At 35.5% G+C, this 144179-nt stretch overlaps 2 protein-coding genes across 4 annotated transcripts in view; one reads left to right on the top strand and one right to left on the bottom strand.

Annotated features, from left to right (window-relative positions):
* The first annotated feature begins 48198 nt into the window (after positions 1-48198).
* Positions 48199-133573, top strand: LOC136033505 (WD repeat-containing protein WRAP73-like). Of its 3 annotated transcripts, none has more exons than XM_065714252.1 (7): positions 48199-48390; positions 70788-70964; positions 78782-78961; positions 83824-84030; positions 109774-109897; positions 128207-128404; positions 129736-133573. In XM_065714252.1, exons 1-7 carry the CDS (start codon positions 48244-48246, stop codon positions 129945-129947), a joined length of 1245 nt encoding a protein of 414 aa, XP_065570324.1. In that variant the 5' UTR covers positions 48199-48243; the 3' UTR covers positions 129948-133573. The 3 variants fall into 3 exon arrangements, with proteins under 3 accessions (XP_065570324.1, XP_065570332.1, XP_065570327.1); XM_065714260.1 differs by having other exon boundaries at positions 48212-48280; XM_065714255.1 differs by lacking the exon at positions 78782-78961 and having other exon boundaries at positions 48216-48390.
* An 8216-nt stretch (positions 133574-141789) lies between these two features.
* Positions 141790-144179, bottom strand: part of LOC136033497 (xyloside xylosyltransferase 1-like) — a 17617-nt gene continuing 15227 nt past the window's right edge. Inside the window, exon 2 of the mRNA XM_065714245.1 lies at positions 141790-144179. This exon is cut by the window's right edge and continues 466 nt beyond it. Within this exon, the coding sequence (XP_065570317.1) occupies positions 143968-144179 (212 nt within the window). The 3' untranslated portion in view covers positions 141790-143967.

The raw sequence follows: 144179 nt of genomic DNA, 5'->3' as shown, positions 1-144179 counted from the left end.
TAAAAGCTGGGGGTTTGGGGGGCGGCAGCCCCCCAACTGCCTCTTCTAATTCCTGTACGTTTTAAGGTTCGACTTTGGGACGCAGCCTCTTTAACTCTTTAAGAAAACGAAGTTTTTTTCATATTATTTCTGTACGTTTTTCTACAATTAGGACTATAAGAAGACTATTAGGAGAGGCAAACCCCCCGCTTTTAAAGACTCTTTTGTACAGGTTTAATTTTTTTTTCATATTAATTCTGTACGTTTTTCTACAATCCATGGTGGATGTAATTTAATAATTCCTGTACTCCTCGTACAGGAGTACTCCTCGTACAGGAATTAGGAGAGGAACCCCCCCCTCCCCCCCCGCTTTTAAATCATTGTATAAAATAGAAAAAAAATAGATAGAATGACCGAAATGTTTCTTTTGCTCATAAGAAGCTAATATTCTGTTATCTCTCAAATGATAAGCTGTCCAGGTGTTATCAAAATTTTTTTGATGTTGTGAAAAAAAACCGCCCGTAAGGGACTTGAACCCTTGACCCGAGGATTAAAAGTCTCACGCTCTACCAACTGAGCTAATAACTTGCATGTGTGTAAATATAACTTCTCAATAGCTTTTAAAAATTTCAAATTAACATGGGCTCTTATGGAGAGAAATCCGTTAATTAAATAGCTAATGGGTGGTTTCTGGAAAACAGGGAAGGAGTTATCGGATCAAGCTGAAATTTCGCAGATAAGCTCCTGGGCCCTAGGGGACCTTAACTTGTGAATTTCAGCCCGATCGGACAACGTTAAAGGGGGGCTTGGGTTGACAGGTCGAAACTTTCGGCCAGATTTTCCCCATGAAGAAAAAGTTGGAGGGGGATGAAATTTTGCAGGTTTCTTAGTTGGAGCTCGGGCTACGAAATGCATCCCTCCCCATCCGTCTGCGACCACTGGAACCGAAGATCGCTTAACATTGTCGTGTGTCGCCTCTTTATAGAGGCACGAGTGTGCCTCCTTGATTACCAAGCTTTTTTTCTATTCGATCAATTCTCTCCTCCAAATTTTCAATTTAAAATCTCAGACTACCTAGTAGAGCCTGCTCAATTTTTGCAAACTATGGATTAAACTCGGGCGTGATTGAATCATAAACATGGCTGATTATCAGTTCAGTACCTTTTTTGTTCAGTGAATTCGGATTATTTAACTTTTCAGTAACTGAAAGAAAATGAAAATAAGGAGCAACATTAAAACTTAAAACGAACAGAAATTACTCCATATATGAAAGGGGCTTTTCCTCCTCAACGCCCCGCTCTTTACGCTAAAGTTTGACTCTTTCTATTAACTTTATTTTTAAAACAGTAAGAAACTTTAGCGTAAAGAGTGGGGCGTTGAGGAGGAAAAGCCCCTTTCATATACGGAGTAATTTCTGTTCGTTTTAAGTTTTAATGTTGCTCCTTACTTTCATTTAAAAAAGCTTGTTTTTTTTATTTAATTTCTGGACATTTTTGAATTAATGCATGTTTTGATCTTGGCTCTCCGCACATAATAATTAAAGCGAAATTTGCATATGAATTAATTGCAATTAATCGGAATATTTTGAGGAAAAAAAGCGAGGGAGGAGGCCTAGTTGCCCTTCAAGTTTTTGATCACTTAAAAAAGCAACTAGAACTTTTAATTTTTTACAAACGTTTTCATTGGTAAAAAATATACGTAACTTACGAATTAACTTACGTAACGAACTTCTATATCCGTATGTTTTTATTGCGTATATGAGGGGGTTCAACCCTCGTCGATACCTCGCTCTTAACATTAAAGCTTAGATTTTGTCCCAATTCCTTAAGAATGACCTCTGAATCACAAAGACCGTAGAATAAATAGTTGAAATTACTAAAAATACTTTAGCGTAAAGAGTGAGGTATAACGAGAAGGTAAACCCCTGATATGCGTAATAATTTTTGTTCGTTTTAAGTTTTAATGCTGGTCCTTACTTTCAGTAGAAACAAACTTTTCATATTTATTTTTTCATTGTTTTTTCAAATAATGCTAGAAAATCCTGCGCCACCTTAATTGAAATTCTCTTCCCCCATGAGAGGTTTCTCCATGGAAATATCCTCTCATGTAACCCTCCCCCCTCAAATCTCCCCCCTAAACCAAAAAAAAATCCCCCTGAAAACGTCTGTACACTTCCCAGTAACCATTACTATATGTAAACACAGGTCAAAGTTTGTGACTTGCAGCCCCTCCCACGGGGACTGCGGGGGAGTGAGACGTCCCTAAAGACATTAGGTTTGTTATTAGGTTTTTCGACGATGGTGAATAAAATGGCTATCGCAGAATTTTGATCCGGTGACTTTTGGGAAAAAATGAGCGTGGGAGGGGGAGTAGGTGCCCTCCAATTTTTTGGTCACTTAAAAAGGGCACTAGAACATTTAATTTCCATAAGAATGAGCCTTCTCGCGACATTCTAGGACCACTCAGTAGATACAATCACCCCTGGAAAAAAGAAAAAAAAAAAAAAAAAAAAAAAAAACAAATAAACTCGCATCCGTGATCTGTCTTCTGGCAAAAAATGCGAAATTTCACATTTTTGTAGATAGGAGCTTCGAACTTCTACAAAATGGTTCTCTGATACGCTGAATCTGATGGTGTTAAGATTGTATGACTTTTAGGGGGTGTTTCCTCCTATTTTCTAAAATGAGGCAAATTTTCTCAGGCTCGTAACTTTCGATGGGTATAACTGGTCTTGATGAAACTTATATATTTAAAATCAGCATTAAAATGCGATTCTTTTGATGTAACTATTGGTATCAAAATTCCATTTTTTAGAGTTTCGGTTACTATTGAGCCGGGTCGCTCCTTACTATAGTTCGTTACCACGAACTGTTTGATTGGTTATATTTTCCAGCAGATGACCTTTATTTTCTCCAGCTGGGCTTCAGTTGTAGCTAATTGTTCGAAAATCAGGCGATACTTGAAGACACCGAGTTAGACCCTAATTTATCTCTTGCTTCCAGGGCTTAAAAGGTCTTAGAAAAAGTTTCGTAAATTTCTGTGGTATTAGCAAGTTTTTGTGGCACTTTGTATTTACAAAGTGACATATAGTGATCGTAAATTCTGTCAGTCTGTCTGTCTGTCTTTCCCTGTTTTGCTAGTTTAGGCACTTCCAGATAAGCTAGGACGATGAAATTTGGCAGGCGTATCAGGAACCAGACTAGATTAAATTAGAAATAGTCGTTTCCCCAATTCGATCATCTGTGGGGAGTGGGGAGACGGTTAATTCAGAAAAAAAGACCGGTTTGAAACTTGGTGGAATTAAATTAGCACAAATCCTAGATACGTGATTGACATATTCGGAACGGGTCCGCTCTCTTTGGAGAAGTAGGGAGGAGGGTTAATTGTGAAAAATGAGAAAAATCAGTACCAGACAAGATTAAATTAGAAATAGTCATTTATCCAACTCGACCGTCTGTAGGGGAGGAGTGGAGGGACGGTTAATTCGAAAAAATGAGGTATTTTTAAGTTACGAAGGAGTGATCGAATCTTAATGAAATCTCATATTTAGAAGGATCTTGCAACCCAAATCTTTTATTTTAGATCTGGCTGAATCCAGTTTCATTGGGGGGAGTTGTGGGGGGGACCAGAAATCTTGGAAAACGCTCAGAGTGAAGAGGTTAGGATTAAATTTGGTGGGAAGAATAAGTACACATCCAAGATACGTGACCGACGTAACTGGACCAGATCCGCACTCTTTGGGAGAGTTGGGGGGGGGGTAACTCGGAAAAATTAGAAAAATGAGGTATTTGTATTTTATGGACGGGTGATCAGATCTTAATGAAACTTTATATTTAGAAGGATCTTGTGCTTCAGCACTCTTGTTACAAACCCTGACAAGATCCGGTTACAGTAGCCAGAGGCGGAGGGGGAAACCGAAAATCTTGGAAAATGATTAGAGTGAAGATATCGGGATAAAACTTGGTGGGTAGAATAAGCAAATATCGTAAATACGTGATTGACGTAACTGGACGGATCCACTGTCTTTGGGGGAGTTGGGGGGAAGGGTTAATTCTGACAAATTAGAAAAAATGAGGTATTTTTAACTTAGGAAAGAGTCATCAGATATCAATGAAATTTGATGTTTGGAAGGATATCGTGTCTCATAGCTCTTATTTTAAATTCCGACCGGATCCGGTGATATTGGGGGGAAACTGGAAGGGGGAACCAAAAATTATGGTAAACGCTTAGAGTGGGGCGATCAGAATGAAGCTTGGTGGTAAAAAAAATTGTAAGTCCTAGATATGAGATTGACGTAACTGGAACGGATCTGCTCTCTTCGGGAGAGTTGGGAGGAGGAGGGTTAATTTTGAAAAATTAAAAAAAATAACGTATTTTCAACTTACGAAGGAGAGATTGGACCTTATTGAAATTTGATATTTCCAAGGATATCATGTCTCAGAGCTCTTATTTTAAATCCCTACTGGACCCGGTAAAGAGGAATTTGGGGGAGACCTAAAATCTTGGAAAACGCTTAGAGTATAGGGTCGTGATGAAACTTGATGGTAAAAATAAGTACAAGTCCTAGAAACGGGATTGACCGGAATGGATCTGCTCTCTTTAGGAGAGTTGGGGGGGGTTAATTCTAAAAAAACACACAAAATTAGTTGTTTCAACTTATGAAAGAGCGATCGTACCTTAATGAAATTTCATATTTAGAAGGACCTCGAAACCCAGATCTCCCATTTTAAATCCCTACCAGATCCAGTGTCATTAGGGGGGGACCGGAAATATTGGAAAACGCTTAAAGCGGAGAGATCAGGATGAAACATGTGGAAAGAATAAGCACACGTCCAAGATAGGTGACTGACATAACCGGCTCGGATCTGCTCTCTTTGGTGGAGTTGGGGGGGGGGAGGGGGTAATTCGGTAAAATTATAAAAAATGAGGTATTTGTAACTTGCGAACGGGTGTTCAGATCTTAATGAAATTTGATATCTAGAAGGATCTTGTGCTTTAAAACTCTTATTTTAGATCCCGACCAGATCCGATGACATTGAAGGGAGCTGGAGGGGGAAACCGGAATTCTTGGAAAACGTGAAAATCGAGGTATCTTACAAATGGGTGATCGGATCTTAACGAAACTTAATATATAGAAGAATCTTATGTCTCAGATAATCCATTTTCAATTCGAATTGGATCCAAGGATATAGAGGGTTGGGGGGAAAAACAGAAACCTTGGAAACCGGAAATCTTGGAAAACGCTTAGAGTGGAGAGATCGGGATGAAACTTGATGGGAAGAACAATCACAAGCTTTAGGTACGAGATTGACATTATTGGTATGGATCCGTTCTCTTTGGGGGAGCTGGAAGTTGTTAATTTGGAAAAATTAGAAAAATTTAAGTGTTTTTAACTTAAGAATAGGTGACCAGATCTTAATAAAATCTGATAATTAGAAAAAATCAATGTCTCAAAGCTCTTCTTTCAAACCCCGACCAGATCTGTTGACATTGGTGGGGAGAATTTGGAGGGGGAAATTGGAAATCTTGGAAAACGCTTATAAAGGCCGTAGATACGTAATTGACGTAACCGGACTGGATCCGCTTTCTTTGAGGGACTTAGGTGGTGTGGTTCAGTGCTTTGGTGATTTTAGTGCTTCTGGACGTGCTAGGACGATCAAAATTGGTACGCATGTCAGGGAGCTGCACTAATTGACTCTTTACAGTTGTTTTCCTCGATTTGACCATCTTGGGGGCTGAAGGGAGAGGAAAAATTAGAAAAATTGAGGTATTTTTAACTTACAAGTGGGCGATCGGATCTTAATGAATTTTGATATTTAGAAGGACCTCGTGTCTCAGAGCTCTTGTTTTAAATCCCGACAGGCATTAAGCCTTTGATTTTCCTCTTAAAGCAAGCTAATGATTCTTAGAATTTTGCTAGAGCTCATATCACATGAGCTCTTGGCTCTTGGCTCCTCTTGAGCTCGTCACAAGTGCCATATGAGCTCTTAGCTCTTGTTTTTGACGAATAGTACATAAATATAAGTAGATTCAAAAATTTATTAAATACCCCTAAGGGGTTTCCTTCCTGCCTTACCAGTATTTATGACCCCAGGGCAAGATTGCCCAATGTTTATTATGTACCTTCAGGAACATATGACTTTAAATGACATTAATTTAATAGTATATGCATTACTCCGTAAAGCAAAGTATATGATTACCGCGGTTCCAAACCGGGGTAATCAGTCATTTATGAACGAGCCTATAAATCGACAACTATATGAGATGTTGGGGAAAAACCAAAATATTCTAAGATACGGCACTATTGGGAATAAAATGAGATCCCGTGGAACTAAAATGGACGAATATCCTACAACTTTAGATAAAAAAAAATAATGTTCGTATATTTTATAGGCCTACAATCGGCGTTTCTTTACATTTAAGAGCCAATAATGTTTAAAATAATGTGTTTTAAAGAATAACATTCTTTTTTTAAAATAATATTCATACATTTTATAGGCCTACAATCGCTATTTCTTTACCTTTAAAGGCCAATAATGTTTAAAATAATGTGTTTTTAAGAATAATGTTCTTTTTAAGAATAATTTTCTTTTTAAAAATAATGTTCATACATTTTAAAGGCCTACAATCAGTGTTTCTTTACTTTTAAAGGCCAATGATGTTTAAAATAATGTGTCTTTAAGAATATTGTTCTTTTTAAAAATAATGTTCATACATTTTATAGGCGTACAATCGGTGTTTCTTTACTTTTAAAGGCCAATAATGTTTAAAATAATGTGTTTTTAAGAATAATGTTCTTTTTAAGAACAATGTTCTTTTTAAAAATAACGTTCATACATTTTATAGGTCTACAATCGGTGTTTCTTTACTTTTAAAAGCCAATAATGTTTAAAATGATGTGTTTTTAAGAATAATGTTCTTTCTAAAAATAATGTTCATACATTTTATAGGTCTATAATCGGTGTCTTTTTACTTTTAAAGGCCAGTAATGTTTAAAATGATGTGTTTTTAAGAATAATATTCTTTTTAAAAATAATGTTCATACATTTTATAGGCCTGCAATCGGTGTTTCTTTACTTTTAAAGGCCAATAATGTTATCTGCTTTGTAACAGCTTTGTAACCTAACAAATTCCCATTCGTAAGAGGTGTTAAAAATTATATTGCCTCAAGGTTTTGTTGCCAATTATACATGTTTTCAACTTCCTTTTAAATCTGGTCATAATGCTAAGGAGATGTCAACATTCTTAATGATATTCTGGCAAACCCCTTAAGGAGTGCTTAAGCCAATGAGAAAGGAGAAAATCTTGAATATTAAGAATTATTGCTAAAAATCATCTCTCATAACTACAAACTTAAGAATCTTTGGGATTATTAATCAGTATAAGATCTACAAAACGACACAAAAATTAAGGCTGGATGATTAGTACAACTCTTTTAAATAGTAAAGGAAGAATATCTTAAATGGCAAATTTTAAAGGAAACCGATGATAATGAAAAAAAAATTCACGGCCAAAAATTTTGAAATCTTGTGGCAAATCGAGAGGCTACTTTACAATTCTCTACATCTTCTAAAAGTAATTTTATTATTACTATTAAAAATTAGAGGTGTCCCCACTAATTAATTTTTTATGAAGCTCTAAAGAATAGAAATGCAAATTTGTTCGGCCTATTCATGTTAAAGCTTTCAATGAAGCCGCAATAATTTTTTCATCAAAGAATCTGCTCGTGTCTGCTGTTAATACGCATTTCACTGCTATAGGAAAATAGCATTGGCTTCAAACCTTGGAAATTGACCTTAAGTTTCAATTTCGCTCTTTACATCCCTCAAATACTTTGTTTTTAATATTAGTTGGCTATTCCCAAGAGAGCGAACGTTTGTGAGCAAAATTTTAAGGAATGAATGATTTTGTTTCGTATGATTACTGTCTTGATCATACTGCGTAAAATGTGAACCGTTCGACGTTAAGAGCCATCCACGTTAAAGCGCATCCACGAATCAACTATTCAAACAACTTTCTAAAGATGTACAAAGTTGACTGTAGTATATCCAACAAGCCAGTTTTACTTCCGTAATTAGGTTGGATTTGGGTTCTATTCTGCTTTTGCTGCTGGTAGTTTCTAATTCCTGGTTCAAATATACTTTTTAGCCTCAAATATCTGCTTTTATTCAGTCCCCCCACACACACACACATTTTTTTGGGGATGTAAGTGATGCCAGAGTAAAAGTTACAGCAATTAACTAACATGTGCTGAAATATTGTCTCTCTTTAGGATTTACGGTATAAAGCTGAAATATTCTAACTTTTTTTATTCTCTCCTATATTCTCTTATTTTTTCTCTCTTGCTGTTGACAGGGAATTCCTAACACCCGTAGTTTGTTTCCCCTAAATGTTTGAGGCTCTTAAATATGCTTTGCTCTTTGTTTTATTATGGAAATGTAGTGTGGCTTTCATCGTTATTTGCTTCGCTCAAAAAGCCGAACAACTCCACGCGAAAATATTGAACAGCTCCAGAATTTTGTATAGAAATTCTGATAAGTTCTTTAGTGTATAATTTCCTGAAACCAGTTCACCCCCTGGACTCTTTCCTCCCTACAGAAAATTCTTCCATGGACAAACCACCAGCAAAAAATCCCCCCCCTAACGGAAAATGTATACATACTTCACAATAGCAAATGCTATGTGTATACAATGGGCAAAGTTTATGACTTAAAGATCTTTTCCCTGGGACTTGGGGAGGGGGGATCATTCTTCATCCAAAGGCATAGTTATTGGGCTTTTCAACTATGATGAACAGAATGGCTATCCTGAGATTTTTATCAGACTTTGGGATAAAAAGAGGTAGGGTAGGGGAAAAGGCTACTTTTCAATCTTTTTGGTCGCTTAAAAGGGGAACTTTCAATTTCCTTTCGAATGAGTTCTCTCGCAATATTCTAGGACCACTAGGACGAAACGATCACCCCTTACAAAAACAAACAAAAGCAAGAGCTCTTGTGACACTCGTGACGAGCTCGGAACCTATAATTAGACTCGGTACTAGAGTTTTAGGTGTTGCTGTTCGTCCAGAAGCACTGCAATCGCCAAAGCACTGGCAATCTCTCCCGCCCCATCCCTAACTCCCCCAAAAAGATCGGACCCGGTCCGGTTATGTCAATCTACTTTGAAGTTGAAACTACTCTGGAAGATTCTATGAGAAAATACAATGCAAGATCCTAATGAATATTAATTGCAACATGTTATGCGCAGAATTCAATCAGATTTCTATTCGGCTGAGATTTATTTATATTCCGCCCATTTTTAATTCAACTCCAAACTAGAATCATGAATCATCAATTATTTTGTAAACACCGAGCAGAAATGTACTGCGTCATTTTCAATTCACTGGAACGAACTTTGAATACTGGATCATATGTAAAATCAAAGAAGTAGTCCTGTGTTCAAAAAATATTTTTCAGCTTGTTATTACGCTAGTCGTAAACATAACCAAAATCTTCTTCGTGCTGATATTTTTACGTCAGGTATGAAATTTGCCATGACCTCTATAAAATCGTTCATAAAGTTTTAAAGTCTCTCTATTAATTTTCTAAATATTCTTTCTGGCACTCAGAAAAAAATTGAGATAGTATGTTGAACGGATACCGCAGAAAGCAGTCCTAATTTATCGTTATATGTTTTTATCTCCCCTGCTGAAATGATGGGGGTGAGGGTACCGTTATAGGGTAGAAGGGTGCTCTGCTTTTGTTTACCTTAAAGTACAGGATCATCGCTGTATTATTCAAAGGTTTATTGAGAACTTTTGGAATAAAAATAATAAATCTGAAGTCCCCCCTTCCCTGATTTACTTTCTAACCCATTGGACTCAAAAGTTGTGAGCTTCAAAATACCCCTTTTTAGTTTTTTCATGTCTCTCATCTCTTGGAAGTTATTTTTATCCATTCCTTTTTTTTAAAGTATGGTGAATTACCTGATATCAGTAAATGGGTTACTCTGTGGCCCACGGGTCATAGGCCGCCGAACCCTAGTTTAGAATTATTTGGCTATTGATGAGTTTTAAAAATAACTGAGAAAAATAAACTGTGAAAAGCAAATAGGCCTACGTAAATAAGTTGGGTGAAATGTAAATTTAAACTTACCTTTTTAAATGTGACTCTTTTTTCAGGGATTCCAGTAGAATTAGTTTCAGTCACTGTTGCCTTATTTTAGGTTATGTCTAGGTAGTTGAGTTTATAGATAAGTATTTAAACACAACTACCGGGCATAATCTAAAGGCAGCTTAATACAAATTTAGTTTAATTTTGTAACCGCGGGGGAGGGGCAGTTTCTTTTCAATTTTTCAATGATGATACTAAACTATTTGTTAATGTGCACTCCAAGATACCTCGCTAATTTAAAATGTTTCCCTTTCCTGGTGACTTTCCGCAACTTGCCAAGAAGCTGAGACTCGCTCCAACCAGTACACATGAATAGGAGATGCTTGCTTCACGAAAAGAAGAAGAAACTCACAAACAGAAACTCGGCAGTATTTTTTTGAATTACTATTTTTTTTTCCTGCAAAAATAAATTGATTGTACTTTTATTTGTCGTTTTGATTTAGTTTTATATTTTAGATATAGATTTCTATAATTTAACATTCAGAGTCTGGTCCAGATAGAATGAGCCCTTACCTCTCAGGAATTTCAAATGGAATTTTGGTTTACTTTGGATATATTTAGCCTCTTGTCTAGTTGGTTTAAGCAATATAATCTATTTTTCAGGGGCTAGATTTTTCTCTTCAGAGGTAGAAAAACTGCTACTTTGAAAAAGTTTAATTTATGTGGCTTTGCAATTGGAGGGGTTCGAAGACAACCAATTTAACGTTTAGGCTGTGCTATGGCCAGAACAAATGTCTTAGAATTTTTAAGTTTTGAAAAGAGTGAATATTTTGAGACAATCGTTAAGCTGCTCTTAAGGAAATTACGAAACAGGGATAGAATTTCGCAGATGTTACAATGCAGAAAAAGAGCCCTTTGATTGCTCCCAAACACTTTCTTCTCACCGAAAGGTCCATTTTTATCTATTCTTGGAAAACATATTGGTGTTATGGTTGTTTTTAATTTAGTAGTATTGTCGTTTTAATTTAGTTTTTATATTTATAAATTAAAATTTAAAAACCAAAGAAAGATAACCTTTGTTTTATTATATGGAGTTTATACCGGTCTGCATGGAGCAAAAAAAAGAAAAGAAAAAATTGTGTTTTTTAATGCAAAATTTGAAGTATTTTTTATATCTTTCAAATTTGGGAGGTAAATAATTGTATACTTTTGGTTAAAAATTATACTTTGGTTAAAAATTTTGGTTAAAAATTATAATTTAAAAATTTGCGATGCACATAAATATTTGTATAAACAACAACAATTCTGTTTAAGATTAAATTCTGCATAGGAATCACAATTAGATAATTTTAAAATTTTGTTTAGAGGACACTAAACCAAAGCTGTCTTCGGGTTGTAAGATATTTTGAGCAACAAAAAAAATTTGTTGAGAGCATTTATTTGAGTTTTTTAGAATATTTTATTGATTTAACTTAAATTTTTCGCTCTAGAAACCAGTTATAATTTCTTTGAGACTTGCAGAACTCTTAAACCTCGGGGACATGCAATTTGTGTTGCATTTCTGTTCCCACTAGTGTTTTAAGCATATTTTAAAACGGGATTATTTGGGGATTACGTACCTAAATATCACTCAAATACCTGTTTTTGTAAAGTGAACAGGAATTTTTTGCATCATGAATTAAGTATCAAATCAACATAAATCTATGTCACTGAAAAAATGCTACGAATGGCAGGCTGTGACAACGGTGGCCTAACAACACTTGCAGCCCCAAGTATTCTAACCATCTGTCTCGGGTATAAGTGTTTGAAGTCGCAAGTATTTCTTGTCTTAAGTATTCATAGTAGCAGTTACAGAAGTAGTAATCAGGGTGCCTTTTTTTTTGGGGGGGGGGGGGTCAAGGGGGCACTGGCCTCCAACAACGTGGAGAGAAAGTATTATTTACCCCATGCCCATACACTATCCAGATACGGACCCCTTTACCCCCCAATCAAAAATACTGGAGATTCGCCCCTGGTAGTAATAAAGTTGGTCATGAAAGTATAAAGCTAATACCCTTAGCCACTCCAAAAATATTGCTCGTATACCTATTTGATAACCAGGATGCACTAAGCGTCTTTCGATTTAGTTTTAACATTCCTCTTAGGATTTCTTGAAGGTTCACCTTTATACTCTTACTCAGTCTTTTCTGATACACTCAGTATTAAACATCCCCCTTCTTTTACGATGATAAATTCTGCTTTTAAATAATTGGCACAGTTCATTATTTACAATCCCTCCTCATGAGGATGTGGGTATGATATCTTCAGAGGGATGGCTATTAGAATATTGACTGTTTTTATGTGGTGCGGCTATTTCATATTTTAATCAGTGTTTCGGGTGGCTTAAAAATGGGGGAGGCTCTCTGCCATCATAACTATGATCGACACATCCTGAAAGTTTTAATTTAATGCTTATAACCCTTCCTGAGATATTGCTGATGCACGTTTTGACCAGCAGACATATAGTGTGTTTTGATTCTATTGAACACCCCCTCAGTATTCTCTGAAAGTATTTACAAGTAGATTAACTGGAGTCAATTACTAGTAAAAAAGGTTTTAGTGACAAACGTAAAGTAAACAAACAAAAGTAAAGGTTTTAGTATTGATTTTAAATATATAAGTTTGATCAAGATCAGTTATACCCATCAAAAGTTACGAGCCTGAGAAAATTTGCCTCATTTTAGAAAATAGAGAGAAACACCCCTTAAAAGTATGACAATCTTAACGGAAATCGCACCATCAGATTCAGCGTATTAGAGAACTATATTGTAGAAGTTTCAAGTGCCTATCTACAAAAAGTAAGGAGCAACATTAAAACTTACAACGAACAGAAATTACTCAGTACATGAAAGGGGCTTTTCCTCCTCAACGCCCCACTCTTTACGATAAAGTTTCTTACTATTTTAAAAAGTAGAGTTAAGAGAAAGAGTCAAACCTTAGCGTAAAAAGCAGGGCGTAGAGGAGGAAAAGCCCCTTTCATATATGGAGTAATTTCTGTTTGATTTAAGTTTTAATATTGCTTCTTACTTTGCTTTTAAAAAACTTGTTATTTTTATTTAATAATAAGATGAGTCCATTCCGATATCAGATCAGGTTAAAGCACACGTATACACAAGTTAGTTTTTCATAGGCAGCGCAATACCGTCCCCTAAAAAGGGCTAAGTGGACTTTATGCAACTTTTATTTTCATCAAGGCACTTCGTATGGAAGGAGTTGTATAAGCCTCGAAAGGGATTCATTTAATTGAAAATTAAAGCTTCTCTTGACCTTTCTAAGAATCAAAACTGATTGAAGGGCAGCCAGGCCCTTCTCATGCCCCCTTTTTTTCAAAAAATTCCTCCGATTAAATTTTTTGCTAGCCATTCTGTTTAGAGTATTTGGAAAGTCAAATAACAGTGGCTTAATTATTTAACTTAATTAATTTTGTGTTTTACGTTCTGAATTTTTGAATTTTTTTGAAGTTATGCCTAGAAAGCCCCCCACACCAATGGAATATTTTTGTAGGAAAATCCCACACCCTCACCAAAAAATTGCTCCCTTCATAGATTGTGTGGATACTGAATTGGGGTCTTTTATGTATTTTGATTTCACATCAGGCTGAATCAGATACGACAATTTATTTTTCTCGAGCAAAGGTAACGTTTGCCCGCATTCAGGATTTTTTAGAGGGATTGTTGTATACAAGAATTGTTTTTTGGGTGGGTGGAGGGGCTGGGTGTATTACACAAACAATAGTTGAGGGGAGGGGTCCAAAAAACTCATAAATTTATTAATATCAGTTTTTGTTATGTTTTTACTAATCGGACAAAGATTTCGGTTGGATTCAAACCACCTAAGACCCCGTGATACGGCCTTTTCATTTTGGACAAAGTAAATATTTAAAATTATATTGTTATCAGGTATTTAGCTTTGACAGTATTATTTGTTTTGGCTTTAATCACTGTATGAAAGGAGCGACTCTGGATAATAGTAGAGACTCAAATATATAATTTTTTTAAACAATATATACACAAAAGAAAGGTTGACAATTTTGGATGTGCAAAGTTCTTTAGTTTAAGGCTACCTGTCAAAAGCAATAAACCTGAGGTAATTGACCATATTTTAGAAAACGGTAATAATACCCCCAAAGGACCTAATTATCTTGATGAAGTTCACATCCCTGTTTAAATAAATATTGTTTAAATGTTTAAATTAATATAAATAAATCCCTGTTTAAATAAATATAAAATTTTGCTAGTTTTTTGTTTTAGAAAAAAGTCATGGATGCGTGTTTATTTGATTTTTCTCCAAACCTGAATGCATCCAACCAATATCCCTAGAAAATCATTAGAATGCAAAATAGCTGCTCAAGATACTTTTTTAAAAACCCAGAAAGTGAGTCACAATAGAGATATTTTGCCATTTCATGGCCCAAAAATTCAACTTTGCAACAAAGAGAGCACCTGAAAAGTGACAGCAATTGCATCAGGGTGTTCCTCAGGGTGATAATGAAATTTCAAATTGATTCTAAAACACACATATTGAGATTTCCAGCGACAGTAAAATCACGTCACGTCGTTTTTTTTTTTTTTAAATGTGTCCTACATCAAATATGTTAATCTAGGCAATTAATTTATGAGGATCCATTAACTAAGTTGATTCAGGTGATATTTGATAAAATTATGCATAGTAAGTATAATTGAGGATTAGCTAATATGTAGGAATAGGTCATTTATTGTAGGATGGTTAGGCTGCTCATTAGGCATGGGAGCAATATGGGGGACTTGTTGGTCATATGTCAATCCTAAAAAAACAGTAGTCTGACGGATACTCTAAGCAGGAGAGCCTATTAGGCCTAGGCTACTTATTCCCCTGTGAGTCGAAGCAAATTGAGTCCCTCCAAATGCATACAAGTCCTGTCGACATTGTCCGTCATCAGTCATCCCAGAAATCTTGATCATTTCTACGGTTCTATGACTATCTACCTTAGGTCTGTCCCAAGATGGAAAAATGAATTATATACTATCTTTCAACAAGGGAAAATGACATTTTCATTTGCTTCAAAATGGCGGCTGTTGATTTTGAATTTAAAGAAAGTTGCCATCAATTCATTGCTAGTTGGAGAAAACGCCAAAATAGTTGATAGTCTGAGCAAGTGGCAGAGCTGGCATAAAATCTTTTTCAGGTACGTACACATTCATTTTGAAACAGGACTAAGGTATATAGTCAAAGAACCTTAAGGGTGATTGAGATTTCTGGGCTGACTCATGACGAACAATGCTGACTGGACTCAAAGGAAAACAATACATCTTGTATCAACTAGATTGAGCGGATTGATGCGTTGCATTTAGGATTCTTTGGCCAAGCGTTCGAATTCTTGCGTATCCAACTACTTTGTTTGGGATTGGGGCCAATAGCGTGACTCTGAAGGCTCAGCCGGAGTTAAGACAGCTCTAAATGGGTACTTGGAGAAAAAAAGGTAAAAAGGTAAAGGATACGGCATTAGACTTTGCAGTCCGTACCGGAGGTGCTGATCTCCGTTTCTTGGCCCTTCAGCCAGGAAGTGCAATGGGGGGCTGGGGGCCAGCCATCCAGTGCTTTCGCGCACCCTTCCAGTTTACCTTCCCCAGATTTCTCCAGGTACCCATTTAGAGCTGGGTCGACTCTGACTAAGCTTACAGAGTCACGCCACTGACCTCCGTCCCAAACTGAAGAATTGGGTACACCGGGATTCGAACCCGCGTCCTCTCAGACAGGGGATCCCGAATCCAGCGCTCCAACCCATTCGGCCAGGACTGGTACTTGGAGAAACCTGGGGAAGGTAAATAGAAGGATGAGCGAAAGCACAGGATGGTTGGCCCCTAGCCCCCTTGCACTTCCTGGCTGAAGGGCAAAGAAAAGGAGATCAGCACCACCGGTTGGGACTATAAAGTCCAATGCCGATTTCATTACCTTTCTTTTTTATCAAATAGATATAGTAATATGCTGAACCTATGAAGTATCTTAAGGTGTTAAAATTCGATAGTATTGTTTGTTCTTCCTTATTTTTTTTCTATTATTGCTCCGTTATCTTGTTTGTTTTCTTAAATACAGGTTTTCAAATAAACCAATAGGCACAATCACAAATCCAAGTGCACAATTTTATCAAGCTAAATAAATCTACTTAGTTAAATAGAGCATTAAATTTTGATACTAACAGCCTATTTTGTATTAACTATGTCTATTTTATATATATTGGCCAATGTCTACGTCAAGACTCATTCCAATCGGCTCTGTCCAAATTATTCTGGTGTGGCTGTACTTTTTGCAACTCTATCATTGTGTTCCGAGAGCAATACTTTGGTTTCGTCGTGTTTTTTCCTTGTTCCTAGCACCCCAATTTCAGATTATTTCTAGAAAGTGGTAAGGGTCAAACCTCTGCGGTTTTTACGGAAAGTGCAGACCTTAGACAGGATTGATTAATATGACTTTTCATTGTGAAAAGCTTCGTAGAACTCGTGTCTGGGGTCAAAAATTTATTGTTTCTACCCATTTCTATTCGTGATTTCTGTTGAGTTTATAATTCGGTTTTTTGCACTTAGGATTGCAGTAGAGAAATGGTATCAGATAAACCTCTCAAAAATTAAAAGTTCTCTCATCGCTAAAGACATTAAAGTTAATCCTTTGCTCCTTTCTAAATGATGACGGTAGAAACTTGGCCTACGGCAAAAAGTCAACTTTTGAACTAAGACAAATATGTTTTTTGTCGACGACAGTCGATAGCTCTTCATGAACTCATCAAAGTCTGTGTCATCCATTTTTTGGCAGAAAAATTCATTGGTATATGCTACTTTTTCTGTGAAAAAGACAGCTTATTATTTGCACAGGTATGCTAAAAAATACGACCTTTTATAGCCCTTAATACGTATTTATACATCACTGTTCTCTTTTCTTAAGGACTGGACTAATGTAGCTTTTTTAGGCGTTGATATACCCAATCGGTGCAGATTTGTAAAGAACATGGCGTCGATCTGAGCTTCAAAACTTTTCTAGTTTTTGGTATTGATTTACAAAAAAAGGTGCCGAATTTCATCTTGCTCATCAAAAAAAAAACGCAATCGTTTCCTTCTCTTTAGCAGGAAAATATAAAGGACTAAATAATGATATTATTTAAATATTTAATAATAAAAGAACTTCATTGGTTAGTAACGAAGCAATTTAAAATTTAATAAAATTTTTCTACCAAAAAATGAATTTCTTGGGAATTTTTCTACCAAAAAAAAGGATGGCATATATTTAATCCTCGCTTTTTACGCTAAAGTATTTTAGTAATTTCAACTACTTATTCTACGGCCTTTGGGATTCACGGGTCATTCATAAGGAATTGGGACAACATTTAAGCTTTATTGGAAAGACCAAGGTATTGCCGAGGGGGCGAACCCCCTTATACACATAGTAAACACATACGAATATTTCGTTGCATAGTATAATTCGTAAGTTACGTATATTTTTACTAATAAAAACATTTTTAAAAAATTAAAAGTTCTACTTGCCTTTTTAAGTAACCAAAATATTTGAGGGTAACAAGGCCTCCTCCCCCACTCCTTTTTTCTCAAAATTGTCCTAACTATGTCAAAACTATGAGAAAGCCATCTAGCCAAAAAAAAAAAATTAATATGCATCTTTCGTTTTAATTATTTATGTGTAGAGAGCTAAAATCAAAACATGCATTAATTCAAAAACGTTCAGAAATTAAATAAATTTTTTTTTTAGATGCAAATAAAGATCAACATTAAAACATAAACGAACAGAAATTATATGAATCTGAGAAATTATGCGAGTCAAGAATTGAAATTATATGAGTCAAGAAGCTGTAACTGGCTCCAACCAGTACACACGAAAAGGAGATGCTTGCTTCACGAAAAGGAGAAGAAACTCAACAGAAACATGACAGTATTTTTTTATATTAGAGTTCCTTTTCCTGCAAAAATAAATTGATTGTACTTTTATTTGTCGTTTTGATTTAGTTTTACATTTTAGATATATATTTCTATAAGTTAACATTCAGAGTCTGGTCCAGATTGAATGAGCAGTTAGCTCCCAGGAATTTCAAATGGAATTTCGTTTTACTGTGGATATACTTAGCCTCTTGTCTAGTTGGCTTAAGCAATATAACCTATTTTTTAGGGCTAGATTGTTCTCTTCAGAGGTAGAAAAACTGTTACTTTGAAATAGTTTAATTTATGTGGCTTTGCAATGGGAGGGGTTAGAAGACAACCAATTTAACGTTTAGGCTGTGCTATGGCCAGAACAAATGTCTTAGAATTTTCAAGTTTTGAAAAGAGTGAATATTTTGGGAAAATCGTTAAGCTGCTCTTAAGGAAATTACGAAACAGGGATAGAATTTCGCAGATGTTACAATGCAGAAAAAGAGCCCTTTGATTGCTCCCAAACACTTACTTCTCACCAAAAGGTCCATTTTTAGACTATTCTTGGAAAACATATTGGTGTTATGGTTGTTTTTAATTTAGTAGTATTGTCGTTTTAATTTAGTTTTTATATTTATAAATTAAAATTTAAAAACCAAAGAAAGATAACCTTTGTTTTATTATATGGAGTTTATACCGGTCTGCATGGAGCAAAAAAAAAGAAACGAAAAAATTGTGTTTTTTAATGCAAGATTTAAAGTATTTTTTATATCTTTCAAATTTGGGAGGTAAATAATTGTATACTTTTGGTTAAAAATTATACTTTGGTTAAAAATTTTTGGTTAAGAATTATAATTTAAAAATTTGCGATGCACATAAATATTTGTATAAACAACAACAATTCTGTTTAAGATTAAATTCTGCATAGGAATCACAATTAGATAATTTTAAAATTTTGTTTAGAGGACACTAAACCAAAGCTGTCTTCGGGTTGTAAGATATTTTGAGCAACAAAAAAAAATATGAGTGAATTTCAAGTTATGTTTTATTTGCAATGGGAGGGGATAGAAGACAACCAATTTAACGTTTAGGCTGCGCTATGGCCGGAACAAATGTCTTAGAGTTTTCAAGTTTTGAAAAGAGTGAATATTTTGAGAAAATCGTTAAGCTGCTCTTAAGGAAATTACGAAACAGGGATAGAACTTCGCAGATGTTGCAGTGCAGAACAACAGCCCTTTGATTGCTCCCAAACACTTTCTTCTAACCGAAAGGTCCATTTTTAGTCTATTCTTGGAAAACATATTGGTATTATGGTCGTTTTAACGTTGCTGATTATGCCCATCAAACAACCCATCTGTGTGTAGCGTGACGCCAGGGTGAATCCTCGTTAACGTTTTCGCACAATCCGTTTTTGAATGGAGACACGGTCGTTCAAGTGAATCCGTTTGAGATAGATGGAGTAACTGCGGATTCCTTTACTTAGTCTTAACACTTAGGAGAGCCAAAATAAATTTCAAAATCATAACACCCAAGTAACTTAACAATTCTTCCTTTTAAAACGATTCTTTTCTCCAGTTTATTCTTTTTTTCTGCAGAAATTATTTTACTTGCTGGCTCTCTATAAAGCACACTTTCTTGAGTACTATTTCCCCTCCTTTTCCCTAAATGTCTGAATTCATGTAGAGTCCAATGTGTGGGGTAAAGGGTGTGGCAAAGGCACAAAAATTGTCATAGTAATACAACAAGATTTTGATTTCTGGACTTATTCCTTAGAAAATTGTGGCAAAATAAAAAGATAGCTTATTACTGAAGACTTTGCTTAATTTTGCAGTATTTGACTTCTTCAACAAGAAATTCTAGGACTCTAGAGATCCGACTTCTAGAGATTGAATTCTACATAGGAATCACAATTGGCAGATAGACTAAACCAAAGCTACCTTCGGATTTTAAGATATTTTGAGCAACAATAAATATGTTGAGAGCATTTATTTGAGATTTTTAGACTATTTTATTGATTTAACTTAACAATTTCGCTCTAGAAACCAGTTATAATTTCTTTGAGACTTGCAAAACTCGTATACCTCAGGGACATGCAATTTCTGTTTCATTTCTGTTCCAACTAGTGTTTTAAGCATATTTTAAAACGAAATTGTTTGGGGAGAACGCAATCAGGTATCACATGACCAAAGGCCATTCTTCATCGTTGAAAAAACAACAACTACAAAATAATATCAAAAGAAGGGACTAAATTGACTTTGCAGCCAGTTGAACTTTATCCTTTTCAATCATAGACATCGTGACGGATGAAAACTTGGAACAATATCTTATAATAACTTATATTTTATTTGTTACCCGCTTGTTTTAACAAGTTAAGCGGAGTAAAAACATTAAGGAAAGAAAAACAAAATAATACAAACAATACAATTAATACAGTCTAATCAAAAGGTGGTAAGGATCCAAGCATTGACAGGCCTCAACGCTCATTATATATTTTAGTTGGTTTTAATAGCTATCCGTAACTTTTCAGGATTAAAATACCATAGGTGACACTAATTATTACGAAACTACGTCATTATTTAGCGTGATCATTTGTACCCGTTGCGTAAACACATAATTCTGTCAGATTTAAAAGGATTGAATACAATGTGAACCAGTTTGCACAGATTTCTAGCCCAAAGTGAACAGATTCTTACTTACAAGTCCCTCTCCAGTGATAGACATCAAGTTCACCGGAAACAAATAAAAGGGTACCAACTAGCAAAAGTTGCAAACCCCTCATCGCTGAAGATGATTGTAGCCCAACAGCCGAGTATTACAAGTCCCCTACATGTCTTACCACTGGAACCAAATTGGTTTAACCATCAAATACACCGAAAGCAAATAACAGATACACAAACTAGAAAAAGTAGCAAACCCCTCGTTGCTGAAGATGATTGTGAGCTAACAGCCCTTTCTCGCCCAAAGTGAAGCGATTCTTACTTATAAATCCCTCTGCCGTGATAGGCATCAAGTTCACCGGAAACAAATAAATGGGTACACCAACTAGAATAGTTGCAAACCCCTCATCGCTGAAGTTGACTGTAGCCTAATAGCAGATTATTACTTACAGTCCCCTACATGTCTTACCACTGGAACCAAATTGGCTTTACCATCAAATACACAGGAAACAAATAATAGATACACCAACTAGCAAAAGTTGCTAGCCCCTCATTGCCGGAGGTGATTATTACCTAACAGCCGACTGCTACTTACGTGTCCTCTATATGTCTTAAAATTTGTAACGGCCTTGATTTCGTTTCAGTGTGTACCTTACTACTGAAGTTGTCAACCCCTTGAAACTTTCAAACTGGTATATGTCATGAAGGAGTTTTTGTAACAGAAATGGATGGCTGTTGAAAAATCTTCGTGTTGACGCGTCATTTTTTTGATCCGAAAACTTGATTTGACTCGTTGCTTTAATTATAAAAATTTTGAAAAATATTTTTATAAAATCTTTAAGAGACAAATAAAGCAAGAAATATAAACAAGCAAACAGATACGTTAGGCATATACGCTAAAATGAATTTCAAAGCTCAACTTAACATGAAGGAGAAGAATCGATGTTATAGGCATCATCGTCAAAACATGACAAGAAAGCTACAGTTCTGATTTATGTGACTATTTTTCAAAAATTCTATGAATTAATGGCTTTTGGGTGTCAAGAATTCTGCATTAATGGTTGTATCATAATATTAAATGGCAATCTGTGTCGACAATTGCAATTCCGTAGAGTAAATAAATACCAAGCTAAGGAAAGTAGAGTATCAAATTCTGGTTTATGTAGATGCTTGTCAAGGGCATTAGTTGTCGGCGCTCGTATTTTCCGCAAAGAGTGGAAGTAATTTAAAAATTTAGACATTTTTTGGCATGGAATGGATATTGAGTCTTATGACTCCTCCCTGCAATGAATTCTATGGGTTTTATTACTCCTCCTGGCAATGAATTCAAACGCTTTTACAACCCCTTCCCTTAACCATAAAAAATCTAGCTGTGTAACTATTGGTGACAATGAACTGTTACTTGCGTGATTGCGTAACAACGCTCTTTGGACTTGAGTAAGGATATAGAAGTTTGATGCAAAGTTACTTAATATCAAAGTTCCACATAGACGTTTGACTAGTTTAAATTGATTCAAGCTAAAAAAAAATATTAGTGGTTTTACATTGGTGCAACTTCAAGGAGTTGATAGTGATGATGTAAAGATTAAAGTCCCAATTTTAGCAGTGGGTATTGCAAAGGCCTGTCGACTAACAGTTGAGTGGGATGATATATTTGGTAGATATTGTACATCTCTGAGTACATTTAAATTAGAAGAACAATTATGTTTAACGGCAAAGGGGTTGTTATTAGAGGTGAATTTATGCTATATTAAGAAATCTAGATATTTGTCAGCTATTGATTTCAAAGGGTGCCGTGATAGATGCCAAAAATTCTTCGAAACAAACGCCTTTACATATAGTTGTTACGATTGGAAATCTAAATATTTGTCAGCTATTGATTTCAAAGGGTGCTGCGATAGATGCCATAAATTCTTGAAAAAAAACACCTTTACACACAGCTGTTGCGATTTGAAATATAGATATTTGTCAGCTATTGATTTCAAAGGGCACTACAATAAATGCCATAAATTTTTGGAAACAAACGCCTTTACATATAGCTGTTAGAAATGGAAATCTAGGTATTTGTCAGCTATTGATTTCAAAGGGCGCTAAAATAGAAGCCATAGATCTTATGAATAAAACACCCCTCCATTATGCTGCTGTTTCTGGAGAAATAAAAGCCTGTCAGCTATTGATTTCAAATGGCACTACAATAGATGTTTCAGATTCTAGTAATTCGAATCCTTTACGTCTTGCTGCACAAAATGGTCACTTGAATGTGTGTAGGTTACTAGTGTCGAAGGGTGCAGGCATCAATTCTTTATAGTCCAATAATGAGACACCTTGAATGCTAGCTATTTTCAGTTTTCATCCTCATACGTTGAAATCAATTTGCCGGGACATATTAAATAAAAAAGCACTCTATATCCAAATGTGCAATAAGGTTTTGGATATTCTGAAAAAGTTGAAAAATTATTTAACTTATAGGGATGAACTTACAAGTTTAAAACAAGAAAAGCGTACATCCAGGAGTTCACTCAGGAGTTATTATATTATCCTGAAATACGAGGTGCTGGCTAGGGAAACAAATACTTTAAAAACGATTTTTATAGCACTAAAAAGCCAAAAAACGGCAAAACTTCCAATAGGGTCTGAGATAGGGTGAGGTACTGCTGCCGTACTTTCGCATTAGGCACGTTTATTAAATATAAACTTCAAAAAACACGCGAGAAAGGAGGAGTTTGGAACTTAACTTTTCCCCTCCCTAAGAAAATAAGACATGATTCAAAGCTTAATTGATTTGTGGCTTAAGAATTTTGTTCTAATTTGTTTCGAAACTACTCAAGTGACGATAATGTACTCACTTGTTTTTGCTTTGTTTTGCATTTATAAAAACCGCATGATATGAGAAATATAGAAAGAAGTATCGGGATAGAACTCAGCTGACCATATTTCTCAAAATTTTTGCTTCACAAGTCTGACATTTTAAAGCTGGAAAGGTAGACAAAAACAGCAATGGGTTGAGGGGCTTGATATGTGTAAGGCAAGATAATTGATTTTTGTTTCTAGACATTCTTGTTAAATCCTAATAAAATACTAACAAGGGTTAAAGAACCATTATCAATTTAACTAATTTTACTAATTTTCAAACTAATAAGGTTAAAGAACCATTGTCAATTTATAGTTTAAACTCTCTCTCCCTCTTTAAAAAAAGCAACTTGTTGCCACTCAAGTAGCTTTATAAAATTTGTAAAATTGTATTCTCATGCGAACAAAATCCAAGCGCAAAGTGAAGAATTCATTAATTCTTCGTCACTTTTTTTAGAGAGAGAAAACGTTTATTATAAAACCAAAACAAAACAGTAATAACAGCCACTCCGAGAAGTCGAAACTTGTCCGAGGGGTTGGCAAAAATAAATTAGAAAATGATAGAGGAGAAAGAAAAAAAATTATTTATAAAACCAATAGTACGACCTAATCGGCAACACAAGCTTTCCAACATACAAATTCAACAATACTAATAAAATCTTACCCTTAAGGTAGGGCAAAACACACTACTGAATTATTTATTTACACCCCCCCCCCCCACTCCATAAAAATAATAAACAAAAGAACTAAAATTTACTTAATACTTAGTAAAAAAAAGATTTCTGTGATTTCACTCTCGAAAAAAGAAATATCACTATAATTTTTTAAACTCTGATGAAGATTATTCCAACTTCTAATCTCCTTATGAAGCACAGAAAACGTCGACTGGGTCGAAACAGTCAATGGAATATTAATCTCACCAGATGATTGAGTGTCATAATTATGGATCATGGATCTCAAATTAGCTAAACTGTGAAAACATGAAAGATTTGTACCCTGATGTAGCCTAAAAATAAACAAAAGTGTATATAACTCTCGTAGTCCTGAGGCTGGTAGTATCTTTGTTTGCTCATAGACGCTCTGCACCGAATCTTGGGGTCGTAGGCCAACCAACCAACGAACAGCATTGTTTTGAAGAACTTGTACGAGCCGGACAGCAAAACCAAATGTACCAGGCCACACGATACTACAATAAAGAATATATGGACGAACAAGGAAAAAATAAAGGAGGTGTAGGACATATACAGGGAAAAAATGCTTAAGTTCTCTCAATATAATTTACGAGGCACAATTTTACTCGAAGACCGTAGGCCTACATGAGATTAGAATGATAAAATATCATCAAAATAAACCCCCAGGTACTTAATCGAAAAAACACGCTTTAAAATCCCACAATGTGTAAGAATTTCATCAATCCAAGGATAAAAAACGGGAGATCGAGAAAAAATGACAAATTGTGACTTACCAAGTCAATTATCTTTCATCGATGTCAGGAGTGATTCTTCCGTCTGCAGCAATGATAGCCACTGTCATATTCTATCCACATTATCTTTCATCGATGTCAGGAGTGATTCTTCTGTCTGCAGCAATGATAGCCACTGTCATATTCTATCCACATTATCTTTCATCGATATCAGGAGTGATTCATCCGTCTGCAGCAGTGATAGCCACTGTGTCATCCGCAAATAATGACACAGTTTCATTCCGGAGACTCTTAGTCATATCACTAACGCTGAAACAACAATTTTGGATACAATGAGGCATATCATTAATAAACAAAAAATCGGACCGATAACAGATCCCTGTGGGACACTAAAACTAACTGGGCGTAATTCAGATTTTAAGCAATTCATCTAACTACAAAGTGGTACCAGTTACTCAGGAAACTCCGTAGAAAAGCAGAAGCTGTACCTCAGATCCCATAAACTTCAAACTTTTCCGAGAGTAGACCATGGTCAACTGTATCAAAAGTCTTCATTAGGTCTAGAAATACGCACCAGCCTTCAGTCCTTTGTCTAAGGCCATATTAATAATACCAATAATACCAAAAATACCAATAATACCAAAAATAATACCAAATATACAATAATACCAAAAATACCAATGCATCCTCCGTCTTCTTATTATTTTGGAATCCAAACTGATTAATATTAAGAAAAAAAAATGAAACTTCTCAAGAAGTATAGTTAACCGAGAACTGAAATATTTTTCAATCAGACGAGAAATAACTGACAAAACTGATATTGGACGATAATTACTAAGATCATTTTTGTCACCACCTTTATAAACCGGTGTCACTCTTGCATACTTTAAACAATCTGGAAACTTACCGTTTCTGAAACAACCATTAATTAATGATTTTCGAATGCTAGATATAAATGGAAAAATACATTTCAGAATTTTCTAAACTCATCAAGTCACTACCAGACGAACTATTATTCATGGCATACATGGTATCCCTTATCTCGTCAACGGTAATCAACTTTAGATGCAATGATACATCTATGCTGGGCGGTAAAGTGGATCCAAAAGGTGAGTCTCCCGGAAAAGGGGAAATCGTATTGGCTATTTTAGAACCTACTGAAATAAAATGATTTTAACACTCATTACAAATCGTAAAATCGTTTGTAGCTATGGCCTGTTTTACTATCACTTCAGATGGTGGTATATTAGGACTCTAATCTATAACACTACGGATTATTTGCTAGGTCTTCAATGAGTTTCCTTCAGCTTCCTTAAATTTGTAGCTAAAATACCTCTTTTTAGCCTCACGGGGAAAATTACTCAAACCATTACGAATAACACGGTATTGCTCTTTATTTTCATCCGTATGTTCTAAAACTTGTAACTTAAACAATCGATCTCTTAAATTTATTTTCGGAAGAAGATCTTGTGTCATCCATGGCTTATTTCCATTATGTTTTCACCCTTTCATATTCTTAACAACTCCCACTTCTTTAGCTTTTTCCAATAACTTACCATAAAAAAGCAGAAATTTAGAATTTGCATCATTTTCCTCTCTGAGCAGGGACATAAAATCAACTTGAACTAAATTATTATTTAGGTTTACAAGGGTTTATTTTATCAAGAACTACAAACCTTTTACTCAAGTCAGAATTTACTCACTTATGAGTAAATACCTCAAAATCAGCATAAACACCAAAGTGGTCAGATTCAACATTTACAGAAACTCTGCAAGACCTAAAAGGTACAATTGAAAAAATATTGCCCAAAAGCGTTGCGTAGGTTCTAGAAACTCTAGTCGGAATGTTAATCGTATGTACTAAACCATAAGACAAGCATAGATTTAAAAGTTGATAAGTCAACAAAGACTCGATATGTAACATGTTGATGTTGAAATCACTAAGAATGAAACAAGTTTTATTGCTAGTTTGCACTTTCGCCAGCTGTTCATGTAAATTCTCAAAGAATTCTTGAACAGAGCTAGAGGTTGACTTATACACAATTACTAAATATGCATCAACATTATTTAATCTAGCTTCTAGAACTAGTGTTTTACACACCATTTCATTATAATTACGCGGATCATCACGGATTTTCACGTGCAGATCTTCACGTAAATAGGCTGCAAGACCCACGTGCTGACATAACTCTCGGTTCCGTGTAATTAAAATGTACCCCGGTATATTCAGAAGAGCAGAGTTATGATCACCCAGCCAAATCTCCGTTAAGGCTAGAACATGGAAGAAATTAAGATTAGCTAAATTAACTAAAAATCAAAAGTTGTATCAAGGCCTTGGCAATTCAAACGAAAAATCCTAAAATCATGTGATCCACCATGTTGATACCTAAGACTATTAAAATTATAATTAAATATACATTTAGTATCTTCAGGGGTTTCAGAGGCCAGGACAATAAAATCCATATTTCTGTTAATACTTTCATTAAAATAATCATAAAAGTTTACCCACTGATTTTCAAATCAACTATGTTATGAGCCCCAACGGGAATAACAAGTTCTCTAACCACTATCTAGTAAAAAACTAAATGGTCTGTGGTGTCGAATAGGGCAAATACCAATCAAAATCAAACACACCCTCTCAACTTTCATAATTAGATATAACAAAGAAAACAAACAAACGAAAGGAATCATCAATCCCAATTAGCAGCACCTAACCTAGCTAAATATTACAAAACAACTAAATTAATTTATAACCAGAAAAGAGAAAAATTAAAAATAAAAATAAACATCTATTCATTCGAACTCACACTTAAGAAACAATATAACAAGCACTAAATATTACATCTAATAGCACTACAACAAATTAAAATAATAATAACAAAATATATAATATATAATAACAAAATATAACAAAAATAAATAAATAACCAAATAATGATTCAAACAAAACAACCAATATTGTTCACAAAATAATTCACTCATCCTCATACTTTACTGCCCATATACATACTTTCACATATTATAGGCTATTCTCGTATCGGCATATCTTCACTACTTATCATTTTGTTTCTTAAAAAATTATCTGCAATCCGCTCAGACATATACTTTTCCACGAGAGCATTTATATGACGTTGAATGCAAAGAAGAGGTGGTACCGACTTTGAAACCCAGACGTCCAATTGACAGATTTGGCAGTCCATAGTTTTCTTTCTAAGTGCCGGTAATTTTCTACGGGCCTCTCTAACAGGAAGTGCCATATCATCTGTCAAATAGATATTAGAAAAGTTCATCACAACTTTTATATATATTTTTTTAGTGTTTTGCAGCAGTACCAGTCGAATCTCTGCATTATGTATTTCTACTTTGATCTATTTTTTTTCCTTTCCATATCCCAGAACTGAATAATCGCGAATATGTTCATAGTACAACCCATCTTTGATGACCTATTCGAACACCACTTTTGCTGATTCCGCGTCTCTCGCCGAACCGTTCCATAAAATCAAATTCTTATGCGTTTCTTTACTTTCTACTCGCTGAAGTTTTGCTTAACCGTAGACAACTCTGTTATTAACCTCACATTTTCACGCCAAAGCCAAAATTTGCAACTTCAGATTTGACGCTTCATCTTCTACGGCAGAAATTCGCGGCTTTACTTCAGAGATTTCCCAATTTGAATCCGTCACTAATTTTTCAACTTCTGTTGATCGGTTTTCTACTGCTTTCATACTAAGGCCTAGACCTTATAAAGCAAGCAGCTGAATTGCCCTTTACTGTTGCTAAAATTATAGCTATGCTGTCAGATAACGATTTTATTGACAATTCTTCAACCGTTGTGCCTACTGAGACATTTGAAATGTTAAAACTGTCAAGCTCTTGCTGCTTCTTCCGTTTTTTCGTCATTCCAAATGAGACTCTCCAATAAATTTAAAATAAATAATCAAAAAAATACGCTCACCTAGAAAGCTCCTTTTTTTAACCACATAGAGTGGAACATGCAATTTGCTTTAGAGCTATTACAAACAGCTAAATTCACAAACAATTTGCCCTTAATTTGGAGCTTCTTATCAATATTATTTGTGCAGTGAAAGGATAAGAAGTTATATATACATTATAGTCTTATTGTAACACTGACTTCTGACAAAAATGTATATATTTAAACTACAAGACAAGTACTAGAAAGAGGTCTCCATAGATGATACCACTCAAAGGGAATGCAAGAATAATAAGAATTGCTGATGACGATATTCCACTTCTTGCTAATCCTTGTGGTAGTATGCTAGCCACTGATAAACCCTATCACCATCTTTTGGTTATTTGAATTCAACAGAAGGTAAAAAGAAAAAAAGTGTACTCTTTTATCAATGTCAGAAACCATATCTTGTCTACGTCTGGAATTAGACTTAATTCGACTTAGGTTCTTCCACGCCTGAAGGTGCATGAGGCAGCAAAAGGGGTTCACCACGATGACCTGTCCTAAGTCATCGACACAAGTTCCTCCATCGAAGACCTCGCCAACTTCACCACCTTCTCTAATATCCTGCCAATGATCATTTTGGGTCTCCCTGACTTGCAGAGGCCAGAGGTTGTCCAAAACCATATGTCCTGTGGTGGTCTTCCATCACCCATTCGTACCATGTGCCCCCAATACATCCATCGTCGCTTTCTAATGACATGAAGGATCGGTGTATGATTTGTCATGCTATAAATCTCATCATTTCTTGTTCTCTCCACCGAATGTATATTCAAAATAGATGTTAGGGAGTTAATATTGTATGCCCGTAGTCGTTTTTCTAGTTGCACAGTGATGCTCCAAGTTTCACTGCCATATGCAAGGACCGAGAGGACATTGCTATTATAAATTCTGAGCTTTAGCTTCTGGGAATATTTGTTAGTTCTCCAAACATTTCTAATACAATTGAAGGGAGAGCCAGTAAATGCTATTCAGCACAAAATTTTTCTTTCAGGATTTGCATTTTGCGTAAGAATGCTCCCGAGATATTTGAACTCTCTCACTACTTCAATTTCCACGTTGTTGACCAAGAGTCCTTCAGCTAAAGCAGGAATGACCGTATTTGACATTTATTTAGTCTTGTTAGTGTTTATGGAGACTCCAACAGTATTTGCCATACATCCAAGTTTATTTATATTGTCTTGTATAGCTTCTGATTCGTGAGCGAAGAGTACAATATCGTCCGCAAGAATGCCATCATGAAGTTTTCATGAAGTAGGTTTACCATCTACCATTATGAAGTGGGTTTAGTTGTAGAACCCCACTGAAGTTACATCCACGAAGCACAAAATATATAACTATGGCAAATAATAATGGTGATAGAATGCAGTCCTGTCTTAAACCCGACTGAACGGTGAACCAGTCTTTTAGGCCACCCCATGTTTATATTGCACACATAATATCAAGGCATTACGCTTTAATTATATTTACAATTATATCAGGATCCCGTAACGTATTAAAATTTTCCATGTGGTCTCGCGGTGTATCGAGTCGAAGGCCTTGAGAAAGTCTACAGTGAGTAGTTGAACTTCCCATTCATTAGATTCTTCGAGCAAGACTCTCAGGCTAAATATTAGGTCACAACACAATCTGTTTTGGTTGAATCCATTCTGTTCATCTCTCAGAACTTTCTCCACTTTACTTTGAATTCTATTGAGAATAATTTGGTACAAAACGTTGCTGCCAACTATTTGTAAAGTAATACCTCTCCAATTATCATATTTAATCTTTCATCCTTTTTTGAAGAGTTTGACAATTACTGCCTTTGACCGTTCACTCGGGACTTTTTCATCATCCCAAACACGTGACAAAAGCTCAAACATGGGCACTGCTAGGGCAGTTCTACCATATTTCAACAGTTCTGGGGGTATGCCATCGTTGCCGGATGCCTTTCCATTTTTCAAAGTCTTTAGAGCCTCTTTTACTTCACTCAGCAAGAGAGGTCCGGAATATATTCCAAGATCGAGCAATGTTTCTTTGGGGATATTTAAAGAAGTTGTGGGAGGCACCTGATTTAATACCTCGTTTTAATGCTCCCTCCAGCGTTGAATTATGTAATGCGTCCGAGTTCATAATATACCTTCTTGGTTTTTAACTTCAGTTTTTTACCCAAGGGTGAAAAAAACCAAAACCCTTGGGTTTTTTGTTTTCAACGTCTGGAATTGTTACCTTTATAAGAAATAAAATGGTAATAGACAGTGAAATGACAGCCAAAATAAAAAGGGCATTGGCAGATAATAAAACCATGGAAATTAAAAACAAATCAACAAAAAACAAAGCACCAGTGAAGTTTAATAGTATTTTTGGTAGTTTACCAAATATAAAATCACTGAAGAAATAATAGAAGTGATTAAATGTATGATGAGCTTGTAAGTAAAACCATGTTTAAAGTTGTGAATGACTCCGAATTGAAATAAATTCCTTGTCAAGATAAAATATGATGAATAATTATTGTGAATTATTTTTATGGAGTGGAGTGGATTTTGGAGCACTGTATGTGCCTTTATTTCAATAAGAATATTTATTAAATTTCTTTGTTATGTTTCCAATATATTTAGAGTACGCTAGCAACTCCAACATATAGAATGTTTATTCAAAAGTCCGAGATGCAAGGACAGGAGACATACACTAATACCATACTTTCAGACGCATACACTAATACCAGGCTCGCAGAAGGTGTGCTAGAGTCTGAAATAGATGGATAAGGATTTTGCCAAAGTTTGACAGAGATGAACTGGATTCTTCTTAGAGTTAGAGACACATGAAGTGGGAATTTATAAAGATTCAGAGACATGTGGGTGGGGAGTTTTTAAGCGTCAGACAAAAATATTTTCCCAAAGAAGAGAAAAAAAGCTACACTTCCGTATCGAATTTTCCCAAACAAGAGAAAGTTCAACTTCTGCTCTCAATTTTTTCTGAAGAGAAAAAAGCTCAACTTCTGTTTTGAATGTTTCCATAGAAGAGAAAAAATTAAATTTTATTTCCCCCCCCCCTAAAACAGAGAAAAAAAATTTTCAACTTATGTCGCAAATAAGGCCTCCATATACAGTTTCGTCATAAAAACAACAAAACAGTGCAAAATGTATCATCCCAGGACCAAAAAAGGTCTACGAATAAAACTAGTGCCGGTATCCTATCTAACCAAACCCTTTAAAGGGTATTAACACCTTTTGTGTTTTATTTCAAACAATAAGTGTCAATTTGGTTGTTATTCATCAAAACATCCATATACTAAGAGCCAAGAGCTCATAAGGCACTTGTGACGAGGTTGGAAAAGCCAATAGTTTATATGTCACTTGTGACGAGGTTGGAACCTAAAATTAGACTCGGTACTCCAATTTACTGGAAATCTGTTTCCCACCTCCACCCCCACTGTCCCTGGATCCGATCCAAATTGAAAACGGAGCATCTGAGCCATGACATGTTTCTATATATCAAGTTTCATTAAGATTCGATCCACCCATTCTTGAGAAAAACATACTTCATTTTTCAAACTTTCCTCTCCCTCCCTCCAGCCATTCCAGATGGTCGAATCGTGGAAACAACTGTTATCAAGTTAATTTGTGCAGGTCCCCAACACGTCTACCAGTTTTCATTGTCCTAATGCGTCCAAAACCCCGAACTCGCCAAAGCACTGAAAATACCCTCCCCCCTTAACTTCCGCAAGGAGAGTGTATCTGGTCCGGTTATGTCAATCAATTATCTAGGACTTGTGCTTATTCTTCCCACCAAGTTTCCTCCTGATTTCTCCACTCTAAGCGTTTTCCATGATTTCCGGGTCCCCCTCCAACTTCCCCCAATGTCACCAGATCTGGTCGAGATTTAAAATAAGAGCTCTGAGACATTATTTCCATCTAAATTTCAAATTTCATTAAGACTCAGTCACCCATTCGTAAGTTAAAAATACCTCATTTTTTCTAATTTTTTCAAATTAATCGTCCTTCCACTCCCCCCCCCTAGATGGTCAAATCGGGCAGTGACAATTTCTGATGTGATCTGTTCTGGTCCCTTATATATGTGCCAACTTTTCATCGTCCTAGCTTATTTGAAAGTGCCCGAACTAGCAAAACTGGGACCGACAGACAGACAAACAGACAGAGATTGCGATCTGTATATGTCACATGGTGAATACCAAGTCCCATAAAAAGAAAAAAAAATGAGAATAAAAGAAACAAACGAAAAAAGCAAAATAGAAGAAACAAAAAAAGAGATCGAGAAAAAAGAAGAAACAAAAGGAATATGGTTATTATTGGAGGCAATGAGAACTAATAAAAATATTGAGATTGTTTCATGCATAATTTTGATGATAAAAGAAAAATCTCAGAAATACCAAAAACCTCTTGAAATTTGTTTTTCAAAAACAATTTTTAAAATTAGTTTTGATTATCTTTAATTGATTGGTTTTATCGCTGGTTAATATTAGGAACATTTTTAATATTTTTCTGTTTAAGTACTTTACCTCAATATTCAGAAGTGAGTAAATTCTGGTTCCAGTGTTAAAATATAAGCCAGCAGAAATAAATTATATATTAGTTAATACTCAAAACGATGAGAAATTACTATTAAAGAATAAAAGAAACCCAAAACGAACATAAATCAAAATAAAAATCATAACAAACATACAAACAACGGGTACTAATATAAATGAGTAAACAAATTTGAAAACGAGTAAAAATTAAACTGAGTGTTAAGTCAAACTTAAAAGAACATTTTGTAATAAAAAAAGAAGTTTGCCTACTGCCAAATTTCCCCAATTCCTAAAAGTAAAAATCCTAAAGCCTATTGTATCATTTGTGTTCTTTTGAAGACTATGTTAAGCAGCACTTGAAATGAATTAACAAAAATAAACAGAATATTTCATATATATATAATGGTATTAGTTGCTGAAATCTCTGCAATTTAATATTTTATTTCACTTTATTTTTTTTACTGTCTTAAGCATAAAAAAATGTTAGTAATATAATTCGTTTTAAGTAGAGCGCAAATAACGCAATAGGTTTTAGGCTTTTACTATTTTGAACAAAATACTGGTTTAAATTTTTGATCAGATGCAATTGAGAAAAAAAGGCATGAAGAGGGGGGGGCTGGTTGCCCTTTGATTCTGTTTGACTCTTAAAAGTCCAATAGAACTGACAGACAACAGGACTTCTTATTTCCAATCTATTGATCCCACTCAAAAGTATAAACATTGATGATATGTTGTTGTGACAAACTGTATGCACATAGCGTCTTTCGATTCAGTGCAACAAATTCGTCAATATTCCCTAAGAATTTTGGATTAATAGCCTTATCCATTCGTGATGAACCTTAGTAGATGTATAGTCGTAATACTACTAGTGCTAGAAATAATGGTAACTTCCACAGAATGCGTTTCGGCTAGTTTCAACTGAAAGTTTCAGCTTAATACTCAAGGGTTTCCTAATGCATACATGCTTTTTTGACAACCTGCGTGTACATAGGGTGTTTTCACTAACATTCCGTGATAGCTTCACCTTAATAGGCTTAAAAAACCAGAAGATAAAAGTCCTCCGGAGGTATTGCTGGCGTATAAGGCACAGAGTCAACGTTTCAGCAGCTGGGTCCTTTTTAAAGGGGCACTAATACTGCTAAATAACTCATTGCTGAGCCAAACCGCCTGAGGCTAACACAGCTACGCACGCTCCTCCTACAATCTAATCTATTCAAGGTCTTCCTCTTTAAACCCTCCCAGGAAGTTTCCATTTCCTTTATTTCTTTATTTATGACATCTTCCCAACACAAACGAGAACGACCTTCTTTCCGTGTAGCACAAGACGGTTGGCCAAAAAGGACAATCTTCAGATATCTGTCATCTTTTATCCACAGAACCTGGCCTAGCCATTTCAACCTTTCTTTCATTATAGCCCTAGGGAGTGGGATTGAACCCTATTTTTCGTACAGCCTACTGTTGGAAGTACGTTCAGTCAGCCGGGTACCTAGAACAATCCGTAGGCAATTTCTCTGGAGAACACCTAGTAAATTTTCTTCCACTTTTCGGAGTGCCCATGCTTCAGAGCCATGTTTGACCACTGTTATCACTGTAGCTTCCAATATTTTAATTTTGGTTTCCCGACGTATCTTCCTATTCTTCCAAACTTTTTTTAACTGTTAAAAAACACTCTGAGCCTTAGTCATTCTACTTTTAATATCTTCACTGCTCTCACCATCTTTACTAATAATACTACCAAGGTAAGTGGAGTCGCCCACCTGATCAATCTTTTTGTTACCCAACGTCACCTTTTCATCTTCACTTATTCCTAGCCTTAGTGACTTAGTCTTCTTAGCATTAATTTTCAAACATATTCTAGCACTCCGAACTCGCAAAACCTCTAAAAATTACCATTAAAAAAATGAAAAAAAATATATATGTTTTTAATTACATGTAAGGACCAGCATTAAAACTTAAAACAAACAGAAATTATTACGCATATGAGGAGGTTCACCTCCTTCTAAATCCCTAGCTGTATACGCGAAAATATTTTTCGCAATTTCAACTATTTATTCTACGACCTTTGTGATTCCGGGGTCATTCTTAAAGAATTAGAATAAAATTTAAGCTTTAGCATAAAGGGCGAGTTATTGACAAAGGGGCGAATCCTCTCATATACGTAATAAAAATATACGAATATAGATGCTTGTTGCGTAAGTTTATTCGTAAGTTACGTATATTTATTACTAAAAAAACATTCATAAAAAAATTTAAAAGTTCTAGTTGCCTTTTTAAGTAACCATAAAATTGGAGGGCAAATAGGCCTCCTACCCCACCCCTTTTTTCTCAAAATCTTCCGATCAAAACTATGAGAAAGCCATTTAGCCACAAAAAATTAATATACAGATTTTGTTTTAATTATTTCATGTGCAGAGAGCCAAAATCATAATATGTATTAATTCAGAAACATTCAGAAATTAAATAAATAAAAATAAGTTTTTTCAACTGAAAGTAAGGAAGGACATTAAAACTAAAAACAAACAAAAATTACTCTGTATATAAAAGGGGATATTACCTCCTAAGCGCCCCACTCTTTACGCTAAAGTTGTTTTATTGTTTTAAAAAAGTAGAGTTGTGACAAAGGTTCAACCTTTAGCGTAAAGAGTGGGGCACTTAGGAGGGAACGGTCCCTTTCATACACGGTGTAATTTCTGTTTGTTTTAAGTTTCAATGTCGCTCCTTACTTTCAGTGTCAATCCTCCAGAGGTTGGCGCATGAGGTGGAGATTCGACGTTTCAGTTGATGTGTCTTTTTAAAAAGGACAAGCAGCAGACTTGTCACCCCAACAAGCGTTTGAGATAAAAACCCTTAGCCTCGAAAGAAGCAGTAATCATATTAGCAGCATTAGCAGCAATATGCATATGATAAATTTTGGGTAGTTATGCAAAAGCTTCTCAATACTAATCCAAATTAGAAGAAGGTGGATTTATCTCTGTTTGGTAATACACAGCCCTGAGCTCGATCCAAGATATAATTATTATAAGTATGGTGTTAATTTACCATATATGGCGTCAAGTAATGACTGAAATATTGATAAAAAACAACTAGAAATTGAACCACTTGACTTGTTTGACTATGCCTAGAAATGGGGTTGGGGTTGCCTTGGGATTTAGAAACCATAAATTACGTAAACCCTTCAAATTCATTCACGTTAGTCGCTTTTGTCAAAACAATGTGGAAAATAAGAAATATTACAGTGCTGACAGCAAGGGTAATAATGAGGAAAAGAAGGGGTTTCTGTTAGAAAGGTCAGCACCAGGAACGTATTCAAAAATTAAAAAGGTAACAACTGGTCAAGCTCAATAAAAAACAAATAATAAATAAAGTATATTTGATTTATATAATAGGATTGGTGTTAATCATTGTTTCATTTTGCGATTAAATAAAAAAAAATTTTAAATGAAAGTAAGGAGCGACATTAAAACTTAAAACGAACAGAAATTACTCCGTATATGAAAGGGGCTTTTCCTCCTCAACAACTCGCTCTTTCCACTAAAGTTTGACTCTTTCTCTTAACTCTACTTTTTAAAACAGTAAAAAATTTTAGCGTAAAGAGCAGGGTGCTGAGGAGGAAAAGCTCTTTTTATATACGGAATAATTTCTGTTCGTTTCAAGTTTTAATGTCCTAACTTTCATTTAAATAGACTTTTTTTATTTAATTTCTGAACGTTTTCGAATTAATGAATGTTTTCATCTTGGCTCTCCACAAATAAAAAATCAAAACAAAATTTGAATATTTTTTTTGCTAAATGGCTTCCTGATAGTTTTAATCGGAAGATTTTGAGAAAAAAGGAGTGAGTGAGGAAACCTAGTTGCCCCCCCCCCAAGTTTTGATCACATAAAAAGGCAACTAGAACTTTTAATTTTTTACGAACGTTTTCATTAGAAAAAAATATACATAACTTACGAAATAACTTACGTAAGGAACCTCTATATTCTTATATTTTAATTGCGTATTTGAGGGGGTTTACCCCTCGTCGATACCTCGCTCTTAACACTAAAGCTTAAATTTTGTCCCAGTTCCTTAAGAATGACCCCTGAATCACAAAGGCCGTAGAATAAATAGTTGAAATAACTAAAAATACTTTAGCGTAAAGAGCGAGGTATTACGAGGAGGCAAACCCCTCATATGCGTAATGATTTCAGCTCGTTATAAGTTTTAATGCTGTTCCTCAATTTCAGTGGAAAAAAACTTTTCATATTTATTTTTTCATTTTTTTTTAAATAATGCTAGAAAATCCCGTGCCCCCTTCATTGAAAGTCTCTTCCCCCATGAGAAGTCCCTCCATTAAAGATCCTCCCACCTACCCCCTCTCAACTCTCCCTCCCCAACCAAAAAATCCCCCTGAAAACGTCTGTACACTTCCCAGTAACCATTACTATATGTAAACACAGGTCAAAGTTTGTAACTTGCAGCCCCTCCCACGGGGACTGCGGGGGAGTAAGTCGTCCCCAAAGACATAATTATTAGATTTTTCGACTATGGTGAATAAAATAGCTATCTCAGAATTTTGTTCCGGTGACTTTGGGAAAAAATGAGCGTGGGAGGGGGCCTAAATACCCTCCAATTTTTTGATCTCTTAGAAAGGGCACTAGAACTTTTAATTTCCGTTAGAATGAGTCCTCTTGCGACATTCTCAAATGCTGCTCCTCAAATTCAGTAGAAAAAACTTTTCGCATTTATTTTTTCTTTTTTTTTAAATAATGCTAGAGAATCCCGTGCCCCCTTCATTGAAAGTCTCTCTCTTGCCCCATGAGAATTTCCTCCATTAAAGATCCTCTCACGTACCCCCTCTCAACTCTCCCTCCCCAACCAAAAATCCCCCTGAAAACGTCTGTACACTTCCCAGTAACCATTACTATATGTAAACACAGGTCAAAGTTTGTAACTTGCAGCCCCTCCCACGGGGACTGCGGGGGAGTAAGTCGTCCATAAAGACATAGTTATTAGATTTTTCGACTATGGTGAATAAAATGGCTATCTCAGAATTTTGTTCCAGTGACTTTGGGAAAAGAAATGAGCGTGGGAGGGGGCCTAAATGCCCTCCAATTTTTTGGTCTCTTAGAAAGGGTACTAGAACTTTTAATTTCCGTTAGAATGAGTCCTCTTGCAACATTCTAGGACCACTGGGTCGATACGAACACCCCTGGGGAAAAAAACAACAAAAAAACAAATAAACAAGCATCCGTGATTTGTCTTCTGGCAAAAAAATGCGAAATTCCATATTTTTGTAGATAGGAGCTTGAAACTTCTACAAAAATATTCTCTGATACGTTGAATCTGATGATGAGATTTTTGTTAAGGGTGTTTCCCCCTATATTCTAAAATGAGGCAAATTTTATCAGGCTCGTAACTTTTGATCAGTAAGACTAATCTTGATGAAACATATATATTTAAAATCAGTATAAAATGCGATTTTTTTAATGTAACTATTGGTATCAAATTCTATTTTTTATAGATTCGATTACTATTGAGCCGTGTGGCTCCTTACATACAGTTCGTTACCACGAACTGTTTGAGAAACTCAACAGTAATCAGTAGACTGAAATTGTTAAGGCATCTACATCAATTGTTGTTATCATTTAGTCGAAGAATGGGGACAAATTTAGACGAGTGTCCAAGGGAACGAGTGTCCAATGGAACTTCAAATGCAGCTCAACAGATTGCCAAACAAATTGACAGTGCGACTCAGCAGATTTTGATTACGAGCCAAATGCTAAGGAACTATATAAAATGCCAGGAATATGCGAACAAGGTTGAAGTACTATAAACAGCAAATTGATAACATTTTGTTCCCTGGACTCGCCTTAGCTCATATGTAAAAACTGGGATTTTTTGAGATTTTACATTTCGTCGTTTCAAATTTATGCAGTTTTTAGGGTGGTGCCACATTTTCGCCACTGTTACCACGTGGAACCATGGAAATAAATAAGCAAACCTAATTCTCCAAGTAAAAAAAAACGCTTTATGTTCGTAAAAATTTAAAAGTAAAAGTTAAATCTGCCGTGTTGCTAATATAGGAAATTTGGGAATACTGTAAAAGGTTTGAAAGTTGTGCAAAGTCATTTTCCAGCATTGGAAGCGTGGGCTTTAGTACATGTTACATTAGTTCTTAAGGGAATACTTTGTTAATGGATTTTTTGTCAAACGTAGAATTTTGGACAGAAACTACCACGGGGGAAAAACTTATTGTATAATTGTTGGGTGATTTTACCATTCTGTTTTAGCTACTTTGACTAATTTATAAAATTATTAGCAAACTGACAAGTAGCATCATGAGTTATTGTTTTATATCTAGTTGTTTCATTTAAATGTGAAAGGATTTTTTTGTCATATTCTGTCGTATCCATGACAACATGTGAATTGCTTTTCGTCTGCTTTGGTTATTATAATGGACGGTTCTTTGCAGGACTTGACCTTTTTTGGCTGTTATAAAGGGTATTTATGAGACAAGACCTAGCTTCATCAGGGTTAGAAACAAATGGGTACTGTTTATGCAAAGCGGACTCTAGAGAAGAAACTATATCTGCCAAAGGAGCTTGTTTTGGTAGAAAAGAGAATTTTGAACTTTTTTCCGGTTTCTCAGTTTCCTGGGGCTCCAACGTTCTAGAAGAGTAGTTAACAATAGCAGGTCCAGGAGGGAATCTTGGAAAGTAAATAAAGTTTCTCATCGAAGATTCTTTTAATCAACCTTTCCAATTTTTTACAAAGTTGTTCCTTTGACAAGCAAAAATCATGGATAAACATATTCCTTTCTAATCTAACAACTTGAAGAAAATCAACAATGGACAGGGTTTCCTAAAAAAACTTTAGTCATTCTTAGAAACAAATGGGTAGTATTTATGCAAAGACGTTGCTAGAGAAGAAACTATATGTGCCACAGGAACTTGTTTTGGTAGAAAAGAGAATCTTCCAAAGATTTTCTTTCTGAAGAAATAATTTCTTTTTCATTTTTTGACCTTAATAATGTGGACCAAGGTTTTCAATTTTAGTGTATGAGGGAATTGTGCTTCTTTCCAGGTATTTAACTGCAATTCATATTTTAAAGACATAGAAATAAGATTTTCCTTTCTGCAGTCTTCTAAAAAAATTTGTTGATTGATAATAATGGCATGTTTTTTACCTAAATTAATAAAACAAAAGATATCATAGGTTAACTGCTCCCCATAGGCTAAACGTAAATAGCGAGAAAGACCACACTGGCTTTCCATATCAAACAAACAAGGCTTAGAAACTGTAGGCAAATTTTCTCAAGACAGTGGAACTCCATTCAGTGAATATTTCGGTCCTATGTTCAGGGGCTGTCTTAAGCACAACGCCAGATATATATATATATATATATATATATATATATATATATATATATATATATATATATATATATATATATATATATATATATATATATATATATATATATATATACCTATGTAGAGGCAAGACATCTATTTTACTTCGTGATATTTTCTCTTAACTACTGTGAAATCCTGTTTTATATCAATTACAGCACTGTTAATTCCAGGGCTCCTCGTATTTGGATTTTATGAAGAAAAGGGCGCATGCCTGTAAGTTTCTTTTATATGTAAGTTTGATGAGTTGAGGAACGAAGCGAGCGTACCGTATATTTAGCAATATATTAATTACCGATATAATATAATTATCGATATTTGTCTCGAAAAAGTATTTTAATGAGCGTATTGACGAATTAAAGCAACTGATTGAAGATATTCGTAGGGAGAATGCAGCGTTAAAAACAAAAAACCAAAAAAAAACACTGGTTTAAAATCTGCAATTGTGGCAGTTAAAGACCAGTGTTCAAGAACTGAATTGTACGCTAAACGCAAGAATCTTCTTATCCATAGAATTATCAACAAGGAAAATGAAAATATTGATGAAACTGTTAATTATTTTTCATCAGAAATGTTGATACGAAACAACAGGGATATTAAGCTTACGGCCATCTATAGACTTAAAAGTAAGGCTAAACGTCCCATCAGACAAAACTCATGCCCGGCATCGGACTCTATTCTTGTATCTGTTTTAAATCTTCGAAATAAGGCCAATATTATGGCTTGTGTGGGTAATCTAAGAAATACGGGGAAAAGCGTCAGTATTGACCTTCCATTCGAATTGGCTAAACGTCGGAAAGAACTTCTGAGTGTGGCTTATAATTTAAGAAATTGTAAACTTGCCTCCGATAAAGTGTCTCACTACAAGGTGGTTCAAAAGAGTACCAGATTATGGCTAGAATCTAAAAAGATTCTTATTTCTAACTAGATCAAGGTTGATGACACATGCCAATATTATGGCCAATATTATGGCTTGTGTGGGTAATCTAAGAAATACGGGGAAAAGCGTCAGTATTGACCTTCCATTCGAATTGGCTAAACGTCGGAAAGAACTTCTGAGTGTGGCTTATAATTTAAGAAATTGTAAACTTGCCTCCGATAAAGTGTCTCACTACAAGGTGGTTCAAAAGAGTACCAGATTATGGCTAGAATCTAAAAAGATTCTTATTTCTAACTAGATCAAGGTTGATGACACATGCTACGACACTTTTTCCCTAGTTTTTTCCTTCGGCCAATACTTATTTTGATTTTGACGCATGATCAATAGTGAGTGCTCGCTTCCGCTCTATATATAAATATATTCAAAAAATGTGCTGTTCTTTATTGTTGTTAACCTATTTTTCTCTTTTATTTTCTTTCTTTTCCTACAGTATTTACACCTTCCTGTGCTATTTTAGTTGTCATTTTTTTTTTCAGAACAAAATAATCAAGTTCGTTTCATAGCCTTTTTACTTGGGAATGTTAAGCAGTTGACATCACTGGTGTTCACGCGACTACAGTATGACTGTCAGTCACCTATTTCGGTAAGTAATTATGGTTGAATTGGACTCTCCGTAGGGGATTAACGCCAACATAACACTAGGAAGATTAAATGACAATGAATTTAAGAGTGTTGATTTTAATGAAATTATTTAATAATCTGGTTGGTAAAGCCCCCAATATGAGTTATGATGAAAATTTTGAGAATATTATTGATAGCGTGTTTGTGGAGGAGCAGAGATTTTGGGACTCCGGAGCTCGGTGCCGTTTTATTTTTGCGGTTGTGCATCTTAACGTTCAGGGCCTAAATTCTTCATTCGACGGTATTCAATTATTATGTAGGGATTCGTGCCCTTTTATTATCGGTCTCTGTGAAAAATTTTTTAGTAAGAATAATCAGGTACGAAATCGTCATACAGACAGGCTTCTAGTCTCTTGTCATTACTAATTTCGTACGGATTGGCTCCTTGTACAAACATACCGACAAGGATTTCAAACCAGTCAGCAACACTAATTGACAATATTTTTTCATCGCTACACTCCATTAGGAATGAAGTACTACTTTCTGACATTTCCAACCATTTGCCAGTTTCATCCCTGTTTCAAATCCTCCAGAATCCACAAAGATTAGTCTCCAAGGATAAACCGAGATTCTGATGCTCATCGGTGGAGCTGGATAGATTGAAAGAAGATCATGGTACATATTCATGGGATTTTCTTTACCAGAAAATATTAGTTTAGGCAATTATAATGACATATTTGGCAGGTTTTATGACACTGTTAAGGAAAAATTAACGTCTTATTGTCTAAATGCTCCTTTAAAAAATCTTCGATCAAAAAGATCAACACCTGTAGCTTCCTGGTTAACATCCCTAAAGTCAATAAAAAGGAAACAGAACCTTTGGAGAGAGTACTAAAAAGACCAATTAATGCTCATTTAGAAGCATTTAAGTTGTACTGTAATATTCTGAAATCATTTATTCGCAGAGCTAAAACAGTACATTTTACAAAGAGATTTGTTGATTACGGTAAAAATATAAAAAAGACGTGGGACGTGATTAAGGAAGTTAGTTGGTCGCCCATGAAACCAGAAGATCTCTTCAATTCTCTCATTGTAGATGATCGGCTTGTCACAGAAACAGGCCAAATACGACATGATATGAACAAATTCTTTGCGGAGATAGGGAAAAAAAGAATGCTAACAGCGTTTCTTATTCCTCTGTGTCACAGTCTTGGAAGCAGTTCTTAGGTCCCTCGTGCTTGAAATCAATGGTTTTTGAGGAGATTACGGTGCAGGAAATTAAAACTATTGTTTTTTTCTTTAAAGAATTCTTCAGCAGGTTTTGACCAAATTTCTGCTAAAGTAATTAAACATATTCTTCCATCGATTATCAGCCCAATTTACCATTTGATTAATAAGTCATTTCAACTAGGAGTATTTCCCCAACGTCTTAGCCTTGTGCGTGTGATATCTATCTTTAAAAGAGGTGACAGTAAGAATCCTGGGAACTACAGGCCGATCTCTCTTTTGTCAGTTTTTTCTAAGATATTTGAAAGGGCAATGCTTAAACGTCTGGTGAGATTTCTTGAAGCTAATTTTTTTTTCATTAGTATCAATTTGGGTTTCGAGCAAAGTATTTTACAGAACATGCTTGAAATAAACTTCTTCAGTTTATACAACGGTCTTTAGATTTTAATCTTATTCCTCCAGCAATTTTTTTATATAAAGAAAGCTTTTGACGGCCTAATACATAAGATCCTCATTGGTAAACTTTCTCATCTTGGTGTGCATGGGGAAGCTTTGTCTTGGCTCTCGTCATACCTAACTGACAGATCTATCGCCACGGAAGTTACAGACAAAAAAGGTCCAATTGAACACGGACTACCCCAAGGTTCTATCCTTGGGCTAACCCTCTTCCTCATCTGTATGAACGATCTCTACCGATTTTTTAACACCCCAATTAACAATTTTTGCTGTAGATCGAGTCACAAATCTTACTCTCAGACTATGTTTGTGTTCACATCTGATAGTCGAGAAGAATTGATAGCATTTGCAGATGACACTACTTTAGGTGCTGCAGCTCCAGATGAATCGTCCCTTATACTAAAGTTTCAAGCAATGACTGAGAAGATACTGTTTTAGTTAAACATAAATCAACTAAATTTAAATGTAAAAAAGTCATGCCTTCTTATTTTTTCTCGTAAAGGTCTGAGCTGCCCCACAATTACTGAGCTTTATACACCAGGAGGCTCCATAAGTCGTCCCCTGGATCGATATGTGCGATTCCTGGGAAGTCTTTTGGCTGAAAATTTATCGTTTAAGTGTCATGTTCAAATAATAAGAGTGAAAGTTTCCCGTGGACTTGGGATCATCCGAAAATTAAAGCGTTTATTTCCTTTCTCTATCCTCTGTCTTTTATACTTCTCTCTCATTTACCCTCATATATGTTACTGTTCGTCTGTGTGGATGTCCACATTTCCCTCGGTACTTGCTCCAGTTCACCATCTTCATGAGAAAGCGGCGAGAATTCTCCAGTCGGCTGCACACACTCCTTTTGACCTCCTTAAGATTAAATTTATTTATGTTTTATCTCTATCTTCGTTGGCATATCAATACTTCGAGGGAGATCTCCCGTGTTGTTTTTTGGGACTGCTCAAACTAGTAGGGGAAATAAATTTCTACATGGTTCGCAACCGGGAGGATGTGATGATTCCAGCTTGTTCCTCGGTTCGTTCAGACTTCAGCTTGGCTCTGACTATGGGGCGTGCTTGGAACTTGGTTCCCGCTGAGATCCGGCAGTCACGAACACTTGGCTCCTTTAAGAGACAGATGAAAAGTTTCTTATTAAAGGCTTCTTATTAAATGTTTCTTATGGTTCATTTATTATTTTTTTTTCTTTTTTGGGTTGTTGTTTTGTTGGTGTTGTATCCTCGATGACTCGAGAATTTTAATTTGTATTTTATTTTCGGGTGATGTGAGGGTCGCGTTTTTTAAAAACACGTTTTTTAACTGAAAGTAAGGAGCGACATTGAAACTTAAAACGAACAGAAATTACTCCGTATATGAAAGGGGCCGTTCCCTCCTCAACACCCACTCTTTACGCTAAAATTTTTCACTGTTTTAATGAGTAGATTTGAGAGAAAGAGTCAAACTTTAGCGCAAAGAGCGGGGCTTTGAGGAAGGAACAGCCCCTTTCATATACGGAGTAATTTCTGTTCGTTTTAAGTTTTAACGTCGCCCCTTACTTTCAGTTAAAAAAACTAGTTTTTTATTTAATTTCTGAATGTTTTTGAATTAAGGCATGTTTTGGTTTTGGCTCTCCTCACATGAATACTTAGAACAAAATTTGCATATTTTTTTGAGCTAAATGGCTTTTTCTTGGTTTTGATCGGACGATTTTGAGACAAAAAACAGAGGGGGAGGAAGCTTAGTTGCCCTTCAATCTTTTGGTTACTTGAAAAGGTAACTAAAACTTTTAATTTCTTACGAACGTTTTTATTAATAAAAAATACATAACTTCCGAATTAACTTTCGTAATGAACTTCTTTATTCATATATTTTTATTAAATATATGAGGGGGGTTTGCCCCCTCTTCAATACCTTGCTCTTTAATCTAAAGCTTAAATTTTGTCCCAATTCTTTAAGAATAGCCCCTGAATCACAAAGGCCATAGAAGAAATATTTGAATTGCTAAAAATAATTTAGCGTAAAGAGGAGGTATTTAGGAGGAGATGAGCCCCTCATATGCTTAATTATTTCCATTCGTTTTGTTTTGATGCTGCTCCTTACTTTTAGTTAACTTTAACTTAATTTAACTAACTAGTATTTAACTTTTCCATATTTTTTTGTCTTAAATAATATTACAAAATCCTGCACCCCCTTTATGGAAATACTCTCCTCCCATGACAAATTCCTCCATGAAAAGATCCTCCCATTTAACCCCCTCCCTATCCACGAAAAAATTCCCCTGAAAACATCTGTACACTTCCCAATAACCATTACTATATGTAAACACAGGTCAAAGTTTATAACTTGTAGCCCCGCCCCCAGGGACTGTGAGGGAGTAAGTCGTCCCCAAAGATATATTTATTAAGTTTTTCGACTATGCTGAACAAAATGGCTATCTCAGATTTTTGGCGAGTGTGGGAGGGGGTCTAGGTGCCCTCCAGTATTTTTGGTCACTTAAAAAGAGCACTAGAAATTTTAATTTCCGTTAGAATGAACCCTCTCGCAACATTCTAGGACAACTGGGTCGATATGATCACGCCTGGGGAGAAGAAGAAAAATTAAAAATAAACACGCACCCGTGATCGGTTATCTAACAAAAAATACTAAATTCCACATTTTGTAGATAGGAGCTTGTAAAGTCTACAGTAGGGTTCTCTGATGCGCTGAATACGATGGCGTGTTTTTTTTAAGATTCTATTACTTTTAGGGGGTGTTTCCCCTATTTTCCGAAATAAGGCAAACTTTCTTAGGCTCGTAACTTTTGATAAGTAAGACTAATTTTGATTAAACTTACATATTTTAAATCAGTATAAAACTCTAATTCTTTGATGTATCTATTATTATCAAAACTCGTTTTTTAAAGGATTCGTTTACTATTGAGCCGGATCGCTCCTTACTATAGTTTCTTACCACGAACTGTTTGATTATGCATAAATACAATAATAATGCATCTAGTAAATGCTTCTCGTCATTTGTGATAGTATTTGGATAACTTGTGGTTTCCGTGGATAATAAATTAAGTTAATCAGAATTTGAAATAAATATTCTTCTCAAAACAAAATACATTTTCCATACTGACACTTTTTCTAGGGTGATCGAAAAGCTTTGTAGGGTGGACCTCCCTTGAAACGCTCATGGTTGGTGTCTGGTTGCCTTTAGGCTATGTAAGATGACGTTTATGTTAGCAATAGGCCTGTTAGCAATACTGAGAGATCTAAATTCACTCCACTTGTGTCAATAGCTCGGTGCTGGGATGTTCGCAAGGATGTTATTGATAAATTTTCCTCAATCCATTTAATAAAAAGGAAAATTAAATTTCATTTAGTTCAGGATTACTTTTAATGAAGCATCTTTTTAATAAGGCAAAGTTATTTGTATGGTTTGTTGCTCTAGTTGAATATGGGCCTCTTAGCTATCTTCTAGAATTAATTTATATTTAATAATATTGATATTTTCAATTTCTTCAATAATAAAGAAGAATCCTAGGCTAGCTGCTACTTTCATATTTTTGCTGTGTTATTGTATCTTTGCCGTTATGTTTATCTTTATATTGTAGCGTTTTATTGCTATTGTATCTTTGTCTAGGCCTAGTTTTTCAAGCTTGTCTCCCCATAGGCCTATGTCATATATTTTCATGTATGTGTGATTATTAAATGAATGAACTTGAACTTGAAATTATTCTTCATACATTAACATTTTCACACGCTTATTACATAACACAATAGACTTAATTTTCTTTGTATCACTTTCCTTTGAGGACATTTGAGGCATCATAGACTAGTTTTGAGAAAGAAAATACAAAATTACGGGGAAAGTAATTTTTAGACCTGGAAGTCCTCAGTCAGGGTGATGAGCATGCTGCATACTTCTCATAGTTGTTTTGGTAATAGAACACTTCGTTTTCGAATTTTCAGACCATAATTCTCCCAAAAAAGGGAGCAGAGGTAGCATTCCTAAAAATTCGGCCATAGCTCCATAATTCAAACCATCATTTTGTCTTGTTTATCGTTATCTCTCTTTTTTTTAATGCATTTTTTTAAGTTGTTTTATATTGTTTAAATTATGCTATAACTATATTATCTTAGAGGAGATTATGCTTGGATGCTTTTTGTTTCATATGTATGCTAGATTCCGCACAATTGCGTTACATTAGTCATTAGTGGTAATGCATTATCTCATTTTATAGATGGTACTAAATATTTCAAATTTTAAATTTGAAACTCGTTATTGCTTAGAAAACAAGGATGATTCAAAATAAAACCTTATACAGTTTGTCACCTTGTGAGTCTTATCTTGCCTCTGCTATGAAAGAAAAGCTCATAGTCCACCAAGTCCAAGATACATTGCAGCTTCAACACTACTGTTCATGGACTAACTGTGGAAGCATATATGTAAATAGCCTGAATTCATTTTTCTCCTGTCTATGCTGTCATCTGAAAGAAACATCATAGTAAATAAAGGGTTGTGCCAAGTATTTACCCTATTAAACGTCATTTTTCTCCTAGATAGCTACATGGAGAGAATGAAACATCTTACTTCATATCATGCAGAATTCTCATAGTTAACACATTTTGCATGCAGCCCTGCAATACTTTACCCCATCTGATGTGCAAATATACAGCCCAAATTACATCAGAACAAATGTCAATTGTTTCAACCTGTAAATCAAATCATCTGTGACAAAACAAAAACTGAAAAAAAACAAGTTACAAGGGCTTAATGTATCAAAAAACATATAATTTGAATTAGGCCTATATATTTGCACATTAGGGGCGTTAGAGTATTGGGTTGAAGTATTGGCAGGCTGGATACAAAATTTATCAAATATGATTACTCTGCATATTCTCAAGTAAGAATTGTTTTCTTGACATGTTTCATTCTCTCCAGGTAGCCATCTGGGCAAATACCCAAAAATATTTCAAAATATACATAATTACTATTAAGAAAATTGTACCCAATCATTGAAGATAGCCCTAAATAGTATATCTGGTAACAATAGAGGAAAGAGGCTCTTGAAATAGAAACATCTTTTTGAAAAAAAAGTGGCTGGATTAGAACTTCCATTTTATGCTATAATAGTATAATAGTCATTATCTTCAAAATGCATCCTCCCTCCCCCTAATGGTTCCATATGTAGACCTTGGATAGTCTGTAGGCTATATTGAACTTTAAGAAAACAAATTAATTCCTGCTACATATATATACACCATTTGGGTAATGGTTATCCTAACAGACTATTTAGGAAGCTAAGATATAAAATTACCTCTACAGTCACCATTGAATCCTGAATCTAAACTTAACATTCATTTACATTGAAAATAAACTTTACCCCCACCCCTATATATACTAATTCAGGATATGTATTTTTAAACTAGGGGGGTGAGTGTAAAGTTTGAAATTACCTGTATAGTCACAATTGCATCCTGTATAGTCACCATAATGTGCAAATATATACCCTGGTTAAAGGTTCATTTTCAATACAAATGAATGTTAATTTGGATTGGGGATACAATTCTGACTTTGGAGGTAATTTTGTCTCTCTCTTAGCTGTGTGAATAGTCCCCTAATATAAACATTGCCCCAGTATTTCTCTATTAATCAGAATATTATGTTTCTGTCCATTATTGTCTGCTTTTTTATACAATTTAAAATACCACAATATATTTATATAATTATATATTTTTGGTATCAACAGGCCAGGATTTACAAATAGGCCCACTAGACCCCAGCATAGGGGCACACAATGCTAGGGGGTAAAATAAATTATCACTGAGAATTTTTTTTTCTCAACAAAAAGTGGACTGATGTAATTTATTTTCAGGGCCAGGTGACCCCACTGCCCTGTGAATGACAACTCAGGAATCATGAAGCTTTAAAGTAAACTATTGAGTCTGTACGCCCAACAACCCTGAGCCTATGATTATAGATGAATGCTTACATTTGAAACCCTTCTTGGTACAAAGTACTAATGAAGGAAAAAAAGAATGACTCTAACTGATATTAAGAAGTTTTGCATCATTTTGTTGCTGTTAACAAATATCCAAAATTTGCTTTAAGAATGGTTCTTTGTGCCTGCCACAAACTTCACAGGAGGAAGATTCTTCTGCACCCTTTGTTGGTGAAGAACAAATTAATATCTTCAATCAGCCACAACATCTTAGCATCATTATCCCAGCTTGCAAGTGATGGAAGGTAGACTCAAGAAATACTGTTCAATGACATTAATGACACTTTCACAAACATTTAAAGCAAGGAGGAAGACTTTATCAATCAGCTTTGAAAATAAATTGTCCTACTTACAAAATAATATATACATGTATTTATATGCTGCTAGCTACCGATGGCTTAAACTTATTTCCAATACATTGTTGGTTTATTTAATTTGCTTAATACCCTCCAATGTACAAATATTTGATTCTCAAATTATTATCATAAGTGATATTATTTTGCAATAAATAAAAATCATCATCATAAAGATTATTTTCTAAGAAAAAATTGATTTGGATGTACTGTTTTAACTTTAAAACCCTTTGTCCAAGATTGGACAGCAGTTTCCATCAATTGTGCTTAAGCATTAAATGTCTTTGTGAGACTAGGGTTCACTGTTTTCTATCATTATTTTATATTTGAATTTGTTATTATTTGGTATGATTAAAAAATTTCAACTGATCATATATTTATCAAGAAGAATTGGACACATCTAATGGTGAAACAGTTGGCTTTTATGGATTGTATAGTAGAGATTTTATAACAATTAAACTATTATTATTATTATTATTATTTATTGGAAAACCCATCCTACAAAAAAGTAAAAGACAGAGCAATAAACAAAAGAAAAAAAAAAAAAAAAAAAGAAATACAGACTGAATGCAAAGACAAACTTTTGAAAAAACACATCTGAACTACTGGGCCAATACTGTTGACTGGGATGGTTAAACTTCAGCAAACTGGAATTATAAGCAAAAAAATAAACCATAAATTAATAACAAAATTTAAAAAACTACTGCACAATATAAGGTCATGACACAGACAGACAAAAATGCAAAGTTTTGAACAAGATAGAGGAAAACAAACAACAACATAAAAAAAATGAATTCAGACAACTGAAATAGTACAGAATACCATTCTTGGGCAGTCATATTCACTTTTTTATTGTGTTTAGCTATTGCTCTATCTACTGCAATATTTGGGTCAGCAATTTTAAACTGATGGACAATTTTTGAGTTGCTTTGAAAGGGTGGAAGGTGGAGTAAATATTTTGCAAAATGGAAGAAGAGTGAGTATATTTTTGTTTGGTCAGTAATAGTTAACAATTTCCAAAAGGGTGAAAAATACAGAATATGAGGGAGAGCTATTGCATTGATAGGCTAGCTAGCAAATGCTGGTTGAATCTGAACTGGCAGGAAATTATTGATGCATAAGATGCAGAAATGCAGCAGGTTAAATGTTCAATAAGGAGGTACTGGGTGTGGCATATGGATGAACCTATAGGAGGACCAAGATAGACAAGGTGATCAACAGGTTGAACCAAAGAATCCCCAAATTTGACTGAATCTATCAGATTGCTCTTCCAATTAAAAAGGACTATTTCCGACTTAGAAGAATTGAAGTATAGACCAAGCTTAAGGTATTCTGCTTCAAGAATAGCAAAAACATCACTGCATCATTGGAGGGTGTGACTAAGATTCAGAACATTGTCAGGATAGCAAATTAGTGACAGATTTCTTGATGATAAAATTAATGAGGAGGGACATAGATCCTGAGCATCAATGATATAGTTATTAAATAGACCAGGTGAAGAAACTGCTCCTTGGTGTGCACCCTTTAAAACCGGAATGAGCTTGCAAGAAGTTATTGACGCATGAGATGCGGAAATGTGGCGAGTTAGATGTTCAATAAGGAGGTACCAGGTGTGGTGTATGGATGAACCTATAGGGAGACCATGATAGACAAGGTAATCAACAGGTTGAACCAAAGAATTCCCAAGTTTGACTAGATTTATTAAATTGCTCTTCCAGTTAAAAAGGACTATTTCCAACTGAGAAGAATTGAAATGTAGACCAAGCTTAATGTATTCTGCTTCAAGAACAGAGAAAACATCACTCGTTGCAGGGTGCAACTAAGATTCAGAAAATCATCAGCATAGCAAATTAGTGACAGATTTCTTGACGATAAAATTAATGAGGAGGACATAGATCATGAGCGCTGATGACATAGTTATTAAATAGACCAGGTGAAGAAATTGCTCCTTGGCATGCACCCTTTAAAACCGGAATGAGCTTTGTTTGAGCAACCGGACGCATATTCTCATCAGGACGCAATTTTAGTCGAATACACAGTTGAGAATACATGTCCCAAAGTGGGACAATAACTGCTGGACTTAGCCCTCAAAACTATTGAAATGGTGATCAGCTGTCTAACTACTGGGTGTCTTAGCATAGTGCATAATATGCAAAAAAAATTGTAGTTAACACATATTGAAGTCACGTCCAATTCATTTACTTTAGAAAAGTGTATATTTATTTCCTTTTTTATACAGCATGTCTTCGGCTTTGAAAGATTAATGTAAAAAAAGAGTTATGGTATTTATTGAATATTCATTCATTTGCTCATTTATTCTGACTAATTTTTCTGAAACAAATGCTGTCTATAATAGTCTATTGAAAAGAGGCATGAAATAAGCAATAAAGTAGGTTACAGTGACAACTTTAAAACATAGCTGACCAGTCCTGATAACAGGAATGGCTGAAAATTGAAAATTTGAGTCTTCTTTTTAAGAGTCAAAAGTGATTGTAGGGTAACCAGCCTATCTACCATGCTCTTTATCCCCCAAAGACACCCAATCAAAATTGTAACAAAACCATTTGTTCAGGATATTTTAAAGATATGATAACTATGTCTCAGGAAATGGAACCTCCCCTCCCCCCACAAACACATACAAAACCCTCAGGGGAAGGGCTTAAGCTATGCTTTTAGCCCATTATTTACCTACAGTTTTTGTTCATAGTAATGGTGTATATTTGACCGTTGGCGACCAAAAGGATAAAAGCCTTCATGCAAAGCTTTCAGAGAACACTAAAGGGAGTGTCCAACTAAATCAAAACAGATTGTTTGTATGACAGTAGTCACAAGGACAAATCAGCAATATCTTAAGAATGGGCTAGAGTATAAAGTTGAAACTTCTTTGACATGATGAAGGGGATGTTCAACTGACCAAAAGACAATATCTGCAGAGCCTACTTCTACTGCTATTAATGCTGCTGCAACTTATTTTACTAATTCTATTACTGCTGATACATTTATTACTATGATACTACTACTACTAAGGATAAGAAGGGGAAAATTTCAGAGAACAATATGGGGAAAATTAAACCGAATCAGAATGTACCACATGCATGCAGGTTGCCAAAAGGTTATTTCTCAGGAATGGCTTAGGGTATTCAGTTGGTACTCTCAGGGAATGATAAGGGGGCAGGTCAGATGATCAGTTGACCAAAAGGCAATATTTACAAGCTACTATTACTGCTTCCATTATGACTGCTACTATCACTAGGAGTATTAAGATGATAATTTCAGTAAATGCTGAGGGGAGGTGAGCAATTTTGCACACAGGTTGTCAAAAGGGTGTATGCACACTATATTAGGAACAGCTTGGACTATTAAGCTGAAACCTCTAGGATATGATGAGGTGGATGTTCTACTGGCAAAAAGGCACTATGTACATGATACTTCTGGTGCTAGTACTTTTACTACTACTAAGGGTATGAAAATGGAAATTTCAAGGAATATTGAGAGGGAAGTTGAAATAAATTAACACTCTTTACATCCAGGTTGTCAGTAGTGCGTATCAGCAATATCTTTGGAGCAGCTTAGAGGATTAAGTTGAAAATTACAGGATTTGTTTTGGGGGAAGTTGAAATTACCAAAAAGCAATATTTTCGCATTACTAATACTACTACAATTATTAAACCTATGGGTATTGAGATGAAAATTTCAGGGAGTGCTGAGAGAAGGAAACTTTTAGGGTAGGTTGAGGGCAAACTCAAACTATTCAAAAGAAATTATATGCATACTACTGCTAGTACTAAGGCTAACAATTTTAAAGATGAAACTTACAGGGACTGCTTAGGGTGAGTTTTTAGTCAGTCAAAACAGTAGGTGCATGCAGGTTGTCAAAAAGGCATATAAGCAATAACTTAAAAACAGCTTACAGCATTAAGTTGAAACTTTCAGAGGAGGATATTGAACTAACCAAAAGGTTTCTTCAACATCCCCCTTAACTTGCCCTGAAAGACTCAATTTAATACCCTAGGGCATTCCAGCAATATTGCTGATACACCCATTTGACAGCCTGCATGCACATAGTGTCTTTTGATTTAGTTCAACACCCCCTGAAAGTATCACTACAATACCCTTAGCTTCATTAGTAATAGTAGTGTTAGCAGAAAAAGTAGATGTAGCAGTGGTAGCAGAAAAAGTAGATGTAGCAGTGGTTGCAGAATGCACAGAGTGCCTCAAAAGGCACTGTGTGGATACTACTACTACTACTAGCCTACAACTGCTACTATTGCTATGCCTACTACTGTTACTGCTCCTACTGAATCTAGTGGTATAATTATGGAGTTTTATGGGAATGTTTAGTGAAATGTTGAACTATATTGAAACACTCTATATTGATAAAGGTTCTCAAAAGGATATAGTAGCTATATCCCAGGAACAGCTTAGATTATAAAACTGCAACTTTTAGTGTATGTTGGGGAGGATGTTGATCCAGTCAAGAGGTACTATATGTGTACTACTACTAGGGGCTCAGAACTTCTACCATTGCTGTGACTACTGCCATTACTATTATTACTGCATCTAATGTTATGATGATAAAGCTTGTAGGATATAATAAATCAGACCAAGGACTAAATTGAAATGCCCAATGTTGATGCAGATAATTCAAAGCCCATAACAGCTATATCCCATGGCTTAGATTATTAATATGTAAATTTCAGTGTATGCAGAGGAGGATGTTGAACTAGCCAAAAGGTAATATGGGTACTACCACCAGTGGTGGAGCTGATGGGGAAGGGGGATCCCAAAGCTTTAAGGCTTTGTTATAACATATTGACACCTCGGAACTTTAAGTGTCTTAATTTAACGTATGTGTCTGCATTTCTTGTCACATTGGACAATGTTGTAGGCACATTCTTTACCCCCCCCCCTAAACTCAAAGCCTTAGCTTCACCCCTGACTACTACTAATACTTTTATTGCTGCTACTACTACTAAAGATAAGGGTATTAAGCAAAAAAGTTCAGAAAATGTTTTGGGGGTGTTATATTAAATTGAAACATAATATGCACATGAAGGCAGTCTTTAATATCTGAATAGAATATAATTTGAAAATTTCTTCACTGCAGGGTTGCAGAATTTGAATTTTAAGTCACAAATAGCAGTAGTATATATATATATATATATATATATATATATATATATATATATATATATATATATATATATATATATATATATATATATATATATATTAATACACGAGATACTCTCGTTAATACACGAGAGCCAGAATTAAGGTAGGATAAGCTTGTTTTGGTGTTACTTGGTTGTTCTACATTTGCTTGTTTTTTCATAGGCATATATTTTGGGTGCGATACCTAACACGGGGATACCATAGGGAATTTATGGTAGGCACGACACTTGCTTGGGTAGAGAATTTAAAGAGGCGAAACCCTATAGGCAGGTGTTTATTCTTCTGATGAGACCTTGTGTTGGGTTGTTGCCTCTGACTTATCTGTCTTTATTGTTTGGTAAATGACGACTTATGCTTATTGACGACACGACTGCCTGTCCATGGATTATTCTTTATGGTTGATTGTGTATGGCTATGCTGTTTGACCTATGTGATTGTATGGATGAGTAGGGTTAAGGCCTCATTCAAGTGCTTATCTATATTAATCACTAATATAGGAAAACAGTCGTCCTTTTCTTCTTCTTCTTCTTTTTTTTTTTTTAATGTTGACATTCACTAGTGAATTTCTAAAATTCCTTTTTCTCTACTTAGATTCAATTAGCTTTGCGAATCAGCTTTTTCAGTCTTATGCATGCTTTGGTGGTAAAAGTTGAAGTTAAGTTAGGTTAGATTATGTTAGTTTAAGCTGCGTTAGGTTAGGTTAGGTGAACTTTAGTTCTAAATATCTTGAATGGGTCAAAAACCTAACCTGAGCCAACCTAACCTCATGTAACCAAACCTAATCTATTCTAACCTAACCTGTCATCATCAAACCTTGCATTAAATTGAAAAAGTTTACTGGCAATGCTGACTAAATCTAAGGAGAAAAAAAAGATTTTTTTTACACTTACTGGTAAATATTGACATTCACCAACTTGCAGATATTCACGGTAAAATATATATTAATATAAATTTTTTTTTCACAAAATAAGTTTTTCAAATAAAACGTAACATTAAACCGAAAATGAACAAAAACAGAATCAAACAATCTACCAAGCATGCAACTACCACAAATCAGCTAATAAAACCCAAAACGAACAGAAATTACAATAAATAACAAAGTCAAACTTGAAAAGAGAAGAAATTAATGAGTGGGGTTCAAAACCTCCTATGCTTTCTAAAAGCCAGAACATAATTTGCACTTTATTGGAAAAAATTCAGATGGATGTATATTGTCAGTTGAATATACATATGCTGATATTTATTACTTAAAATCTTGATTAATTTTTTATTTCTTAAAGTTATAAAAGTGAAAACGTTTAAAAGAATTTTTTCAGTAAAGTGCAAATTATGTTCTGGCTTTTATGAAGCATTAAATAAAAAAAAAAGTTATTTAACTGAAACTAAGGAGTGACATTAAAACCTAAACGAACAGAAATTATTCTGTATATGAAAACGGCTGTCCCCTCCTCAACGCCCCACTCCTTACGTTAAAGTTTTTTATTGTTTTAAAAAGTAGAGTTGTGTGAAAGAGTCAAACTTTAGCGTAAAGTGCAGGGCATTGAAGAGGGGGCAGCCCCTTTCATATAGGGGATAAATTCTGTTTGTTTTATGGTTTAATGTCGCTCCTCACTTTCAGCTAAAAAACTTGTTTTCTTTATTTAATTCGTTAATGTTTTTGAATTACTGCAGGTTTTGATTTTGGCTCGCAGTACATGAATAATTAAAACGAAATTTGTATATTAGTTTTACTTTGTTTGGCTAAATGGCTTTCTCAAAGTTTTTTGGACGGTTTTGAGAAAAAAGGGGTGGGGAGGGGGCTTAGTTGCCCTCAAAATTTTTTGTTACTTAAAAAGGCCACTAGGACTTTTGATTTTATTCAAGAGCATTTTTATTAGTAATAAATATACATAACTTACAAATCAACTCAAACGAACTTCTATACTCGTATATTTTTATTATGTATATGAAGGGTTTCGCCCCCTCGTCAATACCTCGCTCTTTACACTAAAGCTTAAATTTTGTTCCAATTCTTTAAGAATGACCCATGAATTACACAGGCCTTTTAATTAGAATACGTAGCTCTTTTGAAATTACTACAAATATTTTAGCGTAAATAGACCGAGGTATTAAGAGTGGGACGAACCCCCTCAAATACAACATACTTTTTGTTCGTTTTAAGTTTTAATGTTGCTCCTTACTTTCATTGAAAAAAATTTCCTGTTTATTTAATTTCTCATTGATTTTTTTTTAATTGAAAATCAATGACCCCTGTGCCACTAGAAAAAAATTCTGCTGAAAACGTCATTATACTTCCCAATAACCAACACTATATGTAAACAATGATTAAAGTTCATAGCTTACAGCCCTTCTCCCGGGGAGTGTGGGGGATTAAGTTGTTCTAAAAGACATAGTCATTTTGTTTTTCGACTATGCTGAACAAAATGGATATCTCACATTTTTGATCACGTGACTCTGGAAAAAAAATGAGCATGGGAGGGGGTCTGGTAGCCCTCCAATTTTTTGTCACTTAAAAAGGGCACTAACATTTTTAGTTTCTGATAAAATGAGCCCTCTCGCGACATTCTAGGACCACTGGGTCGATAGGATCATCCCTGGATAACTTATGATAGGCAAAACTAAACTTGATGAAACTTATATATTTAAAATTAGCATAAAAATCCAATTCTTTTGATTTGTATATTGGTATCAAAATTCCGTTTTTGAGTTTCGGTTACTATTGTGCCGAGTTGCTCCTTATGACAGTTTATTACCATGAACTGTTTGATGTGGGTTTTGAACCCTATTCATGTTAATTTCTGCTTGTTTTGAGCAGAAATTCCATCGGATTCATGTAGTGAAGAGGTGTAGTTGGGTGGGTGGGGGTCTCCTTGACGTCCATCACTATTGACTGTTAAAAGAGAACTAGAACTTCCAATTTCAACAAATAGAGCTGCTTCTAAAGAATATGCTTTTCATTATGTTTTTCGACTATGCTGAACAAAATGGATATCTCACATTTTTGATCCTGTGACTTTGGAAAAAAATGAGCATGGGAGGGGGTCTAGTGGCCCTCTAATTTTTTTGGTCACTTAAAAAGGGCACTAGAACTTATAGTTTCTGGTAAAATGGGCCCTCTCGCGACATTCTAGGACCACTGGGTCGATACGATCATCCCTGGAGAAAAACAAAACAAATAAAGACACATCCATGATCTTTCTTTAGGCAAAAAATACAAACTTCCACATTTTTGCAGATAGGAGCTTGAACCCTCTATAGTAGAGTTCTCTGATACGCTGAATCTGATGGCGTGACTTTCGTTAAGATTCTATGACTTTTAGGGGGTGTTTACCCCTTTTTTCGAAAATAAGGCCAATTTTCTCAGGCATATAACTTATGATAGGTAAAACTAAATTTGATGAAACTTATATATTTAAAATTAGCATAAAAATCCAATTCTTTTGATTTGTATATTGGTATCAAAATTCCGTTTTTGAGTTTCGGTTACTATTGTGCCGAGTTGCTCCTTATGACAGTTTATTACCATGAACTGTTTGATGTGGGTTTTGAACCCTATTCATGTTAATTTCTGCTTGTTTTGAGCAGAAATTCCATCGGATTCATGTAGTGAAGAGGTGTAGTTGGGTGGGTGGGGGTCTCCTTGACGTCCATCACTATTGACTGTTAAAAGAGAACTAGAACTTCCAATTTCAACAAATAGAGCCGCTTCTAAAGAATATGCTTTTCATTATGTTTTTCGACTATGCTGAACAAAATGGATATCTCACATTTTTGATCCTGTGACTTTGGAAAAAAATGAGCATGGGAGGGGGTCTAGTAGCCCTCTAATTTTTTGGTCACTTAAAAAGGGCACTAGAACTTATAGTTTCTGGTAAAATGAGCCCTCTCGCGACATTCTAGAACCACTGGGTCGATACGATCATCCCTGGAGAAAAACAAAACAAATAAAGACACATCCATGATCTTTCTTTAGGCAAAAAATACAAACTTCCACATTTTTGCAGATAGGAGCTTGAACCCTCTACAGTAGAGTTCTCTGATACGCTGAATCTGATGGCGTGACTTTCGTTAAGATTCTATGACTTTTAGGGGGTGTTTACCCCTTTTTTCGAAAATAAGGCCAATTTTCTCAGGCATATAACTTATGATAGGTAAAACTAAACTTGATGAAACTTATATATTTAAAATTAGCATAAAAATCCAATTCTTTTGATTTGTATATTGGTATCAAAATTCCGTTTTTGAGTTTCGGTTACTATTGTGCTGAGTCGCTCCTTATGACAGTTTATTTCCATGAACTGTTTGATGTGGGTTTTGAACCCTATTCATGTTAATTTCTGCTTGTTTTGAGCAGAAATTCCATCGGATACATGTGGTGAAGAGGTGTAGTTGGGTGGGTGGGGATCTACTTGACGTCCATCACTATTGACTGTTAAAAGACAACTAGAACTTCCAATTTCAACAAATAGAGCCGCTTCTAAAGAATACGCTTTTCATTATGTTTTTCGACTATGCTGAACAGAATGGATATCTCACATTTTTGATCCTGTGACTTTGGAAAAAAATGAGCATGGGAGGGGGTCTAGTAGCCCTCTAATTTTTTGGTCACTTAAAAAGGGCACTAGAACTTATAGTTTCTGGTAAAATGAGCCCTCTCGCGACATTCTAGGACCACTGGGTCGATACGATCATCCCTGGAGAAAAACAAAACAAATAAAGACGCATCCATGATCTTTCTTTAGGCACAAAATACAAACTTCCACATTTTTGCAGATAGGAGCTTGAACCCTCTACAATTGAGTTCTCTGATACGCTGAATCTGGTGGTGTGACTTTCGTTAAGATTCTATGACTTTTAAGGGGTGTTTACATCTTTTTTCGAAAATAAGGCCAATTTTCTCAGGCATATAACTTTTGATAGGTAAAACTAAACTTGATGAAACTTATATATTTAAAATCATTAAAATCAGCATGAAAATCCGATTCTTTTGATTTGTATATTGGTATTAAAATTCTGTTTTTTTTTAGTTTCGGTTACTATTTTGCCGAGTCGCTCCTTATGACAGTTCGTTACCATGAACTGTTTGATATGGGTTTTGAACCCTACTCATGTTAATTTCTGCTCGTTTTGAGCAGAAATTCCGTCGGATACATGTGGTGAAGAGGTGTAGCTGGGTGGGTGGGGGTCTACTTGACCTCTATCACTATTGACTGTTTAAAGAGAACTAGAACTTCCAATTTCAACAAATAGAGTCGCTTCTAAAGAATATGCAACGATCCCTTCGATAAGAACCTTGAATACCCCGGGTGCATAACATACAACCATGGACGCTGGTTTGGGGGGAGGAGGGGCTATGCTCCCCCTTGAAATTTGGGACTGCAAACCAATTATAAATAAACCAAAGGAAAAAGAGTAGAATAGAGGAAAACTATGGAAAAAATTGGGTTGGCTGCCTACCGATAGATTTTGACCCTTAATAAGGAAAATTTAAATTCTAATTTGTGATTGAGTGATCCCTTTTTAGTTCTCCCTTATTTTATCTGTATGATTTGGTTAAAGTAACACAAACACACACTCACACACAAAAAAAATCAAATTATTCATAGTAACCAATGGTAAGTAAATAACGATGCTTGCCCACAACGAAAGTGTAAGAGCCTAACTATTGATAACATTCAATAAAAAAATTCTGCTTTTTGGCGATCCTGAATATGTACTAGTTTAATAGTAATTAGTGCATTTATTAGTTCACAAGAATTTGGTATAATTATAGAAAACGCAAGGAAAACATCTTAATAAGCGGCAATTTCGGTAAAAACATGCCGTCAATTTTGCTTACACAACGAAAGTGTAAGAGCCTAACTATTGATAACATTCAATAAAAAAATTCTGCTTTTTGGCGATCCTGAAAATTTACTAGTTTAATAGTAATTAGCGCATTTATTAGTTCACAAGAATTTGGTATAATTATAGAAAACGCAAGGAAAACATCTTAATAAGCGGCAATTTCGGTAAAAACATGCCGTCAACTTTTGCTTGCATTACAAGAGTACCCATGAGCTGATATATGAAGCCACTATAATCAGAAATATTTCCGATTCTCCGGAACGGAATCCTTGGAATTTTGTATTTTCCCCCTGAAAGGATAGTTTTTTTTTTTTTATTATCATTCCTATTTCCAGGAGTGATTGTATTTATATAGTTGTCGCTTTGAAAAAGATTGCATTTCTTACAGTTATGAAGCATAAAGGTGTCGAATATATTGGTTTTGGCTCTCGAAATTAAATTTAAAATACTGAATTAAAAGTTTTTATTTGCTTTTCATAATTGTGCTTTTAATGTTTTACTTCGAACAAACTACTTTGATAATGCGTTACTTTTTATAAACAACTGAGTCCAAGGGTACTAAATATTTTGGTGTTTGATAGCCTTGTTTAAAACTGTCAAGATTGTTAAAAGAAAAATATCCGTCCAACGCTTCGACATTGTTCAACAGAACTGAATGCTGAGAGTTTCACACATTTTTTTCTGACACATCAGACACATTTTTTCAGGCTCGTCGCTTTTCATTGGTAAGACTAAATTTAATGACACTTATATATTTGGAATTAGCATAATAAGTCGATTCTTTTGATATATCTATTGGTATAGAAATTCTATTTCTAAAATATTCATTAGAAATTCATTGAAATATTGATCTTTTTTTCTGCGTCACTAAAAGTATTGTGTTCAGAAAACTTTACAGTTTCATGAAATGTAATTGTACAAACAGAAAAGATTTTTAAACTAAAATAAAGAACAAGTTTAAAACTTAAAACAAATATAAATTAATCTGTATATTAGGGGGACTGCCCCTTTCTCAACACCTTGCTCATTAAACAGGAGTTTTTTAGTGCTTTGAAAAATCTTATCTTTCCAATCGTAAATTTTCTTAACCAAGATATAACTTGAGGTACCGGTCGCTTAAATCCCTGGTTAATTACTTTTAAAATATGCAAATCAATAATTGTACGTTGTTTAGTACAGTATGTTCAAATTTGCATGTTCAATTTGCTATGTTCAAATTTGCAATATCGATTTTGGATAAAATTTGAATATACTGAAAAAATAAGCGGTGAATAGTAATTTTGGTAAAAATTCCTTTTTAACATTACTACTGTTTGTTAATATTACGAAGGATTTTGGGTTGGATGAAAAAGGTTTTCGGTTGCTTGTATGGATGGAAATTATGTGATACTTTGATCTTATGCATAACTGAAGCCATCACAACCTCTACAATAGGATTTTTTATGGATAAATACGTTAGGTATGTTTCTTTAGACACATTACAGTACTTTATGTGAATAGAAAAAGAAAAAACACCATTTAAAATGGCTGAAAAATAAGTTTCTAGTAGTATTTGCCATCCCAAAGAAGTTTTCTGGTGGGGTTGATGACGACCTGCCTTGCCTTTTCCACCTCTGTGTTGTTAGATATGGAAATGTAACCTTTTAGCTGTTTAGAGAAACAATTTAATTAATTCCTACTCTCACCCTACCTCTTTCAACATTTATCTGAAGCCTCATAAAGAGTAAACAGTTTGTCCATTAAAATACTATTTTCTAGGAATCTACCCTACCCCCACCTACACAATGACTCATCCCCCCTCATTGTAGATGATAAGCAATTGCCACCGTGTGGCATTACTTATTTTGCAACTGGGAAGCCTAAAATATATTTATTGATTCTTTAAATCACTTATCTCATCAGAATATAAATTGATTGCAAATTCGTCCTCTTCGGGGTAAAGCCGTAGTTGAGTGCCCTAAAATAACAAGAAAATAAGACTTTCCGCTTACGTAATCTGTATGGTCATTTAAAAAAGAGCTTTAAATTTACGTTTGAATGAGCTCTCTCCCTATTTCCTTGGATCTTCGGTAATACAATCACCCATGGGGAAAAAAGAAAACAAATAATTCTTCTGAAAATTTATTCTGAAAAGAAAATGCGAAACTCCTTAACTATTTTACCTATTTTAACTATTTAACTATTATTCAACTATTTTACAATTTAACTAATTTTTAAATTAATTTAATTTAACTAAATTATTATTTTAGCTAAATTATTTAAAAAATTAATAATTAACCAAACAATTATACACTTTATGCTTGCAGGTAGTCCAAACAGCGCATCAGCAATATCTAAGGCAATGCTTCGATTAATAATGTGAATTTGAATTTCGTGACTTTATGCTGATACATTTTACATTTGATCCCTTTTGCATTTGAGGCATAGTGCAGCGCATGATATAATATGCTTGAGGTTGTACTTGGTGATTTTTAAGTATCTCTCTGTAGTTATAGGCTTCAATCGTCTAGTTATGGCACTTGTATTAACCAAGTGACATATAGCGATCGCAAATTCTGTAAGTCTGTCTGTCGGTCTGTCTGTCCCAGTTTTGCTACTTTAGGCACTTCCACGTAAGCTAGTACGATGGAATTTGGCAGGCGTATCAGGGACCGGACCAGACTGAATTAGAAATAGTTTTTTCCTCGATTTGAACATCTGGGGGAGGGAGGGGGGTCGGTTAATTTTGAAAAATCGAAAAAATGAAGTATTTTTAACTTACGAACGGGTGCTGGGATCTTAATTAAATTTATTTTTTGGAAGGATATCGTGTCTCAGAGCTCTTATTTTAAATTTTGACTAGATCTGGTGACATTGGGGGAGTTGGGGAAATGCTTAGAATGGAGGGATCGAGATGAAACTTGGTCGGAAAAATAAGCAGAAGTCCTAGATACGGGATTAACATAACCGGAACAGATCTGCTCTTTTTGGAAGAGTTGGGGGGGGGGGTTAATTCTGAAAATTAGAAAAAATGAAGTATTTTCAACTTACGAAGGAGTAATCGCATCTTAATGAAATTTGATTTTTGGAAGGATATCGCATCTCAGAGCTCTTATTTTCAATCCAGACCGGATCCGGTGACATTGGGGGATTTCGGGGGGGGGGGCTAAAATCTTGGAAAATGCTTAGAGTGGAGGGATCGGGATGAAACTTGGTGGTAAAAATAATCATAAGTCCTAAATACGTGATTGAAATAACCGGAAAGGATTCGATCTCTTTTGGGGATTTGGGGGGGGGGAGGGTTAATTCTAAAAAAGCGATATTTTTAACTTACGAAGGAGTGATCGGATCTTAATGAAATTTGATGTTTGGAAGGATATCGTGTCTCAGAGCTCTTATTTTAAACCCCAATCGGATTTGGTGAAGGGGAAGTTTGGGGATGGAACCCCAAATCTTGGAAAACGCTTAGAGTGGAGGAATCGGGAACTTGGTGGGTAAAATAAGCACAAGTCCTAGATATAGGATTGACATAACCGGAACGGATCTGATAGCTTTGGGAGAGGTTTAATTCTTAAAAATTAGAAAAAATGAGGTATTTATAACTTACAAAGGAGTGATCGGATCTTAATGAATTCTTGGAAAACGTGAAAATCGAGGTATCTTACGAATGGGGGATCGGATCTTAATGAAACTTGATATATAGAAGAATCTTATATCTCAGATGCTCCATTTTCAATTCAATTCGAGTGTCTCAGATGCTTCATTTTCAATTTGAGTCGGATCCTGGGACATAGAGGGTTGGAGGGGGGAAACAGAAATCTTGGAAACCAGAAATCTTGAAAAACCCTTAGAGTGGAGAGATCGGGATGAAACTTGACGGGAAGAATAAGCACAAGTTAAGGATACGAGATTGACATAATTAGTACGGATCCGTTCTCTTTGTCTGAGCTGGGGGTTGTTAATTTGGAAAAATCAGAAAAATTGAGATATTTTTAACTTAAGAACGGGTGACCTGATCTTAATCAAATTTGATATTTAGAAGGAACTCATGTCTCAGAGCTCTTATTTCAAATCCTGACCAGATCTTTTGAGATTGGGGGAGTTGGAGGACGTAACCGGGAATCTTGGAAACCGCTTACAAATGTCGTAGATACGTTATTGACGTAACCGGACTGGATCCGCTCTCTTTCGTGGAGTTAGGTGGTGGGGCTCAGTCCTTTGGCGAGTTTGGTGGTTCTGGACGTGCTAGGACGATGAAAATTGGTAGGCATGTCAGCGAGCTGCACAAATTGACTTGATACAGTCGTTTTCCCCGATTCGACCATCTGGGGGGCTGATGGGAGAAGAAAAATTAGAAAAATTGAGGTATTTTCAGCTTACGAGTGAGTGATCGGATCTTAATGAATTTTGATATTTAGAAGGATCTCGCGACTCAGAGCTCTTATTTTCAATCCCGACCGGCACAAACCTCTGATTTTCCTTTTGAAGCAATCTATTGATTCTTAGAATTTTGCTAGAGGTCATACCATATGGACTCTTTGCTCTTGGCTCTTCTGACCTCGTCACAAGTGCCATATGAGCTCTTAGCTCTTGTTTTTTTACTCAGGTGTTCAGTACTTCATGAAAATTGTACTTAATTAAAACCAAAATTTCACTTCAGAAATCTAAATGGATTGCTTTCATTAAAAGATTGGCTCAGCCAATTAATTCTTATAAAATTTTCCAGGAAAAGGTCTAAAACAAGAAAAATCAGAACGAAAGTAGTAATCCCTTTAAAGTGTAAAAAATAGATTAATTTTCTTTTTTTATTTATGTCAAGAAAGGTTTTTTACTGATTAATAATTAAATTTGTTGTTATTATTCTTTGTATCTCACTTTTATTACAACATAAATGAAACTTTACCCTATAGGATGTTTTTGAAGGTACCATTTGTTGCTACTTCTGCATGTTTTAAATTTTAGTTTTTACGTACAGCATAACTCATTTATTGCTTTAGCTACTATGCTTGATACTTGTTTTTGGACTAAACTAGACTGTACAATATTATATGAAACTCAGAATACTTGAATTATTTTGTTTTTAAAAAGTTTGTTTATATTTAATAAAGTTACTTTATTTTTGTTTTACAACAAGTTTTTCTAGAGTAATGCTGCAAAGTTTAGTTTCTTAAACTTATGTAATTTTTGCAGAGTATTTTAAGCCTCATCAAAGTGGTGTTTCTGTTTTTAAAATTAACTGTCTATTCAACCATAATTAGTTATAGCATAGATGCTTACTATATGGAAGTATCGATTTCTGTCTCTGGTCTGAAATAGCTTAAGGCACATATACGGGACTAAAACCCCCTGTTTTACTGGCAATCGGTATGAACAATTACATTGGGTAAATTGGTCTCCCTCCTGCCAAAGTGCAGGCATGACGAAAGTATAACAGTTCAAAATAGGGATTAAACCCTATTTTTACGTGTGTTCGAAATATCCCGTTAAAAGTTTTTATATCTGTTCACTGTCGATTAAAAGGTTTCATCCCTATTTGAACTGTTATACTTTCGTCATGGAAAGGCACTGTAGTCTTCGAAGTTGTCTCCGTGTAGGCATGAATACAAGTTATCGATGACAAATACAGGCTATTAATTCTCGGGCCTCATTGCTGAAGAATCTGTATCCAGATCCGGCTTAAGCACTTACTGAAGAAATGATAATACGCTGTAACCTAGGTTACTGCAGTTAATGTCGGCCTGTTCGAACGTATGCTGTTCTCGTATGTTTTTATGGCACTTGGTATTAACCAAGAGATTCGACCCGTTAATTCGGAAACACTTAGAGTGGAGGGATCGGGATGAAACTTGGTGGGAAGATAAGCACAAGTCCTAGATACATGATTGATATAATCGGAACAGATCTGCTCTCTTTGGGGTAGTTGGGGGGGGGGGGGTAATTATGAAAAATTTAAAAAATGAGGTATTTTTAACTTACGAACGGGTGATCGGATCTCAATGAAATTTGGTATTTAGAAGGATATTGTGTCTCAGAGATCTTATTTTAAATCCAGACCAGATCTGGTGACATTGGGGGGGGGGGGAGTTGGGAGGGGAAAACGTAAAACTTGGAAAACACTTAGAGTGGAGGGATCGGGATGAAACTTGGTGGGAAATTAGCACAAGTCCTAGATACATGATTGACATAACTGGAACGGGTCCGCTCTCTTTGGGGTAGCTGGGGGGGGGTGGGGTTGATTCTGAAAAATTAGAAAAAATGAGGTATTTTAACTTACGGAGGGGTGATCGGATCTCAATGAAATTTGATATTTAGAAGGGTATCGTGTCTCAAAGCTCTTATTTTAAGTCCCGACCGGATCTGGTGACATTGGGGGGAGTTTGGGGTGGGGAAACCTAAAATGATGGAAAACGCTTAGATGGGAGGTATCTGGATGAAACTTGGTGGGAAAAATAAGCAGAAGTCTTAGATACGTGATTTACATAATTGGAATGGATCCGCTCTATTGAGGGAGGGGGGGGGTCAATTCTGAAAAACTAGAAAAAATGACGTACTTTTAACTTACGAAGGAGTGATCGGATCTTCATGAAACTTCATATTTAGAAGGATCTCGTAACTCAGAACTCTTATTTCAAATCTCAACCGGATCCAGCGTAATTGGGGGGGGGGCAGCTTGGGGGGAACAGGAAATCTTAGAAAATACTTAAAGCGATGAGATCAGGATGAAATTGGATGGGAAAAATGAAAACCTGTCTAAGATACGTGACTGACATAACCGGACCGGATCTTCTCTCTTTGGGGTAGTTTGGGGGGGGGGGTAATTCTGAAAAACTAAAAAAACAAGGTATTTTTAACTTACGAATGGGTGATCGGATCTCAATGAAATTTGATATTTAGAAGGATATCGTGTCTCAGAGCTCTTATTTTAAATCTCGACCAGATCTGGTGATATTGGGGGGGGGAGTTGGGAGGGGGAAACCTAAAACTTGGAAAACACTTAGAGTGGAGGGATCGGGATGAAACTTGGTGGGAAAAATAAGCACAAGTCCTAGATACACGATTGACATAACCGGAACGGATCCGCTCTCTTTGGGGTAGTTAGGGGGGAAGGGGGTAATTCTGAAAAATTAGAAAAATGAGGTATTTTTAACTTAAGAACGGGTGATCGAATCTCAATGAAATTTGATATTTAGAAGGGTATCGTGTCTCGGAGCTCTTATTTTAAATCCCGACTGGATCTGGCGAAATTGGGGGGGGGAGTTGGGAGGGGGAAACCTAAAACTTGGAAAACACTTAGAGTGGAGGGATCGGGATGAAACTTGGTGGAAAAATAAGAACAAGTCCTAGATACATGATTGACATAACCGGAATGGATTCGCTCTCTTTGGGGTAGTTGGGGGGGGGGGGTAATTCTGAAAAATTAGAAAAAATGAGGTATTTTAAACTTGCGAACGGGTGATCGGATCTCAATGAAATTTGATATTTAGAAGGATATCGTGTCTCGGAGCTCTTATTTGAAATCCCGACTGGATCTGGTGAAATTTGGGGGGGGGGGGAGTTGGGAGGGGGAAACCTAAAACTTGGAAAACACTTAGAGTGGAGGGATCGGGATGGAACTTGTTGGGAAAAATAAGAACAAGTCCTAGATACATGATTGACATAACCGGAACGGATTCACTCTCTTTGGGGTAGTTGGGGGGGGGGGTAATTCTGAAAAATTAGAAAAAATGAGGTGTTTTTAATTTGCGAACGGGTGATCCGATCTCAATGAAATTTGATATTTACAAGCATATCGTGTCCCAAAGCTCTTATTTTAAGTCGCGACCGGATCCGGTGACATTGGGAGGAGTTTGGGGTGGGGGAACCTAAAATGATGGAAAACACTTAGATTGGAGGGATTGGGATGAAACTTGGTGGGAAAAATAAGCAGAAGTCTTAGATACGTGATTTACATAATTGAAACGGATCTGCTCTATTGGGGGGGGGGGGGGGTAATTCTGTAAAATTAGAAAAATTGACGTATTTTCAACTTACGAAGGAGTGATCGGATCTTAATGAAATTTCATATTTGGAAGGACCTCGTAACTCAGATGTCTTATTTTAAATTTCAACCGGATCCAGCGTAATTAGGGGGGGGGGCAGACAAAACCTGTCTAAGATACGTGACTGACAAAACCGGACCGGATCTGCTCTCTTTGGTGGAGTTTGGGGGGGGGGTAATTTGGAAAATTGAGGTATTTTTAACTTACGAAAGGGTGACCAGATCTTAATGAATTTTAATATTTAGAAGGATCTTGTGCTTTAAAGCTCTAATTTTAAATTCGGACCAGATCCTTTGACATTGGGGGGATTGGAGAGGGAAGCCGGAATTCTTGGAAAAAGTGAAAATTGGGGTATTTTTATCTTACGAATAGGTGATCGGATCTTAATGAAATTTGATATTTAGAAGGAATTCATGTCTTAGAGTTCTTATTTCCAATCTTGACCAGATCTTTTGACATAGGGGGGAGTTGGAGTGGGAAATCTTGGAAAATACTTTGAGTAGAGAAACCGGGATGAAGCTTGGTGGATAGAATAAGCAAATGTCCTTGATACGTAATTGACGGAACTGTACTGGATTCGCTCTCTTTGGGGGAGTTGGGGGAGGGGATCAGTGATTTGGTGAGTTTGATGAGTCTGGACGTGCTAGGACGATGAAAATTGGTAGGCGTGTCAGGGAGCTGCACAAATTGACTTGTTAAAGTCGTTTTACCAGATTAGACCATCTGGGGGGCTACAGGGAGAGAAAAAATTAGGTATTTATAACATACGAGTAGGTGATCGGATCTTAATGAATTTTGATATTTAGAAGGACATCGTGACTCAGAGCTCTTATTTTAAGTCCTGATCGTCTTTAAGCCTTTAATATTTCTTTTAAATTAATCTATTGATTCATAGAATTTTGTTAGAGCTCATACCATATGATCTCTTGGCTCTTAGCTCTTCATGCCTCGTCACAAGTGCCATATGAGCTCTTAGCTCTTGTTTCTAAATGTATACAGTTTGAAAGCTTTTGTACAAGTCGTGCGTCAGGTCCCCTATTATGCATAGCCCTTCTGGTTAAAGACAAAGAATCAAGAGGTCTGTTTAGAAGACTTTTCTCTTTCTTTAGAATTTTTCTCTTTCTTTAGAAGTTAAAACGGTTACACAACTTGTTAAAGATCGAACTATTATTGTGGGGGTGCTACTTTATTTTGTGTGTAACAGGGATAAGTTCTACGACTGAAAGCTCAGATAGAGTAAAGCCTATGCCAAACGGATACCTGTAAAAATTTGGGATAAACACGAGAAGTGTCAGATGATTTACCCTCTATTACATGTATCACTCACAAAGGCAAAGAATCAGGAAATCTGTACAAAAGGCTATTTGAACCACTGGTCTGCATGCAAAAACGTTAAATCTGCTTTTATCTTCAAAGCAATCAGTTTTAGAAACTTTTCTTTTTTTTAGAAGTTAAGATGGTCACCTGACTCGTCAAAAATCCTCATTTCTTCAAAAGGGTCTTGTCAAATTTATTCTGTTGACGATTCGAACTGGAAATGCACTTTGCAAGGAGGGACGCTTGAGTGTGAAGATTTTTTGTGGTCGCCTGATAGCATGAGTGTTATTGCTCTTTCTGCTAATAATGTAAGTAATTATTGGGACTAGGTCCTTCCTTTCAAGTTTTGTAGAATTTTTGAATTTATCAAAATTGTGTTTTTTTGCTTTTGTGTGAATCCTTTAAGAGAAACTTACAATCCCTTGGCTTGAACAACAGTAAAAATGTATCGACTTCAAAAACAAGAAAAGTTGCCACAACCACGATATTTCACATCGACATAACTTTTTCCCGTTTTTTCATTCCCAAAAGCTATCTAAGTAATTTGACATCACAGAAAGCTGCTTAATGGCTCATTTTAAAGGAACATGACACACATGCGTGATTTTTTAATATAAGAATCAATATTTGTGCAAAAAACTATTTTCATGTACAAGGTAACGAATCGTAGGTTGTAACCATATATGGCGTAAAAAAAACATATTATTTTGTTAGCTATAATTATATTAAGCAACTAACTTTAGCCTGTTGTAAGTGATCAGGGTTGTGGCGATAATGGCAGCCTGGTAAGAGACGATCACGTCCTATAGCAACAAATACAATAACCCATAACTCCTGGAGTATATTATATATACTCCATCAGTATATTTTGACGTTAAATCATTAAAATACGAAATGGTGTTACACTGCATAGTCAGTAACTGGTCAAAGTCACCCTTGACATTATTTATGTTGCTAAAAGATAAGGCATAATCATAAAAAATTACAGTTTATTTAATACTTCTATTAAATGGGTTAGAGGTTATTCCTGGCTATAACAGAGAAGCAACTTTTAAAAAATACTCTTATCAGAAGACAAGTGTGTTGTTCATGCTGCAGCAATGCACTGCAGGGCCGACGCAGGGACCTTAGTAGTCAAGAAGCGTCGTTAATCTGGTAAATACAATACTAGTGTGTTGTATCATTGTGCAAATGGTTGTTCGTTTTAATATTTAAAATACTATGGACAAGATTTCACTCTTTAATATAATTCTAATAGTGTACTTCGTTTTTTGATCTGACTCTTTCTTAAGGATTTATGGGCTATTTTAGTTTTACTATATGGCTTGATCGTCTCTTACTATGTTGCTAGCTACCGCTGCAACCCAGACCTAGTGAATTAACGAATTTATTATCATGCCTTATTTGTAACTTATTTTTCATAAGTCTCTGCTTATACAATGGAAAGCATACCTTCTTGACACGTGGGTGACCAGGGTTCGTTTCCCCATTGGGGCTTGAGTTTGTTCTTTACGACAATAATTATAATGCAATCCGGATTATAATATCATTTATAATGATTTTTCAAAAATTATACAAACAGGAAAAAGCCTTTGCCTTTTTCTTATTTGGTAGAGTAAGAGGTGAACCTCTGAGAAACAGGGAGCTAAGCAAGTCCAATATAACATCATACCTCAGAATGTCTTTTAGTTTAGTATTTCCGTTACTATGTGCTAGAGTTTGTCCTTTAATATAACTTTTGTTCACTTCTTGACATCTTGTCAATGTTTAAAATCATTCCCATAAAACCATGTGTCGAGTATTTAGGACATAGCAAAAAACAAAACTTATTTTACAATTTTCAGGTATTTTTCTAGTTTTAATTTAATAAAAAAAATTGAAATTATTGCTCAGACACCATAAATATGTAGTTTACATAGTACCTTTAGTGATGCGGAGCTGAAAACTAAAATAAAAAGATGATTTCTTTTTATGGAAATAGACATTAAATGACACGTTGGGTAGTTAGAACCTAACAAAAATAAAACTAATTTTCAAATTTTCTGGTAATTTTGATTAAAAAAGTTTAATTATTGCTCAAACACCATAAATACTTTTGCAGTTTACATAGTAATTATAGCGATCCTGAACTGAGAACTAAAATTACATAAAATTACCTTTTTGAAAGATAAACGAGTATAAATGTTGCATTCACTTATTATTATGGTTATTTACTATGGTTGTTCACTTATTATTTCACTTATTGTTAGGGTCAATGTCAATCAGTAAAAATGTCAAAAACCATTTAAACTCATAAAATTAAAAATTTAATGTCAATCAGCAAAAATGTCAACATAGTGAAAACTCGCAAAATTAAAAAGGAAATAAATAGTCAAAACAAAGGGACAATCTAGTTTTGCGACTCAGAAATAGAAAGTTCAAAATTTGCGAAATGAACTTTAAATTATAAGGTAAAAAGGGAGTGAGGGGGGAGGGTGTGAGGAGATTCACTATTTAGTGTGTCAACCACGTTTGGGATGAAAGTTCTTCTATATCTTTCAGTGAAAACTTTTATTGGGGCGCGAAGAGGGATTTTTATTGTAGCAGAGCACAAGAGGCGAAGTCGAAGGGGTGAATATTGACTAGGGAAAAGGGGATTTGTCGGAGGGTTATGGAGGGTATTTTTAGCGAAACGCCAAGAAATTTTTTCTCTCTTTTCTTTAAGGATGGTTAGATTGGCTCTCCTAAGAAGGGATGTATGAGGCACTTTACCCTCATTGATGACAATTCTTTGGCACCATTTTGACTGCCTCTGTTCTTTCTGACTATTCATTGGAGATACCCAACAGAATAGGCGTATTCGAGGGTTGAGCGTACAATTAAGAGGAAAATCCTCAAACAATACGATTTAAACTTTTTAAGGAGCTTAAGAAGGGAAAATGCAGTATTTGTACGTTCTAAGTTATTAATATGGCAATCCCATTTTAAGTCGCTTGAGATGGTAGCACCCAGAGATTTCATAATGTTAACAGACATTTCAGGGGGAGTGGGCAGGAGAAAGAAGGAGGAGTTTTAAGGATATTAGATGTTAAAACCGTTCACCTTAAGGGGGTTGACTCTCCTATCATTAGAAACAGTTTCAACTGACATCAATTCCAAGATGTCCACTGGGCTACTTCTTAGATTTTCGAAACGTGTCTCTAAAAGAGCTAAATCATCAACGAATTCCCATATATCTGGAAAATCGACACCAAGGTCGTTTTTCATTGCAAGAAATAAAATTGGACCTAAGAGGGTTCCCTAGGGCACACTATTATAAATTTGGATGGGATCAGAATATACATTCAGGTATTGGACGACCTGCGTTCTATTAGAAAGGAAAGACGCAATTATTCTAATTAAATAGGGTCAACTTGAAAGTCATTGGACAGTTTTTCTACCAATGTATTGTGGTTAATTAAGTCAAAAGCTTTTTGCGTGTCCACTACGATAACATTGAGTCTGATATTGGTCTTATAAGTGTGTTACATATTGTGTCCTTAAGGTGAACAAGATAGTGAATGGTAGATGTAGAGCGTAAGTTTCTAAATCGCCTTTGGTCAACATTTGGGATTATATTTACTTTCAACCACTCAGCTAATAAGTTATCATATAACTTGGAAAAAAAAACGGGAGTAAGAGTAATAGACACCATCAAAATGTTGCTTGTTACGGTGGTAATAAAACTTAATTCCAACAATTTGGGAGGATCTTACCCGTAGAGGTTATTCTGTTTAAAAGTAAGAACAAAAGCTCTGAAAGATTGTCACCGAAGGCTTTAATTAGTACAGTCTGCGTGTCTAGCAGACAGAGGCTATACTTTTTTTTGTTCTCCACATCTGATAACAAAATAAAGGGGAAATTGAGAGATCGCAAATCAAAAGGAGGGACTAAAGAGAGGGGAGGGAGGCTTCGAACTGTGATGAAAAGGAATTTGTTAAGGTCATTGGCTGTAACTAAGGGCTCATTTTGGAAATGGAGATCTATATTGTAATATGTTTTCACACAATTTCTTTTATTTTATTATGCCATTGTTTTGGCGTAGTAGAAAACAAATCCTGGACTTTACATTTGTAATGTGAAGAAGTATATTTACAAATTTCTTTTTTATATGTTTACGCAATGAGTTAGCTTCGGAATTTTTACCATTCTTAAGTAGATTCATTTCAAATCTAATTAGCTGTTTTCAATTGACTTGTGATGTACCGTTTGTCATTAGAAAATGTTTGTAATTTTATCTCAAGGAAGGAATCTAGGTATTTTGTTTTAACCAGATTTTGGAAGTTACAAACTTTAACATTAATGTTATTATTCCCCTTAAGAGCCAGCCAATTTTCAATAGCAGGAGCGTTACTAGCCAAAAAGTTTGGGTGGGGGATTGATTTTACCGACTGGCTGATCATTTATATCAACTGTTTTCACCACTAATTAACTACTAATTAATTAATTATGTAGTTAATTACTTAAGTTAGTTAATTACTAATTAGTTACTGAATGTAGTGGCTACTTGGTCTAGTTCAATTTTCAAACGCTACTACAATTATAGAGTGATCAGCAAGGCCATTTCCTGGGGGGGGTTGTGGTTTTTGAACCATATGGTTTTTGTCAATCCCGCAGGCATTGCTATTTGATTTTCGGAGTATTTTGAACAAAATGGCTATCTCAAAATTTCGATCGTACGTAATTGGGGAAAAGAGGGTTTGGGGGGCTCATTTGATCTACTAATTTACTACTAATTAATTAACTACCAATTAAAATAACGTCTATTTCTAATACAAAACTGGAATCGCAAATTCAGCCGAAAGATTCAAACGACTTGGTGACCTAGTGAAGCTATTCGAGGTGGCCTCGAATAGCCACATTTAAGGACAACTGCAGATGTTACCTTGTTCTTTTCCACAGGTTCTTTTGTGACTGAGACGAATTTTAAGTTCATTAAGTTTGTTAATTAAGCTAATTCATTAAACCAGTTTATTATGGCATTAATTAAAAAGAAAACTTTGCTAAAAATGAGCAGAAATAAATTCAAATAATCGTCCAATCGTTAAACTACCGCAAATCACCATCATTAAATTAATGAAACCTACAACGAACAGAAATTACAACAAATAATCGAGTCAAACTCGAAACTGGTAAAATCATATATATATGTATAATATATTTTCAATATATAAAATTATATATATAAAATATAAGTAAAAATTAACATGAGTAGCGCTGACAACCCTCATGCCTTCTCAAGATCAGAACATAATTTTCATTTTAATAATAATAAAAAAAAAAAGAAAAATCACCGTTGATTGTCGGTTTAATATCACTGACATTTATTCCCTAAAGTTTTGATAAATTTATATTTATCCAAGAAAAAAGTGAAAGCATTTATAACGTATGCTGTTCTCATATGTTTTTTTTAAATGTATATAGTGTGAAAGCTTGTGTACAAGTCCTGCGTCAAATTCTTAAGTTTGTTGATTAAGTTACGGTTGATTTCCCTCTTAATTTTTTTTATGCGTTTTTGTTTTATTGTCCTTCCCTTTTTTTGAATTTCAGATTCATATCGGCCTGTGTTTTGGTGTTATTTTGATTTTTTTTTTTCATTGTATTGTTTGATTTGATTTAACGTTCTTTGCCGTCCTTTCCGTTATCATTGCAAGATATCCCTGGTGCCGTTTACTAGCAGCTAAATTTTGAGACTCACTAGCATTTTATTACTTACTTAGACTTAGGTCCTCCCACGCCTGAAAGCACATAAGGCAGCAACAGTGGTTCGCCAAGACGACCTGTCCTGAGCCATCGACCAAAGCTCCTCCATCGAAGACCTCGCCAACTTTGCTTCCTTCTCTAACATCCTGCCAATGGTCATTTTGGGTCTCTCGGACTTACGGAGGCCAGGGGGTGACTCATATCATAGGTTTACCGTCAATAACCTAATACATATGCAACGCAGCAAATGTCTAAGGGTACGTGGCAACGAACTAAGCAAGAAGCGATTCGGCCCAGTAGTAACTGAAACTCTAAGAAACAGAGGTTTGATAACAATACTTGATATCAAAGGAATCTTGGCAGGCGTCACACACATCAATTGAGATCAAAAGAAACTTGAAATCAAAAGAATCGAATTTTGATGTCTATTCAAAATATATAAAATTCATAAAATTTAATGTTACCCATCGAAAGTTATGAGCCTATGAAAATTTGGCCAATTTTCGAAAAAGAAGAGAAACGCCCTCAAAAGGGTGAACTACATAATTATACCTGAAAACAAAGGTAATGGTCCTCCCATGATCAAACAGTTCGTGGTAACGAATTGTACTAAGGAGCGACCCGGCTCAATAGTAACCGAAACTCTAAAAAAATGGAATTTTGATACCAATAGTTACATCAAAAGAATTGCATTTTAATACTGATTTTGAATATATAAGTTTCATCAAGATTAGTCTTACCCATCGAAAGTTACGAGCCTGAGAAAATTGAAACACTCCCTGAAAGTCATACGATCTTAACGAAAATCACACCATCAGATTCAGCGTATCAGAGATTTGTTTTTTTCCCAGGCGTGATCGTATCGACTCAGTGGTCCTAGAATGTCGCGAAAGGGCTCATTCTAACGGAAATTAAAAGTTCTAGTAGCCTTTTTAAGTGACCGAAAAAATGGAGGGCACCTAGGCCCCCTCCCACGCTCATTTTCCCCCAAAGCCACTGGATCAATATTCTGAGATAGCCATTTTATTCACCATAGTCGAAAAACCTAATAACTATGTCTTTGGGGACGACTTACTCCCCCGCTGTCCCCGTGGGAGGGGCTGCAAGTTACAAACTTTGACCTGTGTTTACATATAGTAATGGTTACTGGGAAATGTACCGACGTTTTCAGGGGGATTTTTTTTGGTTTGGGGGGGAAGAGTTGAGGGGAGGGGTTACGTGGGAGAATCTTTCCATGGAGGAACTTCTCATGAGGGAAGAGACTTTCAATGGAGGGGGTGCAGGATTTTCTAGCATTATTTAAAAAAATGAATATGAAAAGGCCTTTGTACTTATTCTACGGCCTTTGTGATTCAGGGGTCATTCTTATGGTATTGGGACAAAATTTAAGCTTTAGTGTAAAGAGCGGGGTATTGACGAGGGATGAGCCCCCTCATACACGCAATAAAAACATACGAATACAGAAGATCGCTACGTAAGTTAATTCGTAAGTTACGTATATTTTTTACTTATGAAAACGTTCGTAAAAAATTAAAAGTTATAGTTGCGTTTTTAAGTAATCAAAAAATTGGAGGGCAACTAGGCCTCCTCCCTCGCTCCTTTTTTCTCAAAATCTTCCGATTAAAACTATGAAAAAGCCATTTAGCCAAAAAAAATTAATATGTAAATTTCGTTTTAATTATTTATGCGCGGACAGCCAAGATCAAAACATGCATTGATTCAAAAACGTCCAGAAATTAAACAAAAAAAAAAAAAAGTTTTTTTTAATGAAAGTAAGGAGGGACATTAAAACTTAAAACGAACAGAAATTACTCCGTATATGATAGGGGCTTCTCCTCCTCAACGCCCCGCTCTTTACGCTGATTTTTACTGTTTTAAAAAGTAGAGTTAAGAGAAAAAGTCAAACTTTAGTGTAAAGAGCGCGGGCGTTGAGGAGGAAAAGCCCCTTTCATATATGGAGTAATTTCTGTTCGTTTTAAGTTTTAATGTCGCTCCTTACTTTCATTTTAAAAAAACAGTTTTCTTTGTTTGATATGTATTACAAGCGCTGTAGCCACTTTGAATTTTATGTCACAAATAGCACTAGTATATATATATATATATATATATATATATATATATATATATATATATATATATACATATATATATATATATATATATATATATATATATATATATATATATATATATATATATATATATATATATATATATATATATATATATATATATATATATATATATATATATATATATATATATATATATATATATATATATATATATAAAGGGGTACTCTTACGAAAATATTTTTTGAGGTCTCCTTTCCAATTAAATTATCTCAGACCTTGTTTCTTGAATTTTATACATTACTGCTTTAATTTCTTTTTTCTTTTTTAAGGTATGTTTAGTTGTGTGGTGTCTTATTAATAGAGCTATAATTAAACTTGGAACACTAAAACCTGTCAATTCAATTTTCAAATTTTCCCCAAACGGTTCATGGCTTTCACTCACTGAGGTATCTAGTTTGGGAAGGCATGTAATTCGAGTATATTCATGCAGTAATTGGACCCTTGTTCAAGTGAGTATAAGGTGGCGTATCTAGAGCATAAAGTTATAAGCTTCTCATTTCTCTTCTTTTGTGTTTTTACGTACTTTCATTTCCTGACTTGTGCTGAAAAATATTTCTTAATAAACGAAATAACAAAGAAAACATTTTTCAAGTGCTCATGATCGAATTTATCAGAAATATGTATATATATATATATATATATATATATATATATATATATATATATATATATATATATATATATATATATATATATATATATATATATATATATTCTTATATATAGACTATTCTTAGCAGCTACGGCAAAGGACATTGAAAAATTGTCTGATATAACGAAAGTCCAAAAGGAAGAAGAAAGAAAAATGCGGTTAGATGACATACAAAACCGAGAATCAGAACGTATAATAAATGTAAGAGAAGAATAAAGAGGCTCATTCTAACGGAAATGAAAAATTCTAGTGCCCTTTTTAAGTGACCGAAAAAATTGGAGGGCACCTTGGCCTCTCCAAAATTCTGAGATAGTCATTTTATTCAGCGTAGTCGAAAAATCTTCTAACTATGAGTTTGGGGACGACATACTCCCCCACAGTCCCCGTGAGAGGGGCTACAAGTTAAAAATTTTGACCAGTGCTTACATGTAGTAATGGTTAGTGGGAAGTGTATAGACGTTTTCAGGGGAATATTTTTGTTGGGGGAGGGGTTGAGAAGAGGTGATGTGCTGGGGGAACCTTCCATCGAGGAGTATGTCATGGGGGAAGAAAATTTCCATGAAGGGAGCGCAGGATTTTCTAGCATTATTTAAAAAAAAGAAAAAATAAATATGAAAAAGTTTTTTTCAACTGGAAGTAAGGAGCAGTATTAAAACTTAAAACAAACATAAATTATTACGCATATGAGGGGGTCACCTCTTCCTAATACCTCGCTCTTTACGCTAAAGTATTTTTAGTAATTTCAACTATTTATTCTACTGCTTTTGTGACTCAGGGGTCATTCTTAATGAATTGGGACAAAATTTAAGCTTTAGTGTAAAGAGCGAGGTACTGACAAGGGGGTGAACCCCCTCATATATGTAATAAAAATATGAGAATACAAAAGTTCGTTACGTAAGCTAATTTATAAGCTATGTACATCTTTTACTAATAAAAACATTCGTAAAAGATTAGAAGTTCTAGTTGCCTTTTTAAGTAACCAAAAAATCGGAGGGCAATTAGGCTTCCTCCCCCGCTCCTTTTTCCTCAAACTCATTCGATCAAAACTATGAGAAAGCCATTTAGCCAAAAAAAAATATGCAAATTTCGTTATAATTATTCCTCTGCGGAGAGCCAAAATCAAAACTTGCATTGATTCAAAAACGTTCAGAAATTAAATAGAAAAAAACAAGTTTTCTTAACTGAAAGTAAGGAGCGACATCAAAACTTAAAGCGAACAGAAATTACTTCGTATGTGAAAGGGGCTGCTTCCTCATCAACGCCCCACTCTTTACGCCAAAAAAAGAAGAGTTGAGAGAAAGAGTCATACTTTAGCGTAAAGAGCGGGACGTTGATGAGGAAGCAGCCCCTTTCATATACGAAGTAATTTCTGTTCGCTTTAAGTTTTAATGTCGCTCCTTACTTTCAGTTAAAAAAACTTGTTTATTTTATTTAATAAATAACTAGGACAAGGGAAACTACTGTGACAGTATTTGAAAAAAAAAACAAAAAAAAACATTGTAACATAAGGAACATAATTTTATAAGGAATTTAGCCAAAAAGATTAGACTACAAACAAAATGTCCACAATTAGAAAGCCAAACCTTACATAACGAGTGGTGAGAAGAGTGGGTGTGGCGGAAAGTGGGGGAGCATAATTGCCTATTCAACATATCGTTTATGTAGTGGAAAACGTTCTTATGTATTTTCCTTTAGCAAATTTTATTGGGGTGAAAATAGAGGTTTTTGTTGAACCAGAACAACAGAGGTATAGTCTAAGGGTAAAAATTAAGTAGGGAAAAGTGCATTTGCTCGGGGGCTGTGAAGAGCAAACTGTAAACATATTAAGTGAATACCATTTAGACAGCGGCTTTTTGGGAAGCATTGCAGAATATTATAGTGTGGAGAATTACGGATTGTTGTTTGAAATAGAAGGATTGTTAAATATTAACAAACAACAAAGAGCGATAAAACTCAACGAACAAAAAACCTCAAACGAGACTGCGGTCAGTAAAGAGAAAATAGATAAAAGACTAAAATAACGCGGATATTTTACCTGTATCTAAACTGGGCGTCCTCAGCACAAGATAAAAAGAAAAACACTAAACTAAAAACAAACAAAACCACCAACAATAATAATAAATACAATTATCGCTACTGATCCACGTAGGGAAAAGAAGTTATTAGAGTTACTTCAGTGAGAAAATCAAAGCAATTGATGTTCTTCAGCACATTCAGTGCAAATTCAGATGCACATTAAGAGCCAGAGGTGAAAAAGGGGCTGTCCCCTCATATACGGAATAATTTCTGTTCGGTTCAATTTTTAGCATTACTCCTTGCTTTCAGTTCAAAATCTGTTTTCTTTTTTTGCTCTTAGTGTGTAACTTATCGCTCTTTCTCCAGGTGCTGTAACGATTTTGTCAGTTCCCAGATGCATTAAACATTTCAATGATGCTGAATCAAATTCTCTTTTCAAAATTCTGATCGAATGTATTTTGGGGAATGGTCGTCAGTGGTGGCTAGTTGCCTTCCAACTTTTTTGTTCACTTAAAAATGGTTTTTGGACTTTTTACTTCCGTTTGAAAAAGCCCTTTCTTGGGCTCTTTAGACCATAGGTTCGATAAAAAAAAAAAAAAAAAAAAAAAAAAAAAAAAAAAAAAAAAAAAAAAAAAAAAAAAAAAAAAAAAATTACATGCATCCGTGATCCGCAAAAAATAAAAAATTTCGGGTTTTTATTGATAAGAGCTTGAAACCTCCACAACAGGGATCTATTAAATGCTGAACCTCAGTTTGATTTTCACAAAGATCACTTGACCTTTTGGGTTTGTTTCTCCCTTTTTCAAAAATTAAGCCAATTTACCCAGACCCGTAGTTTTGATAGATATCACTAAACTTAATGATTTTACTATATCGGGAATCAGTGTCAAAGGCAAATTCTTTTGGTGTTAACCGTCAATTGTAGTTAAAACTAAGTTAAAATTTTGCCGAGTCGCTCCTTATTTAGAATATGAAACCACGTGCTGTTTGATTATATTATATTATTTCACCTTTTCCTTTTTCTCCTATCCTTGTTTTTTTTGTATAAATATATAGGCTTGTAATTTGCTAGTAGAATTAAGGTTGTGCAAAATATACGGATTATTAAGTCCTTAGAGTCATGCACAGTAAATAGAATTCCAGGATTTTGCAGAAAAATCCAATTTTCCAGCCTAAATAGTTTAGGGGCATGTTCAAATGAGATGTGAACACTTGAATGAACACCATTTAAATAGAAAGATAAACCCTTGATTTTATATAAACACTTTAAAATTTTATTGAAAATTTAATTATTATAATGAATTTGCACAAAGAGCCAAATGAGATTGGACTCAGGGTGGTAATTGTACCAAAATATAAAATAGCACAGATACAAATGCAGTTAAAAAAAATTAAACGCTATTAAATAGAATAAAACAAGATCAAAATAGTCAGAAAAAAATACGAATACTTCATAATACTTAATATACATAATACTTCATAATATAAACCGCTCAAAATGGACATACATGTAATAATATACCTGGAATATGTATAAAAACTCTTACTCGCAACTCAGATGCTAAAACATCGTCACCTATCACTCTATTTGTCTCTTTTGAAATTCTTTAAAACACTAGTTTCATAACCCAAGATAATTTCTATCTTGTGAGAACTATCACTTACATAAAATAGCTGAAAAAGTTTTTCAACTGACAGTAGTGATCGAAAAAAAGTACTAAAAAACTTTAGCGTAAAAAGAAAGGAGTCGAGGAGGAGTAACCCCTATATATATACATATGCGTAATAATTTCTGTTCGTTTTCAGTTTTAATGTTGCTCATTACGCTCAGTTGAAAAAGCCTGCTTTTTTTTTATTCAACTGATTTCTTTTATTCAACTGAGAGTAAGGAGCAACATTTGAAATTAAAACGGACAGAAATTATTACGTATATGAGGAGGGTTGCTCTTCCTCAACACCTTGCTATTTACGCCTAAATTTAAATTTTTTCCCAATTCTTTGAAAACGACTCCCGAAACACTATGTTCATTTAATTAGAACAATAAGAAGTTTTTTTTTTAAAGTACTTAAAAAACTTTAGCGTAAAGAGTGAGGAATTGAGGAGGAGCAACACCCCCTATATGCGTAATAATTTCTTTTCATTTTAAGTTTTAATTTTGCTCCTTCCTTTTAGTCGAATTTTTTTTTCTTTGCAGTTTAATCCTGCCTCAGCTCATTCTCTTTGGGGGGAAGGGGTGTAGAAAAATGGGCAAACTAGACTTAAAAAAGGAGTTAGTTCTTGGGTATTTTCATATTTAGTGTAAGATTAGTTGGGGGATGTGAGTGACTTTTTGATTCCGCCTAAGAGAATTAAGGAGATTAACGATTGAGGAATTATTAATTGATCGAGTGATTAAGTAAATTAAGAAACGAGTTAGCTTTATAAAAAAACATTGTGCAACTCATGAGACTAAATGAGTTCAAAACGTTCCTATAAGTAAAAATCCATATAATTGCAAATAAAACAGAAAAAGTCTTAGCTGTAAGTTTTCTAACTAGTGCCATATCTTCTCTATACTTTTTCGCGAGTTAAAAAAGAAGACTTTTAATTCCTCCCTAATAAGGCAAGATTGATCCCACTCTCATTCAGTACTTTCTTTCTAGACGATTGAATGTGAAGTAACAAATATATCAGGGCTTTCATGGGTAGATGATGGCTCAATCGCCTATTGGGATACGCTTTTCTCAAGAAAAGTCTGTATCAGCCTTTTGTGTGGTACACATATTGCCAAATTTGAAAATATTCCTTCATTGGAGAAAATAGATGTCTCTGTATCTGGAGGTTTAATTGCCATGTCTAATGGAAAAGAAGTAAGTGATGGCAGTACGCCTATTGTTATAAGATAGGATTAGGATTTGACCTTAAACCTCATTTAATGTATGGGGGTATATCTTTTGTAAATGTATAGCTTATGTTAATTACTATTTGTTAAATAGAGGACAAATAATTTTGATAAGTTTTCTTTTCAAGTTTAAATTTGTTTACTTCAGTTTGTTGTTTATTCTTCTTATTCTGTCTAATACCCTTGTAATATATCGTAGCATTTTCCAGGGAAGTTTCACATAGTTTGGCCGGTGAGCATAACTTGTTAGTTTTACTGTACAACAGTGAGGAATTAAAGATAAATTTTCAGAAAAGGCTAACGTTTTGGTGAAAAACTAGATTATTTTTAATATAAGCGAAAGTAGCAAACTATGATAATCTATTAGTGGCTAGTGGGTTTGACCATAGGTTGGTTATACGGGACCCAAAGACAGGGGACCTGTTTGGGCGAGGGGACGAGGGGGCAGTTGCCGTCCCAGTAATGTTGAGATGCCCCTTGACTATCCGGATATGGACCCCTCTTGCCCCCTCCCCCAATAAAAATGCTGGAGATTCGCGCCTGCCCAGAGATCGAACCCAGCTCTTCCAACAAATTACAGGACCGATGCAGGGACCTTAGTAGTCAAGAAGTATCGTTTTAATCTGATTACTTTTGCTTTACATGCAAACTATAATGTTGTCTGGGATAGCGAAAGTTGTAAAGAAGTTGGAATCATCTGACTCAGTTCGCCATTTTAGTATAACTATGTTTACTGAAGCAATTCCTGATCTCCTTTGTGGGAAATCTTCTTTGAATAAGATAATATAATATTTTTTGTTTTAAAGTCAATTACAAGCTGCTCCTTACAAATTTTCTTATTTTGTCAAGTAAAGACAGAACCACAAAAAACATAAAAAAGCATAAAAACAAATTAAAATGACAAGGAAAACCAAACAAATCTTAACAAGAGAATAAAACTGAAATATACGATACTTAATATTAGCAAAAATAAAATTTTAGGAATTCAATAAAATATAGACCACATAAATAAGAATATCCAAAATTCAATAAAAATAAAAAACTCTACTAGCGGAATGTTATAAAAGGATGGGAAGGGGAGAGTAGGAAGACATTCTACTATTTAATATATCTGTTGCATGGGTAGTACGAGATAATACTTAATTGATAAACCACTAGCAAAAGCTAAAAAAATAATTCCATAAAATCAAAACAGAATTGCAAAGGATAAAGCAAGGTAAATACCTAATGATTAAAGCAACTGTAGCTGAAAAAATGCTTTATCACGTACTAAAATAAAAAGATTTAACTCCAAACCAAAAGAAAAACAAAAGAAGTAAAAATAGATGACAAAGGAGCCGTAAAAAGGTCAGTATAAATACTGGCAATAATTACTGTGACAATATACGAAAAACGGAACTGAAGATGAAATTGCCCTATCAAGAATCGTTAGGGTGCTGCAGGAAAATGGGGAAGAAACTCTTTTAGAACCTCTCGATAAGAGCATGGATTAGCGGGTAAATTGGTACTCCTGAGGAAAATGGTCGTGTATATCAGAGATAATTTCTTCAATGTGGGCATTACAAAAGATGGATATAGGAAAGTCAATCAAATGCTTTCCATAATTTCGTTTAAGGAAGTAAGAAGCTTGGCTTTAAAAATGATAAAATATGGTATTTAACTCTTTATGTAACCGACCCTGTATCAGTGCCGACTCAGTTTTGTTTTTAAGTTCGCTAAAAAGATGAGGATACCCAATTAGACAGAATACCCAATTATTGAATACCCTTATTGAATACCAAATACCTAGTTCCAACAACAGGCTAACAAAGGATGAGTAAACTCAGAAAGAATGCATCAGTGGACAGTTGAATTGGTTCAGTGGTTGTAAATAAGGACACCGGCGCATTTGTTTGTTCGGCAATAACTGTTGTTTGACAATTCAGGTTTCGTTTGTTGAAATCTGTCACAGATTTTTAAAGATTAAAAAAAAAAGATTTAGATATTAAAAATACAAAGATTAACATTATTGGAATTTTTGGTACCAAAGATTTTACTACGTTTACTTAACTTGAAGGAATAAAATTACATTTACTTGGAGATTGTCAAGTTCAAGGCTATTCAGTAATAAGCAAATCAAAATTTTATGGTTGACCCTTTGGAACGCCCTTTGGAGATCAACTTGGAGATAAACGCCCTTTGGAGATCAACTAATACAAGGCTTTGTCAGACGTTTGGTTTCCTAGACTATTTAAAAGGGTATATACCTGTCAGTTTTTACTTTTAGCCATTCGCACAGGAAATCATTATAAAGTTTTGAAAAACTTGAGTAAGTGTAATAGATTGGCAAAGTTCAGACTAGTAGATTTCTTCGGAGCAGGTGTTACAAAACCGTCTTTATAACAATTTGAGGAATTACCAGATTTTACTATTTGTTTAAAAATATTTGCTAGAGGTTCAGCAGTTCTGTTTGAAAAGGATTTATTGGAATCAATTTGGATACCCAAGAGGAAAATGGTTTATTTTTTTTAGCTTTTGGACATTAATTATAACATCGGAGAGAAATTCGGGAACGGGCCTGCTTCGAGAAATAACCGAAGAAATTGGGAGTTCAGAATTTTTTTTTGCTATCAGCCTTTGTAATACTGCCTTGCTCGAAAAGTCTTATCTATTTTCTTATAATTTTTTGGAATGCTCCATGGAAATGACACTTATCATTTGATCACTTGTTAATTTTTTCTGGAAGGCATTGCTCATACTTACTTATTAATAAATCTTGGAGAGACAAAGCCTACTCGTCACCACTTCCTGTTTCATAAAAGGAAGACCAATTTTCAGTGGTAATCCAAGAGCCAAACTTTAAAGTACCGAGTCGGTAAGAGGTCAAGATGATTTCAGCAATTGAAAAGGGCCGTTTAATCCTTAAATTGATGACATATAGTTGGCTTTGGTGTCCCTCAAATAAGGGTATAATTTAGAAAGTTTTCTAAGGAACAGTTTTGTGACTTTTTCATCACTAGATGAGGTTTTTTGAATTTTCGAAACAGTGTTACATTCAAAAATAGACGCCTAGCGTTTTGAAAGTTTGACTGTCGAAGGAATTTATTATGTTTACTTGGGAAAGTTTTGTTATGTTTCCAAATTAGACAGATGGCACTTTTTAAAGTTCGACTCTCTACAGAATTTTACATATCTACCTATAAAAGTGATTCAACTTCTTTGATCTGTACAAGCACCGCTAAATAATGAGCAAATACCATGCGGAATCAGAAAAGAGACAAGTTGAAGCATAGTCCCACCTAATGTCTCTTTGCTCATCATTCATGCTCGTATGGTCTGTCTTTACTGACTTCCTAGTTAAATTAAGAATCCTTTAAGTTTTAATTCTGCTGAGCACCGCTGTTGTGCTTATGGCGCTTATGTTCTTATTGCAGAAACAGTAAGTCTTGCTGCAGGCATTTTCAGTCAACAACGTCCTGTCTAATTTTTTATTTCCTTTTTGATCAAGCTTTGGACGGTCTGCAGAAGTTTTTCCTTCGCACGATCTGTTTTTGAAGGAATTACGTCCTAGAGACAGTTTCTGTCAAACCAGTCAACAAAAATAATATCATATTTGCCACAATATTTAACTTATTGAGTATATATAAACGCTGAAATTTACGTGTAATTTAATTATAAAAAACTTATTTAAACTGAAACCACTTTTGGCTTCATTCATTCCTCGTCTCCAAAAACAGGTGGGCGGAGGTAGGAGCTAGTGTTCAATCCCTCTATTTTCTCATATTGTTTCTAACGAAATCGAGATGGTTCAATAAATGTTCTCCAAAGGTACTGAGGGGATTTTCATGTTGGATCAATCCCTCCTTTGTTTTCCATGTTCTTTGTAACGAAGATAATGATAAGTGACAAAAGTGTTAGCCAAACTCTACTATGGGGAGTGCCCCGTTGAATGGGTAACATTTATCCATGTCTTCTCACCAGTTGTAAATTCAACTTAAGCTAGCAACTGAAATATATTGGTTCTTCAGGGCCAAAACAATATTGGATGTAACTCAAGAATTTAAGCTATTAATTATGCGTCAACATTTGTAATTTATTTGCAATTGATTACTAAAACTGATCTGAATTGAATCGTAGCTGCAGTGTAGTTTTCTCCTTTTAGAAGTGGCGAGTGTACAATCTTCTTCTAGTTTTGCATGCTCTTTACTACGAAACTTGCGACTTTTTACATAAGTGTTTTCCAAATTATATCGTGGGGAGCACCTAAGGTGTCTCTTGAATCTAGAATCTAGATGGTTCTCTTAGTTTGAATTGGCAACTCAACCTAAATTTATCTATTTACTAACTGCCATAACACCGGAACTATGGGATTAAACTTTTTGATTTTTGCTAGGTTTGTTTTTTTTTGGTTGGTTTTATTTGTTATTTATTCTTTTTCAACTTGTTCTTAGCATGTTTCTGAACCAGATAAATTCTACCGATTCCACTTAAATCTTGGCGAAGCTCTGCTTAGCATGAAAACTAAATTCAATATCCATTGCATCAAGTCCTGTCACTGGACTTTGTTTTTTCTTTTGCTTCTCTAGTTCTTTTGTTTTTCATAAAGACACTGATATATCTGGACCAAGAGAAATAATTTATATTAATATGATATCAGAAACATGAAATTGAACTTATGTTGTTTTTTTCTTGGTACTTTTCTGAACCGTAAAAATCTCCCCTTCCACTTACCTCTTCGCTAAGCTGTGTGTCAATTTGACAAAAGTATTAAAAACCATACAAGAACTTCGAACAGCTCTTGATGTTCCTCATTGGGTGTATCAAATAAGTAAGGATAAAGAGGTCTCCAATGTAAAGGTATTGAATAGACTGTTCTTGTCATCTCAATAGCTTTTCCAGTTTTGAAGTGGAAGATTTGAAAACTGTTAATGGTTACGTTTTGTCCAGAAACATATCTTATGAAAAAGAATCGATCTCCTGAACCGAAAAATTATTAAGATACTTTAATTTGCCCATTTTTTGTTCGCTAAACTGTTAACTGTCCTTTTCTTAGGAAAATGTTACATATCTGACTATTAGTGCTTCAGAACTGACAACAAAGGATTTAATTATAAGTATTGATGCTTTTAGTCAATCGACAACAAAAGAAACTTAAAAGTTATATTATTTCACCGGTTACAGAGAGTCTTGGCATGGATATCTCATTATGTTCTTGCCATAATCCTTACATCTCAAGCTAAAGGAAACATGAGATTGGTCATATGCGCAATACCTGAAAAATTAACTCCATAACTCCAGCTTCGTAAGTTCATGCAAATGGAAGGGGAGGGTAGTAAATACCATTTTAAGGGGGCACTAATTAAGGGGTCAGGAGGAGGCACTAACAAAAGAAATCTTACCATGTTATTATTCCACCGACTGTAAGAGGATCTTGGAATAGACTTTGATGTTTGTACCGTTATAATAGTTGCTTCTTAAGGAAAAGGAAGGAAGTAAGGGTTAAAAAAAGAAACTTTAAAAAACACGTCAAAGTGTGTTTACATCCATTTTTGTTGAGTCTTTACGAGTCGGACAAGCATTTGGGAGAGGAGGGGGGTCAAACCCCCTAACACCACCCCCGTGGATACGGTTTTTCTGCAAGCAGAGGGCTGCAAATCCTAGGTTAAGTGGTACCCAGGGAAAAATTAATCCGAATAAAAATAAGTCTACTCAAAATGAAGAATTTCATCAAAGTGGGGAATCTCCCAGCCATGGTGCCCAGGGCAGCTGACCCGATTGCTCCCTCTCCCACTTTGAAAGGCTTTGCCTGTAGGTTAAACAAAAGAGTAAGAGTATTATCCTGTAATTGAATGGTAGGAAGAGTACTTTAGTTTATTGACTTACACCTGTGACGTATTTTCGCAACCCAATCACAATATTACTTATCTCTATAAAAGGAGGAAAAGGAAGAATGGTGCAAGACAAAACACATGGAAGCTAACGTTTTAGTTCCATGGATGTCAATTCACCAAAATTTAAGTAGGGGGGGGATGATATCATAATATTTTCGTTTTTTTGGTGAAAACACCAGAAAAAGCTATTTTTCAGTGTCTTGAGAGCGGGAGGGGATTTGCCCTTCTCCTAATTGACACGCCTGCTTCGCTCTATATAAAGCTTTGCACTTTTGTAGTTATTAGAACATTAGGCCTAAATATAGCAACTGCTGATATTACAATGACACCAGGCCAATATACTAGCAGTTTTACACTAAAGTTCACAAAAGTGAAACAGCTTGAAGCACATTACCTCAAATAAGGCTGGAACAATATTGTAAACGTCGCTTTCGAATCTCAGAACATTCTTGAAAGGTTTCAAGATGAAAGGATTCTTGTTTGTCGGCCACTTGTAGACTAAAACTATAGCAGTTTTGTAGCGATACCATTAATAGTAGTTACTTTTTTTTTGCATCCCTGGATCAAACCAAAATCCTTTAGCCGCGATGGCTTGAGAATATCTAGTGAGCAACCAATTACTAACCGAAAAATATATTTGGAGGACGGGGACTGTGCTTGCACTTCCTGGGGCACCTACGCAATGAATTGACTGATAATTTACGTAAATCTAAGCTTTACCTGTTTGTAGTTTTATACCAACCCCCACTCTCCCCCACTTCATAAAAAAAATCTATACCAGCTATTACAAGAGTCAGTCTATAAATGAAGAACAGTGAATGCACTCTGAACTTCAATAAATTTGAGCTAAATTGTTGATTAATGTTAAAGGAGGCACCTAAAAGTCACTCTTTTAATCAGTGACTCCCCGCGGAAGACTTATAAAAATATATAGAAAACCAGGGAGGGATTGAACTATGGTTGCCACAGACATTGGAAACCATTTAAGTCAAAGGAAATAATTTTGAGAAATTTTGGAAATAAAATTGAATAATTTTGATGACAGAATTTAAACAGAATGGTTAATTTAAGCACGAGCTACTGAGAGGTCGCTTGTTCAATAGGTATTCCCTAAAACAGATTTTCGAAAATAAGTCTCTAGGGATTTCTAAGCTACATTACAAAAATACTGTGCAGTAAGAAGGGACTGAACTTTCTTTACCACAGTCGTCAGATTCTAACTTAAGAAGAAAGCTGAATTCAGTCAAAGAGTCGGAAGGTATTTCAGACATAGTAAAGTAAGTAAATAAATAAAGTTAAGTTGAACTGTTAATCGAAAATAAAGGAGGCGTCTAATCATCACCCTCTCAACTGGGAAATCCTATGCATACTTCAAAAAATACTTCTGTAAACCATTTTAAGCTTTATTATCCCGAAAATTAAGAAGGAATTAAGCTTCGACTGCCGGATCAGCTTGCAAATGAATAAAAAAGACTGAATGCAGCCATAAAGGTCGTAAGGGATCTTACGACCTTACGAGGTGGTAAGGGGTCGTAAGCGAAAATAAGCTAGTGAAGAGATAATCTTAGCCTAAGTCTCAATGAAGATAAACGAGCTGCCCAGATATCACCCATTCGACTGGACAGAGTTAACTGAAAACTTCGGGAAGTCATATTGCTTTAATTTATTGTTAAATAGTTGAATAAATCAAAAATTTAAGTCTAATCTTTGGAGTATGGGAGAAATCAAAATAGAAACAATTTTCCACAATTTCCAAGAATTTTTCTCTTAGCTCTTTCAAACTACAAAGATTTAAACATTGAAAATTATATTACTCCTCTGGGATGTCTCGACCGAGTCGTTTGATTTTTGAATTAAAATTGAATAGTTGTGAGCATATAGTCATGGCTAATTGTAGAAAAAGCCAATACAGATAATCCAATTGAGTGAGAAGAAAAAACCTGGCATTCATTCTCCGACGTTACCATCTTCCACTTATGTAACACCTCTCATGTCACTCCACAATGCCCAGCTAGAGTCAATCTTTTGGAGGGTCTCCCCGGCTCGCCACGCTGGGTTCTTGCATTATAGTTGAAAATTTTGAATTATAATGTAGAATTTTCCATTATGTCACTCCACAAGGTTTTATCTATTTGTTATTTCTTTTATTACAGGTTTCTCCTTCAATTGCAATTTTTTTTTTCGGAAAGCCGCAATTGAAAGTGGTATTCATGTTTGTTGCCTCAAAATCAATTCATAACAAATGCTGTTGACAAAATGAACGGGATCAAACCAAAACATATCTAGTTGAAAAGACAAACTATGAAAAGCCAAGTAACATTGTTCAGTTGTTACGTGATTTTTTTTTAACGCATAAGGGGAAGAAACAAAAAATTAAGGTTAGGTTAAATGTATAAGACAGTCTAGAGCTTTTGGTATTTACGGGGAAAAGGTACCACACTGGATATCATTTTCAGGGTAGTTTTGCATCATTCTTCTATTTTCGCCTCATAATTTTATTCCTCCGCAATCATTATCATGAATGGCAATCCCTCGGGAAATAGCTGGTAACATCCTCGAGGGAAGCCACGCACCAGGTGGGTCGATGCAATACAATGCCTCATCACTGCAAAGTCACCCTAGATGAAGCCTCATCTGTAGCATCGAACTGGGCCATTTGGAGAAGACACACGGAGCTACAAACTACTTCCCTCTACGCTGATTACCTTACAGAGCAAGAGCGTCAAGTTCAATAAAATTAATTCCAGGTTGTTGAAAACACTAAAATAGGCATTATGGCAATTCAGCACTGAAACATCTTTAGATTTATTAAATAAGTAACAATTGTGAAGGGAATTGATTTTGTTTTGTAATGGTGCAGTTTCGAAACTTTAAGATAAATGTAAAATACAGTCGAACATCTAACGTTAAGAGGGTGGTAGTATCGTAGATGGTGTCTTAGGGAAGAAAGTTAGAAGTTCAGCTAGAAATTTTAGCAGGGCATAATTTACTATGGGACAGGGGGCAACTTCCTCCTGTAGACCCAAGTTTATCCCCCTAGACCTCCATTTTCCCCCTCAGACCTCTGTTTGCCCCCCCCCCCAGCTGAAATTTAGTTTCCGCAAAAATCGTCTCAAAACAAAGCCTGCATAATTCAAGTACCCAGAGGAACAGGTCCGTTTTTTAGTATCTCTTTGCCTTTATAGTAATATATAGGTCATTTTTCAGTTTTTACTATCATTTTCACTTAATTTGGTGAAAAATTGGCTCCAACTCCCCCCCCAAGCATTCTGATGAAATTACGCCACTGAATGTTAGTGAAAATGCTTTAAGCTTGGTAGAAAAGAACAAGAACTTGTACAAGAAGTATTCGAGGGATAGATCATATGGGAAAAGAGAAATATAAAGAGAAGTTGAGCAAGCATTGAACTATGAATCAAAGGATGCGAAATCTAGGCCATAGATAAAATTGCCAAAGATCTGAAAGAAGCAGGTAGGGGGCATAATGTCAAATATTGTATTGGCAGGTGAAGAAATTGAGAGGGAGTTTTCAATATTGACTTGTCCCAGCTAAAAATAGGAACGGGACGTCAATTAGTGATAAGGAAATAATTAAAGAGATATAGGCAAAATGTTTGTGGAATGTGTTAAACCCTGTTAAAGTTACAGGAAACGATATAGAAAAGAATGAAAAAGATAGTGACAATTTTTAAGTGAAGGAGATTTATTTTGCAAAGAACGGTTCGAGACAGTACTAAAGGGAATGAAAAATAATAAGGTGTTGGGTGCTGACAATGTGGTAAATATGTTTTTTAATTATGATGTTTGTATAGTTAGAGATCAAATTCTGAAGATCATGAATATGAATTAGAAAAAAAGAGAGGTACCTAGCGATCTTAGGAAAGCTCTATTTAAACTATTAGAAAGTTGATAAGAGTGAGTGTGGTAATTATAGAGGCATTACTTTGGCTTTTGCAGGACGAAAATTACTTTGTATGATGAATACTTTTTGGACTTAGAAATGTTGTATATAATGTTTTAAGGGAAGAACAGTTTTGTTTTATGAAGGAAAGGGAGTGTGTCGACCAAATTTTCACTCTTAGATTGATAATTGAGAAGTATCTCAGTTATCAGACTTTTTAAATCCTCAATTAAGTAGATTATAAACAAAGCTCTGATTCAGCCGATAGAAGGCCCTCAATTCAAGGAAGATAAACAACTCCTTGAAAGTTTTGAGGTATGTTTTTTTAGATGTTATTTTTTAATATTCATTTGTTCAGCAAAGAATAGTTTAAAATAAATAATTGTAAAAAAAGAAGCATATAGGAAACCGAAGAGCATAAAGCTGTATTTTCATGTGTGTTTTGCAAATTATTATTTCTTAGCTAAGGTTCTTGATTGGATCTCTCTTCAAGATATGCTGGTTTTATTGAGCTTTTTTCATAATTATCTTATTCAACAAATTTGCTTTGTTTGATGGGTTATCCGAACCTCTTTCCCTCATATCCTGCCTTTGTTTTTGTGTTTGTTCTCTCTTTGCTTTAACCCTACAAGTACGCCAAAACGCATACAATTTTCGGTTCCATCTCGTTTCCATTTCTAAATTTGTTTAAAAATCTTTAGTTTTCTAATTTAGGTCCCTCGTGCTTGAAATCAATGGTTCTTGGGGAGGTTACGGTGCAGTAAATTAGAAATATTGTTCTGTCTTTAAAGAACTCTTCAGCAGGCTTCGACCACATTTCTGCTAAGGTAATTAAACATATTCTTCCATCGATTATCATCCCAATTTACCCTTTGATTAATAGGTCATTTCAACTAGGAGTATTTTCCCAACGTCTTAAACTTGCACGTGTTATAGCTCTCTTTAAAGGAGGTGACCGAAAGGATCCTGGGAACTACAGGCCGATCTCTCTTTTGTCAGTGTTCTCTAAGATATTTGAAAGAGCAATGCTCAAACGTCTGGTGAGATTTCTTGAAGCTAAATTTTTTCCATCATCTTCAGTTTGGGTTTCGCGCAAAGTATTCTACAGAACATCTTGTAATAGACTTCTTCAATCTATACGACGATCTTTAGATTCTAATCTTAATCCTGCAGCCATTTTTCTTGATGTAAAGAAAGCTTTTGACAGCCTAACATATAAGATTCTCATCGGTAAACTATGTCATTTTGGTGTCCGTGGGGAAGCATTGTCTTGGTTCTCGTCATACCCAACTGACAGATCTATCGCCACGGAAGTTACAGACGAAAAAGTTCCAATTGAATACAGAGTACCCCAAGGCTCTATTTTTGGGCCAACCCTCTTCCTCATATGTGTGAACGATCTCCACCGACTTTTTAACACCCCAATTAACAACGTTTGCTGTGGATTGTGTCAAAAATCTTACTCTCAGTGTACGTTGATGTTCACACCTGATAGTCGAGAAGAATTAATAGCATTTGCAGATGACACTACTTTAGGTGCTGCAGCTCCGGATGAATCATCCCTTATTCTAAAGCTTCAAGCAATGACTGAGAAAATACTCTTTTGGTTTGACATAAATCAACTAACTTTAAATGTAAAAAAGTCCTACCTTCTTATTTTTTCTCGTAAAGGTGTGAGCTGCCCCACAATTACTGAGCTTCATACACCAAGAGGCTCCATAACTCGTCCCCCGGATCGATATGTCCGATTCCTGGGAGTTCTTTTGGGTGAAAATTTATCATTTAAGTGGCATGTTCAAATAATAAGAGTGAAAATTTCGCTTGGACTTGGGATTATCCAAAAATTAAAGCGTTTATTTCCTTTCCCTATCCTCCGTCTTTTATACTTTTCTCTGATTTACCCTTATGTATGTTACTCTTCGTCTGTGTGGATGTCCACATTTCCCTCGGTACTTGCTCCTATTCACAATCTTTATGAGAAAGCGGCAAGAATTCTCCAGTCGGCTACACACACTCCTCTTGACCTCCTCAAAATTAAAGATATCTATGTTTTATCTCTATCTTCGTTGGCATATCAATACTTCCAGGGAGATCTCCCATGTTGTCTTTCAGGACTGCTTAAACTAGTAGGGGAAGTAAATTTGTATATGGTTCGTAACCGGGAGGATGTGATGATTCCAGCTAGTCCCTCGGTTCGTTCAGACTTCGGCCTGGCTGTGACTGTAGAACTTGGTTCCCGCTGAGATCCGGCAGTCACGAACACATGGCTCCTTTAAGAGACTGATGAAAAGTTTCTTATTAAAGGCTTCTTATTAAATGTTTCTTATGGTTAATTTATTTATTTTTTTTTTTGGGGGTTGTTGTTTTGTTGGTGTTGTATCCTCGATGACGCGAGAATTTTAATTTGTATTTTATTGTCGGGTGATGTGAGGGTCGCTGTTTCGTGGGGACTGCCGGTGAGTTGATTTCTTTTCCTTACATATTTGTATTTAGATGTTGGTTAGTATGTTTATGACAAGTTTTATGATTCTTTATTTATTGTATGCCGTTTCCCAAATAATGGGCCATTGAGCCCTTTGGGATATTGTTTTTGTTATTGTTATTTTATGAAAATAAATAGAACTTGAACTTGAATTCCACTTAATTTTTTTCTTTCCTAGTTCTTTTCTTTTTCTGAGTTAATTACGGAATCACAATTTATGCTAGCTAACTTTACAAGGAAGAGAAGACATTTAATCAAAGCTAGTGTATGTCTGTTATGATATTCTCCAGCTTAAAAACGAAACAGGAAGAGGTTCGAAAGAGTGGTTCCAGGATAGAATTTGCATTGTTTGCGATGACCTTTAATTTTTGCTCCTTGTTTGTCATTTCTGGCAAATTTTCGCCCTACTCATGAGAATGACTTGATTTACCAATTTATTTCTCAAACTTTAAAAATTTTTCATTTCATTACTATCTGACTTTTATTTCATTTACGTTATAAGTATTTTTCCCGGAATAGGTGGTCTTAGTCAAAAACTCCTCAGGATGTTATCTTTTCATTGTTATTGTTTATCACGTTCAAATATTTCTCTCTTTCTATACCTCTTATATATTATAAAAAAGGATGAATTGTAAATTAATTCTGATTTATTAAAGTTAACTATGCGAGAAATAAAGGGAAATATCCTGAAGCCAGTGCATTCCCGTTTCAATGTTTCCGTCTGAAAAAGTTCCTTTTCTGCACAAATTTCTTTCTCTTTGACTGTATAGTCTGAACAGTAAAAACAGAAAATAATAATCCGAGGAATGAGCCATATCGAAGACTGCGGGATAATGAATTTTGGTGCCCGTTTTACATTGAAAAGATGAATTTTTACAACGTTGAAAAACTTTATTAGCACCAAAGAGCAATCAAATAACCTTTTATTTGCTTCCTTGACCCATTGTAAGTTTATTTATTGCTGAAAAAGGCCATTTTCTAAGATTTTTCTTCACACGTTTTTTAATTTTTGGGTTTTTAGGTCAGTATCATATTTTTTGTCAGGTTTGCCACGTTCAGACGCTAATTAGACAAGAGAAACCGAACAATATCTTCAACGGAAAGCTGTACCCTCTTAAGCTGTTTGGTGCAACATATTTTCTGTTTTTTTTTTTTTTTTTTTTTTTTTTTTTTTTTTTTTTTTTTTTTTTTTTTTTTTTTCTTTTTTTTTTTTTGATTTGTTAATTTCGCACCCATGTTTTTTTTTTTTTTTCAATTTGGCTCCTACTACCAAGAACTGCATATATTTACTCTTGGTGTCTGAAGCAAGACAATGAATTTAATATTTGTACTGTATATAATGAAGAATAAGTAATAAAAGGGATATTTTTAGATTGAGAAAAAAAGATGTTAGATTGAAATACAAAAGATCTGAATATAACAAAATAGGATAATTGGTTGTTCCAAAATTAAGCTTTTGTGGGTAAGTTAATAATTAGTAATTCGAAGTCATTAATCTTGGTCGATTTTAGTAATAATTAAATTAGTGCCCAACTCAGATTTTTAGCTATTCAATATGATGTCTGGGCAATACCCTTCCCCCGGAAGGTTTTTTCGAGGACACCCCCCCCCCCTGGGAAATTTCCCTCTATAGTTAAAATTCAGCAATCAAAGGGATAGTAAGACAAATAAAAAGAAATGAAGAGAAGAGAAGAAGTTTTTCTTGAATATTCTAACTTTTTTCCTAAATACAGGTCATATATATGATGTAGGATATCCCATAGGGCTTTATTTTCTTTTAATATTTCTTTTCGTGTTTTAGGGGGCGGGCAGTTATAATTATTATAGTACAGTAAGATAAATATCAAAGAAAATAATTTGACTGCTTCTTTCAAATAGAGAGTTCTATTCTAGAACTCACTGACACACTCCAACGACTAGGTTTGCCGGTGAATCAGTTACGACTAGCGTATATCTACTACATACATCCCTTACGAGAATACGCGTGCCCCGTTTGGGAGCCAGAGGTGCACAACCATTCACTTCTTAAATGACAATATCGAGGCTGTTCAAAAACGCGCGATAAAAATTATACTGGGCCCCAAATATGACACGTATGTTACTACAATTGCAACCTTGAAAATACCAACGCTGAGTGAAGGGAGATTCCATCTCATCTTATTGCCCCCAAAGCCAATACTCGAAACACGAATAAGTTCGAGCCAATAAGATGCAGAACGAATCGATTGAGCAATCCTTTTATTCCGTTTTAAAAAGTTGTCATTAAACATGTTTTTTTTTTTTTTTTTTTTTTTTTTTTTTTTTGTAAGAAGTAGCCTTATTTAGTTGAGGTTCTTGCTAATACTATGAAAGCTGCTTGGACGTGTTCTCGGACGAGTGGACTGGATATACTTCTAGTGGATGTGTTCTTGATTGCAAGGGATTAACTGGTGTCATGTACTATAGACATTGGTGTCGGACAGTGCTTCCATTTTAGGGATTTTCTCCCTTAAGTAGTGGTTCTCGGGGTTATCTAGGGTCCAAATTTTCCATTTGGGATTTTACAAGTCTTCGTTGTCATATTTTCAAATAATTTTAACTAACATTTATCTTACCCAGTTATGATAACTCAACCCCCAAGAACAAGTAAAAAGAAATTTAAAAAAACTATGGATATGTAATCTTCATCTTAAGCAATTTATTCAATTTTTGTTATTTCTTTGTTCTTGGAATTTTTACGCAAGAATCAATTCTCCCTAATTTTGTTTCTTTCTCTTGTGCATTGTTTCAAAGGCAAATAATTGATGAAGAACTCTAGATAGATCTGTGAAGCGCTGTGTTGGAATCTTAGAATGACAAGTTTTGTTTCCCACTAAAAGATTTCTTAGTATAATCTCCATTTTGGAATGTCTTTTTTTCCCTGAGATATTGCATATTAAATTTTTAAGGCAGTCATATAAAGGAGAGAATTTGAGCTTAATAAAAATTAAAAATGTTTATTGTGTTTCAAATATTCATAGTTTAGCTAAATGGCTTTTTAATTATTTAGTTGCTAGCATTAATTACCAAACTGGATAATTTAATTACCAAACTCTTGTTATTAAATTATAATTAGTTTAATTACCAAACTCTTGTAAAGAGTTTGGTAATTTGCCAGAAACCAGGCCCGATTTGCCCGATTATAATTTGAAATATACATAGAAAAAATTTGCGCGATTTTCTAGAAATCGGGTCTTCGGAACCCTGGTTGGTGCTCCTTGAGAACCAGAATCAGGATAGCAGCTCGGTAATCCCAGTATTTCAGAATATCCAGAAAAAAATTGAGATATTGCATATTATATTTTCAAGGCAGTCATATATAGGAGAGAATTTGAGCTTAATAAAAATTAAAAATGTTTATTGTGTTTCAAATATTCAAATAGTTTAGCTAAATACCTTTTTAATTATTTAGTTGCTAGCGTTAATTACCAAACTGGATAATTTAATTACCAAACTCTTGTACTTAAATTCTAATTAGTTTAATTACCAAACTCTTTACAAGAGTTTGGTAATTTGCTAGAAATCAGGCCGATTTGCCCGATTGTAATTTGAAATATACATAGAAAAAATTTGCCCGATTTGCTAGAAATTGGGTCTTCGGAACCGTGGTTGGTGTTCCTTGAGAACCAGAATCAGGATAGCAGCTCGGTAATCCCAGTACCTTAGAATGTCCAGAAAAAAAATACTTCAGATCTAACGTTTTTCTAATTGAGATGAGGGGTGGAGCCTTTTTCAATTTTTTTCGCATTTTTTCTTGATTAAAGTTTTCTTTTATCTATGTTATCGAAACAAATTTTTCTTATGTGAAGATAGAGCAAAGTTGAAATTCAAAACAACCAAAAATTACTTGTTCACATTTTGTTCAAAATGGTTTTAAATAACTGATATAAACGGATTTGGGATATTATTAATTTTGCTCTTTACTTTCAGAAGAAAAACTTTTTAAAATTATTTCTTGTGAATTTTCTAGGTTATAAAAATGTAGATGGCGGTCAAAGGTCCAAAATTTTCTTCGTCGTTCATGTTGAGGAACATGGCGACCTAAAAACCTACCCTAGCCAAAGTACTTAAAGAACTGCTTTGTAAGATACTGTATCGGATTAATACGGATTGTTTTGGGGTAGCCGGCTGACTGACCGTATTTCAAACGGTAGGCTGTATGAAAAATGTGGTTCAATTCTGCTTTCTAGGGAATACCTTTCTATAATGAAAGAAAGATTGAGATGGCTAGGGCACGTTTTGCGGATGAAGGATGACAGATTGCCGAAGATTGTCCTTTTTGGCCAACCGTCTAGGGCTAAACGGAAAACTGGCCGTTCTCGTCTTGGGTGGGAGGATGTCATACAGAAAGATAAGCCCCCACCCTCATGTATCCCAAAAATTTTCTGGCGAAATTTCATCGAATTTTCCTTTATTGGCAAAATTTTTAGTTTTCACTACATTTTCCATATATTTAAATCCGATTTTTTTACTTTAGCAGCTGCAAAAATATTGACTTTCTAGTCCCAATTGATTGATTCTAATTCTTAAATTCATTCTACTTACTTTTCATATAAAATGAAATTTAAAATTGCTTAAATTTGATTTGCTTATTTACAAGAAATTGCTTGGATACTTGCTGTCAACTGCATACAAATAAAATTATAAAATACAAATAAAATTAAAAACTATAAAAATAAAATATCAAAAACTTACAAAATTTTTAAACCGTTGGATTATTTTATGGAAATTCTTGCGCCTGGGGCAAGCTTTCGTATTTCAGACCCTCACCTCGGAAAACACCTGTGCTATGTCCAGGAACGTCTGAAATGCCTTTTACCTTGGTTTACAATACTGCTGTATAATCACCAGGGGTGCCAATTCGCTGAAGTAAAGAGAGACAAGGAGTCCTTTTAGTTTTTTTTTTCAAATCTAGGGCCAATTGCAGCTTCCTCCCGGGTCTCTAATAGACACTACTGATAATAACAGAATGAAACCTTATAGCTTTTTTATACGTTAAGAATGGTCCCAACCTATCTTTGAACATCCTATTTTTCTCTTGCTTTGTCTTTTGTTTACCAAAACGAGCGTAAATATTTTCAGAGGGCAAAATACAAGACCTTTGTCATCTCGTTCTTCGTAAATCCAACAACAAACTTTAAAATTCATATTCAACAAGTCCTTAAGGCAAGACATAATGACTGTTTCCCTTTTATCTCCTTATCTATGCTTGCATGGTGAAATTAATTTGAAATTCGCGCTGCAAAGGATTAAACCTTTTCAAAGACAAATCTTTTCATGTTTGAGCTGTTTCATACTAACTGGTTGGAATTTCATGAAACATTGCTTCTCCTTGTAATATTTCTCATCCTTTAAATTTCACACCAAACTGTTTGACTCAGTCCCTCTATAAACAGAAACTCTGGGACGTTGAAGGGGATATTTAAACACGCTCGCATAAAATTATAGGATACGGTTATAGGAAATGTTAAGACGAAAATTTGTAAGATAAAATAAAATTAAGATAAAAAATAAGATAATAAAGTCAATATAATATAACTTGGGAAATTAGCTATAATAAATAAAATATAAAATGAAATGAAAAATAATAAAATAAAGATAAAGATTAAATGGTAAAATATGTTGGTAACTGGTGACTACTTTACATGTGATTTCCACCCTTTGAATGGTCTATAAAATTTCGTCTCTGTTGCCCAAAGGTCGTATCTAAATTTTCACACTTTTGAGAGGATTTCTTAAAATGCATTGCTAATGCAAAATTGAGATTTTACTAATTATGATATTCAGTTAGAACTAATTTAAGTCGATCAGCAAATTTTACGAAAAATAATATTGGCTCATATAAGTGCTTGCTAACTCTCTGTATTATTAAAATCATGTGGTGAATGGGCCTTAATCTCAATTAAAAGCCAAGATCTGAGAACAAAACAGATTATTATGAATTATAAAGGGGGGATAAATTTTCCTGCTCATTTATCCTTTGAGAACTGCTTAGAAATGGTGTTTGGGATTTTATTCCAGAAGTTTGCAAATGTTACATATGATCTTTAGAGCGACATTAATTAGTCAGAGCGCCAGATTCTGTATCATGCACCCACCCATGCCGGAAGGTACAAAAATGCTGAGGACGGATCCTAGGGTAGTCGACCATGCTGAAAACGAATATCGTAGGGCGCATGTTTGCCGTTGGGGCGTTTTTGAGATATAGGCCAAAAACGCCAAATTTAGCCTATAACTAAGTGTGACGATTCAGGATTTTTTTGCGACTTATTGGGTTGAGGAATCTGGCGTAATGTTATATCAATCGAAAGAAGAGATCTAGATCTACAAGAATATGATTTTTAAATTGAAAAAAAGACACTGTTTTTTTCTCTATTTACTGCGGTTTCAAAATAAGTGCTGTAAATTTCAACAAATATCTCAAAGAAAGGCTAAAAACTCGAAATTTCTTCAAGGTAACAATTTTTTTTGATATTTGAAAAGAAAGCCCATTCAATTTCGAACAATTTGAGATAAAAACATATAAACTATTTTTATTTTTAAAAGGTCTGTGATTTTTTTTTGAAGTGTCACTGAAATGATCACTAGCCGTATCGTGAAAAGGGACATAATATTTTTTTCTTCTTCAAAGGGTAGGAATACTTCAAACTTCCTAACTGTTTAAAATTTTTAACCTGTACTTAAAAATAAAGATATGTTTAAAAAAAATGTTGACTAAAAAAAGTGTTTTTTTTTTGTTTTTGTTTTTTTATAGAATGAACGAATATGTTTTCTGGTGTACTAAGGCGTCTGCAATTTCCTTTTTGGGACCTGATTTGCCAGTAATACGACTAAGCTATTTACTACATAAAAGAATTCTGCTTCACAGATGGATTCAGTCAGCGCATTGGAGTTGTCCTACTCGGCCTGCCCGTAAAATTGAGTAACAGTAACTGATTAGGGACCTGTTGTAATTAAAAGTAAAAGTTATCAAATAAAATTTTCACAAATATTCCTCGTTTTCTTCTTCCGAGAATTCAGATGGGACAAGGTCAGACTCCCTGCATGCCCTCCTCGTTCCGCGGCAGGAGAATAAGCTGCAGCATCCTTTCATTTTTGAGCAGCTACAGTCTTTCCTGCATCTTTCACTTTTGCATCTGCAGTAAGATTCCAGGCTTGATGCTTCTTTACAGTTTGAAACGACCGCATCTACTCCCCCTTCAGCCATCTTCCATCCAAGGAGAAGTGGATCTGGAATGCTCGGCCGAGCCTGTACTGACGACAAGATTATCCATGTAACGAATATGGCTCTTCGTATGCATGGCTCGAAGGTGTCGTCAGAAGGTGGAAGTCTTTTCACATCTTGTTTCTGGCACCGAATGTAAGCCCTTACACTGGCCAGTGAATTGAATCCGGCCTGTTTACCGTATTGTTTACAATGACCAGGAATTTTGATAGGTCGTAAAATTCTCTAAACGCGTCGACTGAAAGCTTCCCTTCTGCATCCTTGATCTGCTCCGTCACAGACACCATTTTTGAGGCAAAAGTTGGAGACACCGCGGTGTTTAAGAAAGAAGCTTTCCCGATGCCGAAGAAAAAGTTCGTTGTGTCACAACCTGGCCGACAGTGCACGAACGGTAACATAATCTGCTCCTCTTTGGACAAGTGGACTCCATCCGGTGGCTCGTGTACTGGGATAATATAAGTCGGGAACGTCAAGAAAAGTTTGCTCAGTCCTTCAGCTTGAAGCTCTTCAAAAAAATGAACACAGGCTACTGCCACGTCTGTGTCGTTGGCATGCACAATGATGCTACGATACTACAAGCGTAACGGCTAGCGTACTTGACATGTGTCATAAGGCGTTGGTCAGCCTCTTCGTGGCTGGAGGACAAGCATTCCTCATAGTAACAGTGTTCTGGTAAAGTTGGACAGCAGCCACGCTTGACCAGAGACACTTTGAATCTCTCCTTGAACCCACCTGAGAGAAAAAGGTCGAGTGCGTTCGGAAGCTGATCACTCATCTGCTCCCAAATTTCATACAAAATTTCGAGGGAACCGGCTTTTAGACGCTGAGCTTGCAAATACGGCGTCCCATTCTTCAATTGTGCTAAGAGCGGAAATCTCTTAGCACAGAGTGCTAAGAGATTTCCCTTTCCTTCGTTGTTCCCTTTCCCTTGTTGGAGTCTGCATGCTGATTTCAAGGAGATCAATTCTCCGGTGTCCGTGAGCTTCCCAAACAGCCCGTTGTACCGATGTGCGACAATATTGACTTCAGGAATACCCACTGGAAGATAATTCAGCAATGATAGACATCGCTGAATTATGCGACAAGCTTGCTTTGCGACTAGCTTGAAAACTTACCGTTTTTGGTATTAATAAATAAATAAATAAATAGAAGCAATCTTTCCGCGAAGGATTTGACTGTTTCAAAGCTGGCAGGCCGATATGGCCTTATCTTGGACATTAGGTCAATGGTGTGTACTGTAGCTGATGTTGTTTCTTCGGATTTCAAAGTGGCCGGCCAAGCTGAAAGTCCTCATATTTTTCTTAGCCAGTTCAACAGCACAGCTTTGTTCCCCGCCCTCATTTTTCAGCCAGAGGATTTCTTGGTTGTTTGTTGCGGAAGATGTTCAAAAATGGATGAAGGGAAAGGAAGAATCTCTTTTGTGTGGATCTTTGCAACGGCTTTCTCCTTTTCTTCGCCGTAGCTCAACTGAGCAGTAATGATTCTCTTCAAAGCTGTTACTTCAGAGCTCAGGAGATCGGTTTTAGGGACACCATTCACTTTCTGAGGTTTTCTCTCTGAAGGGAAAGTTCGGAGTACAACCTTTTTCACATCTTCTTTCCTGTTGCACAGAAAGTTCTCAACCACCTCTTTTCCTTTTGTGGCTACGCAAGTAATATCAGAAACAATCTTCTCATCGTCCGCAACTTCTGACGTCACAATATCCACTAGGTCGAAGTCCACTCTGCTGAACGGATTGCCACATGTAGTGAAAATGTCTCGAACTCTATCTCGTGAAAGTTGTAATCGCGTCATCGTCGACTGATTGTCTTCGTGATATTTCAATGTCTCTGTGGATACGTTAACTACTTGCAGGAAACCATTGCTGATGGCAGCGGAAATCAGTAAGGTAAGAATCCAAGCTTCAGTCTGTCTCTCATCCATTTGTTCTCCTATTATTCCGGCCTTCGTCTTTGCATCCTTGTTCACTGTACATTCCAGTATCTGATCGGAACAGGTGGCCGTAAACCTGGTGTGCGTTCTCTTCACTGCGAAGTATCCTTTCATGAGCCTTCTGTGTACATCAGGAAAGGTTTGTGGTAAACTTCGAATGTCATATAGGTACTGTATAAGACATCTTGTATGCTGAGGATGGTCAGCCACCACCAAGTATGGCAGCATCCGAGAAGTTGCTGTCAAATGAGACTCCCAGTCACAGTCTCGTTCAGCATGATTGAATTGCATCGCTATTTCAAGTATTTCCAAGAACTACCGCCAGAAAGCAAACGTGGGTGACGCATTTCGAAGGGTTTTGTAGGCATTCATTATGGGATCCAAAGTGATTAAGGTATCGTTTGCCTTCTGAAGTGCAATTCGCGCGTTAGCACCGTTTGCCAATGAAATCCTGAATAGCTCAATGGCACTACCCAGCTGGTCCAGACGGGATAAGTCTTCTTTTGCTTCGAAGTAATACTCTTCCAAGGACTCCTAGTAGAGGGCTAGCAAGACCTCGTACAGTATGCAGTAGGCATTGATATCTTGGTAGTAGCCGTTCCCTTGAAATACCTTTTCGTGTGTACCAGGTAGCAGCAGCTTTGCCTGCACTATAATCTCTTTGAGTCCAGAGCTGTCCATTATCTTACCAACTGCCTTTAGTTAGTTGAGCAGGAGGTGGAAGTCTCCCATCCGTAGGATTACGTTTTCGAAGTCATCTTGGTATTTACTTTTCACTCCCTGTGCTAGCTGATAAATGAAGAGATCTTGCATGAAAACCGTATCGTCACATCCGACAGCTTTACTTATTGCCGTGAACGTTCGCAGAGATTTTTCGACTGTTGCATGGTTGTTTGGTGCTTCATGAAGGAAAAGCAAGATATTAGATTAAATATTGGCAAATCAATTTCAAATCACAGATGTCCCATTTGACAAGCATTTTCACTAGAACTGGAAGTTCCAATGCTAAATCTGATTGATCAATGTAACATGCCTTTTTATCAGTCCTTATAAATCTAAATTAGTATCACCTAGTTTCTTGTGATATTTAATTTTGTAAATTACTTTCATTAAGTCTCTTACTTCTGCAAAAAAAAATTTACGCTCATTTTTCAGCCAACTTTACAACACCAAAAGTGCCTTTAAAAACTCTATTTCTTTAAAAATTGTTTTTTGATCTTCCAAGTTTGTGTCATATTCTTCATTATCATCCATCAGCAAATCAGTATTTGACTCAGAATCACATGTTGAATCAACCTGAAGTAACTTTTTTTTTTTTTATCTTGGCCTACCTGACTCACTTTTCTTTTTGATCTTCTGTTTATCAATTTCTTCTGCTTAGCTTATCAATCAACATCCCGCTAGGTAGCAGGTTACTAAACAAAATTCATATTATCGGGTACACTCGCTAAAAAAGTTGCAGACCCCCCAGATATAATAATTTACTTTTTTTTCTTAGCTTAATGTGTTCGGAATTAAACGGGCTTTCTTTTTTAATATAAAAAAAAAATTATCTTGAAAAAATTTCGAGTTTTTAGCTTTTCTGTTAGAAATTTGTTGACAAAAATCTGACTTTTTTTAAAACTGCAGTAAAACGTGTACTATTTTTTATTTTTTTTACAAACAAAAATCATGTTCGTGTAGCCCCAAGTCTCTTCTTTCTATTGATGTAAGAGTACGCTGGATTTGACCAATCTTATTTGTAGAAAAAAAATTAGAATCATTGAACCCCATTATAGGCCAAATTTGGTGTTTTTGGCCTATATTTCAGAAACGCCCCGACGGCGAACATGCGCCCTACGATATTCGTTTTCAGCATGGTCGACTACCATGGGATCCACCCTTAACATTTTTGTACCTTCCGGCATGGGTACTAATCGAAATAAGCAAGATACAGAATCTGGCGCTCTGACTAAATGGTTTGGCGGCTGTACTTGTGATTTTTTTTTATGTAGGTTTGGATTCCTAAATATAAAATAAAAATAGAAACAACATCAATCTAAAGCAAAGGTTTGGTTTACTGACTATAACTAGAAGCCATTTTACTCTATAAGCAGAAGCTATACTGAAAACCAATAGTTACACATTTTCTTAATGTGCATGAATTCAAATTTTGTTAAAAAAGTATATAGTCTAGGACACATAAGTTAGATTAGCACTTATTTTTTTTGTTTATAATAGGTAGGCTTTGATTTGTGTAAGTTTGAAGACAGCGGCTAATTTGGGCCCAGCCCTCTGACACTTCAAACTTCCGTGAACTTCTGGGCACTTCCTAATCAAATAATCTTTGTTTTTTGTTGTTTTTTTTTTTACAATTGCTCTCTCCCCACCAAGGAAGAGAAATTATAACTTTAAATTCTTTTATGATATACCCCCTGTAATCACATTCTCACCAGCAGTCGTCAGCGATAAAGAACCTCGAGCCTCTAATTAGCTTCAAAGGTCACGATATCGGCGTAGGCGTTAAAACAGACAATTGTTCATCTTGCCGTTCGTTTATTGTAATGACAATGGACGGCTATATTTCTGCCATCGGTATTTTTTTTTTATTAATTTATTCATTTACTGAGCGTTATATCTTTTCAATGTGTACGTCGCAATACTATCCCTCTAAGAAACGCTCGGTTGAAAAACACATAGTGTGCCTCGGGTCTTATATTATGCTGATGGCTTGATTGACCTAGATGAAAATCCTAGCAAAATGAATGGTTTTTAGAGGTTTTGAGAGTTTAAAAAGGGTGTTTTTCTCAAACACCCACTGCACCTCCTGGGTGAAAGGCCACGAAACGGAAATCACCACCTCCGGTTTGGACCTTGTGGGTCTAATGCCGTCATATTTACTTACTTAATTTTGAGAGTTCAATTGCAACAATAGGCTTGAAAAAAGCCCTAGTCTGTTATACTGGGTGTAAAGGAAGGTAAAGAGGTTATTAATCAGGAAGGTACTTGCCGAAAATATGACTAATAATGTAATCGGTGAGCAGCGGAAGGTTTGCCAATGAAATTTAGGTGATCGATAGTGCCGATTGAGGATTATATACTCGCCCGGGTATGTTAGTCGTCTACATTTGGAAAAATCACGTTTTATGTTCCTAAAGAATCCTTATTTATTTTTAAGGAAATGTTGAAAATTGCTCTCACCAATGACCACACAGTCTGTGTTAATCGGCTTCACTGATTACAAGTGCCCCACTATGCTCATGACCTTGAAACTTGTAATTTGATTTTTTTTTTTTTCATTTGTTAAAATAATATGCTCTAATATTCAAGTATTTGACGATTAAAGGAAAGATATACTAGAACTACTTCTAACAGCAACTGCTAGCTATTTCATGTCATGCACTTATTAACGAACAAAGTTTGAAATATACTAGCTCAGCATCTCAAATTTCTCCACCAGAGACTAAATTGTAGAAAGAAGTATCTTTAAAAATGACAGAAGTAGAAAAATCAATTTTAGAGTACAAAAAAGGCATTCAAACACTCCCTATCGCAGCCAAAACAAATAGTAAATCAGACGGTCTACTCCCCGTACATGAGAAATTTTCAGTACACCGTTTGCACGGGCAGTACGAAGGATCCACACTATCTGGGAATGCCGTAAGGGTGTGCATAACTGGCCTAACATAACCATCCTGAAAATTCCAGCCAAACTTTAGGGGATCTAAAAACTGTGGATTTCGTCGGTTCGCTTGGAAAGAAAAATGTCTAACTGGAGGTAAACGCACAAAGCATGGCACCCAAAGGTAGCGCTAGATACCGGCAAATATTTAAGCTCTCGCTTTTGATGGTATAATTGTCCTCGAAAGTCGTCAGTGGAGGTAAGGAGATCTTTAGCATATATGGTGACAATGGTTTTCCTGCAAATAAAAAGAAAGCTTTTTGGCACAGAAGTATCAAGCTTTGACTTCTCTATGTCATTCACAAGTAAAGCAATCTTATCTTAGAATCCCCATTTCTCGACCGCCTTAGGACACTCTTGTTCCTTTAGAGAATATAAGATCAATTGTATCACAGCTCAAAAGTGTATGAAAAAGGCAAATAGCATTATATATATATAAATATATATATATATATATATATATATATATATATATATATATATATATATATATATATATATATATATATATATATATATATATATATATATATATATATATATATATATATATATATATTCTTTTCTTTTTTGCCTCTTAAGTTTTTGTCTGCATATTAAATTGCTTCCTCTTTCTTTTTAGATTCAGATAATCAATGTTCCGACACTTCGGGTATTGGGAAAGGCTCCAATTCTTCAATGTATCGACGATTCAGTTAATATTGTTGTATATAGGGAGGTTTTAAACCTTGAATGTGTCCTTCAATGTAAGTACTTTACATGGTTTGAGTTTTACCAATATTAATAATAATAATAATAATATTTATTACCCACAAACATACAAAAGTATAAACAGTGGAGTACAGAGAAAAAAATTAATATACAAAGCAAAAGTACACGTAACTCAACAATGACAGGCACAACAAAGCTAATACAACAAAGAAAAACATTATAATAAATAGATTAACAGATCAGTAGAGCAGTTGAAGTAAAGCTGCATTGATAACTAGAAATATTTACAAACACAGTATAGCCAGCCGCTCATATTTTCCATTCATTTTGTTCAACATTTATTATTAACCCACAAAGATAACCCAATCGAGAAAAGAAAAAGCAAACGAAATTAACAAAACGACCAAAAAACTAAATAGTTATCCTACATAATACATAAATAACAAGAGAAAATAGAACTAAACTAGAAAGATAACTCTTAAGAAGAAGAAGATTATGGCACCATCTCCCCATACAGGGAATTATTCTTTTCAGTTTTTTGCAAGCAATATAAAAAGTAAAAAATGCCAATCTTTGACCATACGTTCATTATATATTTATTACAGGAATGTTTATTCATATAATATATATTTGTTGATTGAATATTCTGACCGTTAGTCGCCCCTAAGATATAGCTGATATACTCTGTTAATAACATGGGTGCATATAGTGTCTTTTTATTTAGTTTAAAATGACCTTAAGTATTCCCTGAAAGTTCAAGCACTGTTCAGCATACTCTGAAAATTTCAATTTAATACCCTCAGTCATTCCTAAGATATTGCTGATGCTTCCTTTTGACTATCAGCATGCACATAGTATGTTTTTGTTTTGTTCAATATCCCCTAACATTATCTGAAACTTAATGCAGTACCAGTTTCAAGTAGTCGCAGTCTTAGTCGCAGTCGGAAGTAGTCACTGTTGCAGTTGCAACTAGTGGCATCTGCATCCCCAGCAGTACTAGCAGTGGCCCTGAGAGTTTCAAGTTAATACCATTATCTGCTCCTAATATATTTCAGATTTTCGTTTTTGATAACTTAAATGGAGATAATATCTTTTTATTTAGCTCACCATACCCCTCAATATCCCGTGAAATTTCACCTTAATACCGTTAGTTTTTTCGAACCTACACATGATCAAACATTTTTCATTTTCTCAATGAAAAAATCTGCATGTTATAAAATAGACACATTGGATAATTAACAATCCTTGCCCAGAGGGCTGTGGGGGCATGTGATTTCCAATCAAATGAGTTTCTTCAAAATTCTATACGACCACCCCTTACCTAAAAACCTAATATGTTCTCGGGGTGTAACTTACAACTCTTGCCCCGGGGCTCTGGGGGGATGAAGTGTCAACCCTTGAGGCATTGTTACATGATCTTTGGACTATTTTGAGCAAGGTGGCTATCTAAAAATTTTGCTCGGATATATTTAGAGAAAAGAAGACGTAGAGGGCTAATTGCCCTCTGATTAATTTCGACGCTATAAAGTGGAACTAGGACTTTCAATTTCCAATTAAATGAACCTCTTTCAAACTTTATGCGGTCAGCCCTTTCATAAGAACCTTGCATGCCCTGAGGCATAAGTTACAATCATTTTCCCTGGTCTTTAGGGGTTGTTTAAATCCCGAAGGCACTGTTTTACGATCTTAGTACTATTTTGAACAAATTAACTTTCTCAAAATTTTTACTGGATGCATTTGGTGAAAAGAAGGTGGGGAGTTGGGGGGAGGGGACTTGTTGCCCTTTGGTCACTTTTGGCTCTTAAAAAGGGACTAAAACTTACCATTTCCAATCAAATGAGCCTTCTTCAAAGTTTGTATGACTACTCTTTCAATAAAAAGGTTATATGCCCTCGGGTAATAGATTAAAACCCTCGCCCCGGGTCTTTGGGGATGTATTCACCGCAGAGGCATTGTTATATGATCTTTAGATCATTTTGAATAAAATACCAATTTCAAAATTTGGATTGAATGCATTTAAGGGAAAGAGGGTAAGGAGGGGGCTACTTTTCCTCCGGTCACTTTTGACTCTTTAAAATTGAACTAGAAGTTTCATTTTCCAATAAAAATGACCGAAGTTCATACGAGCCCCCAAAGTTTATACGAACTGTCATTCCATAAGAATGCTATATGCCCCTGGGGCATGACTTGCAATTCTTGCCTCTGCCCTCTTAGGGGTCGTGTTGAATGCGGAGTTTTTTTCCTTTTTTTTTTACCAATTTTTAGACAATTTGAATATGATGACAACCTCAGTATTTTGATCGGATGCATTTGGTGAAAAGAAGGTGGGTGGTGGGCTAATTTATCTCCTATTACTCTTGACTCTTAAACGACACTAGAACTATCGATTTCCAGTCGAAGGAATCTCGTCCGAAGCTTTTGCGACCACCCCTTCCATATGAAGTACCTCTTGGGGAAAAAAAAAATAGAAGTCTTACGGCCTTTACTATAGGCAACGATGTAGCTTTGCCTCTGATTTTTGTTTCAATTGTAAATTGAAAGGAAGTGGAACATAAAGAATAATTTATTAAACTCAAAAATCCAAGAAAAGTTTCCATACGAAAGTTTCACAAACTTAATCTAGTGGTTTGACTTTGTTTTGAATAGAAAACGAAAACTAGTTGCATTTAAATTAAGCCCCAAGACGGAATCAATTTTCCATTTTGATATGACCTGGTTTATTAATTTTTTCTGTTAAAGGATTTCCTTTCCAAGAAAAAGGAGTAATACATTCTTTATGACATTCTACTGAGATGTGAGATACAAATCTGATGTAAGAGTGGATAAAAACCTTAAAATTGTAAATGTGGGATTTTATTTTCTTCTTGTTAACCAAAAGATGCTGTATTTTACTATTAAGAACATTATACACTAGATACACTAGCCTCGGGTTATCCCGACTATACATACTTGCGATATCATGTTCAGTTACAGTCCTTTCCTTTTTCTGGTTTTCCTGCTTTGAAAATTATCTATTGCTTTTTTTAGTTATTTTAAACTTTTTGTTTTGCACTGTTTCGTATATATATTATATGTCTGTAAATCCCGTATGTATATACATACTACTACTACTACTAATAACTCACTGCAGTACCAAGCCGCCTGAGGCCAACACAGCTACGCACGCTCCTCCTCCAACCTAATCTATTTAAAGCCTCCCTCTTTACACCCTCCTAGGAAGTTCCCATTTCCTTTAAATCTTTATTTATGACATCCTCCCAACCCAGACAAGGACGACCTGCTTTCCGTGTAGCCCCAGACGGTTAGCCAAAAAGGACAATCTTCGGTAATCTGTCATCCTTCATCCGTAGAACGTGGCCTAGCCATCTCAACCTTTCTTTCATTATAGCCCCAGAAAGCGGGATTGAACCACACTTTTCGTACAACCTACTGTTTGAAATACGGTCAGTCAGCCGGGTACCCAGAACAATCCGTAGGCAATTTCTCTGGAAAACATCTAGTAAATTTTCATCTGCTTTTCGGAGCGCCCATGCTTCAGAGCCATATTTGACCACTGTCATCACTGTAGCTTCCAATATTCTAATCTTGGTTTGTAGGCTTATCTTTCTATTCTTCCAAACTTTTTTTTAACTGTGAAAAAACACCCTGAGCTTTAGCTATTCTACTTTTAACATAAATATATATATATATATATATATATATATATATATATATATATATATATATATATATATATATATATATATATATATATATATATATATATATATATATATATATATATATATATATATATATATATTATATTATATTTCTTAGAGAATATAAATTCAACTGTATCACAGCTCAAAAGTGTATGAAAAAGGTAAAGGGAAAAAAATCAGGCTTCTATATATGGATTCTCGTTGTCGCTTGTCTTCTAACCCGCAGACAATTTGAGCCTTTTCTTCATGTCATGACGTCACCACAGGTTTGGTATAGCGACCTTGGGAAAAAGACAAATTCTTTCTTTAAGTTGTGACCTATTTAGATCGTTCTGTGGCCAGTAGATCGGCCAATCTTAAGAAGAAAAATTACTATGTGGCCGATTTCAAGACCGGGTCCCGGCATGGCTACGCGACAGGCTTGTATATACCGATTCTCATTGTCAATTATCTTGTAACCACAGAAAATATGAGTCTCTTCTTGATGTCTTTGCGACACCATAGGTTCGATACAGCCGCCATGAGAGAAATACAAATTCTTCCTTAAACCTGTGACCTTCTCAGATTGTTTTAGTGGCCAGAAATGTCAATAGGCCAGTTAAGAAAAAAACTATGTAGCCGATTTTGAAACCGGGTCCTGGTACTTGGCATTTGGTAGGCTTGTATATATTAATTCTCGTTGTGAGTAGCAACCTCCATATGAGTCAGCTTTGTTAGCTACTCTTTCGTCGGAAAAATGAAGTGCTCCCCAGTGACACGTAGAGCGTTCTAGGATCCCAATAACTTTTAATCGACTGTTGCCATAATTTATGGCATATTTTTAGGTTTGTACTGGGTTTCGTGCCACAATTTGTTGGCGTCGAAGGTTGCGATGGCGTTGTTCTACTACCGTAATATTTATTTCTTCTTCACTTTCATTTTTGACTCTTTCTGATTTTTATTGTCGCTTGTCTTCTAACAGCGAAATTCTTTGTTTTTCACTCCATTTTCGACTCGTTTTGATGCTCACTTTCTTGCGATTGCCAGAAATTCTCACTCGACTTATCTTTCAACCCCATACTCCCTTGTTCTCGCTGTGACATATCTTTTAGCCGTATATTTCTTCGTTCTTCACCTTCATTTTTGAGTAGTTTAATTATTTCTGCCGCTTATCTAGTTATACGAAACTCCACAATAACACCTAGTTGGTGGGGGCGCTTTGCACCCCCCCCCCCCCAAGCCCCCCTCCGCGCGCGTAAGTTGTTACGCGCCATATTAGTTACGTGCCATTGTAGTTGTGTCCCTGTGTCCCACCTGTTTATACCTTACCTTAGACCTTAGATCCTCCAGAGCCAGGGGTGGCGCATAGGGCGTCTACGAAACCTCGCCAGACATCTCGGAGCTGAGCTGCAGCCGTGACGTCCTCCCACTATGGTTGAAGAGACAACTCCGCATTTCTCAGGTCTCGGTCGTACTGTCGTCGTAAGGTGTGTCTTGGTCGACCTCTTTTTCGCCTCCCCTCGGGACGCCAATCATATACTGTATTCGGGATTCGATCCTCTGGCATACGGAGGACGTGGCCAAGGTATGTCCATCTCCTACGTTTCAGAAGGTCAGTAACTAATGGCTGACCGGTACGTCGGCGAACTTCTATGTTGGTGACCTTTTCCTGCCACGATATGTTCAGGATTCTCCTAAGGCACATGTTTTCAAAGGCTAGGACACGTTTCTCTAGCTGGGTGTTTAGTTTCCAGCATTCACTAGCATAGAGGAGGATGGACATCACATTGCTATTCAGGAGGCGGAGCTTCAAGCGCATAGAGTATTTACTACTGCGCCAGACTGGTTTCAACTTGCTACAAGCCGATGTCGCTTGTCCAATTTTCCTCTTGATTTCGTTGGCTATTTCACCATCGTATTCGATCCAACTCCCGAGATATTTAAATTCCTTGACCTGCTCAATAGTTTTATTTTTGCATTATAATATGAGTGGGGAGTCAGATGTGGCCGTACTCTTTGTTTTACTGACATTTACTGCAAGTCCCATTTTCTCGGCCTTTTCGTCTATGGCGTCGAGTAGTAGCTGCAGTTGCAGTTTCGCTTCTTCAAGAAGAACAACGTCATCTGCGAAGTCCAGATCAGAGATCTGTCGGCTGCTAATCTTCACTCCAATGCCTGAAGACTGCCGTAGAATATAGTCCATTACAATGACAAACAGAAACGGGGATAGGACACACCCTTGTTTGACGCCAGACATTATCTTGAAGAAACGCGTGTCCCCATTTTCTGTGCGTACACAGCATTCACTATCCTCATATAGTGCGATTATCATTTTGACTAGTTTATCAGGTACTCCGTAATATTTCAAAATCTTCCATAAAGTGTCTCGGTCAACAGAATCGAACGCCTTTTCAAAATCAATGAAGAGCAGGTACAGCTTTTTGTTCCATTATCTGGACTCTTCCACCATCAGTCTAAGAATGAAAATAAGATCAGAGCAAGACCTACCAGGTCGGAACCCATGTTGCTCTTCCCTGAGATGTGAGTCTAGGGCTGCTCTTAGGCGTTGTAGTATTACTGAGGCTAGTATTTTACTAGGCACAGACGTCAAATTGATGCCCCTCCAATTGTCACAAATTTGTGCATCGCCTTTCTTGAAGAGTTTGACCAGTATACCTCTGGTCCAATCTTTTGGGACTTTTTCGTTGTTCCAGATGGCCACTAGAAGAGCAGTCCATACGAATATGCAGGCTCGAAGGGACGCTTTCAGCATCTCTGCCGTGATCCCATCGACTCCAGGTGCACGTCCATTTTTCAGCTTTTTCACAGCTGTCGTCACTTCTTCCGTGCTGGGTGGGTCAGCACTTACGTCAATTTGTAAAAATGGCGTATCCGGTACTGTTTCCGGATCATCAGGTCTGGGCCTATTTAAGACCTTCTCGAAATGTGAGGCCCATCTCTCGTCAGCTTTCTGTGGATCCGAAATAACGTCTCCATTTTCATCTTTTACAAGGGATGTACGATTTGTTTTCTTTCCAACTATCTCGTTTGTTAGTCGATAAACCATTTTTGAGTCTCCTTTCTTTGCAGCTTCTTTTGCAAGCGCTGCTTTTCTCTCAATGGCATTTCTTTTGTCTTTCCTGGCACTTCTTTTCACCGCTTTATCCTCTTCTTTGTAGCGGAGCTGTAATTAGGCTTTTTGCTCTGGGCTCGACGTATTCAGGATAAGCGTTCGGGTCTCCTTGCGTTTACTGATATATTTCCAGGTGTCATCCGATATCCATTCTTCTTTCTTTCTTTTCTTGAAGCCAAGGATGGCCTTCGCAACGTCATGGTACACACTCTTGACTGAGGTCCATGTATTCTCAACATCAAAGTCATTGGTTTCGTCGAGCAGATTTAACGCTTCAAATCCGTTATGTAGAGATATGCAGAAGTTTTTGCGGATGTCAGGATCTTTCAGCTTATCGGTGTCGAATTGTTTATGTGTTGCAGTGTTAGTTTTTCGCTTCTGAACTTTCAGTTTGATTCTTACTTCGGCTATCATCAGGATGTGATCTGAATTTACATCCGCTCCTCGAAAACCCCTCACGTCACATAGGCTTCTTCTCCAACGTCTTGACATGAGGAAATGGTCGATTTGATTCTTCGTTCGGCCGTCGGGGGACACCCATGTGTACTTGTGAATCGTTTTATGGTCGAACATACTACCACCTATTATCAAATCGTTGCTTAGTGCATAATCGATTAGGAGTGTGCCATTCTCATTTATCTCTCCCATGCCATGTGGGCCCAGAACTACAGGGCAGTACTGGTGGTCTGCACCAACTTTAGCATTTAGATCGCCAACCACGCAGAGTACATCATGCCTAGGAACGTCTTTGGTGACCGAGTGTAGCATGTTATAGAAAGCATCTTTCTCCTCTTCATCAGCTTCGTTCGTTGGAGCGTAGCATGCAATGATGTTGATTTTTGTGTGATTTGATACGAAGCGAGCTGTCATTATACGTTCGTTAACTGGGTTCCAGTTTGTCATTGCTTTGTGTGCAAGTGGCGACATCAGAAGTCCTCCACCAGCGCGATGAATGGAAGGTTGACCACTAAATGCCATGACATATCCATCACCGAACTTCTCTAATCCATCTACAGTCCACCTTATTTCACTGAGAACGAGTATATCGATGAGGTATTGTCTCATCTCTTTAAGAACTTGCTCTGTCTTGGATATCTGGTTCATCGTTCTCACGTTCCAAAAACCCATCTTTAGATTCTGTTTCGCTGTGCATATAAAAAGAATTTCAGGTTTACGGACTCTTGAACATGCAACATATAATTGTCCATGGGAAAAACAATCCGTATTCAGATCTATACCGCATTTTTCTAATGATTGCCCTTGAGCTTTGTTGAAGGTGATTGCTAATCGAATATTCCCTGTGTCCCCGTCATTATTTATATATCCCCCCTGTGCCCCCCCTGGCGTCCCCGTTGTAGTTGTGTCCCTGTGTCCCGGTCGTCATTTGTGCCCCGGTCTGTAATTTCTCTTTGAGTGTCCCGGTCGTCATTTATATTCCCTGTGTCCCGGTGTATTGATCTTAATTTTTGATTTGGGCACCAAGTGACGTCATTTGGAAACATGAGTTATATTTTCTGATGTTTAATAAAAAACGCTTAGATTCTGACGTAGTTCCAGTAAGCAAAGTCTTCAATGGCTCTGATGGTGCAGCCAGTTGAGGAAGTTTAACTTTTACTGTGGCGCAACACATTCCCATTGTTTCCTTGCAAAAAGGGACAAATTTTAGACATAGTCCCGATTTGAACACATCTACTCAAGCTATAATCATCGACTGGCTGTACCTGAATTCCAGGCGATAATTTTCACGTTGCTCTTGTCTTTCACGCCGCAAGCCTGTCTCGCCTATCTCTTTGAGCCGCAAGCCTGTTTTCACGTTGTTCTTGTGATTCCTCGGCGCGCTTTCTTTTGGCATTATCTCTTTGAGCCTCAAGCCTCCATTCACGTTGTTCTTGTGATTCCTCGGCACGCTTTCTTTTGGTAATTTCTCCTTGAGCCGTGAGCCTGTTTTCACGTTATTCTTGATTCCACGGCACGATTTTTTTGGTAATTTCTCTTTGAGCCGCGAGCCTGTTTTCACGTTGTTCTTGTGATTCCTCGGCACGATGTTTTTTGGTAATTTCTCTTTGAGACGTAAGCCTGTTTTCACGCTGTTCTTGTGATTCCTTGGCACGCTCTCTTTTCTTACGTTCTCTATTAGCCACAAGCCTTTTGGCATTAACTCTTTGAGCAGCTTCCTCGGCTGTTTCTTCTGCCATTGTAGGATTTATACTAAAATTTCTCTTTGAATTAACTCTTTGAGCAGTTTCCTCGGCTGTTTCTTCTGCCATTGTAGGATTTATACTGAAATCTCTCTTTGAATCGCCCCCTTATATACTTATAATGACGTTTCCAACGCAATGTTACTGAAATTATTCAGTTTCCAACGCATCAGTAATGGCTGTTTGAAAATATTTGCAGTTGCAATTACTATAAATGATGATTCATTTGGAACCAACACATGAACTATCAAATGTGATTAGATGTGAAAATCGACAACTTAGACCAATTAGACAACTAGACAATACCAATACGGGCAGCTAAAGTAAAAGCCATTGTTAAATTGTCCGAAGCAATCAAAATCCCAAAACTTGTCAAAAAAGAAGAGCAAACACACCGTGCAAGCGAGCGAGTCAAACATAAAAATGAAGATTAAAGACACGCGCGGCTAGAAGATGTGCAAAAACGACAATTAGAGCTTTGCAAAAATGAAAATGAAGAGCAAAGACACGCGCGGCTAGAAGGCAAGCGACACCTAACATGTGAGCGAGTCAAAAATGAAAATGAAGAGCAAAGACACGCGCGGCTAGAAGGCAAGCGACACCTAACATGTGAGCGAGTCAAAAATGAAAATGAAGAGCAAAGACACGCGCGGCTAGAAGGCAAGCGACACCTGACATGTGAGCGAGTCAAAAATGAAAATGAAGAGCAAAGACACGCGCGGCTAGAAGACATGTGGCACTGAGCGTGTAAGCGAGTCAAAAACGAAAATGAAAAGTGAATATACAATGGTTAGAACTATAGCGGTGACGTGTCAAAAATGAAAATCAAGAGCAAAGACGCATGAGGTTAGAAGACATGCGACACCGAGCATGTGAGCGAATCAATGAAAATCAACCTGAACAGCGCGAATCAAAACGTGTCAAAATTGAAAATATAGCAACGATGATGGGGTTTCGGATTTTGACATAATTTAGGTCATCAATGCCCACCATACCTTGGAAAATAAAAAACCTGGACTAGAAAATCCGCTGGAAGAAAAAAAGTTTTTGTCCCACCGCCTGAACAAGTAAAAGAAACAAAGGTTCAGCGATATATCTATATATATATAAAATAAGTTGTCTGTGTGTGTGTGTGTTTCGAGTGACGTCATGTTTGTGTGTCGACTGACGTCATGTTTGTCGACTGACGAAATTACAGACCGGGACATCGGGACACAAATGACGACTGGGACACCGGGACATAGGGAATATAAATGACGACCGGGACACTCAAAGAGAAAGCGACCGGGACACAAGGAATGTTCGATTAGCAATCACCATCAACAAAGCACAGGGAAACAAATGACGACCGGGACACGGGAATATAAATGACGACCAGGACACTCAAAGAGAAATTACAGACCGGGACACCGGAACACAAATGACGACCGGGACAAAAATAACGACCGGAACACCGGGACACAGGGAATATAAATGACGACCGCGACACTCAAAGAGAAATTACAGACTGGGACACCGGGACATAAATGACGACCGGGACACAGGGAAATAACAACAACGGGGACGCGGGGGGGCACAGGGGGATATATAAATAACGACGGGGACACACGGAATGTTCGATTAGCAATCATCATCAACAAAGCTCAAGGGCAATCATTAGAATAATGAGGTATAGATCTGAATACAGATTGTTTTTCCCATGGACAATTATATGTTGCATGTTCAAAAGTCGGTAAACCTGACAATCTATTTATATGCACAAACAATGGGACAGCCAAGAATGTTGTATATTCGCAAGTTTTACGTAGTTAAAAATATATATATATATATATATATATATATATATATATATATATATATATATATATATATATATATATATCCATATATATTCGCAGGTGGGACACAGGGACACAACTACAATGGCGCGTAACTAATATGGCGCGTAACGACTTACGCGTGCGGGGGGGGGCTTGGAGGGGGGGCGCAAAGTGCCCCCATCAACTAGGTGCTGGGGTGGCGCGAAGCGCCACCCCAACAGCTAGTCTTTTATAACAACAAACGGCAAGCTAAGGCAAAAGTTAAAGGTCCAATAAAACAATGTAATTTTACAAACACCAAAAACAAGAAGAACAATAGGGAATTCTTCAATACAGTGGGGAAAAAAAAACTTAGAATGAATATTTCGGCCCTATGTCCAAGGGTGTCTTCAGCAATGAAAAATATATAAAAAGAAAAAACTTACAACAGGATAAAATCAATAAAACTAAAATGATTTTTTTTTTTTTTTCAAAACAGTCCCAGCATCCTTACCTCAGCGAAGTTCAACCAGGAACTTCTATGTGAAAAAAACGAAAAAAACTTTTTGTTGGGTTTAAATAACTTTTTTTATGGACAAACTTGATAAGATGCTTTATCAATGGGCTATTCATTTTGGTTTAAAATAAAAATAGTTATCTAATTTGGAAAACACACTTATAATAGCTTTGCTCCCGAAGTCCAGCTGTTCCGCTTTTGGGAAAATTAGAAAGGGCTAAGAAATTAGGAAAGTTTCCAGATAGTGTAAATCGCGATACCCTGTCACTCAGTATGTCTATTATACACTCTATCTCTCCCTCATTTGCTTCGTGTTTATCCATCAAGCCAATAAGCTTCCCTGCTGTAAATGGATATTCTATTGATGGTAATTAGATAGAAGTTGGGAAATGGCCTCAGGAAGATACTGGAAACTTACAAACCGTCTGTAGTATAGGTTGTAAGTTTTCAGCGGAGAGTGCCATCACAGTGTCAGTAAAAACACTTCAGTTATTTACCGGATTTGAATGTTTTGTCACTTACATTCTTTGAAAGGCTTTTATAGGTTTAATCAGTTTAATCAAAGAAATTGCGCCTCCCTCCTTAGGCTAGAACGTTTGTTAAATATATGATAAAAATGAGACATGTCTAAAAGTCAATTTTCCACTATCTGACTCTCCTTTAATTAAAATTAAATAGAAAACAACCTTTTCAACTGAAAGTAAGGAGCGGCATTCAAACTGAAAAAGAACAGAAATTATTCCGTATATAAAAGGGGCTGTCCCCTCCTCAACGTCCCGCTCTTTACGCTGAAGTTTGACTCTTTGTCAGTGTTCTACTTTTTAAAACAATAAAAAACTTTGGCGTAAAGAGCGGGACATTGAGAAGTGGACAGTCCCTTTCATATACGGAATAATTTCTGTTCGTTTTCAGTCCTAATGTCACTCCTAACTGTCAGTTGAAAAAACTTGTTTTTCTATTTAATTTCTGAACGTTTCTGAATTAATGTATGTTTTGATTTTGGCTCAACGCACATGAATATTAAAACAGAATTTGCATATTATTATGTTTTTTTTTGCTAAATGGCTTTCTCGTAGTTTTGATCGGACGATATTCATAAAAAAGAGGTGGGGGAGGAGGCTTAGTTGCCCTCCAATTTTGGGTTACTTAAAAATACTACTAGAACTTTTTATTGTTTTTACGAATGTTTTCATTAGTAATAAATATACGTAACTTACGAATTAAATTACGTAACAAACTTCTATATTTGTATATTTTTATTACGTGCATGAAGAGATTCGCCCCCTCGTCCATATCTTGCTCTTTACGCTAAAGCTCGAATTTTACGAATTTTACTTTACGCTAAAGCTCGAATTAAGAATGATCCCTGAATCACAAAGGCAGTAGAATAAATAGTTGAAATCGGAACGGATCAGCTCTCTTTGGGGGAGTTGGGGGGGGGGGTTAATTCTAAAAAAATAGAAAAAATGAGGTATTTTCGACTTACGAAAGAGCGATCGCATCTTAATGAAATTTCTTATTTAGAAGGACCTCGAAACTCAGATCTGTTATTTTAAATCCCGACCGGATCCAGTGTCATTAGGGGGGGGAAATCTTGGAAAACGCTTAAAGCGGAGAGATCAGGATGAAACTTTGTGGAAAGAATAGGCACAAGTCCTAGATAGGTGACTGACATAACCGGACCCGCTCTCTTTGGTGGAGTTGGGTGGGGGGGGGGGGGGTAATTCGGAAAAATTAGAAAAAATGAGGTATTTGTAACTTACGAACGGGTGATCAAATCTTAATGAAATTTGATATCTAGAAGGATCTTGTTGTATAAAACTCTAATTTCAAATCTTGACCAGATCCGGTGACATTGAAGGGAGTTGGAGGGGGAAATTGGAATTCTTCGAAAACGTGAAAATCGAGGTATCTTACGAATGGGTGATCGGATCTTAATGAAATCTGATATATAGAAGAATCTTATGCCTCAGATGCTCCATTTTCAATTCGAATCGGATCTGGGGATATAGATGGTTGGAGGGGAGAAACAGAAATCTTGGAAAACCCTTAGAGTGGAGAGATCGGGATGAAACTTGATGGGAAGAATAAGCACAAGGTATAGATACGAGATTGACATAATTGGTATGGATCCATTCTATTTGAGGGAGCTGGGGGTTGTTAATTTGGAAAAATCAGAAAATTGAGGTATTTTTAGCTTAAGTACGGGTGACCGGATCTCAATGAAATTTAATATGTAGAAGGTACTCATGTCTCAGAGCTCTTATTTCAAATCCCGAGCAGATCTTTTTACATTGGGGGAGTAGGAGGGGGAAACCTGAAATCTTGGAAAACGCTTAAAAATGTCGTAGATACGAGATTGACGTAACCGGACTGGATCCACTCTCTTTGGTGGAGTTGGTAGTGGGGTTCAGTGCTTTGGCGAGTTTGGTGCTACTGGGCGTGCTAGGACGATGAAAATTGGTAGGCGTGTCAGGGAGCTGCACAAATTGACTTTATAAAGTTGTTTTCGCCGATTCGACCGTTTGGGGGGCTGAAGGGAGTGGAAAAATTAGAAAAATTGAAGTGTTTTTAACGTTTGAGTGGGTGATCGGATCTTAATGAAATTTGATATTTAGAAGGACCTTGTGACTCAGAGCTCTTACTTTAAATCCCGAGCGGCTAAGCCTCTGATTTTCCTTTTAAAGCAGTCTGTTGATTCTTAAAATTTTGCTAGAGCTCATGGCATATGAACTCTTGGCTCTTGTTTAGAGTTTCCGTTACTATTGAGATCGGTTGCTCCTTGCTACACTTCATTACCATGAACTGTATGATGACTGGCTATCACTTCAAACTGTTATGCAATTGATTTTGTGTTTTCTCAGCAATATTTTAGTTCGTCTATATTATCTTGAAATTTACTCCGGGATTGAACTAAGGATTAAATTTATTAATGATGAAATCAATCCACTAAATTAATTTAGTTTGAACTAGATTTGATTAAATATAACTATAATTTAGGACTGAATAAACAAAATTAGGGATAGATAGAACAGAAATCTAAAGAGTTGGTAAAAATGTCCCAAATAAGTAAAGATAGTCTAGCTAACTGCATTGCATCACACGAAGTATGGAGCAATGAATACTGGTTCTATGTTTTATTTATTTTTATGTTTGTTTAGGTGGGAACTGTTTAACCTGTCCCTTGCCGGTTTATTGTAGGTTTTTTCGCCATGCTAGAGTGGTATTTTCAGGTATGTGCAAAAATTATTCAGAGGTATTAGACCTAGGGCTTCTTGACCATAGCATTGACTCTTGTTAATACGAGTGCATCGCTAAGTGCTGAAAACCACTTTGTGACCGGGATAGGCTCAGCCTTGAACGAAACGGGATGCCGCGTGGACTTCTTGCTGTTTGGCTGTAACCTAACTTAAGTGGTTTTTGTAGCCTTAAGAAGAAACAATCGGTCCCTGAGGTGTTCTTTTGGAGGGGACATTTGCTTTTGACAGACTGTTGCTTTTAATAGTAAGATCGTGACATGGGACGGTACTTCTTTTTATGTGACAACAACCGTATTGATATTTTGACTGATGAATGTAGACGTAGACGTTTGAATGACGTAGATGTAGAATGTAGACGTTTTGAACTGGGCTTGTTGAGAGTTTCAGAAACTCGTCGTACTGAATTACGAAAAATGAAAGTAGATTCTGCAGCATTTATTTATTTAAGTGGGAAGGATACTGAAGGAAATGTACTACACATAATGAAGGAGACTACTACTACTACTACTACTACTAATAACTCACCGCAGCACCAAGCCGCCTGAGGCCAACAGCCAACACAGCTACGCATGCCCCTCCTCCAACCTAACCTATTCAAGGCCTCCCTCTTTACACCCTCCCAGGAAGCTCCCTTTTCTTTTAAATCTTTATTTATGACATCCTCCCACCTTAGATGAGGACGACCTGCTTTCCGTGTAGCCCGAGACGGTTGGCCAAAAAGGACAATCTTCGGCAATCTGTCACCCTTCATCCGCAGAACGTGGCCTAGCCATATCATTCTTTCTTTCATTATAACCCTAGAGAGCGGGATTGAACCACATTTCTTTTACAATCTTCTGTTTGAAATATGGTCAGTCAGCCGACTACTCAGAACAATCCTTAGGCAATTTTTCTGCAAAACATCTAGTAAATTTTCATGTGCTTTTCGGAGCGCCCACGCTTCAGAGCCATATTTGACCACTGTTATCACTGACGAAGGAGAAGATAATTAATTTTCTGAGTTTTGATCTTAGACTGGAAGGATCAAGAAAATGTTTTGTGTCCATATCAGAAGTAAAAAACAACATCCACTTGTACACTGAGTTAATCTAAAGCAGAGATTTGGTAGAGAGAGAGAGAGAGAGAGAAAGATGGGTTTATTAATATAATTTAATATAAATAACAAAACAAAACAAGCAAATGACCCGAAGCAAAGCTTGTTTGGGCTTACAACCCCAATACACATACAAATAAAAACAATACAAAAAAGAAGAAAAAAATAAAAAAGAAAAGAAAAGGAAAAGAAAAGAAGAAGAAGAAAAAAATCAATTACCCTACATTTCAATCGAAACGGAATTACACTTCAAAAGAGACAAAACAAAAAGAAACTAAAACCACTTTACCAGTATCGCCAAAATCAAAACCAACATCTTGGCTCCACTTGAGGTCCACTCAACTATCAAAACCATAAATATTAAGGCAAAATAGCTTTAATTCCCGCCGAAATTCAAGAAAACTATCCATATTTCTCAAAGTCGTAGGTAAACAATTCCATGCATGGGGTCCTAGATGCCGAATAGAAAATTGAGATCTACGGGTAATAGCAAGCGGACGATGAATTATATCAGACTGTCTCGTAGAATGTGTATGAATATCACTTCCTAATTCAAACATACTTTTAAAACATATTGGTAAACAATTTTGAAAATATTTATATGTAAACAGGCTTCGATAAAAAATAATAAGTCCTGCTAAAGGCAAGATTTTGCATTCTATATACCTCTTTTGTACCGAGTCTTTAAAACCTACACCACATAACACTCGAAGCGCTTTATTCTGCAAAACTCGAACACGATGGAGATGAGAAGGAAATGTACTACCCCAAACATTACAACAATATAGCAGATAAGGATGAATTAAGGAATAATACAGTGTTCTTAAAATATCTCTTGGGAAAATATACTGCAACTTTCTTAAAATGCCAACATTCCTAGCGAGTTTAAGACTAATATAATCTATATGTTCTCTAAAGCTGAGACACTCATCAATTAAAACTCCTAGATATGTTGTACAATTTATTCTTAAAATACTCATATCAGCAATATTAAGTCTGTCTATCCAAGGGTAATAATTTGAGCTCCTACCATACAATAAAAAGCAAGATTTACTATAATTCAAATTTAACTTATTAAGCTTCATCCAATTTTGTACAAACTCCAGATAAGAACTAATAAGACTCAACAGCTGAATTCCCGTTTGTGCAGCCACAGTTATATGAGTGTCATCCGCAAAGCTGGGAACAATTACTTTTTCCCCGTCACATCCAATGTCAAGATCATACGAAATCATATTAAAAGCTCTACATAAATCATTTATAAAAATTAGAAATAACAGGGGACCAAGAACAGATCCTTGAGGTACTCCAAATTTAACACTACTGACTGAAGAAACATTATCTCCTAGTTGTACATATTGAGTTCTTTCATTTAAAAACGAGGACAGTAATTCAAGAAATGGTCCTCTAAAACCGTAATTTTCTAATTTGGCAATGAGTATAAAATGGTCAACGCAGTCAAAAGCTTTTACAATATCAAGAAAAACAGAAGCGACTTTCATACCATTAAAGGTTACCTTTTAGGTAAAGGTTACCTTTTGAGCTAGACAAAATTAATGGTGGAAGACCAAGAATAGGATGGAAAGAAGTCATAACAAAATATGTAAAGAAAGTAAGAACTTCATAGAAAGTAGGGTAGAGTGAAGCTGTGAACAGGATGGGGGAAGTAAAATGTGTACGGTTATGATGAACTAAGATTCATTGGTTCTGGAATGAGTTGTTTTAGTTTCTGGTAATAGTAGTAGAAGTAGTAGTAATTCTCCATGATAAACCGTTACATTTAGTCAAGATAATACTTTTTTTTCTCTGGTGAGGCTGACTGAGGGACATTTTTCCGTTCACCTTGATAACGATCTTGATAGCACTCCTTAATCCTAACATGCACACTTTTTTTCTGTAAGGCCCCTGACCTCCTGTGTACTTTTAAGACCGCGTTGTCTGATAACAGTCAAACCGGAAAAAAAAAGTCTAGTGCTCATAAAATGTCAGTCACTGAAATTTAGTTTTCGAAATTGAGATTTATGATAATTTTGCGCTAAAGCCTGTCAAAATGTGATGATTTTTAGGTAATTTTTTTAGAATCATTAGTCTCCTCAGTGTGTGAAAACCTGATTGAATTTTTTTGCTTTAAAGCGGAAGTATTTTTTTTCTTTCCCTCCTTGCTGAACATTGACTTTAAGAACCTTCTTCGGTACTTTTCTGTTATAGTGCCGACACTCAAGAAGTGAACTTAGGTAATCCTAATGAAAATTACCAAAACATCACGAAAATATAATACTTCAGAAACAAACTTGGGCTTTATATTTGCACATTAAGAGGGCGGGGTAAAGTATAGTGGGTCTGCATGCAAGATATGTCAGCTACAATTATTCTGCATATTATGAAGTAAAAATTGTTTTCTAACTTCATGGTTTCCAAATACTTTACCCTCACCCCCTATCCCTAATGTGCAATTATATAGCCCAAATTATATATGTCTAATGTATTCTGTAACCCACAGTTTGTTTTCACGGAGCGTAAGCTAAATGTCTCTTAATACAGATAAAAAACCGGTTCTAGGTTTGTTTTCGAGTTCTACTCAGCGTAACTCTTGAGTGAGCTCGCTATAACAGAAAAGTGCCCTTTTTTAACTGTACAGTATAGTTACCTTCCTTTTTCCAGATGAGACGGTGAATTCCAGACCATACGTTGTGGGAAAACAAAAACATGAGAAAGAGCAATTAATTCATAAGATGTCTTTCAGTTACGATGGCACATTTCTTTCAACTGTCGTCAGTTCCAGTCTCTCTTCTGTTTGGATTTGGGATGTCAAAAAAGTGGCACCTGTCTGTCTTATTACTTTTATTAATAATGTTACCGGTAAGATATATGATATTATTCATATGGAAATCCTTGAAAATATATGCAGGAACTTTTAGGATGTTTCGGAAGAGCGGAAATTTAGGACACAAATTCGTAAAAGACTAAAAATGTAGGCTAAATTGCTGACAAATATATGAAATTGTAAGGCGAATCATAAATAAAGCTAAGTTTTTTTGAGGCGGGGTGACTCAAATGGTCTGCCTTACGTACTTGCAGAGGGCTTGGTAGAATGGATCCTTCTAATATCAAACACAAATCATTATGAAAATTTGTATACGATTCATACATTGATCCTCGTCATTATGCGATTCATGCTCAAGTAGTAGGTAGTTGGATTTTATCCTTTATACTGAATTCCTGCTAACAACTTTTGACCCTTTAAACTCATAGTATCCTGCCAATTTTTTTTTTTTTATTATTGTAGAATTATTTGAACAGCATCAATGTTTTACTTAGCACACGGGCACCATTTTGTCATTTCCGATGATGAATCGTTCCGGCACAACAACTCAATTTGTTAGAAATCTTTCTCTTTCATAATTCAGTTCTCGGCCTATTTTTCTGCAAAAGACCCCATTAATTTTTGTGTGACTACTTAACGACAGTTGAAGTGATCTTACATGAGATAATAAGTGGGTATGTGACAATACAGAAGGTGGTTGTAGCGACATGACAAACCTATAGGCAATCGTTTTAAGAAGGAAACTTTAACGGTTTTCTTTTAGCTGTATCGGGACTTATAAGAGGCTTTTATTTTAGTTGTATGGGGGTTGTTGTGCTTATTAAGTTGATGGTTATTGTTAATGCACCAGACACATCAAAATAAAAGATTTCTTGCCCCCTTGACTCAATTCGGTCGATTCATGCCAAAAAACCGGAGTTTTTTTTAGATTTTTCTTTTTATTGTTTTAAAATCGTTTTTTTTTTGTTAGGAAATTACAACAATTTCTTCACTGTTGCCGTGAAAATTGCCACATCTTCATCATTTAACCGTGAAAATAATCAAGCAAAGCTAATCAGTGAAATTTTGCAACGATTAAAATTAGATGTTATCAATCTCTTGGTTCCAAAATGCAACTAAACCCTCAAAGAAAAGCCACGCCTTCTTAATCTTTTCTATGCCCTATATTTTCAGCTAATTTGTTATTGTTGATTGCTCACCTGCGTTTATTTTATTTAACTTTTCTGATTTGGTCCCACGTGAGCGAAAAACTGCGTAGTGGCAATTTGTGCATAGTGCTACTTTGAATTCGAATCCTCTATTCGAGCCATAAATTCTGACCAGACTGCACAGCCTATTTCTAAAGCCAATCATTTCCCAATTTTAGATTTAAAGTGGTGTTCTACGTCTAATCATTTGGCAGTTGCAACTGGAAGCGATTCCATTTTCATCTGGTCTCCAACTGATTCATTAAGTCATTCTTTGGAGTGGACCAACCAAAAAGCTTTTCCAGGGAAACATCTTCAGTGGAGCGATCCAGGAAACCTTCTGTTGGTATATAGTAAAGGGTGCTATAAGATATTATCAATATTTAATTGATAGTATAGGTTGTCTTCAGTTGGGTACAAAAGGTTTCATCTCCATTTTAAAAAATTATACTGGGAAGGGAAAATTCCGCTCCAATTCCCTTACATGTTTTTGTCATTTGAAGATTATCAAGAAATATCATTTTAAGAAATATCAAGTTAAGACTTGTTTTATGAAAAATAGTTCGCGTGAATAGACTTGTCAGATCTATGTGCGGATGCTATATGACGGATATGCGATATTTTGATACCCACCTGACATTGAATTTTAGGCAGAAACTTGTTTTCATTTTTCGTGTATTGGCTGATTTTCGAACTCTCGCAATTTTCTCTCTAGCAGCTAATTATAAATCTAATATTAAAAAGAGCTACAATATACTGGCTTAGAAATAACATCCAAATATCTGCACAAGAAGCAGAGGTCTCCAAGAAGCAATGTTAAATTAATAAAAGACAAATGAACATAAAAATCATATACTGTAGTAATAATTTAACAAATAGAATAGAACAAGGGGGAAAATAAAATGTAAATGAACCCTTATCTCACTTACTTGGATCAGACCAAACGCACACCCAAAAAAACTTTTAATTAAAAACGAGCAGTTTTTTCCTTTGATAGATGCGGTTGGATTAATCTTTATTTTGAAGTTTGCATGCGAAAACCAAAAACATGAAAACTGAAAAATGCCCAATGTAGTGCAACTTCAAAAAATAAGTATAAGTATAATCAAATATAGGCCTAAGTGTAATGAAAAAAATAATAATAACAAAATAATGACAATAATAATAATAAAATGATAATAAAAATAATAATAATAAATAATAAAAAAAAATAAGTATAATTCTGATGAGAGCTGATGCACATAGATTGAGCAGAATAAGTACACCATAAGTTAATAAAGTAAATTCTTGATTCAGTGTATAATTGTTTAATTGAAAATAGAAAAAATGGAAGAAAATCGGCACAGATATACGTGATTTATGCATATTAAATTATTACAAGATTATTTATAACACTACTATCTAAATTTGTATTCTTTTATGCTGCATTTTCACAAATCGCGTAGAAGGTTGTAGAAGGATCGCGTAGGTTGTTGTAACCGAATTAGGTCGCCTAGTACATAGCGTTGTTTTCTTATATACTCTGAATTTGTATTTATTAAATTACTAAGGACAGTGGAATAAAAAAGCTGATCGTTTGAATGGGTTAATTGGAAATATATAGAACCATCTTTATTAACCAACTATATCTTTGCAAAAAAAACGAGAGCTCAATTAAAAAAAAAAAAAAAACAGACTTCTTCTAGGTTTAAAGGCTTCTACGTGGTAACCCTGGTGCTGCCCAAAAACTTAATAATTTTGAAATATACCGAAAAAAAAATATTTGAAAATCTGGATTTCTAGATTTTTTTTTTCTGTGTGTGGGTGTGTCTTTGGGATTAAAAATAATTTAGTTCCCTGGAGGAAACGGTAATCAGTAAAGCATATAATACATCAGAGGATAATATGGAGTGTATTGTATAAAAATAACCTGACTCCAGGGAAACCCCCAAAATGCAAATAGGTTTATACAAGCAGTGTCCACTCATTTGCTTGCTATTTAAGACGTAGAGATATTTAAAAACAATCCATCTTGATAAATGTGCTGCTAAGATATTTTTGAAGTGGTGTGCTCTTCTTAGTATAAGTATAATAATGGATGAATCTTAAAAAGTTCCGATGATATGCGCGTATATAATGATATTTCTTTTTATATTTCTCTAAGGAAATATTGTCCATAAGCAATCCTTTTCCAATAGTAATTGTTGTACAGTATTCAGGAATATGTTACAAGTGTTTTGCCCCTCCGGTAAAAGGAGGGGCGGGTCTTTGAAATTGTCAAAAGCTCCCTGAGATTTCAGTATGTCTAATAAAGTTTAAAAGATTTGGGGGTTCGGGTTATTGTCAATCGGTCTGCCTACCATTCAAACCTTAGGCCTGAAATGAAGTCATAAATTGAAATGTTTAGCTGAAGAATTCATAAAGCATAAAGGGTACTTGTATGATATACCCCCTACCTAATGTTCTTCATATATGTTTCTCTGATACTCAATTGTAATCAAATATACCAAAGAAAGATTAAAATATAATACTTTAGAAACAAATTTGGACTACATATTTGCACATTAGGGGAGGTGGGGGTAAAGTATTGCGGGTCTATTTCTCTGACACTCAATCTGAATGAAATATCAAAAATATGATGAAAATATAATATTTTATTAACCAAATTATGGAAACTGTAAAGGTACTTTACCCCCCTCCCCCAATGTGCAGAAATATAGCTAAAATATAATTGAAATTGTCAAAAGCTTCCTGAGATTTGAGTGTATCTAATAAAGTTTAAAAGTTTAGGGGGTTTGGTTCATTGTCAATCTGTCTGGCTACCATTCAAACCTTAAGCCTGATGTGAACTTACAAATAGAAATGTGGAGCTGAAGAATTAATAAAGAAAAAGGGTACTTGTATGATATACCCCTACCTAATATTCATCATATATGTTTCTCTGACGCTCAATCCTAATGAAATATACAGAAGTAAGTTTAAAATATAATACTTTAGAAACAAACATGGGTTATGTATTTGCACATTAAAGGGGGGGGGGTTAAAGCATAGCGGGTCTATTTCTCTGTTGCTCAATCCCAATGAAATATGAAAAAAAGGATGAAAATATAATACTTTATTAACCAAATCATGGAAACTACAGAGGTAGTTTACCCCCCCCCCCTCGAATGTTCAAATATATAGCTCAAATTTGTTTGTCAAAAAAATCGACAAAAACAACGGCTGTACTTAGTTTCTATTTAGATGAAAAATATTAGTAATACAAGTATCGAAGAAAAGATGAATTAACCAAATATATCCTAAAACTCGTTTTTTCTGTGAAAATTTATGATAAGAACTATGGCACTTATCTGTTATAGCGCCGACACTCAAGAAGTAAAGTTAGGTTAATCCTAATGAAATATACTTAAGCATGATGAAATATAATACTTTAGAAACAAATTTGGACTATATATTTGTAGGGATATGGGGGGTAAAGTATAGCGGTTCTGCATGCAAAATGTGTTAGATACAATTATTCCGTGTATTATGAAGTAAGAAGTTTTTTTAGCTTCACACTTTCCAAATACTTTCCCCGCCCCCACCCCTATTGTGCGAATATATAGCCGTAATTATATATTTCCATCTACTCTGTCACTTCTCTTTGTCTTGTCTCACGTTAAGCTGAAAGAAACTAACGAAAGAAACAGGTTCTACAGTGTATCAATGGACAAAAAACTTGAGCGTCGGCGCCATAACAGACAAGTACCGAGGTATTCTTAACGTCTGAAAAAGAATGTATTCGAAAATCCGCCTTTACAAATTACAGCAATTACGAGATGCAATTTGGGGTTGCTGCCCCCTAATAATAACCTTTAAATAAGTTTTTACATAAAGTTTTTTGCGTAAAGCGGCTGCTGTCTCTCTAGTATTAGCTCTGAGGAAGGTTTGTATTTTAGCTCTTATTTCTTCTTGTTCCGATATTTGATAATGCTTAGCGCTGATTATTTTTGTATATTCATTAAAATTTTATCAAAAAATAAAAAGTATTAACCGACAGTGTTGATTTGTTTGGTGGTTTATCTTAAAAGTTAAAGTTTAGGAAAGCGAATACTATGTTTACTTGAACCAGGAACTTAATTCCGGCTCGAAAAAAAACAAAGCAAATTATTGAAGTTTAGGGCAGGGCAGGTTCTGTCTCTAAGAGCCACCAACAAGTTTCTGGGGTGGTTTTTTATTTTAGGACTGCACTAACTATCTCTGGCGTAGACTGCGAATTATCTCTCGCAAAAAAATGTGCGTTTTTTCTCTTAAATTGAGTATTTTACCATATTTTCGTTATTTTCCATGTGCATCATATAAATCTGCTGTTTTTTTGTTTTTTACAAATTTTCCTATTTTCATCAAAAATGTTTATGGTTCAATAAAAAAACTCTTATTATGAAGAAATCCTAGGAAAATGGTTTTTTCTTCAACACAGTAGCAAATCTTTTCAAAGGTTGATTTTAGAACGCTTACGAGAATTTTTCAGGAGGTTGAACCTCGTGCACGGAGCAGTTTGGTCTGTCTGATTGAAACGACTTATTCAACGGAGAAAGCACCAAGGACAATAAAAATCAAATCTGATTTTCCAAATTGTTCAAGTGGAAACTTAAACAGTAAATATACGTCTTAAAAATTTGGAATACTCGAGGACTCAATTTCTAATGAAAATGTCTTCATATGCAGTTATTCATTTTTAACCCATAGCGGGTACGGGTGCCGGTAGGGTGTGGTAGTCCAGTGTGAAAGGGCTCATGTCTTCTGAATTTTCCATAGCTCTTTCGTCTATTGTTATTTTCAGAAGAAAATGGAAAAGAAGTTAGTATCCCCTGGTCTTTAGAGATTGAAGCATTACATCTTTCCATGAGAAAACCATCTATGATTGTCAAGTATGAATTGATTGAGGATGCTTTGAATACCAAATACACGGATGTGATCAACTTGGAAAGTTTCGCTCTTTTAAAGTAGGGGAATAAGGAATGATGTAAAGCTCCTTGGGCCAAAATGAGTAAATAGCCCCTTGGCGAGAGCTGACTCATGAAAGCCGTAAAGATTAGTTCCTTTTTTATCATAATAAGTTTATCATTTGTGATACTAAAGAGATTACGTTTTGATTGATGTTTTATCTAAAGCAAGACTGTGATTGCGTTAGGAATGTTTCCTAGAAGGGGAAGGGGCGATGGATCCCTTTTGCGAGATGGTATAGAAATTAACATTTTTGTGTAAGGTACTGCCTCTTGTGAGCTACATATGCTGAACAAACAGTAACACTGATATTCTACTCAATTGCCTCTTACTTATGCTTGAAGATCCTCTTAAGAGTTGCATCCTAGGTTGGGCATGCACATAATAATTGATTTTGGAAGGGTTATGTTTCGGTGAGGAGACACGAGTTTCCAAAAAAATAAGTGAATTAGATGCGAAATCTAAAAACTTTGACATTCCTGGGAGTGGGCTATAATGTAATTTCGTGGAAAATACAATTTCCTACATTATCAGGATAAAGGGTTGAAACATGTTGGAGTACCTTCCAGAGGGAGAGAAAAGTGAAATCCTGAAATCCCTTGGACCGTGGGCTTAAAGGGTACAGTGTGAGACTATCTCTTCTGTAGGTTTAAACGTAATAAATTTAGTTGTTTAAAAAACGTTGCCAACATTGTTTATTTTATGCCAACATTTAGTTGTTTAATCAGTGTTGCCAACATGATGCATTTGTACCGTTTCTGGTCCGGAATAGAAGTCCTCGTACAATATGGTACATTCGGATATTTGTTAGTACAATTTGAATCCTCCGGTACATTTTGGTTTTATTTACTCCCTTAGGATTTGGAGATTGGTCAATATTCAGTTTGTCAAAAATATTTCGCTCGTTGTTACCTCTTCTATGAATATTAGCACAAGAAAAGAGAATATATCATAGAAAACGTTCCGAAACCGGTTAAATCAAATTCGTACAAAGCAGTACTGCGGAATAAATTAGCCGCATTGCTAAGTAACAGGTCAGTCGAATGCAAGGTTGCCACCGTTGGGGATTTTACCAAAAAATTAGCGATTTTATCGTAAGAGTGGGTGAATTTATTATTTTTGCATTCCAGCTTCTGACTGAATACAGCGAGGCAGTACTCATTAAAATGCTATTCAACAGACTTGATTATCAGTAAAAAGCGAATCTATTGCATATAAAAATAGCCGATTATGGAAGATGACTAAGAACCGTGCCACCTATATTAATAAAGAATAAAATTTAAGGAAAACATAATAGAGAATAGTTGCAGCATCTACGACGTGTAGCTCGATTCTAAGTTTGTTGCGGGTGCAGAAAATATATTATACTATTTCGAATTTAGCCTATATTCACATCCTAACCTCTAAGTCGTGGGGTTATATACATATTTCTAGTTATCAACTACTATAATAAGCATAGATAACAGATATAATATAGATAACATCGTCAACTATAATATAGATGACAGATAACATAAGCAGAGACGCCTAAGTCAGTGGGCTATATACGAATTTCTAGTTATCAACTACTATAATAAGCAGAGATGGGCTACACACAAGATGAGGTATAATTCTAGCTGAGGGGCTTTTTACTATCTTGGAAAATAGTTGCACTAGGAGAGTCAAACTATCAGGAATTAACTCATACCCTAAATTATACCCAGGAGTTATTTTCTAGTTCCCATTTTAAGGTCATTACTGTTTTATTTGAAGAAAAATTAAGATTTTTCTGGTTTAAAAGTAATTGGCTTCACAATCCTCGACACTTTTATAAGGCCCAAACTTCAGATTGTAATAGGAATACTTTTATTCCAATACCTTTTTTCTAAAGTCTTAAATTCGCTGTAGGTAAGTATATTTTTTTTAAACTAATTTCCTCTTTGTCTCTGAAGTGTATGTATCTGCAATATCTGGAAATGAACACATAAAACGGAAACTGTAATTAGTTCTGTAAAATTTAGGGTGATTGGCCTTAACCATAGAAAACGGAAAAAAAAAGTTACCATGTTTAGATATGAGGATTGATAGAGACAATAATGAATTAGCTTTTTTAATTATCGAAAAGGCCCGAATAATAACCGTTAGCTATCCTTTATATCACATGCGTAGGAGAGTTGTTTTCTAGCTCCCATTTTAAGGTCATTACTGTTTTTTTTTATGTCTATGAATCTGCAATATCTGGAAATGAACACATAAAATGGAAACTGTAATTAGTTCTGTGAAAAAATCCGAATGAATGTGGCATTTTAAAACCTTTTGGTATGAAAAATACTTCTCTTTGTTCTAAAGACTAGTAGTACCTATAAATGCACCTAAATACATAAATACAATTAGCAAGCATAAATTCACTTAAATTAGATATTAATATGCATCGATAATTACAAAAATGCATTATGAAAATTACTTAAAATACAAGGCCATTCGGCACACTAAGATTGTTCACAACCAATTTACCTTTCGGTGGTTTTTTGGTGATTTATATTGCGTTCAGTGGCAACTCTGGTTGAAAGGCGAGAGGACGATCAGTTGGAGCTGTGAAATTTAGTAATAAAATACTATTCAACATACAGTTAAGTAGGACTGGATTTTTTTTTAATTGAATTTGTTTTCCTTTGAATAGTTTAAAGGTGCGCCAATTTACGATAATGTAGTGAGTAGGGACAATGAATAAATTTCCCTTTTTTAATGAAAAAAGGTGTTTCTCCAAATCTAGGGGAGAGGGGGATTTTTTTTTATTTTTCAAAAGAAAATGCCGAACAAAATTATTGTAAAACCAAAAATGTAATTGAACAATTTTTTGGAGCTTCGTGATTTGAAATCAATCAATTGCTGAATTGATTTTGTATGATGTATCTTGGTCTACTTTTCACTTCGTTCTATGCAAGTAAATATTTCTAAAATTACCTCAAGGTTCGTACACAAGGTTTTAGTCTTGAGGGAGGGGCATGCATTTTAGGAGGGAAAAGCAACTTTATAAAATTGGCAATTATACGGTAGATAGTGGATATTGGAGAAAAATTGCAAAACTAAAAAAATCTGGTGGACTACCATGGTTGCGAACCACTGACGTCCAAAAAGAGTGCAAATCAAGGTAGAAAAAAGAGTAATGTTTGCTCAAAAAGAGTGCAAGTCAAAAATTTGCACGCCCAGGGCTGCCTAAGCTTGTGCATCACCTCCGAGTTATAAAATAGTGCAATTCTAATGAAAAGTGTGCAAGTTCGTTACCCTGTTCATTGGGTTAATAACACTTCCGACGAAATTACCAACTACTGACACTCAAAGTGAATGAAAACTAACACCCAAAAAGAGTGATTTTAACTCTTCTGCTTCCCCTTTTTGGTAAAAAAGATCGCATTTTATACGAAAAGTGTGCAAGTTGGCAACACTGTAGACGACAGGCTTGGGCTTTTCCTTCGAATGTACTTTCAACAATGATCAAATCAATCTTTTTTTTTTGACAAACTGGCCAAAGAAGAGAGTAAGCAATTATTATCGTAATTTTCGTTTTGCATATCAAAAATAGCTATTCTATGATACATCTTGAGGTTCGCTACTTCTATGGGTTTATTTTTATTTTTTATTTTTCCATGGGTTTATTATTTTCTAAATGACGATAAGTGGTAAATTTTTAACCTACTTTTCAAATGGTACAAATTAGTCTTTTATGGCCAGGGCTTCCACTTTTAGGGAGATTACCCTATTTTAGGGAGAATTCACTTCTTTTACGGATACTTATTTTGAATATAGGGACAAAGGGAAATCTTGGGTAAAGAAAGGATTTTCAGGGAAATCTGGGGTAAAGTAAGGATTTTCAGTGAAAGTCTGATTTCTTCAAACAAAAGGCTGAAAATTTCATCATTGTAATATTTTTTAGTGAGAAAGATCTAAAACTTCATGTTGAAACATTGAACATGGTTAAGTGTAGTGATGGATCAGCTGAGGGTCTGACTAACTGCATCAAACAATTCACTGAAAAAAACTCGATTCCCTGGCAAAATATTGTTGGATTTTGTGCAGTTACTACTAGCGTCATGTTTGGAACGTCATCTGCTTCAAAGCTAATGAAAGCCATGGTGCCTCATATCTTGAATGTCAAAGGCTCGTACCATCTTATTCACTTATGTTCATCCTATGCATGCTTGTCACTTCCCAAGACACTAGAAGACTTAGCACGAAATATCTATGCCCACTTTTCGAGGAGTGCTTCCATGCGAGATAAGTATGCCAAATTTCAGAAGTTCTTTAAATGCAAAACATTCCCAATTCTTGCACCAGGACAGACTCATTGGTTGTCCCTTCAGGCCTGCATAAGAAGGCTTATTGAGCACGGACTCAGCTACAACCAATGACCTTATCTTGTCAACATTACATAGCAAGTTGAAAAAACCATACCTCAGATTTATGGAATACTCTCTTCGCCTCTCTAATGAAATGATCACAGTTTTTCAATCTGAGCTTCCACTTCTTCATTTCCTAAAGGCAAGTGTCAGAAAACTTGTGAATCATGTTGCGTCTAACTTAATGGAACTAGACTATATTCGCAGTGTTGGTTTGTTTACCGAACTGAATCCTTACCTTTCAAGTGAGTACCTGCCTTTAAACCAGACATATGTGGGAAGAGCTGCAACCGGTTCAATGCAAGAACTCGCAAATGTTCAAGAGCCAAGTGATAATATTGATCTCTTTTACCAGTCTTGTCAGAACTATTATATAATCAATCTTGAAACGGATAAGAACAATCTCATCTTGTCCCATGATCAGCGACGTCACTATTCAACTTTTTGTGGCGGGGGGGGGGGGGCAATTGATTCACTGAGTGGCTGATTATATTTACCGACTGATTTGAATTACATAGTTCGTATATTGAACTTAAAAATCAAGTGGATAAAATGGTTGCCTTTACTGGCTGAGACCGTTGTTCTCACATCATTTATTTTCATTAGCCCATTAAAAAAAGAAAACGAAATTGATGGCACTGAAATGGTTACAAATGGTCTTATGTCAAGACGCTATTCAAATGTAGAGAGAAGATTTTATTTTAAATAATACACATGAAGTAAATATTTGTTTAATGCAAAAGCAACAAAAAATACTTTATTAGACTATTTCGTCGGAAGCAAGGGAGCTTGTCAGATTGTTTAGCATAAGAAAATAATTTGATTCATAATCGAAACGGCAAAATAATGTGCTCTTCTGAAGCACATCTGAATTTTTGGAAATGGAGTTGTTTTCCCTCATTGACTTTTTAAAGCTTCTTTCCCACCCCCGCATTATCTGTACTTTGGGGCTCTATATCCATCTCTCTGAATTCACTTTTTTTAAGATACTTTTTTTAGCTAGAACTCAGTTTCTGCACTTTTTTTTCTGATCTAGGGATCGGAAAGAAAGAAGGAAGCTGATTCGAAAAAAGGTATATATCGGCCTAAGCTTGCTGGTCCTCTCGTTCTGCATGTCAAAAAGGGCCTTAGCATGCTCTTGAGTTAAATAAAGTTATTATACGAAATATTTTCTCGTCTTCAAGAAAAATTTGTTGAATCTTTTTTCTCAAATACAATAGCAGTGTGGTCTAAGAGTAGCCTTTTCCCCACAGGATTTCGTGACTATCAGTAAAGATCCTATTTTAGCGCTACATGGGCTATGGATTTATAAAAATGACAAAGAAATGAAAACACGAAAAAAACTGTTTCACCATGTGCCTATACTTATCTTTCCAAACTCATGTTCCCTTATCCCACCATTCTTCGATTCTCCAAAAGCCGCTCTCTATGGTGCATCGTCAGATGGACTTAATCCTACAATTCCGAACGGTCAGTTGCCAGCACAGCTTACATACCAACACACTTATTAAAACTCTATTTATTTTTGGGACACAGTGCGCGGTAGCGATGCTAGCGGCTGGAGACAGGAAACTGGCAGCACAGGAGCACAGCTTAGATACTAATATTGGTACCTAAGCTGTGTATGCAACAATATAGAATTGCGTTTCCGCCTATGGTATTGTAGTACGATTTATGCGTCAGAGCGCGGGCTTGGAGGAGGCGACAAGTTCAGAGCTCAGTACCGAAAGCTTCTCATGGGCAAGATAGGAGTTTTCATAACTGTATTGGTATTTCAGCTGTGTAACACAGCCTATAATAGACGCCAGTTGCTTGGAGTCGTATCTTCCCCATAGAAGGATTTGAACACACATCTTTAGACTAGGCGTTAACCTCCGGCGCTCCCACAGCCAATCAGCGCGAAAAGATGTTGGCTCTATTCCGGGAGTGAAAACGAAAACTTCTGTTCTGACCACCGTTAATTCTATCATTATACAATCCTTATTAGGATTGTATAAAAATTATGTTATTTCATTTGTTAATAGATATGGCTATCTGTTATCCGTCCATGCGTTCTATATAGGCTGTGACTGTGAAATCCAGTTTCCAACTGCGAGAGTGTCTGGTTTTGACGAAGCGCCAATTAATGTCGCGACGATAGCTACGTGTTGCTTTTGAAAAATGTTTGCGCAACTGGTGTCTATATAGGCTGTGGTTCGTTTCCACCATTCTTTCCTATACTTTTACCCTATTCTCAATACTACACCCATCAAATCTGTCAAGTCCTTACAATGGGTAATTGTGCTATGCCTTCGGAATGAAAAATTAGAACGTAAATTCAGCTATAATCATATTTTGCCAAATAAGAAGTATAGTTTAAAAGTCAATCTTCCTCAACTATTTGAATAATAAAGTCTTGTAAAGAGAATGCTTGAGGTACAGAGGCGATTTAGGGGGGTACAAAGGGGGCAATTACCCTGGGCGCAAAGTTTATAACCGTTAAATCCATTTGTATTTTTTAAGTTTTATTTCTATTAGAATAAAGTACAGGGTGCAGTTAATAAATGGAAATAATATATAAGTTATTAATTAATAATGCTGAATACTTTCAACAAAAAATTAAAAAACTTACAAATTAATTTATAAATCGAAAATATTTTTGTTAATAAATGAAACTTCTGGTTAAAATTAAGCCTGAAAACTATATGAGAGAGGATGAGGTGATAATCAAGATTTAGCCCCAGGTTCAAGAGAGAACGGAACCGCTACTGTTGAGATAAATACAAAATCGAAATAAAGTAATCAGTATTATAGGGTAAAACGAAACAACAAGTTCTTAGAACTTTAGGAGCTTCGTATCCTTACCAAATTTTGTATTTCGTAAATTACACAAATATTTTGAAAATACTGCCATATGTTGATAGATTTATTCGTAAATCAATATAACAGTAAGCTTAACTTTCGAGAATACATGAAAAAAGCTATAATTCTAAAGGCTAGTTGATATTTGGGAAGCATTACAATTTTTCAGATATCCTACAGAGAATACTTTTTAAAGTTCAAATTCGTAAGTCTTGTTTAAGGTCATGGCCTATTCCCCAAAATAAATAAATAAAAAAAAGCGGTGATTAAACCATGAAAATGAAAGAAAAATTAAATAAAACCAACTCCTAATTTTCAAGATATGAGCAGGATAAATTTTCGGTTCAAGTGAATGCTTCTTCTCAACAATTCACAGTCCTATTTGTGGTCCTAGTAATAGTTTCAGTACAATAATTGACTAAAAACATAAATACAAAAATGAAGAAAATCGAATGAAGAAAAAAAATGAATGCAAAACAAGCAGAAAAACAGTTCGTAGTTTACCAAAAGCAGAGCTTACAAGGTAAGGTTCTTACCAATTTCAACGAAAAACAGAACAATAGAAATATAATAAATAAATAACAACAAAATTATTTTGCAAATAAAATATGATGAGGGGGAGCCTAAATGAATTGTCTTTAACGGGGTAATGTCGATAACTTCTCCTGCGTTAAAAAATGTGTACAACATGTGTTCAGAGGCATAACCACAGAAGCTTCCAATTAAAAAAAAGAGAAACGTTTTAAATAAAATAGATGGCACACAAAAGATGAGATCAAACTTATGATTGTTTCAATGTTCAAATTGGGACAATGATTAAAACCGATATAAATAAAAAAAACTACTGGCACTAAAATTAGAACAATCGAACCTTTTTTAAAGACAACATTTCAAACTCTCCAGGGGGATGTATATTTTGTTCATTTCACAAGAAATATTTAAGACTGATGCGAAATATATACAAAGTCAGGTGAATAAGAAAAATTATATCCTGTGTCATAGAGAAGGCCAATCCTCTAAAGAACCTTTCGTTTTAGGAAAGTATTGAGAACAATTCGAAAAAATATAAACACTGTTAAAAGAAGCATTATGCCACAACCCACACGAAAAATATTAGTCCTTAATGTGCAAAGGACAGCCACCCTCCCAAGTATAACATTGTGCAGGTATGGTCAAGCATGTATCCAGAGGAATGCTGCAAACTTCAAGATCTCCCCCCCCCCCACCAAAAAACAAAAGAATATAAATATTATCCTGATAATTTCTCATAAAATTGTTTGTTGTTGTTTTTTTTTACTATACTCCAGACAAATTCATATATATTTGTCTTACCATTCTTATTAACAAATTATTTTCCCAATTTATGTTTAAAAGATAAAACAAAGTGAGGTATATTCAAAAAAGACCCTATCGTTTTCTTAAAAGTAGTTTACAGGAATTAGGTCATAACATGAATCTCATTCTTTTTTTCTATGGATTTCTGTTTTACCTTCATATCTGTAGGGATAGTAAATACTATTTTTTTTTAAATAAACACATCTCTCGTACTTATATAAGGGTCATTCAGTAGTCAAGTCGATTAGCCATTTTTTCTTCGCATAAACTTTAACGTGAAAACCCTTGCTTTACTCCAAGTTTTACGCTGTTTATTAGTTTGTGCAAATTTGATGATCAGTGTCATAAAATGACAAAACAGGTTTGGTCATTAATATTTTCTTAGAAATAAATAATTGGATTTTCTAATTAAGCTGGCTGACTAATTTAAAGACATTTCAACAAAGTCAGAATTAAATGTCCATTAACCCATCTTTCGCGCACAAAAATGATTTTTCAATCTTTCTTGTTATTTGTTATATCACAATGATCAATTGCCTCCTGATTGACACATACTGTGTTGATTAAAAAGGAATAGTGTTGCAGTGACGTCCACTCGCGAAAATTAGCAGAACGCAAAATTGTGTGATTTTTTCAAAATATAAGGGGAGTAATTGTTTTTTGGTTTTTAATATATCCTATGGAAATACAATAAAATGGCAGTTTTCGATTAAATACCGAAAAAGGCTATTTTATAAAACCGGGGGCAGGATCTGGGTGCATCAGCCCTCCCTGAGATTGACGTCATTGTATTGTTGCGCATCTAGATTTATGCTAATTAAACAGTCAGAGGAACAGGGAAACAACAAATAAAAATGAGAGTCAGAACAATCCCACATAAACCATTTCAACTTGTCAAAAGTCGGGGAACTCCGAGTTACAATTAGCATGATAAATCTTCGTCTTATCTGAGCACTCAAAATAACTTTCAAACACTTCCTCATATCCCCTATGTTCCCACCATCGGCAAAGTTGTCTGTTCCATTCACATGGCAACACGTAATAGAGTTCAGGATACTCAAATCCTGTGAGGGTGAAAAAGTCCTGATCCCCCAAGTGTCCTTTAA

Source organism: Artemia franciscana, chromosome 1 (genome assembly GCF_032884065.1).
Source record: "Artemia franciscana chromosome 1, ASM3288406v1, whole genome shotgun sequence".
Taxonomy (NCBI): Eukaryota; Metazoa; Arthropoda; class Branchiopoda; order Anostraca; family Artemiidae; genus Artemia; species Artemia franciscana.
This window is presented reverse-complemented; position numbering and strand designations above follow the sequence as displayed.

Bases quoted from the DNA above. Each gene is read 5' to 3' on its own strand.
- LOC136033505 (XM_065714252.1), top strand. From the start codon at position 48,244: ATGATTCAAAATAAAACCTTATACAGTTTGTCACCTTGTGAGTCTTAT. The intron at 48,391-70,787 runs GTAAATAGCCTG...TCTTTTTTTTAG, and splicing joins CTAACTGTGGAAGCATATAT to AAGTTAAGATGGTCACCTGA. The intron at 70,965-78,781 runs GTAAGTAATTAT...TTCTTTTTTAAG, and splicing joins TTGCTCTTTCTGCTAATAAT to GTATGTTTAGTTGTGTGGTG.